At 58.2% G+C, this 139,541-nt stretch overlaps 1 protein-coding gene across 1 annotated transcript; it reads right to left on the minus strand.

Annotated features, from left to right (window-relative positions):
* Positions 1-1,493: 1,493 nt before the first annotated feature.
* PSD2 (pleckstrin and Sec7 domain containing 2) lies at positions 1,494-44,193 on the minus strand. The gene is made up of 14 exons (XM_054168414.1): positions 43,616-44,193; positions 39,362-39,850; positions 36,953-37,147; positions 31,385-31,465; positions 30,738-30,850; positions 28,897-28,955; positions 21,289-21,378; positions 20,229-20,272; positions 16,398-16,588; positions 14,726-14,796; positions 6,300-6,457; positions 4,404-4,548; positions 3,187-3,330; positions 1,494-1,815 (listed from the first exon to the last, which is right to left on the minus strand). Exons 1-14 carry the CDS (start codon positions 44,134-44,136, stop codon positions 1,612-1,614), a joined length of 2,505 nt encoding a protein of 834 aa, XP_054024389.1. The 5' UTR covers positions 44,137-44,193; the 3' UTR covers positions 1,494-1,611.
* Positions 44,194-139,541: the final 95,348 nt, after the last annotated feature.

Consider the following 139,541-nt stretch of genomic DNA (forward strand, 5'->3'; position numbering starts at 1 on the left):
TGCCATTCTGTGAGCTGTGTCAACACCTGGAGCTGTGCAGTCTGGGGCTAAGCCAGCACGGGGTGGAGCTGTGCTTGAGACCAATTCTATTGTACCAAGAGATTCAGCTTTATTGTTATCCTGGTCCCAGGTTGGTTGGTTGGGGTTGTGGGGTTTTGTTTGGTTGGTTTTATTTCATCTTTTTTAACATGGTTCTTAGTGCATCATTTCAAATCAACTATCAAACTGTACAAAGAAACAGATCAAAGAAGAGGTGACAAAGTTGGGGCAGAGGTTTTGGGGTGGTCAGGAACCCTCACGGAAAACAGCGGTCCCAGAGGCTCTCAGATGCCAGGGGTTGCCAAAAAATCTAACCAAGGAATGAACTGGAATTAGCAGCTACAAGATCCTGCAAAGCTGGAGCTTGATTCCTGTGAGCACACCTTAGGGGGACAGAAAAGCAAGCTGAGACCGAGGAGCAAAGCAAAGAGTGGCATAAATAAATAAAGGGTGGGAGGAGAGCCCATGGAAATGCAGGGGGAGTCACTTCTAGCACAACAGCAAATCCTTGGAGCACAGGCAGCGGAAAAGGAACAGGAACACAGTTCCCCGCTGGCAGCAGCACAGCCTGGCCAGCTGCAAGAGAAGCTGCATCCACGGGCCCTCCACACCCAGGCTCAGCTGCAGCTGAAGCTCCAGGTGGGCCTCCAAAAGCCAAAGCGGTGGATGCTGACTCAGCAGCCACCAGGAGTCTGAGCAGGAACAGGAGGCTGATGGCTGACAGCAGAGCCAGGTGGGACTTCTGGTCAAGTGAACATAAAAAAAAGGAAGGGACAAAAAACCCAACCCAACCCAAACCACAACCAAGCACCCCCCAGCCCCCACCCCCCCAGCCCAGGGCAAAAAGAAAAGATACAGAGGCTACTGCATGTTGCCAACCATCCTGGGGCTGGGCTCCAGTGTCTTCTCCAAGCAGCTTGCCTTCACCTGCACACTGAGGTTAAAAACTCCCACTCCACTTCCCTTCTAGATATAGTCATTTAGATATATTCCTATGTATATATATATCTATATATATAGATAACAAGGAGGAGGTGACAGAGGCCTCTCCTGCCACGGGGCAGGTGACATCCCCACACGCCCTGCTGAAGGTGCCTCTTGCTCAGCTGCTGCCTGCCACCCATCCTGCCACAAGCCGCCGCTCTCCTTGCCACTCTGTGCCCCTCTTTGGAACGCCGCTGGTGCCACAGGCCACCCTCTGGGCTGGGCTTCCTGCACGGCAGGGAACTGAGGACTGCCACTGGTGGGGGACTCCGGGGAGAGGAGCAGGTGGAGAAAAGAGCAACCTGGCTGATGGAGAACCAGGGCAGCTCCTGGTTGTGCAGGCTGCAGCAGGAGGGAAGGGAAAGCCAGAGGCGGTGCCGGGGATGGAGAGGAGCCGGCGCGTGTGAGGCCGGAGCGCCAGGGTGCGGCCAGGGCGTGCCGGCCAAAGCTCTGCTGTTCCGTCACTACAGCAGCCGCCACCTCGCGCAGCTGGGGCTCTGCTCGGGCAGTTCCTAGGTTCAATTGTGCTCTTCGATGCAGCCCAGGAGCGCAGAACACCGTGGGGCCACCCCCGTCCGCGGGGCCGCGTTAGGTGTTGTGCTCCAAGAGGTCCTTGTCGCCCCTGGGGCCGGGCGCGTGGCCCTGGCTCAGCGAGGGGCTGGAGTGCGTCTTGCGCAGAGCCAGCTCCTCAGCCTCCACCTTCAGGAAGCTGCTCTCAATCCTCTCCAGGTCATCGGTCCCTGCTTTGATCTTCATGCACAGCAGGCTGATGTAGGTCTCGTAGCGACTCTTCTGCAGGGAGAGAGGCAACAGAGAGCCTGGCAACGGGGAGAGGCCACGGCACACCTGGGCAGCACAGCCACTCGGTCTGGGCTGGAAGGGACCTCCAAAGCTCACCCAGTCCAACCCCCTGCACTCAGCAGGGACATCCTCCACCAGAGCAGGTTGCCCAGAGCCCTCTCCAGCCTCACCTGGAGTAGCTCCAGGGATGGGTCCCCAACCACCTCCCTGGGCAACCTGTTGCAGTGCTCCAGCAGCCTCCTGGTGCAGAGCTTGTTCCTTACATCCAATCTCCATCTGCTCTGCTCTGGTTTGAAGCCATTGCCCCTGGTGCTGTCCCTGCAGGCCTTTGGGAACAGTCCCTCTGCAGCCTTCTTGTAGCCCCTTCAGGGACTGGGAGGCTGCTCTGAGGTCTCCCTGGAGCCTTCTCTTCTCCAGGCTGAACACCCCCAGCTCCCTCAGCCTGTCCCCATTGCAGAGCTGTGCCAGGGGAGGTTTAGGCTGGATGTTAGGAAGAAGTTCTTCATAGAGAGAGAGATTGGCCATTGGAATGTGCTGCCCAGGGAGGTGGTGGAGGTGTTTAGCAAGAGACTGGATGGGGTGCTTGGTGCCATGGTTTAGTTGATTAGATGGTGTTGGGTGATAGGTTGGACTTGATGATCTCAAAGGTCTTTTCCAACCTGGTTAATTCTATTCCATTCCATTCCATCTAGCCTGAAGTTGCCCCAAAAGGAGGCACTCAGCATTGCCTGGCAGCAGGCATCACCTGAAGCAGGACTAGAAGCCTCCAGCAGCCCTTTCCCACCCATTCCAGTGGTTCTGTGGCAGCAATCAGACCTTCTGCTCAGCTCTCTCTGCAACAACTACCCTGCTCCTCCAAACACCAAATGCTTCTTAGACCTTGCAGAAGGCTACCACGCTCAGCTGCATGCACCCTCAGAGGGTCTGCAGTCACCTGCCACCCTGCTCTAGGCTTCACTTACACACATCACTGCAGCAGAATGAGGTCGATGCTCCCTGGGACTCCCTGAGGTTTTCACTGCCACTGCTGAGGGCTGGAGCACAGCCAGACCTGAACCACTTCCCTGCCTGGGACCTGAGGAAGTTCCACACAGCAGAGGAGGATTTTCTTTCTCTCCTTGGTTGTTCCCTCCTCTGGTCAGGACTCACAGAGGGGAGGGGGTGTCTGTGGTTTCCTATTTGTAGCTTCAGTGTACGGCAGTGAAGCTTGCTGTTGTCCCTAGACACCCACCCAGCCCATGAACCTTCATCCTTCTCTCTCCTCTCAGGCTCTCCAGGCTCACAGTATCCACCCTGGGGTCCTTAGCTCTGCTAAATCAGGCAAGTTATCATTTACCAGAGAAAAGATGGAGGTTCCTTTACCTCAAATATTAGGTAATGCTCCTTGAGTCTGTACTCCTCAGCCTCTTTTGACTTGAGGCTCTTCTCCACAGGATGCAATTTATGCTCTGCTAATTCATCTGCAATCTGCTTCATCTTATTTTCATGAGACCTCAGCTGCTCCTCCTGCAGAGAGAAGAGTGTCAGGGGTGCAGAGGCAGGAGTGCAGCTCCCTGTGCACTGCCTGCCTGCATCTGCCCCTGCAAGGATGGCAGCTGTGCTGCAGCCAAAGCTCTGCAGTGTGCTGGCACACCTGGCTGGTGAGGAGCAGGTGAGGCACAGGTATCTGAGCAAGATCTCCTCTCTTGCACTGCCAGTGCCAGCAGTGGTTTGCCTTGGCACCTGGGCTCCCCTAGCATCACAAGCACAAAATGCTCTGCAGCCTTGAGCAGCCAACCAGAGCCAGCAGTGCCCCAGAGCTGCTCCTCCTGCTCTCTTCTTTGAGATCAGAGGATCTCAGCATTGGTTTGGCTGGAAGACCTCTAAAACCATCCAGCCCTGCCATCAGCCATTAAACCATGGCCCCCTCCCCATCTGGGCTCTGAGGAAGGGGACACCTGGCCACACCTGGGTCAGCAGGCAGCAGCTGTGTCTCTGCACTGACACTCCAGGCTGTGCTTTCCTTTGCTGGGCACCACTGGCAGTGTGCTTCTCCTCTTTGGAGGTGCTAGGGCAGGTTGGGCTTTCCTTGGACAGCACAAACAAAAGGTGCTCCTGGGATGGCAGCTGCCCCTTGCTCTTGGTTGACTGAGCCTTAGTCAGCCTTGATCTGGTGCAGCACGGCTCCCTGCTTCCAGAAAACCCTCCCCACCTAGTGGGACTCAGACTCCTCCTTCACCTGTGGCAAGGTGCCACTTCTGAGTGCCATGCTATGAGATAAACCAGGGCTGCAGCTGGCTGCCTGGCTCAGCAGCATCAGCTGCTTCAACTGCAGCAGCAGAGAGGTGCTGGGATGTGATGAGCAGAGAGCAATCAACAAGCCAGAGCCAAGCTGCAGGAGTGCCCAGGGCTGCTCCACAGCCACACTTTGGCTGGGCACCAGGGCTGGCCTCAGGCTGCCCAAGGCACCCACTCCAGTCCTGAGCTCCTGGCTGAGTCTGTCAGGCAGGAGCTGGGGGAGCTGTGGGTGGGCTCAGCCTGGGCTGAAGGGCTGGCTGGGTGGTGGGCACCCCTCCATTGCTCCTTCTCTCCCAGGTTACCTGGCACAGCTTGGTCATGGACGAGGGCAGGAGCGGGCGGCAGAACTTCTTCATGGAGCAGATGGCAGCTGGGAAAGCTGGGGCAGAGAAAATGGCAGCAACAAGGTTGATCCTCAGGATCCAGGACAGCATCTCTTCTTTACTCCTGTTGTGGAAGAGGGCAGAGGGGAGGGGGGGAGGGGTCTGTAAATGCTTCTGACCCCGGACCAGCCAGCTCACAGCAGCCCTGGAGGCAGCCTCTTTCAGGAGGGCCATCGTGGCCTTGCTTTGGAGCCCTTTGGTGCCACCCTGGGCTGCAAGCAGAGGAGAACCCTGGCTGGCTTGCTCCTCCACACTGCCCTAATGACTTCAGGGCTGTTGTCTTCCTGAAGGCCTGGCAGACCTGCCTTCCGTGGCATCTCTGACTGCAGCCCCTGAGGAGCTGGGAGAGGAAGCAAGAGCCAAAGATAACCTTGGAGAGCAGAAGCCACAGAGCAGAGGTCCCAGGGAGCAGAGTGGATCCCTTGCTTGTGCTGTTGATGGGACACTGCCCAGGGTCCCTCACTAGACCTCTCAGGCACTGCTCCCCACAGCCTTCAAGTGGGTTTCCACTTCACAAATCTGGATGTCAGGCCTGACTTCAGTAGCTCAGGATGAGCCCTGTCTCAGCAGGAGATGAGAGAAGTCCCAGGCAGAGGATGACTCCAGCAGGTTTGACACTACCTGAGCTACTTCCCTCTGCAGTGCCTGAGGAAGAAAGAAGACACAGCCTGGCTGGGGAGGCTTCTTCATGAGCTCTAGATGGTTTCCCCATCAAAAGCTGAGGAGGGGCCCAGCAGCTCTGCAGTTCCATACAGATATCCATCACACAGATTGTTCTCCTTCCAGTAGAGGTTAGCAAGGTCTGTCCTTTACTCAGCTCTTGAGAACCCATCCCATCCTGCCCAGCCCACCTTGGTGACACAGCAGAAAACCTCCAGCACTGACACACAGCTCCCAGGAGGGACAGGCAGACCTGTGACCCCCTCAGCAGGACCTTTGCACAGCCCTCCAGGCCTCACCCTCAGTCCTCCTGCTTAGCACCTTGCTCCCTCCAGGTTTGTCCCCTCCTGCCTGTGCTGCTCTGGCCAGGCAGAGGGAGTCTGGCAGTGGCTGGAGGTCAGGCTGCCTGTCATAAAATGCTCTAGGCTGGAAGGGACCTCCAAAGTTCACCCAGTCCAACCCCCTGCACTCAGCAGGGACATCCTCCACCAGAGCAGCTTGCCCAGAGCTCTGTCCAGCCTCACCTGGAATAGCTCCAGGGATGAGTTCCCAACCACCTGGGCAACCTGTTGCAGTGTTCTACCAGCCTCCTGCTGCAGAACTTGTTCCTCACATCCAATCTCCATCTGCTCTGCTCTAGTTTGAAGCCATTGCCCCTGGTGCTGTCCCTGCAGGCCTTTGGGAACAGTCCCTCTGCAGCCTTCTTGTAGCCCCTTCAGGGACTGGAAGCTGCTCTGAGGTCTCCCTGGAGCCTTCTCTTCTCCAGGCTGAACAGCCCCAGCTCCCTCAGCCTGTCCCCATAGCAGAGCTGCTCCGACTCCTCTGGACCCTCTCCATCAGGTCCAGGTCCTTCCTGTGTTGGGGGCCCCAGAGGGGCAGGATCTGATCCTCTCTCTCCAGCTCTGGCCACACTGCTTTGGATGCAGCCCAGGCTGCCCTTGGCCTCCTGTGCTGCCAGTGCCCATTGCTGGCTCCTGCCCAGCTTCTCCCCCACCAGCACCCCAAGTCCTTTTCCCCAGGGCTGCTTTCTATCCCCTCCTTCCCCAGCCTGCACCGATAGTGAGGGTGGTTCCAGCCCCCGTGCCGGGCCCTGCCCTTGCTCTCGCTGAGCCTCAGGAGGTTCAGCTGGTCCCTGCATGCTGTGCTGGTACTCACGGAGCCTGGAAGAGGAAGACTCTCCAGTCAGCTGTCTTCAGCTTGAGCACGTTGGACTTCTTGCTGTAGTCAGAGGCTTTGGTGGCTAAGGCGTGGTGCACACGGATGGCATTCTTCAGATCCACTTCTGAGAGGTCTTTGTCAGGTTTGTATTCATCCTGCGGAGAGGAAAGCTTCCTTGGGTAACCACCACAGCAACACCTGCGAGCTGCTGCCCCGGCCCTGCCTTTCCCCCCCTGCTCTAATCACAGGGTGCCGAGACCAAGAGAAGCGAACGCTGGGAGCTGCTAATGACAGTAATTAACACCTGGCAGCTTCTCCCCTCGTTAAGCTGACTGGGGAGACCTGAAGAAAGAACTGTTGGAGCTGTAATTACCAGGAGTTATCCCTCCCGTGGCACACGCCTGAGGCGCTGGGGGAAGGCAGGACCAGGGCCAGGTTCCTGCAGAGCTCCACTCAGGCTGCAGAGCTCCAGCCAGGACGCAGCTCCCTGTTCTCAGCAGGTACCAGCAGGTCCCTGCCTTGGTGCTGCAGCTGTGTGTGGCCAAGGGTCTGGCCCTGGCTCTTGCACCTGGAGCAGCAGCACAGCTGATCCATGTGGGGCTCGCTGGGCAGCTGCCAGAGCGTGGCCCACCTGGAGCATGCTCGGCTCCCCTTCGGCATGGGTGCCACTCTGGCACGGTCTCTGCTGTAACTCATCAGGCTGGCACTGGGCAGCTGGCAGCAGCATTCCCTCTCTCCTGCTTCACTTTCTCCACTGAAGGACAATTTCACACAATTACAGAAAGGTAGAACCACAGAACTGCTGAGGTTGGGAGAGACCTCTGGGATCATCCAGCCCAACACTGACCCAGAGCTCACAATCCCCCAGTGCTGCTCAGCCACTGCCACTGCACCACATCCCTCAGCACCACATCCAGGCAGCTTTCAAACACCTCCAGGGCTGGGGACTCCACCACCTCCCTGGGCAGCCTGGGACAGGGCCTGAGGACCCTTGCTGGGAAGGAATTGTTCCTAATATCCAACCTGAACCTCCCCTGGCACAACCTGAGGCTGTTTCCTCTTGTCCTGCCACTTGTAGCATGTGAGAAGAGACCAAGCCCCACCTGGCTCCAGCCTCCTTTGAGGGAGCTGCAGAGGCTGCTGAGGTCTCCTCTCAGCTTCCTCTAACGAAGATGAAACACCCCCAGGTCCCTCAGCTGCCCCTCACAGGACCTCTATTCAAAGCCCTTCACCAACCTGGTTGCTCTTCTCTGGACCTGCTCCAGCCCCTCAGTGTCCTTCTCAGAGTGAGGAGCCCAGAACTGAACCCACTGCTGAGCAGAGGAGGACAATCACATCCCTGTCCTGCTGGCCACACCATTGCTGATCCAGGCCAGGATGCCATTGACCTTCTTGGCTACCTGAGCCCACTGCTGGCTCATGTCCTGGATAGATGGATGGAGGGAGGGATGGATGGATGGATGGATGGATGAAGGGATGGAAGGATAGATGGATGGATGAACAGAAGTAAGAAAACCTGGCCCTGGCTAAAAGAAGCCAGCACCCCAGCACCCCTCCCTCCACCATGCTAGAGGCCACACCAGCACAGGCCGTCCCTGGAGGGCCCTGCCTTGCCCTGCTGGCTGCAGTGCAACCCTTCAGCACCAATTCACTCTGATGTTTCACATCCCTTCATTGTCCTTGGCTGCCAGCTCTGGCCAAGGGTGGTGGTCTGTGGGTTCCAGCCCTTCCTTGGCTTTCAGGCTGGAGCTCAGCCTGTTCTGCAGACCTGCATTCAGGTGCTTGCCCCACGTCCTGGTGGCACGAGTCCAGCAGCTCAGGGCACAGCCACACTACAGTCTCCTTGTGGCTCACCCTGGTCTGGGGACCTTACAGGTCTACCCTCTGTTGCGTTTCAGAGCACCAGGGACCAGCACTTTCTAGCCCATGGATCATAGAATCATTAAAGTTGGGAAAGTTCTCCTAGGACCAACCAGCCCAACACCTCCATGGCCACCAGAGCATGTCCCCAGGTGCCACATCCACTCACTTCTTGAACATCTCCAGGGATGGTGACTTCACCACCTCCCTGGGATGTGGCTGCTTGCTTAAAATAAGTTTCTGAAGTCTTTCCTTCTCTCCTTGTTTGAAGCAATCCTCACACCAGGACAGTGGTTGCCAGACTGTGTCCCCCAGTATGTGACTGTAGCCTTGTGCAAAGCAATAACCACAAGACCCAGAGCCCAGAGAGTTCAGGCATGGGATCCCTGCCCACACAACTACCTTCTTTAGGTGACCCCCAAGGTCTTAGCAGAGGAAAGGAAGGGTGCTGCAGGCACCCTGCACTCAGTGCCACTGCAGGGCAGTGGAGAAGCCTTCCCCCAATGGCTGAGTCCAGCAACCAGAGGAATGAGCTATTAGTCTTTAAAGAAACTAAAACCCAAATGCTTTGCCTCATAAAGACCTGTTATGGTCACTGAATCACAGAGTGCTGGGGTTGGAAGAGACCTCCAGACATCAACCAGTCCAACCCCCCCTGCCAAGCAGGACCACTTAGGGCAGGTCACACAGGAACACATCCAGGTGGGTTTTAAAGATCTCTAGAGAGACTTCACAACCTCTCTGTGCAGCCTGCTCCAGGGCTCCAGCACCCTCACATCACAGAAGTTCTCCTCATGTAGGGGTGGAAGTTCCTGTGACTGGGTTTCCATCCCTTGCCCCTTGTCCTGTCTCTGGGTGTCCCTGAGCAGAGCCTGGCTGCATCCTCCTGGCAGCCACCCTGCAGCTGTTTGTAGACATTGATCAGATTCCCTCTCAGCCTTCCTCTCTCCAGGCTCTCAGCCTTTCCTCAGTCTCTTCTGTGGCAGTGCTCCACAGTGTCCTTGGTTCACTCTTTGTGCTCCAGCTCTCCCCTACTGCCCATCCCTCTGGTGAGAGATCCACAACTGACAGAAGCTCCACAGATCAAAGCTTCTGCAGCTGGGTCAGGGCAATCCCAGGCACTGGCTCAGGCTGGGCAGGGACTGGCTGGAGAGCAGCCCTGAAGAAAAGGCCTTGGGGGTGCTGGGGGAGGAGAAGCTCAGCAGGAGCCAGCAGGGAGGACTTGCAGCCCAGAGAGCCAAGCAGAGCCTGGGCTGCAGCAAGAGAAGTGTGGCCAGCAGGGGAGGGAGGGGATTCTGCCCCTCTGCTCCACTCTGCTGAGACCACAGCTGCAGCTCTGGGGCCAGCTCTGAAGCCCCTAGGACAGGAAGGATCTGGAGGTGCTGGAAGGTGTCCAGAGAAGGGCCAGGAGGAGGAGCAGAGGGCTGGAGCTGCTCTGGAGACAGACTGAAAGAGTTGGGGTTGTGCAGGCTGGAGAGGAGAAGGCTCCAGGGAGACCTTCTTGTGGCCTTGCAGGATCTGCAGGGGGCTCCAAGAAAGCTGGGGAGGGACTTTGGAGGGTGTCAGGGAGGGATAGGGCTGGGGGGGATGGAGCAAAAGTAGAAGTGGGGAGATTGAGATTGGCTGTGAGGAAGAAGTTGTTCCCCATGAGGGTGGTGAGAGCCTGGCACAGGTTGCCCAGGGAGGTGGTGGCAGCCTCATGCCTGGAGGTGTTTGCAGCCAGGCTGGATGTGGCTGTGAGCTGGGTTCCCTCTTTTCCTTCCTCTTCAGCTCACCTTCACCTGCCTCAATTGTTTAATAAGAAAACCTACCCCCTGTGTCCTTCTCAGGCTCCTCATGAGCTTGGTGCTTCAAGTAGCACTGCACAGAATCCAGGCTGAGAAAGGCCTCTAAGGTCATCAAGTCCAACCTTCTGCCCAGCACCTCGATGACCCACCACGGCAAGGGCTTGCCTGCAACCGCAGCTTGGGACTGGGACCTCCAAGGGCAGACCCTGCAGGAAGCCCTGCACCCTGCCATAGAAAAGCTCCTCCTGCCTTACAGCTCACCCTGCTTGCTCTCAGCACCCCTCTGCAGGTGGGGATTAAGGACAATTATCTCCATTTCACAGAGGTGAAGTAAATTGCCAAAGGCCACGGAGTGAGTCAGTGCCCAGTGCAGACTAAAGCACAGCAGAGGTGTGCCCTGCTCCCCAGCCTGCAGTTCCTCCTCCAGACCCTGCTGCATCCCTTCGGGGCAGCAGGCAGCAGCTCCACTGGGTTGTGCTGGAACTTGCTTATGCAGCAGTTAACACCCAGGCAGTGGCAAGTCACAGCCACAGGGCTGCTGCCTCAACTGCTTCTAACAGACCTCTGCCTGGCCAGGCACCCTCCTGCCTGTCCTGGGTCCACATCCCTCTGTGCCTGCCCATTCCTCCTTCCTACACACCTACCTCCCCAGGCCCTCCTTCCCACCCCTCCTTTCCTCTCTCTTTCATTTCTACTCAGCTTGCTCCTCCAACCCTAAACTGAGGAGAGTTTCCTCATAAACTCCTGGGAACTTCCTCTATCAAGCTTTGAGTCTTGGTTTGGTCTGAATGAAAAACTGGAACAGGCTGACCCTGTGCTGCATGGCACCAGCAGGGTCTGGCAAGAGTTACCTTCTCCCCTAACTCCCCACCAGAAAGCCTTTCCCAGTGGTTTGTGCTGAAGCCCAAACCTCAGCTTTATCTGGAGAGCCTGGGAGGCTGGCACATCATTTCCTTCTTGGGTTGTGCAACACTTGCTCTGCAAACCACCCCTCAGGCAGGACTCTGCAGGACAGGTGGATGTTTATCCTCTCTCTGTTGGGGTGCTGGGAAAGCTTGGAAGTGGCAGGGACTTTGTATTCATGGGCACATCCTTCTGTCCTGTCTCTGCAAGCCTGACAGAGTGTCCAAGCCCAGGCACAGCAACCCTCTGAAGAGGACCACAGACAGAACCACAGAGCCACAGAGTCACAGAATCACTGAACCACAGAATCACTCAGGTTGGCAAAGACCCCTGGGGCCCCCAAGTCCAAGCACTGCCCCTGTCCTACAAAGCTCATCCCTAAACCCTGTCCCCAGGCACCACATCTGAACGACCTTCAAGCACCCCCAGGGCTGGTGACTCCCCCACCTCCCTGAGCAGCCTCTGCCAGTGTCTGACCACTCTGGCTGTGAAAAATGTTTCCTACTGTCCAGTCTAAACCTGCCCTGCTGCAGCTTGAGGCCATTCCCTCTTGTTCTATAGCTAATGCCCTGTGAGGAGAGACCAGCACCAGCCTCTCCATAACCTGCTGTCAGGGGGGTGCAGAGAGCAGTGAGGTCAGCCCTCAGCCTCCCCTTTCTCAAAGCACAGCACTCTGGCAGCAGCTGATGCCCAAGCAGCCTCCCTTTGGCAAACCCTTTGCCCAAATGTTCACCATGTGAGCTTCTGCTGTTGTTGCAAAGGCTGCTCCCTTGGGGCACCCCTGGCAGCTCCTGCCCCTCCTGATAAGCTGGGCTCAATGACCTTTTGAGGCCCCTTCCAACCCCTACCACTCTGTGACTGTGATCAGTCATGGCTATTATTTATCAGACTTGTTCATACCCTGGCCACATCTCAGCTGTTTTTGTGTCCATGAAGAAAGCCTCAGTTTCATAACCTGTTTCTCCTGAAGGTCATCAGAGTCACACAGAAACATTCAGGTTGGAAAAGACCCTCAGGATCACCAAGTCCAAACAAGAGAACAAGAGCCCTACTCTGCAAGTAGGCCATAGCCCTAAGCACCACATCCAAATGACCTTTAAACACATCCAGGGTTGGTGACTCCACCACTTCCCTGGGCAGCATCTGACCACCCCCTCTGTGCAAAATCTTTCCCAATGTCCAGCCCAAACCTACCCAGTGGCAGCCTGAGGCCAGTCCCTGTCGTTCTATCACTAATCACCTGTGAGAAGAGACCAGCACCAACCTCTCCACAACATCCCCTCAGGTAGCTGTAGACAGCAATGCAGTCTCCCCTCAGCCTCCTCCTTTCCAAACCAGTTCCTTCAGCTGCTCTCCACAAGCCCTACTCCTCAGGCCCCTCACCAGCCCTGTTGGTGTAAGGCATTGTTATGGCTTTAAGAACCAGAGAGGTTCTTGAAGTCCTCCAGAAAGGCCAGACCATCCAGGGGGTGGACATTGGCAAAGTGTAACCTTTGTTATTTCATTCCCATGATCTACTCCCCTATACAAACAGCCAGCATTGTCTGTTCTGCTCCTTTCTCTTCCTCCCTGCTCCCACCATGGATCCTTATCTCTTGCCATGCAGGGGAGGTTTGTGGGAAGCAGGGAGGGGGGTAGGGGTGCAGGTAGTGAGGTTTGGGGGAGAAAGTTTTGGAAGCTGTTGGCCTAGTGAGGTTTTGGTAAGCCCAGGATGGAGAAGTGGGCCAAGGCTGAGTATAGAATCACAGAATTGTCCGGGTTGGAAGGGACCTCAAGGATCAGCCAGTTCCAAGCCCCCTGCAGGGACCCCTCACACTAGATCAGGTTGCCCAGAGCCACATCCAGCCTGGCTGCAAAAACCTCCAGGGATGAGGCTGCCACAGTGTGTGTTTTGTGCTGCTGTGTACAGTTGTGAATGGTTATTTCCATCCAGCTTCCCAATCCTGCCTGTGTTCTGTTTTTCTTACTCCTTTGGGGTGGGGTAAAGGAGCTTCTGTCCGCTCAACCCAAGACAGGCAGGGACCTGCAAGCCTTGCTTCCAGGGAAGCATGGAGCACAGGATCACAGAACATTAGGGGTTGGAAGGGACCTCTGGAGATCATCCAGGCCAACCCCCTGCCAAGGCAGGATCACCCAGGGCAGGTCACGCAGGAATGCGTCCAGGCAGGTCTCCAGAGATGGAGACTCCACCACCTCTGTGGGCAGCCTGCTCCAGGGCTCCAGCACCCTTCCATTACAGAAGTTCCTCCTCATCTTCAGATGAACTTCTGATGGTCCAGTCTGTGCCCACTGCCCCTTGGGCTGGCACTGGGCACCACTGAACAAAGCCTGGCCCCATCCTCCTGCCCCCCACCCTTTGAGCATTGATCAGCACTGATCAGATCCCCCCCAGGCTGCCTCTCTCCAGGCCAAGCAGCCCAAATTCTCTCACTCCTCACAGAGGTGTTCCAGGGCCCCTAGACAAGAACTTCAGATTTCTACCCACCACAGCAATCTTGCCCTCACTCTTACAATCCCAAACATCCCAGACAAACACAATGAGCTCTTCCAGTACAGCAGGATGGTCACTGCTGCAAGCCTCCTATGGCAACGAAAACTCACAGCCGCTGCCCCATCAGCAGCTGGCCTCAAGCCTTCTTCTAGAAGATCTCCAGTAAACTGCATTGCTGTGCATCATGGGAAGAAAATCCTGCCCTGGAAGTGTGTTTTGTTCCAAGCACAAATCCCTTCAACAGAATCATCCCAGGAGACATGTCCTAGAAGCATAGAACCATAGAATGGGATGGGATGGAAGGGACACCAAAGCTCATCCAGCGCCAAGCCCCTGCCATGGGCAGGGACACCTCCCACCAGCCCAGCTTGCTCAAGGCCTTATCCAGCCTGGCCTGGAACACCTCCAGGCAGGAGGCAGCCACAGCCTCCCTGTGCCAGTGTCTCCCCAGCCTCCCTGGAAAGAATTTCTTCCTCATCTCCAGTCTCAATCTGCCCTCTCCCAGCTCAAAGCCATACAACAAGAGCAGAGGCTGAGATGTGAGAAGAGGCCTGAAGAGGACCACACGTAGAGCCCTGGAGAAGATCCGTGCTCTTCTGCAGGCTGCAGCTGCTGTCAGCTGCAGGAGTGGCAAGGTTGCAGAGGTAGCCTTTGGCCAAGAGCAGCCCATGGTGCAGATTACAACTGTCTGCTGCTAGCTTTCTGCTGGCTTGGGGACCTGTGCCATGGGATCTGGCAAAAGAGGAGGATCAGTGGGGTGTGCAGCGAGCTCTGAGTCATCATCTGTGCTGCCCCGGGGACCTTCCTGCCCTGCTTACATAATGCAGTGTTTGTTTACTCTCATTGCTCTGGAGATCACCTGCAGCAGACAGCAACATCTGCCCAGGGAGTGCTGCTGCTCAGGGTGCTCCTGCACAGCTGTGCTGCTCAGGTAGTTCGCACTTAGTGCAGAGGGCTGTGCCCTTGGGTGATGAGCAGAGGTTTGGCAGCCCTGCCTGGCCCACAGTCACATGCAAGGGAGCCCCTCTGGAGCCTTCAACACTGTAAGGACATTGACCTGATAAAGAGAGTCCAGAGGAGGCCATGAAAATGGTCAGGGGCTTGGAGCAGCTCTGCTATGGGGACAGGCTAAGGGAGGTGGGGGTGTTCAGCCTGGAGAAGAGAAAGCTCCAGGCAGACCTTAGAGCAGCCTTCCAGTACCTGAAGGGGCCAGCAGCATCCTCCAGTTCTGTGTACTGGCCCCTGGAAGAGCTTTGTATCTGTCCATGCAGGTATCTGGGCATGGATTGACCTCTACTTGCATCTGTGGCCTCCTGCTGAGGACAGCATGAGTGCTCTGAAGGCAGCATGGGGCAGCAGAGGGGACAGGCCAGCAGAGTTACCTTCTGTAAATAAAGGACAGTCCCTTTCAGCACGGCATAAAATTTCTTCCAACCTCTTCTTCCTCTGGGAGCTAAGAAAGGAAGAACATTTCATTACACAGCCTGGCCCTGAAGTGCTGCCTGACCCACACCTTCCTCGCCAAACCAACCCTCCCCCTGACCCACCACCAACATGCCCTGGTGCCAGAGCTCAGTAACCCTCCAGGCTAGTGCTCAGGAGTGGCTTCTCTGCAGGGACACCGCTCTGAGAGGCATGGACTGAGGGGCAGCATCCCAACAAGAGCTCAGAACCAGAGATGAGCTGGCATGGAGGCACCAGTGGGTAGCTGTAGGAAGTCTCTGCTCCTCCAAAGCCAGGGTCACATTCCTCTGCATGAGGAGCAGAGACATTGCTTGAGCTCCTCTGCTTCAGGGGAATTAGGAAGGCATAGCCTGGACAGGGCAGCTTCTGCTCCACCCAGAAGGGAACACTGATGGTCTTGGGGACAGAGGCCTTGCTGGAAGCTGGATAGGGAGGGGACATGAGGGCAGCTATCCACAACACCACAGGACAGATGTTGCTCCAGGCATGGGCTATAAAGAAAGTGCTGGAAGCAAGGGTGACCTTTGGTGGTCATCTCTATTGCAGACTTCTAATGGGCTGCAGTGACTGAGCAAAGAGTGTCCCAGTGTTATCAGCCTCTGCTCAGCAACACCTCCCAAGTCCCTTGTCCTTTGCCTTTCCTGTAATCTGACAGCAGAGCCAGGAGGCATCCTCCTGCCCAGCCAGCACACAGCAGCTCTTTCCAGCACATGGCAGGGCAGGGACAGGAACTAACCTTTGAGGACTGGGCTGGGGCAGACAACTGCTGTGGAAGCAGCATCAGAGTGTGGGATTCAGGGTTATGTCCATGAACAGGATGGAAACTCAGGTCTGGCTGGGTGGGACAGGCACCGTGAGGTTGCTTGGCAGTAGGAAGGGAGGAGTGAGGCCTCCTGAAATCATTCAAGCCCACAAACGCCTCAAGGCCCTCCCTTCCCTGTGCCTTGGTGCTCAGGGAGCTGGGGACCTCTCTTGTGTTCTCTGGGATGCAGGGAGAGCAAGGAGGAGGGCAAGGAGGAGGGCAAGGAGGAGAGCAAGGAAGAGGGCAAGGAGAAGGGCAAGGAGAAGGGCAAGGAGGAGAGCAAGGAGGAGAGCAAGGAGAAGGGCAAGGAGAAGGGCAAGGAGAAGGGCAAGGAGGAGGGCAAGGAGGAGAGCAAGGAGAAGGGCAAGGAGGAGAGCAAGGAGGAGAGCAAGGAGGAGAGCAAGGAGGAGGGCAAGGAGAAGGGCAAGGAGAAGGGCAAGGAGGAGAGCAAGGAGGAGGGCAAGGAGGAGAGCAAGGAGGAGAGCAAGGAGGAGGGCAAGGAGGAGAGCAAGGAGGAGGGCAAGGAGGAGGGCAAGGAGGAGAGCAAGGAGGAGAGCAAGGAGGAGAGCAAGGAGAAGGGCAAGGAGAAGGGCAAGGAGGAGAGCAAGGAGGAGGGCAAGGAGGAGAGCAAGGAGGAGAGCAAGGAGGAGGGCAAGGAGGAGAGCAAGGAGGAGGGCAAGGAGGAGAGCAAGGAGGAGAGCAAGGAGGAGAGCAAGGAGAAGGGCAAGGAGGAGGGCAAGGAGGAGGGCAAGGGATGATGGTGGGGAGGCCGTGTGCTGCCCCCGTACTTCTCTTGCCGTCCATGTCCGCGTGGGTCTTGCGCGTGAGGACGCCGTGCTTGTAGGTGACAGCGTTGAGCGCCTGTGGGATGTCCAGGAAGGGGTTGCTGCTGTCCACGATCCTGGTCACCTTCTTGGCACTGCCCCCAACCTTGTCGTCCACCAGCTCCGACAGCGACTTCCTCAGCTCGTCCTCGTCTCTTGGGAACAAAGTCAGGGCAGAGAGTGAGCGGAGGGCAGGAAGGCTGAGCAACGGGGAGCTGCCAAGCCCCACCAGGGAGAGCGAAGGCAAGGAGGCTGCAGGGACTGCAGCATGCAGTGTGCCAGTGGAGGTGGCCTGGAGGGGGCTGGGAGGAGCAGGGTGGCATGTGGAGTTACTCCAAACAGGCAAGAGCGTGGTGCTGGTCTGAACAGCCGGGACCTGCGGACAGCCTGCTGCTGAGGACCACCAGTGCTTCACAGGGTTGTCTCCAGCTCTCTACAGGAGGTCTTTTGCTGGAGGCCAGGTATCACCAGGGGCTTCTCAGCCTTGAGAGGCAGCCCCTGCAGCCTGCCAGGTACTGAAGGAGCATGAGGAATGTTCTCTGCACTTCTGAGGAACAAAAGCTCTACAGACCTTGGGGAGGAGGGCCACACGATCCAAACTCACAAACCCTGGAACAGTTCATACACCAGCTCCACATTTCTGCCCTTGGGGTTGGTCAGCAGAGAGCAAGGAATGCTGCTAGGTCCAGAAAACCAGAGGCACAGGGTGGCTTGGGCTGGAAGGGACCTCAAAGCTCATCCAGTGCCAACCCCCTGCCATGGGCAGGGACACCTCCCACCAGCCCAGGCTGCTCAAGGCCTCATCCAGCCTGGCCTGGAACACCTCCAGGGAGGAGGCAGCCACAGCCTCCCCGGGCAACCTGTGCCAGTGTCTCCCCAGCCTCCCTGGAAAGAATTTCTTCCTCATCTCCAGTTTCAATCTGCCCTCTCCCAGCTCAAAGCCATTCCCTCCCATCCTAAAAGCTGCTTCTCTTTAGGGATCTCCTGGTCCTGGACCCTAGGTCAGCAAGTGCTGAGCAGCTTATGGAACTGTCCACTGACTCCACCAAGACTGCCTCTTCCCATTTGAAGTCAAGTCTGCCCTGGCACATATTTCCCAGTGTCCTTGGCACAGGAGGGAGAGCAAAGAGGGGATTTCTGCCCTGTGTGACAGATGCCAGTGTCTAAATGGTGTGAGTGGACATCTTAGGTTGCAGATTGGACTGGGACCAAACCTCAGGGACAAGTCCCCCTGTCTGGGATGTCAGCAGTAAAATTCCACACCTGCAGCAAGTAGATGGCCAAAGCATCATAGAATCATAGAATCACCAAGGTTGGGAAAGACCTCAAAGGTCATCAAGCCCAACCTGTCACCACAGACCTCATGACTACTAAACCATGGCACCAAGTGCCACATCCAGTCCCCTCTTGAACACCTCCAGGGATGGTGACTCCACCACCTCCCTGGGCAGCACATTCCAATGGCCAACAGCTCTCTCTGGGAAGAACTTTCTCCTCACCTCCAGCCTAAACTTCCCCTGGCACAGCTTGAGACTGTGTCCTCTTGTTCTGGTGCTGGTTGCCTGGGAGAAGCGATCAACCCCCAGACACCTCTTGGAGGAGAAGGAGGATTTCCCAGCCCTCACCAGCCACAGGAGTCCCGGGGCTTAGGCAGAGCCCAGAGGCTGTGCCTGGGTGGGGAGCTGGTGGGGCTCATTTCTCTGAGCTGACCAGAGGGATCCCCTCTGAGTTCCTGTCGGCTACTGGGGTGCTGGTTGCATACTGGTCTGTCTGGTTGGGCTTGGTGACCAGGAGCATTTCACTGCCTGGGACAGCCCAGGGCACAAGGCAGAGGAGCAGGGAGAAGGTGACCCTGTGCCGTGACTGCAGCTAAAGCAGAGACCCCAAATCATGGAGCACCTGTCTCTCCTGGTGCAGCCTGCAGGAGCAGGTGGTGCTGGCCAGGCCTGTGCTGGGACCCCGAGGTCTGGCAGGGGGCGGGCAGGCAGCAGCCGCAGTACAGAGCTCCGTTTGCATAAAGCCACCCCGCGGGCACCGGCCAGGAACTGCAGAGCGCCCTCTGCTGACCGCAGCCCCCCGCGGGCACCGGCCAGGAACTGCAGAGCGCCCTCTGCTGACCGCAGCCCCCCGCGGGCACCGGCCAGGAACTGCAGAGCGCCCTCTGCTGACCGCAGCCCCCCGCGGGCACCGGCCAGGAACTGCAGAGCGCCCTCTGCTGACCGCAGCCCCCCGCGGGCACCGGCCGAGAACTGCAGAGCGCCCTCTGCTGACCACAGCCCCCCGCGGGCACCGGCCAGGAACTGCAGAGCGCCCTCTGCTGACCGCAGCCCCCCGCGGGCACCGGCCAGGAACTGCAGAGCGCCCTCTGCTGACTGCAGCCCCCTGTGGGCACCGGCCAGGAACTGCAGAGCGCCCTCTGCTGACTGCAGCCCCCTGTGGGCACCGGCCAGGAACTGCAGAGCGCCCTCTGCTGACCGCAGCCCCCCCGCGGGCACCGGCCAGGAACTGCAGAGCGCCCTCTGCTGACCGCAGCCCCCCGCGGGCACCGGCCAGGAACTGCAGAGCGCCCTCTGCTGACCGCAGCCCCCTGTGGGCACCGGCCGAGAACTGCAGAGCGCCCTCTGCTGACTGCAGCCCCCAGTGGACATTGGCCAGGAACTGCAGCGCCCTCTGCTGACCACAGCCCCCCGCGGGCACCGGCCGAGAACTGCAGAGCGCCCTCTGCTGACTGCAGCCCCCAGAGGACATTGCCCAGGAACTGCAGAGCGCCCTCTGCTGACCACAGCCCCCAGAGGACATTGGCCAGGAACTGCAGAGCGCCCTCTGTTGACCACAGCCCCCAGAGGACATTGGCCAGGAACTGCAGAGCGCCCTCTGCTGACCGCAGCCCCCAGAGGACATTGGCCAGGAACTGCAGCGCCCTCTGCTGACCACAGCTCCCCGCGGGCACCGGCCGGGCACTGCAGAGCGCCCTCTGCTGACCACAGCCTCCCAACGGTCCCGGCTACTTGTGCATCGCTGCAGCCGCAGCTCCGCTGCACACCAGACTCATTTAGAAGGGAAAGGGATGCTATGTGACCACCGAGAGACCTCTGCCCATCCAGGGCCACCTGAGGGAGACATCAGCCCACACAGAGCTCTGCTGGCACCAGGGCATGGCTGGCGGTGGAGGCTCCTGCTCTGCAAAGCCTGGCCTAGGGAGTGAGGGAGGATGAACCATATCCAGCCACTGCTCTAGCCAGGGCAACAGGAGGGAAAGAGCAAGGGATGGAGCTAGGGAGCCAGAAGGTCCTGCTCAGTCCCCCCACCCATTGGGAGGGGAGGGGAGGGACTTATGGACTCTCTATCCTTGGAGGTTTTCAGGATCAAACTGGACAAACCCAGAGCATCCTGGTCTGAACTCAATGTTGACCATACTTTGAGGGTGAAGCTGCACTGGAGAGCTCCCAAGGTCCCTTTGTACATTTGTGAACCTAATGCCAGAAGAAACTGCTTGGAATAGCTGGAAAGACTGACAAAAGTGATCCCAGATCTTGATCTTCTTAAGTGCAACAACCTCTGAAGCAGCTGGAGAGGCACCAGCTGTGATACTAAAGCAGGAGGTTTAGAGGCCTTCAGATCACACCTGTGCAGCCTCCATCCACAACCTCCCTCTGCTTCTGTGTCCCAGCTTGCCTACAGGAGGTGCTTACAGGCTGGGCAGGAAACGTTCTGGGGCTAAACACAGCACTCAAGACCTGTCAGCTACTTTGAAAGGCCTCTGAAAGCTCTCTGAAATGCTCAGCAGATACTCACATGGCCCACTCCAGCTTCTCATTCTTGATGGAGTTATACAGGGTCTGAAAGAAGAACATGGTGTTAGCTGTGTCCCCCCTGGAGGACCCCACAACCCAGACACCTGTGTCCTTGGGGAGGCACTTTCCTTGCTGAGCTGTGCCGGAGCAGGGCAACTGCTGTCCTGCTGGACCCTTTTGTTTAGGTACTGGCTTAGTCACCTCAGCAGCAGAGGGGGCTGGCAGCCAGCCTGGCTCAGGACCAGTGCAGGACATTCTGACCAGCTCCAGGTGCTGCACCTGGTGCTGAGTGAGCTCTGACCTGCACACAGATGGCAGAAGGCTCTGGGCTATGCCAAGAGACCTCCAGTGTCTCCATTAGGGGAAAGGGACAATGGAGACTTGAAGGCTGCTCTTCAAGCTGACCTTGGGGGGCAGCTTTTCCTGACCCTCCTGTGCAGATTTCCAGGGGCTGGCCTGGGGCACAAGAAAAGAAGCAGGAATGTGCTGGGAAAGCAGAATATGGAGGTGGCCCTGATCATCCTGAGGGGTGGGGTAGGATGGGATCTGCTGGGAGCTGAGGCTGTCCCCTACAGCAGGATGTGGCACCCAGGATGTGGCACTGGTCACTTCAACCTCCACCCACCAAGCAAAGCCCAGGCCAGGCTGCTGGCCCTGCAGCAAGTGCATCTGCAGTGGTGGTGCTAAATCATCTGGAAGGAGCAAACCCTGGCTGGGGGTGTGGGTGGTTAACCATTGTGCCCTGGCACTGAGCTCCTTGTGCTGCAGCAGTGAAGGCAGAGAAAAGCATCAGTGCCAGCTGGGCACGTTCAGGGGCAGGGGGGACCTCCTTCTGGGGCCTGTCTGCTACATCTCAGAGCTGCCACAGGGCACAGGGACTCCTGGTGTGCTCTGAGGGCAAATGTGCCACCAAAACGACAGCAACACCAGCAGGGACAAGTCCCTGGAGGGTTACAACTCTCCTAAGGAAAGAGCTGTGCACTGGGAGGTGCTGATGCAAGGGCTGGGAGCCTCCCAGCAGGACCAGGCAGCAGCAGTGGCCTGGCAGTGTCCCACATTACCTTCAGCAAGTCCTTGGCAAAGTCCTTCCCATCGTTCAGCCCATCCAGGTTTGCTATGAACTGCTGGCAGGACATCTTCTTGCCAATGTTCTGGAAGGTAAAGCAGCAGCACTTTGAGCTCCTCCAGAGCCTTGACTGGACCCAGGGTGTCTTGGAAGGAACAGTTTTCTATGTGGCTGCCCCAGTCTGCAAGCTCTTCTGCTCTGATTTCCTGCTGGGCTCTGCTTGCTTTGCTCCTGCCACCAGCCAGACATTTCAAATTCCCTCTTTTGGGGGTTTCTCATGGGGGAGAGAAAACACCTGAAAATAACCTCTCCAGCCCTTGCTCCAAACTACTCTCACTTCTGCTGTCCAGGTTGGCCCTGGTACAGGCTCTGTGTCTCAAAACTCAAGACAAGCACTCAGACTGCTTTGAAATTGCAGCTCTTGAGTGAGTCTCCAGCCTGCCACATGTGAGGGTGGGAGAGAAGGCAGTGTCAGCACCTGCCAGCAAGCTCTGGGCTTGCCCTTCACACAGTCCCTTTCTTTTCATGGCTATTGTGAAAAGAGATGATCCAGCTCCTGGTGCTGTGTGAGCTCCTGGTGCTGTGGGAGCTCCTGGTGCTGTGGGAGCTGTGTGAGCTCCTGGTGCTGTGTGAGCTGTGTGAGCTCCTGGTGCTGTGTGAGCTCCTGGTGCTGTGTGAGCTGTGTGAGCTCCTGGTGCTGTGTGAGCTCCTGGTGCTGTGTGAGCTGTGTGAGCTCCTGGTGCTGTGTGAGCTCCTGGTGCTGTGTGAGCTGTGTGAGCTCCTGGTGCTGTGTGAGCTCCTGGTGCTGTGTGAGCTCCTGGTGCTGTGTGAGCTGTGTGAGCTCCTGGTGCTGTGTGAGCTCCTGGTGCTGTGTGAGCTCCTGGTGCTGTGTGAGCTCCTGGTGCTGTGTGAGCTGTGTGAGCTCCTGGTGCTGTGTAAGCTCCTGGTGCTGTGTGAGCTGTGTGAGCTCCTGGTGCTGTGTGAGCTGTGTGAGCTCCTGGTGCTGTGTGAACTTGGGTGCTGTGCCCTCTAAGGACACTACCTGTAGGCTGGGAGGACCTCTCAGCCCAGAATTTGCACACCACCAGGGCTGTTTGGTGCTGGTGCTGCCAGCTCAGCTGGCATCTCTGGTATCAGCCTGTGGCACCCAAACCCCACACCTCTCACCAGAGCCAGACAAGTCACTTTGTCAGTCTGCAAGGCAGGATAGCCTTCCTCCAAGCCTCCCTCTGCAATCTGCCTCTCCAAAGCACTGGAGCAGAGGTATGGAGGAGTCAGGAAGAGCTGTGGGGTTGAGAGAGAGGGATCTGAGCCCACAAAGCAAAGCTGAGTGTCTCCAGTGCGTAGTGCAGCCTGCACACTCGGAGCAAAGTCCCCAGGGACAGATGAGATCACATGGAATGGGCAATGGAGGTGGTGAGAGCAGAGCATCATCACCCAGCAGCCCTAAGGATCCCCCCAACACCCTGACACTGGGTGGGGTTTGCATCAAGGAATCACAGGGTGGCCATTCAGGAGGACCTGGAAGGATGACCAAGAACAGCACAGCCAGGACCTGGCTTAGGGACTCAGTGAGGAAGAAGAAGGGCTCCACTGAGCCACCTGCAGGGGATGAAGCTGCAGCAGATGATACAGGAGGTGCTCTGCTGAGCAAGATGTGTCCTCTGTGCAAGAAAAAAACTCTTGGAAGAGACTGACACCAGAAAGCACTGCCCACAAGCATGCACAACAGAGGAGCTGCAGGCTGCTCCCCAGGTGAAAGCACCAGCAAAGAGTGAGGCCCTGGGACGAGCTCCCCCCTGCCATCCTGGCCACACAGGCAGCCAGCACTGCCCTTGAGCAGCTCTGTCTGAGACTCCTCATTATGCTTCCTGTCAGGGCCACCTCACCCTTGAGAGCTGAAGAAAAGGAGGACTGGAGCACTGCCCCAGAGCTGCAGAGCCTGGGGATGTGCTGCAGCACCACGCAAAGCTCAGCCAGCTTTGCTTCCTCACAGGGCAGCCCCCTGGCTGATGCTCACCACCGGACCCCAAGCTGGAGGCTTCTGCTGGCCAGTGCTCAGTGGGCACAGCAGCCACTGGCTGCAGAACAGTTGTGGAGAAACCTGCAAACCATCTGGGGTGGCTTCAGCAGAGCAAAGAGAGATCTTTGGATTTGCTGGGCAGTGAACTGCAGCCACAAAAGAGCACAGTGGCTTGTGGTGGAGGAAGGAGGGAGGGTGAGAGAGGACAGGAAAATACCTAGCAATGGATCTGCAGGAGGGAGGGAGCTGGGAGGTGAGCTGGGGGTGTGGCATCAAAGAGAAGGTGACTGCTGCCCCTGCCTTCAGGCACCGCCAGCCCTTCAGTGCTGGTCGAGGGCTGGACCGGATGACCTTCAAGGTCTCTTCCAGCCAGATGGATTCTGTGATTCTGTGATGCTGAGGCACAGCACAGGTCCTGCTGCCTGCAGAGATCCAGCAAGGAATGCCAAGGACAGCAGAGTTTGGGAAGTCAGTGGACAGAGCCATCAAGTGGCACAAGGCACCAGCCTTGCTGGCCATTCTCAGGGTTTCTCACATCCAGGCCATACATCAACCCCAGGAGAAGGCTTCTTGTCCATCCTGTGATCTCTCTTCTTCTCTTGCACCAGAAGATCTTGGCAGAGCAGTGGCTGGAAAGCAGCCTGGGGGAGAAGGCCTTGGGGGTGTCAGCTGGTGCCAAAGTCCCCAGGAGCCAGCAATGGTCCCTGGCAGCCCAGCAGGCAGCTGAGTGCTGAGCTGCAGCCAGAGCAGGGAGAGCAGCAGCACAGGGAGGGGATTCTGCCCTCTGCTCTGCTCAGACCCCACCTGCAGCACTGCCTCCAGCTCTGGGGCCCCCAGCACAGGAAGGACCTGGAGCTGCTGGAGAGGCTCCAGAGGAGGCCACCAAGATGAGCAGAGGGCTGCAGAACCTCCCCTGTAGGGACAGGCTGGGAGAGTTGGGGCTGTTCAGCCTGGAGAAGAGCAGGCTCCAGGCAGACCTCAGAGCAGCCTTCCAGTACCTGAAGGGCTCCAGGAGAGCTGGGGAGGGACTTGGGACAAGGGCTGGGAGTGCCAGGAGGAGGGACAGTGGCTTTGAGCTGGGAGAGGGGAGACTGAGACTGGAGATGAGGAAGAAATTGTTGGCAGTGAGGCTGGGGAAGGCACTGGCACAGGTTGCCCGGGGAGGCTGTGGCTGCCTCCTGCCTGGAGGTGTTCCAGGCCAGGCTGGATGAGGCCTTGAGCAGCCTGGGCTGGTGGGAGGTGTCCCTGGCCATGGCAGGGGGGTGGCACTGGATGAGCTTTGGTGTCCCTTCCAACCCAACCCATGCTGTGGTCTATGATCTGTGGAGCTGCCCTTGTGGTGTGAGTGGCTCTGCCCAAAGCTGGAGCTGGTGCTTGTTGCCAGAAGGAAATGGCAAGGGCTGCTCAGCTCCCAGCCCTGCCTGGCCCTGCTGACTTGCTCAGGTGGATGGTGCTGCCAGAAGGATGCTCTCTGGGCTGGGGGGGAGCTGATGCTGCTGGCTATGGGCAGAGTGAGTGCTGCTGAGGGAAAGTCCTGCTTGGAGGCTGAGCAAAAGCCCTTCCTGGAGGCTGTGTGGCTGCAGTCACTGCAGTGGCTGAGCTGCTGTCAATGGCCACATCTCTGCCACACTTGCTAGGGGCTCAAAACATCCTCCTTGCCCTCTTGGCAGGAAAATGCCTTTCCCAGGGATGTGGAGTTGGGAGCTGCATGGGATCCCACTCCAAGCTTTGTTCAGGGAAACTGCCCCTGCCCTGCACAGGGACACATCCACCACCTGGGAACTGCCCCTGCCCTGCACAGGGACACATCCACCACCTGGGAACTGCCCCTGCCCTGCACAGGGACACATCCACCAACTGGGAACTGCCCCTGCCCTGCACAGGGACATATCCACCACCTGGGAACTGCCCCTGCCCTGCACAGGGACACATCCACCAACTGGGAACTGCCCCTGCCCTGCACAGGGACACATCCACCACCTGGGAACTGCCCCTGCCCTGCACAGGGACACATCCACCACCCTGTGAACTGCCCCTGCCCTGCACAGGGACACATCCACCAACTGGGAACTGCCCCTGCCCTGCACAGGGACACATCCACCACCTGGGAACTGCCCCTGCCCTGCACAGGGACACATCCACCACCCTGTGAACTGCCCCTGCCCTGCACAGGGACACATCCACCACCCTGGGAAGTGCCCCTGCCCTGCACAGGGACACATCCACCACCTGGGAACTGCCCCTGCCCTGCACAGGGACACATCCACCACCTGGGAACTGCCCCTGCCCTGCACAGGGACACATCCACCACCTGGGAACTGCCCCTGCCCTGCACAGGGACACATCCACCACCTGGGAACTGCCCCTGCCCTGCACAGGGACACATCAACCACCTGGGAACTGCCCCTGCCCTGCACAGGGACACATCCACCACCCTGGGAACTGCCCCTGCCCTGCACAGGGACACATCCACCACCTGGGAACTGCCCTTGCCCTGCACAGGGACACATCCACCACCTGGGAACTGCCCCTGCCCTGCACAGGGACACATCCACCACCCTGGGAACTGCCCCTGCCCTGCACAGGGACACATCCACCACCCTGGGAACTGCCCCTGCCCTGCACAGGGACACATCCACCAACTGGGAACTGCCCCTGCCCTGCACAGGGACACATCCACCACCCTGGGAACTGCCCCTGCCCTGCACAGGGACACATCCACCAACTGGGAACTGCCCTTGCCCTGCACAGGGACACATCCACCAACTGGGAACTGCCCCTGCCCTGCACAGGGACACATCCACCAACTGGGAACTGCCCCTGCCCTGCACAGGGACACATCCACCAACTGGGAACTGCCCCTGCCCTGCACAGGGACACATCCACCACCTGGGAACTGCCCCTGCCCTGCACAGGGACACATCCACCACCTGGGAACTGCCCCTGCCCTGCACAGGGACACATCCACCAACTGGGAACTGCCCCTGCCCTGCACAGGGACACATCCACCAACTGGGAACTGCCCCTGCCCTGCACAGGGACACATCCACCACCCTGGGAACTGCCCCTGCCCTGCACAGGGACACATCAACCACCTGGGAACTGCCCCTGCCCTGCACAGGGACACATCCACCAACTGGAAACTGCCCCTGCCCTGCACAGGGACACATCCACCACCCTTCCCTCACCAAAGGAGCTGCCCACTTCCCTGGCACTGCACAGTGAAACAGACACAATGCTTGGAAAGGACATCAAGAGTGATCTGCAAGAGCATGGCAGCAAGTCACAGCACCCCAGGGACTCTGCAGCTGAGGGGGGGCTCTTTGCACAAGCAGAATTTCCTGTGCTGCTGCTAATGTGTTGCTAAGCACTGAAGGACACCACAGAAGCAGGTAGGGATCCAGGCAAACAAAGTCCTGGGGGTGGTTGGGGGGGCTGGGGGAGGGTGTTTTGTTTTTTAACACAGAATAAAACAAGGCAAATGTGAGTGCTCGAAAGCAAAAGACCAGAATGACTTCACTTACCACCTGGTAAAGGGTTAAAGAGCAGAAAGAGAGGTTCCAGGAGCAGAAGGGAGGGAAAGAAAAAACAAAAAAAAAAACAAAAAGGAGGAGAAGAAGAAGAAGAAGAAATTAACATTACAGACATGGAAAACCAAAGAGAGCAAAGAAAGGCTCAGGCACCTCTGCAGCTGCTCAGAGCAGAGCTGCAGCATGAGTTCAGTTCCTCCTCCCAGGCCCCCTCCCAGCAGAAAGGTTTTGGGGGGTCAGGGGGTTTTGGCTTCTTTCTGGTTTTCAGCAATTTCTGTCTTCCCAGGCACCTAATGGTGATTCCAGTTCAACCAGGCAAAGTCAGATGTCTTTGGAGGGAGGCTGCAGGGTCTGCCCTCTGCCACAGCGCTGCCTCTGCTGCGGCAGGAAGTGCTTTGGTGAGAACCTTCCCTCAGCTCCAACCACTGTGGCTGAAGGCCATCCCAGGAGCCCCCCTGCTGGCCCTCTGCCTGCAGAGGCACTTTACCTAAGCATGGTACTGGCACCAGGGGGTGGGCACCCCGTCCCCCCAGTGAGCAGCCCCTGCTGGTGATGGGCCACCAGCCCCCCAAGGGATGAGGCGCTGGCAGCTGTGGTCAGCTCGGCGCAGGTCATGCTGCACAGCCGGGGAGGATGCTCTGCACAACGATTCTCTTCTCTGGCTGCTCTCCTCAAACCCTGCTGCTGCCTGCAGGCAGGGTCTGTGCTGCAGTGGTGGGGAGGGGCTCCCAGGTGGGCTGGCAGCATGGCACCTTTGCCATCATAGGTGAAGGGCACTTCATGCTGTGTCCTCTTCCCACTCAGGGGGGGAAAGGCTCCTCACAAAGGTGATTACAAACCAGGATGCAAACCCAGAGCCAGCTTCTGGCCCAGTGCCCCTTCATGACCAGGCTAATGGAGGGAAAGCAGGGCAAGCCTCTGCAGCTGGACTGCTAACTGTGACCAGCTGCAGGCAGAAGAGGTCTCCACAGTTTGGAAACCAGGGGCTGTGGGCAGGAAAAGGGGCGTGGGTGCCACATGCACAGGCTGCCACAGCAAGCCACCCTCCCATGCTCCCTTCACCTCCACACAGGTTCTGGGGAGTCTGTATCTCCAGGCCTCTCAGAGGGCCTATGAGAGAAGGTACTTCAGTGACCCAAGGCACAAGGAGCCTCTTACCCCTGGAAAAGGGGGCACAGCACTGAGGCTTACAGCCCTGCTCTACTCCTGCACCATGAGGCTAGAGAGCAGAGAGGGATCTGGGTCAGTGGTGCCTGCAGCCTTCCTCAGCACTGAGCAGCCCTTGCACACTTCCAGATGCAGGCCATGGCAGTCTCCAAGGGGACACAGTGCTCCTGTGCTGTGCCCTATGCCCAATCCCCTCTCAGTTCTGCAGTAGTTTTTCCTCTCCCTCTGCTCACTACACTCTGACCCTTCAGGAACAAATCCAACCAGCTCCACCTGAAAGAGCCTCTTAAAGGTGGTGAGAAATAAACCTCTGCTCTCCTCCAACCACACCTTTGGGCACTGAGCTCTGCTTGCCCTGCTCTTTGTCCAGAAGCCTCTCTGACATGAAGCTCTCCAGTGGCTCTGTCCTGCCTCAGAGAAAACCAACCAGCTGGGAAATACTTCAGGTTTGGGGAAGGAAAGAGGAATTCTAGACCTGTCTGAAATCACCAACTCCCTTGCAGCAGTCCCTGGGATGAGGGGAGCCTCAGGTGTCCATACCCCAAGACATGGCACAACTGGTGCTGCTGTTTGCCAGCCTCACACAGACCTCTGTGCAGCTGTGCTGAAAGACCTTCCATGAGAGCTCCTGGGAGAGGGCTGATAGGTGCTGGGAAGAAAGCCTTACCAGTGCCTGTGTCAGGCCTGATGCCAGCAGGGGCATTGGCTTTGGCTTGAGTGGGGAGCGACCTCAGGAGGGCTGTCCTCAGGTGTGAGGCTGGCACCCAAAGTGCCCTCTCTGCCAACCAACCTCCATTGCCCAGCAGCACATCCTGTGCAAGGGGGCAGCCCTGTCCACTGAGAAGGGGGCAGAAGGACAAATGCCCCTGCAGGCAGTACTCACATGGCCATGGAGGTCTGTGTTGAGCAGCATCAGGGCACAGGTGAGTGTGTGAATCCCATCTGGAACACAACAGACAGCTCTGGTTACTGCCCTGCCCACACACTGCTGCTGCTGCTCTCTTGGCAGCCCACTGAGGAACCAAGGCTCCCCCTGGGGACCTCAGAGATTGATTGTCTGTGTCCTGCAGCTGGGCAAGGGAGCTTTGTGAAAACAAAGTCTGTAGCATCAGAGAATGCACTGGGTTGGGAGGGGCCCTCAAAGCTCAGCTCCTCCAAGCCCCTTGCAGGCAGCAGGAACATCTCCAGATGAGCAGGTTGCTCAGAGCTCCATCAAGTTTGACCATGAATGTCTCCAGGGATGGAGCCTCAACCCCCTCCCTGGGCAGCCTGTTCCAGTGTCTCTCCACCCTCACTGTGCAGAACTCTCTCCTGATGTCCAGTCTAACCCTGCCCTGCTCCAGTTTCAAACCACTGCCCCTCAGCCCATCCCCACAGAACAGTCCCTGCCCAACCTCTCTGTAGCCCCCTTCAGATACTGAAATGCAGCTCTGAGGTCTCCCTGGAGCCTTCTCCTCTCCAGGCTGCACAGCCCCAACTCTCCCAGCCTGTCCCCACAGCAGAGGTTCTCCAGCCCTCTGACCATCCTCATGGCCTCTGAAGCTGCCCCAGCAGGCCCATGTCATTCAAAGAGGAGTCCTCTTTTCCTTTGAGCTTCACACCCTCCTGAAGCAACCAGCAGGCCATTGGCTCTGAAGCAGGTTTGCTGATGGTTTCCCCAAGCCCAGGCTTTGTGCTGGGTCTTCCTCCACCTCCATGCTGTGCCAATGCCACTGTGCAATGGCTCAGACACCCCGGCAGGCACAGCAGGTTTGCCCAAGCTGATCACAGGCACCTCAGGGCTTAGTCCTGAGGTCTTCAACTATCATTCTGGGGCAGCCTGTGGGCTCTGGAGCTGTTCTTCAAACATTACTGCTCAAATAATGGCCAGTGCGTGGTCCATGGGACAGCAATGTGCCCTGGTGGCCAAGAAGGCCAATGGGATCCTGCGGTGCGTTAAGACAAGTGTGGCCAGCAGGTCCAGGGAGGGTCTTTTCTCCCTCTACTCAGCCCTGGGGAGACCATATGCGGAGGATTGTGCCCAGTTCTGGGCTCCCCATTCAAGAGGGACAGGGAACTGCTGGAGGGAGTCCATCAGAGGCTATGAGGATGCTGAAGGAACATCGGTATGAGGAGGAAAGGCTGAGAGCCCTGGGGCTGTTGTGCCTGGAGAAGAGAAGGCTGGGAGGGGATCTGATCATTGTCTGTAAATACCTGAGGGCTGGGTGCCCAGAAGAAGGTGCCAGGCTCTTTTCAGTGGTGAACTGTGATAGGACAAGGGGCAACGGACAGAAACTGGAATCCAGGCAGGTGCTGGAGCCCTGGAGCAGGCTCCCCAGAGAGGTGGTGGATGCAATGGTTTGAAACTGGAGCAGGGCAGGGTTAGATTGGACCTCAGGAGGAAGTTCTGCACAGGGAGGGTGGGGAGACACTGGCACAGGCTGCCCAGGGAGGTGGTGGGGGCTCCATCCTTGGAGATATTCAGCCTCAGGCTTGATGCGGCCCTGAGCAACCTGCTGTAGCTGGAGGTGTCCCTGCTGATTGCAGGGGGCTTGGAGAAGATGACCCTTGAAGGTCTTCCAACCCGCTGCACTCTACAGTTCTGTGACCCTGACCTGCTCTCAGGGGTCCACAGAGCACTCAGCGTGCCCAGGCCCTCCCAGGGCAGGGATGCCAGGGGAGGCCCAGGGGTGCCGGAGCGCGGTTCGGCTGGCGGCAGGGCGCGGGGCAGGGGCGCCGCAGTACCTTGGGAGGTGCTCTCGGCGGGGTTGCAGAGGCAGAAGCGCCGCGAGAAGTGGATGAGGACGCGCTCCCGCTCCTGCGTCTCGCCCATCAGCGGGAAGGCTTTCAGGAACGTCCTGCGAACAGAGAGGAGGTGCCAGGGATCAGCCTGCTGGGCAGCAGCCCTGCCAAGGAGGCAGATGGCAGGGGGCTCCTCAGAGCGGCTCGGAAGCTCTCTGTCCTCCCCTGGCCTGCGCACCCCCGGGCCCCCGCAGGAGCGATGCAAAAGCTGTCTGTGGAGCTGGCTCCCAGCTGAGCAGGGACTCCTGCTGGCCACTGGGGCCTGCCCCATCCTCTGCCCTGGTGGCACCAGGATGGCTTGTTCCATCCCAGGGGAAGAAGGTGCTCCCACTTGCTCTGGTTTCAGAGGGGCTGGGGCTCCTGGGAAGGCTGCTCTCCACCACGGGGAAGCAGATTGCAGGCAAGAGTGGCAGTGCCTTGTGCCAAACCTGACACCAAAGCGGGAATGAGAAGTTGCCTGGAGCTCCCCCAGTCCCTGCTGCGACATGGGCAGGCTCCATGGCTTCAGGAGGCCTGGAGGAGGGACCCCCCCGTGCTGCTCCACTCTGTCCAGCCCCGGCCCCAGAGGGCAGAGCCAGAGCCCAGCTCACCTGAGTGCTCTGTCAAGGGTCAGGCCACTGAAGTCAAAGAAGCTGAGATACTCCTCTGCTACCAACTTGCTAAATTCATTACTGCAATTAAAGAGGCAGTGGTCAGCCCTTGCAGCAGGGAAGAGGACACTGTCTACAAGAGCAACAGCAGACTTCTGCCTCCTGGCCAGCCCAGCTCCCAGAGAGACCCTTCAGAGGCGATCTCAGACCCAGGGGGACTTCCTCCTAGCTTAAAATACTGCTGGAAGGCCTCCAAAGGGTCCTAACGTGCCCACAGCCTAGCACTGAAGCTGTCAGCCCTAGGAACCTCAGAAGGAGAGGTGCCTGCTCCTGCTGTACCACCCTGCTGCTGGTCAAGGAGTGTTCCCTCCCAAATCAGCCAGAAGGAGGAGAAGGCTTTGAGGATGTCCTGAGCTCACCAGACAGCTTCTCTCTTGCCCAGTAGTCTGTCATTGCTGGTGTCCCCTCTGCTGCTGCAGTATCCCTGCTCTCCATTCCATATTGGCTCCCATCCCACCCTCCCACCACAGCCCTTGCTCACGTGGGGTGGCTGCCACTGGGAACTGGAACAGGAGAGCTCAGCTGAGCTTCTGGCCCTGCTCATCCCTCAGTGCTTCTCCAGAAACCATTGCCCTGGCATCTTCTTGAAGGATGGTGCCCCTGTGCCAGGAAGGGTCTGGAGGTGCTGGAAGATGTCCAGAGAAGGGCCACGAGGAGGAGCAGAGGGCTGGAGCTGCTCTGCTCTGAGCACAGCCTGAGAGAGTTGGGGTTGTGCAGGCTGGAGAGGAGAAGGCTCCAGGGAGACCTTCTTGTGGCCTTGCAGGATCTGCAGGGGGCTCCAAGAATGCTGGGGAGGGACTTTTGAGGGAGTGATAGGACTTGGGGGGTGGAGCAAAACTAGAAGTGGGGAGATTGAGATTGGATGTGAGGAAGTTGTTCCCCATGAGGGTGGTGAGAGCCTGGCACAGGTTGCCCAGGGAGGTGGTGGCAGCCTCATGCCTGGAGGTGTTTGCAGCCAGGCTGGATGTGGCTGTGAGCAACCTGCTGCAGTGTGAGGTGTCCCTGCCCATGGCAGGGGGTTGGGACTGGCTGAGCCTTGAGCTCCCTTCCAGCCCTGACAAGTCTCTGATTCTAAGGATGCTTGGAGATGTGCTGTCTTCACAGCCAGAGTGGGTGCTGCCCAGTGCCTCTGCCTGCACAGCTCAGGTGGGGGAAGTGCAGGAACAGTCAAGGCACTCTGGCAAGAAACGGAGATGGCCTCAACCTGCTCAGCCCTTTCCTTCTGCCCCCCACAGGACAGCAATGCTGCTGAGCACTGCAGGGCCAGCTCTGTGCCAGGACATGTCACAGGCAGAGCTCCTGCAGCACTGGGTCACCCTCTGCTGGGGCTGGCTGCTGGAACGCCTCTGCAGTGGATGCTGTTTGGGAGCAGGACACAGCAGAAGCAGGCAGGGCAGGGTGAGTAGGTGCTCCCTTCACCCCAACCCTCCCAACAGTGCAGCTCAGCAAGGCCTCGCTGCCTGTCACCCAACTCACTGGGTCTTGATGAAGGCCAGGAGTCCCAGGGCATGTGTGACCCCCAGGACACATGGCCTGTGCCAATCGCTGCGAGGCCAACAGGCCACAGCCTGGGTGCCCAGCATGCCTTCCTGGGTGCCCAGCATGCCTTCCTGGGTGCCCAGCATGCCTTGCTGAGTGCCCAGCATGCCTTGAAGGTGCCCAGCATGCCTTCCTGGGTGCCCATCATGCCTTCCTGAGTGCCCAGCATGCCTTCCTGGGTGCCCAGCATGCCTTGCTGAGTGCCCAGCATGCCTTCCTGGGTGCCCAGCATGCCTTCCTGGGTGCCCAGCATGCCTTCCTGGGTGCCCAGCATGCCTTGCTGAGTGCCCAGCATGCCTTCCTGGGTGCCCAGCATGCCTTGCTGAGTGCCCAGCATGCCTTCCTGGGTGCCCAGCATGCCTTGCTGAGTGCCCAGCATGCCTTCCTGGGTGCCCAGCATGCCTTGCTGAGTGCCCAGCATGCCTTCCTGGGTGCCCAGCATGCCTTGCTGAGTGCCCAGCATGCCTTCCTGGGTGCCCAGCATGCCTTGCTGAGTGCCCAGCATGCCTTCCTGGGTGCCCAGCATGCCTTGCTGAGTGCCCAGCATGCCTTCCTGGGTGCCCAGCATGCCTTGCTGAGTGCCCAGCATGCCTTCCTGAGTGCCCAGCATGCCTTCCTGGGTGCATCACTTGGTCCATCTCTGCCTGGAAACGCTGCAGGCAGGGCCAGCCAGCTGTGCTGAGGGCAGCAGTCAGTGCTACAGAACACCTGAAGGCAGCCAGCCTCCAGGAAGCTCAAACTCCTCTGCCTAGCAGAGGCTCAGCAGCAGTGATGGGAGCCTTCATCCCGAGCTCCAGAGCTCAGGGGGTTGGTAAGTGGTAAATCCACTCAAATATCTGTTCTGTACCTGTTCATTGCATTTCCTATTCCTAGATTGGAGTTTGCTTGCAAACAGAGCTTCATTCACTTCCCAAACCTCCTGAGCTAGTCTGGTGCTTTATTCTGGGGGGGTCATTCTCCAAAGTCGTGTTGGGGTGATTCCTAAACCCCAGCACATGTGTCCACTGGGAACTGAGAGAGACAGAACAAGATTCATGTGATTTCAGCTCCAGAACCACAGAGAGAGTTGGAATACAGCAAGAGTGGGGGTGGGAACTTGCTCCAGCCCAGTGCCCCAAGGCAGAGTGGGTAACAGCCCACAGGAAGCTTTCCTAATAAGCAGCACAGAGCCCTTTCCACACAGAGAGAAAACTCTGGTTGGGGGGGGACAGCTGGGATGTCTCAGCCATACAGACCCCCAGGGACTGCATCACCCAGGAAGTGGACACTGGAAAGGTGCAACCTGTGTTGTTTCATTCCCATAATGCCTGCACCTCCCCTGTACAAATGACCAGCACAGGCTCATCAGGGCTCTTTTCCTTTCTCCTCTCCCTGCTCCCTTCCTGATGCAGACCGCTGCTGGCAAGCTGGTTTTCAGCTGCATCGCTCGGGCCTGGTGTGGGGAGGTGGGGCTGGGGGATGGGTTGAGGCCTGGCTTGGAGAAGGATTTGGGAAGGTTCTGGCCTAGTGAGGTCTTGGTAAAGCCCAAAGTGGAGAGAACTGGGCTGAGGCTGAAAATGAGCTGGTGCATTGTGCATGGGTTTGTGCTGCTGTACTTCATTGTGAGCAGGACTGCCATTCAAATCTCCAATCCTTCCCAGTCCTCTGTGGAGTGGTTTCTTTTACTCCTTTGGGGAGGGGTTAATAAAGAGCTTCTGTCTCCTCCCCAAACTGTGACAGCTCTCCAGATTCAAAGCTATCCAAACTCAAAGAGGCCCCAGATTGAACCAGTCACTCTGCTATGGGATAGGTTATGCTGCACAGCCACTCCTGCCCTCACTCCAGGGCCAGGCCCTCTGCTCTGCCCTGTCTGCTTGGTATAAATGATGATTGTGTTAAATACAAGCAGGTAGCAGTGTGTGTTGGATGAGCCTCTTCCTCCCTTTGCCTCCTTCCCCACGTCACAGTTCCTTGTCTGACAATGAGGAATGGCTCTGGTTTTGGGCTGGCTTTTGGGGGCGGGGGGGAGGTGTGTCTTGAGAAAATTCTCTATGTTAAAATGAGCTAAAAAGCTTGAAAAGGAGATTTTGCTTTCTGCACAACCCTCCCAGCCATCTCTCCTCCTACCTGGGGGCTGGCCTGAGAGCATCACTTGAATCGTAGGCTGGCTTTGCATTGTCTTAAATGAGCAAGCCTGACTTAAACCACACTTAACCTCATCCTTCCTCCTTCCCTGACCTACAAATCCGTCTGCTGGGCCCATCAGCCTGAAGGTCCATGAGCCTGAGGCTCTGTTGAGGTCTTGTGCTGGGAGCTGCTTTCCATGCCAAACACCTCCCCAGCTGATCAAAGCAAAAGTTTTCATGCAAAGACTCCGCTGGCTCCCAAATGTGAGTCACCAAGCAGCTTTCCAAGGTGTGAGGACTGCAGGTAGGAGTGAGGCCTCCAGGTAGGAGTGAGGGTTGCAGGATCTAGCAAAGGAACACACTCAGATGCAGCCCCAGAACCACTGCTTCCAACTTCCCCCCACTTGCTTTGCAGGAAAGCAGGAGGATGCTAGAGCCAAGGCAGCAGCAACCAGCCAGGCACCTGCTGCAAGACTCACAGCTCAAGAGCACTGGGATGTTGCCAGGTGACACACAGAGGCTCTCTAGGAGATCACTTGTGGTCTCCTTCAGTCCCAGGACTAAGAGGGCAGTCACAGCCCACCCAGGGACTTGCTGAGGGACAGCTGTGCTCTGCTGGTCTGGGCAGCAGGGAGACATTTCAAGGACAGAAAAAATATCCCAGCAAGACAGGTTGTATCTGGTCCAGGAGAAGGGTGGAGGGGGTTTGGTGTCCTCACACCCACTGGCAGCCTAAAATAAGCTGTCAGTGCTGCACTCATTCCTTCTGCTCTGCCTCAGAAATCTCTGCAGCTCTCCCCCCCTCTGGAACCAACATTTTTGATTTCCCTTTTGCCTCACCTAGGGAAATCCCATCTGAGGGGCTGGGACCTCGGGCACCTACCTGGTTCTTCATCAATCCCTTACTGCTATCTATGCAGACTGGGTCAGCAGGCACTGCAGCAAGAAGAGTTTGAGGTGCAGACAGGAAAAGCCTAGAGAGTGGCAGGAAGCCAGTGTTGATCCAGGTCTGGATCCCAAACCCTTCAGGTGTTGCTGGGCCCTTACCACATCCTGGAAGCTCTTGGTTCTGATGGGCAGCAGCTTGTGGCAGTTAATGCCCAATACATGCAGGCAACTTGGAATCACAGAACGGTCTGGGTGGGAAGGGACCTCCACAGGGCATCCAGTCCAAGCTCCCTGCAGGGACAACCTCCACTAGAGCCAGAGCCCTGTCCAGCCTCACCTGGAATATCTCCAGGGTCAGGGCCCCAACCACCTCCCTGGGCAACCTGTTGCAGTGTTCCAGCAGCCTCCTGGTGCAGAACTTCTTCCTCACATCCAATCTCAATCTGCTCTGCTCTGGTTTGAAGCCATTGCCCCTGGTACTGTCCCTGCAGGCCTTTGGGAACAGTCCCTCTGCAGCCTTCTTGTAGCCCTTTCAGGTACTGGCAGGCTGCTCAGAGGTCTCCTTGGAGTCTGCTCTTCTCCAGGTTGAACATCCCCAGCTCCCTCAGCCTGTCCTCACAGCAGAGGTGTTCCAGCCCCCTGGTCATTTCCATGTCCCTCCTTTGGCCTCTCTCCATCAGGTCCCTGTCCTTGCTGTGCTGGGGGCTCCGGAGCTGGATGCAGTACTGCAGGCCTTTGCAGACTCATAGGGTTCAGATTTCCAGGGCCTTGGACCAGTTTCCAGCAGAAGCCTGTCCACCAGCTTCACCCCTCCCCAGCCAGCCCTCGCACCAGCAGGCTTCGCCCTTCCTGCCCCGGTGCCCCAGCGCCGCCCCAGCCCCTGCCCAGCGCAGCCGCAGGCCGCCCGCGGCGCCAGCCGTGGGGCAGGGCGGGGCAGGGCGGGGCAGGGCGGGGCGCCAGCCGCGGCCCCACTCACTTCTTGCCGAGCTGCCGCGCCACGTCGCAGCGCTTGAAGCCCTCCAGGCGGTAGAGGCGCCTGGCCAGCCTCTTGGCGGCCTCCCCGTCCGCGCGGCACCCGTTGGCCAGCTGCTCCGTGCTGCCCCGGTCCAGCTGCTCCGTGCTGCCCATGTCGGAGTCCGAGTCGGACAGCGTCTCCTTCAGGCTGGCCTCGCTGCGCACAAACCAGAGAGTCAGCGAGCCCCGCGGCCTGGCCTCGCCGCACGCCTGCACTCAGAGGGGAGCAGGCGCTGGGAAGCACCTCCAGGGATCAGCCACAGCAGGAGCACCCGGGGCAGGGCACAGGGGAATGTGTCCAGGTGGGGCTTCAAGGTCTCCAGAGAAGGAGACTCCACAGCCTCTCTGGGCAGCCTGCTCCAGGGCTCCAGCAGCCTCACACCAAAGAAGTTTCTTCTCATGCTGAGGAGGAACCTCCTGGGTTCCAGTTTGTGTCCACCACAGGGCACCACTGAAGAGAGCCTGGCCCCTCACCCTTCAGAGAGTTATAAACATCACAAAGATCCCCTCTGAGGCTGCTCGTCTCCAGGCCAAAGAGCCCCAGATCCCATGACAAACAACAACGCATCTGGAAACTGCGGGCTGGCCAAACCCTGTCCCAGGGCAGGTGGGACGGAACAGTTCCATTTATTGTCACACTTCTAGCAGAAGATTAAGGGAAGGTGACTCCCCCTGAGGCAAGGAGGACACAGCCATGAGAAGCAAGCAGCCCCAACACCTTTCAAAGCTTCCTTTCTCTCCACTGCTATGGATAGGGACACCAAGGTCCTTCAGAGCTGTGGACATTCAGGAACCCCTGGGGACAATGGCACTGCTGTGCAGTTCAGATTATTTGCTGAGGATGAGAAACTGCACCTCCTGATGTCCCTGTGGCACCTCCTCTGCTCCAGCCTGCCCCCAGTGCCCCTTGTGCTGTCCTTGGACATCCCTGAGCAGAGCCTGGCTCCAGCCCTGCACATCTTGATCCCCAGCAATGAGGGCAGCCCTCAGGCTCCTCTGCTCCAAGCTCCAAGCCCCAGCTGCCTCAGCCTGGCCTCAGAGGGAGATGTTCCACTGCCTGCAGCAGCTTTGGGGCTCTGGGATGGACTCTCTCAAGCAGTTCCCTGAGCCTACAACTGGACCAAATATTCCAGCTGTGGCCTCAGCAGGGCAGAGTAAAGGGGAAGGAGAACCTGTCTGATCTATTTGCCATACCCTTCTGATCCACCCAAGGATACCCTTGGCCTTTGTGGCCCCAAGGTCACCTTGCTGGCTCAGGGGCATCCTTCTGTCCACCAGGACCTCTAGGTCCCTCTCCTCTGCACTGCTCTCCAACAGGTCAGTCCCCAACTTATCCTGCTCCATGGGGCTATTCTCTCCCACGTGGCAGACTTTCCCCTTGCCCTTGTTGGACTTCATTCCATTTCTCCCTGCCCAACTCTGCATCCTGCCCAGGTCCCACTGAATGGCAGCAGAGCCTGAGGGCTTTCACCACTTGCACAAATTGTGCCAGTGAGCCTGGCACCAGCCCTGCTGTCATGGGCAACAGGCTGAGCAGCCCCACTGGTACCATGCAGGGGCTGTGCCCCTTTGTTTTCTTGCCCAAGGCCACTTGTGGCACCTACTGACAGCCCTGTGAGTGGTGTGGCTGACTGAAGATCTGGCTGCTAGCTGGCTCCAGCCCTCCCATGGCCTGGCTGCTCGTTACCTGGCTTCTCCATGCAAGGAAGTGCCCTGCAGATGGCCTCCTGCCTCCCAGGGATGATGGCTTGGCTCTGAGTTCATCCAGAAGATAAGGTCTCTGCTGATCTCCTCACTGCCTGCAGAAGAACCTTTGGGGAGGCCTCTACAGGGGCACTCAGTCCTAAGTGACCCTGAGGTTCCCTTGCCCTTCAGAACACATCTGGGAGGGTGCTGACTGCCTCCAACTTGCCAAGGGATCTTGCAGATGGCAAGCAGACAAGGCAGTGGTCTACCCAGAGGAGCCCCAGCATTAGCTATGGTGAGGACAGGGTTTGTGAGCAGCACAAGGAGCAGTGATGCTCTCCAGAGCAGAGGCGAACACCAGGGTCTGAGCTTTGGCTTGTCCTGGACTTGCAGAGCTCGTACAGGACCCTGCAGCTCACCTGCAGTTTGGGGTCCTGGCTTTGCAAACAGGGACAGGCCCGCTGGGTGCTGGGTGGCTGAATGCTGTGAGACTTTGGTCCCCTAAGCTCCAGGTAGGAAAGGTTCTCCTGCTGGTGTTTGGCCTCTCTGCCATGGCAGCACAGGAGAGGGAGCACCAGGGTCCAAAAAGCAGCTCCTTCTCTCTCATGCCCTCTGAGCCTTGCTCCTGTACTGGGACCCCATAAGGCAGAGAGCCCTTGCCCAGGGAATTCCCATCCTGCCTTACCTGATGGAGTTAATGATCTTGGTGGCATCCTCCTCTGCCCCTTCCGTGTGGAATCCATTCGGAATACTCTTGAGGGACAAGCGGCTCAGCACGTTCTCCGACCTGCTGCTGGTGATCGAGTGCCTGAGCGGGCTCCCAAAGTCCCCCTCTGCTGACCTTGCTGCTGCCTGCTCTGGCTTCTCAGCAGCCATGTCGTGAAGGGCTTCTCTCTGCTGGGCCACCAGTTTCTGCTCCAGCAGCTCTGGGCTCTCCTTGGCCCTTTGCTGGATGAGTGGGGTGAGTGGGGCCTCAAAGCTGACACAGCTGTCGGTCTCGTCCGTCAGAGACAGGACATCCAGAGAGTCCAAGCTGCTGTAGTAGGTTCCCTTCATAAGGTCAGACTCAACAATCTTCTCAAAGGTCGAGCTGAACCCATCCCTGATGTCCTTGAACTGAAAATGTTCCTTCTCATCCTCACTGTAGCTCAGGTTGGTCTCTCCAGAAGCAAACCTGCACCAAAAGGGCAGAGGACACTGTCAAGGGCATTGCTCCTGCTCTGCTCCACTTGGAGCTGGGAGAGAAGAGGCAGAAATGAATGCTGTGATTACAGGCCCCAGGGACCCTCCTGTGGTAGAACTTGCTTCATTCCCTCTTTGATTACAAGCTTCCAGAGCTGAAAAGGGCAGAGTTTTATGGTGGGCAGCCCCAAGGACACAGCCAACCCTTCCTTTGGCCACATCCCAGTAAAAAGCCAGACCTGAACCGGAGATGTTTGCAGCTGATGCCTGCTGCTGACTCCGCTGCCGGAATGGGTTTGATCTGCAGGTTCTCTCTCCCTTCAAGTGCTCCAATTATGGCTACCTCAAAAGCACAAAAGCCCTTCAGATCGAGGCCATTTCATCTAACTTGGGATGGCAGCAGCAAATGGCCTTGAGCCCTTTTGTAGTGGAGAGAAAGCAGGAGCCTTTAGGAGCAGCTCAAGTACTGTACCTTCAGCCTCTCGTCTTGGCTGTGGCACACCCCACAGGCAGCCTTTCCACTGAGGAGGGGTTGTAGAGGGTGATGGGCACAGCCCTGGGCAGGGGAGGCTCCACACTTTGCCAGCCAGCCTGTGGGGTCCAGGCACAGCACCGCAGCGTGAAAGGCAAGGACCTGCAAGCCTGGCTCCCAGGGAGGCATGGAGCACAGCGCCACAGCATGGTGGGGGTTGGAAGGGACTTCGGGGTGGAGACTCCCTTTGCACGAGGAGTGCCATGGAGAAGACAGGGGCTGCTGGGGACAGTCCTTACTGCTGGGGAGCCCCCCATTGGGCTTGTGAGAAAGGAGCTCACTGCTACCTTTTAAATACAAGCAGTTTATCATAAAATAAAGGCAAACCAGCGCTGGGCGCAGAGCAGGTAGGCTAGAGGCACACCATAACCACACGAGTGGAGCTTATACAGACGTCAAACACACATATTCATACCTCTCCCCAGCACCCTCCCACCCTTCTCCATCAGGGCTGGGACAAAACCTGCACTTTCGACCTGGCCAGTCTTCAGACATCTCGGCACCTCACCTTTCTCTCCCAGTACACAAGGATCGCACCCCACACAACACAGACCACGACCAACCAATCAGCCCGAAGATCAAACAGAATCACGGAATCACCAGGGTTGGAAGAGACCTCAAAGATCACCAAGTCCAACCTGTCACCACAGACCCCATGACTGAACCATGGCACCAAGTGCCACGTCCCATCCCCTCTTGAACACCTCCAGGGAAGGGAGGAAGCAGGGAAGGGAGGGAGCAGGGAAGGGAGGAAGCAGGGAAGGGAGGGAGCAGGGAAGGAAGGCAGCGGGGAGGGAAGGAAGGCAGCGGGGAGGGAAGGAAGGCAGCGGGGAGGGAAGGAAGGCAGCAGGGGAGGGAAGGAAGGCAGCAGGGAGGGAAGGAAGGCAGCAGGGGAGGGAAGGAAGGCAGCAGGGGGGGAAGGAAGGCAGCAGGGGAGGGAAGGAAGGCAGCAGGGGAGGGAAGGAAGGCAGCAGGGAGGAAAGGAAGGCAGCAGGGAGGAAAGGAAGGCAGCAGGGGAGGGAAGGAAGGCAGCAGGGGAGGGAAGGAAGGCAGCAGGGAGGAAAGGAAGGCAGCAGGGAGGGAAGGAAGGCAGCAGGGAGGGAAGGAAGGCAGCAGGGGAGGGAAGGAAGGCAGCAGGGGAGGGAAGGCTGCGGGCAGGGAAGCAGGGAAGCTCAGAGATGATGCAGGCTGACAGTGAGTTCCCGGTGCTTTGGTCCAGCTGTCAGCTTTGTTACTCCTGAGCCCCAGAGATCTGGGAGAGGCAGACAGTCATCTCCGGCCAGCCAGGCCCAGCTCCATGCTATGTTTGGCTCAGCCACATGTTTCCATCATTTAGCCTAAAGATAGGTGGTCAAAGCACGAAGGAACAAACCCACAGTGAGCCAAGCTGATCCCTCAGCCCTTTCCCAGATTCCAGCTGTATCCCTGAAGTTTTCCAGCTGCTCTCCTGCCTGTGAATACTATGGTGTGGGACTCGTCCCTGGTGCACTCAGCTTCCCCAAAGACTTATTTGCTATCCAAGGGAATATGTTTAGAGCACCAGGACATGGCTGTGCATGCAGAGCCCAGTCAGGTTGCATCATCTCCAGATCCTCAGCCTGCCACTTCCACCACTCCCATGCCCTTCCAGTGGCTGTAGAAGCATTCACTGAGCACCCTTAGCTGCCTTCTGAACTCACCATCTGTCCAGGGAGCCACATACCAAGCAAAGACAATTTCCTGGCAATCTGAGAGACCTGGGGACACCCAAGACCTGACTGCATAGCTTATGGGTCTTGTGGGACCCACCTGGGGGTCAGCTCCTCTAACTCTGGACATCAGCTGCCTCCACTGGGTGCTCTTCCTCTTCAGTACCTTCTATTATGCTTCTTGAAACTGAATCACAAAATCCCAACATGGAGGGGGTTGGAAGGGACCTCTGGGGATCACCTGCTCCAACCCCTCTGCTAAAGCAATGATCACTCAGAGCAGGTTGCCCAGGATGCTTTCCAGGTGGGTTTGGAATCCCTCCAGAGAAGAAGACTCCACAATCCCTCTGGGAAGCGTGCCCCAATGCTCTGGCACTCTCAAGAGTGATGCTCCTTCAGGTTTTAACAGGGGATCCTGCTCAACACCGGGAATGCAATGAATGAGAGATTCCCCTCGGCAGCCCACAGGCTGTGTGGCTTCCCAGCCCTGCTGCCGCTCCAGACTGCACCCAACCAGCAGCTCAGCCAGCAGCCCGCACTGCACCAAACCCAGGAGGTGACTCACAGGTCACTCTTGGCCATCCTGTCCCTTTCATACATTCTCCTCTCAGGAAGGCCATGCTCCTCTGTGACAACCTCTGCTGCTCTTCTCCAGCCCTCTCCTGCTGAGGTAGGGCAATAAGACACAGCAGCTCCTGGTGGCTGTGATAAAGACCTCTGGATGAGGTCTTCTCCCACAGGAATGGCTTGGGAAACTCCCCACCTCATCCCAACTCTCAGCCATATTCCCTCAGCCCCCAGCCTGCAGAGCCCCAGGGAGGTCTGGGCAGAGGCAGAAGATCAGCTGTGGGCACCACACTGGTGTGTGTCCCAGCCTGGAGAGTTCTCCCTTGAGGTCAGGCTGCCAGTGCAGGGGACAGAAACGAAGGGTCATCACACATGCTGTGTCTCAAGCACTTGAGAACAGGATGGCCCAAGATATCTCTTGTGTCCTACCACTACCCCTGTGCCACCCAGGCACTGGTACCACCTGCCAGGTGTGGCAGGGCCTTGCCCTCTTTTACTAAGGACGTGTTCCTCTGGCTACAGAGCTGCAAGCTGCTGGCCCAGGGACTGCCAGAGCAAATCCTGCTGCCAGGGACATCCACAGTGCGCCAGCCTCCCAGACAAGCCCAGCTCTCCACCATCCCCAGGCTGTCATATTTGTCCTGAGCTATCTCCAGTAACTGCTGTGAGCGCTGCAAGTGGGACACCCCCAAAGTGAGCACACCCAGCACCCTGGAGCGCCCTAAAGGTTCTCCTTCGCTTCAGTGCCTCTGCGGCCAGCCGCTGCCTCTGCTCAGACCTTCTGCATTTGTATCAGGCAAAAAAGTGGTGTGAGAAGCCCAGAGAGAAAAGGAGTGGAAAGCCAGAGGCAGCCATGAAAGCAGCTGCAGCATTTTTAACTGATGAGTTACACATGGAGCAGAGTAACTCAAACCAGAGGGGCTTGAGGAACAACACACAGAAAGCAGCTCCGGAATGGGTTCGCACTCACCCAAGCGGCTCCTCGGGCTCGTCAGCGCTCAGAGCTTCTGAGGATCCCAGGACGCTGTGCCACCGCTCCCTGCTGAGGGCCTGGCCGGGCGGCTCCGGGCTGGGGGACCTCCTCTCGGCCGGCTCCGTGCCTCCCGGGCTGGCCCCGCCGCCGCCGTCGCGCTGCTCCAGCTCCACGTCCACGCCGTTCGCCAGCGCTGCCTCTTCCCCAGGGCTGCTCTCACTGCCGACGCCCGTCCCCAGTCCCTGCTCCCCCTGCCTCTCGCCCGGCTCCGTCAGCGCCGCCAGATGTTGCCCCCCCTGGCCCCCAGGCTCTCCGTCAGACTCCGGGGAGGGCTGAGCGCCGCGCCGGGGGCTGGCAGCGCCGCGCCGGGGGGTGGCTGTGCCTCTGGCAGGCTCTGCCGGCCGCCCGGGCTGCTCGTCCCCATCGCCGGAGGCCGGCGCCGTGGGCTGTGAGCCCGAGGAATGCAGGTCGCAGCCGTCGACAGCAGCGGAGCTCGGGACGTGGCCGTTCTCGCTCATGTTCCTCTCGTCCCAGCGCTTGCGGGCTCCCTCCCCGCGCTCAGCTCAGGCTCGGTGCTTCCTAGGGACAGACGGACCGCGTCAGGAGCGCCCCGACGGCCCGCAGCGAGGCGCCGGCAAGCCGAGAGCCGCTCGGAAGGGTGGTGGCTGGAAGCAGAGCATGGAAAATGCTCCCCCACCCCTCCCGACCCCTGGGTGTAAAAGCAAGAAAAGACCACCCCGGGGCTTGCTGCTTTTCCGAAAAGCTCAGCACGGTGATGCTTCGAGAGGACAGTCCTGCCGAGCCATCAGGAGCCCACCTTGTCCTGCTGTTCCCGTAACCCCAGCCTCAAGCACGGGGGTCCCTAGCTATTCAGGTCCCTGGTGCCCCAGCCGTGTCCAGCAGCTGCCCGGGGCTGGGGGCAGGGATGTGGCATGGCTGCTTGTGCCAGGCCAGCAGGAGCTGGGTGCAAGGTGTTGTTTGTAACACTTGTAAGCAGCTGTGATGGGCCAACCTGTGTGGCTGTCCCTGCTGACAGCACACCGGTGGAACACAGCTGCCAGTGGAACACATCTCTCCCCACAAGTGCTGCTGCAGGGTGTCTGTCATCAGCTGCCAGCCAGGAGTAGCAGAACAGGCTGCCCAGGGAGCTGGGGGAGCCCCCATCACTGGAGGTGGTCAGGAAACCTGTGGCCATGGCACTTGGGAATGTGTTTGGATGGCCCTGGTGGTCTTAGACTGACAGCTGGACTGCATGGTCTTTAGAGGTCTTCCCAAACTTAATGATGCTATGATTCTGTGACCATCCTCAGACATAGTCCAAGTGCCAGGTGCTGCACTTTGGCCCCAACACCCCATGCAGTGCTACAGGCTGGGGTCAGAGTGGCTGGAGAGCAGCCAGGCAGAAAGGGACCTGGGGGTACTGGTTGACAGCGGCTGAACATGAGCCAGCAGTGTGCCCAGGGGGCCAAAAAGGCCAATGGCATCCTGGCCTGTTTCAGGAATAGTGTGGCCAGCAGGAGCAGGGAAGTCATTGTTTCCTCTTGTTACATGTGAGAAGAGACCAAGCCCCACCTGACCCCAGCCTCCTTTGAGGGAGCTGCAGAGAGCAATGAAGTCTCCCTTCAGCCTCCTCTAATAAACACCCCCAGCTCCCTCAGCTGCTCCTCACAACACTTTGTGTTTAAGACCCTTCCCCAGCCTCTTCTTTGCTGTTCTTTGGACACATCCCAGCCCCAGCCCCTCAGTGTCTCCTTCCTGGTGCTGATTCCCCTGCACCTGGGCAAGGAGCCAGAGGTGGGATTGAACCCCAACCCCCCTCCCCCACGGGTGTGTGCTGAGTGCCTGGTTGTGCAGGACCGATCCCAACGGGAATGACGATCTGGCCGGCTCTGCTCCAGCCCCACAGTCCCACCCTGGGGGCAGGATCCGCCCTGCTGCCCACGTCCTGCTGCCCTCAGCTGGGCGATGTGGTGAGCCTTGCAGGGGCTGGGTGCGGGAGTGCGGTGCAGCGTTACCTGCTCTCCAGGAGCCTGCATCCCCTCCTTCACAGCTTCTGCCGCATCGCCGCCGGCCCCTGCGCTGCCGGCCCCTGCGCCGCCGGCCCCTGCGCGCTGCCCGCCTGCAACAACGCCCCAGAGAAAGTCAGAGCCAGCACCGAGAGGGGAGCCCCACGCAGCTGTGCTGCTGCTCCCCGGGAGGCTGTCTCCCACTCCCACCCGTGCCCTGCTGCGTGAGCTCTGCTCCTGCCTGGCTTCCAGCCGGGCCAGCACAGCTGCCCAGGGCAGGAGGGACCCTCGGGAAGAGCTTCTGGCTGCTCTCTTTGTGAATACAGCAGAGCAGAGGCACCACAGGACTGTGGGGCTCCAGGGGAAACTTGAGGATGAGCACACTGAACGTCCGATGTCACCCACAAAATCCACAGAGGGACACAGCTGGGCCTCCTCCAACAGTCCCCAGCAGAGCAGAAGCCAGGCCTGAGGTCTCTGTCAGCAGATCTGAACTCTCCAAGGCAGTGGTGAGGGCATTTCCCCTGCAGAGCAGCAAGGATGCCCCTTCACGGGGTGACCCCAGGTGTGTGGTCACCACAGATGTGTCACCTCCAGGGAGCTGTCCCTGCAGCAGCCCAGGACTGCTGCAGAGCTGATGCAGACAGACACAGAGGGCTCCACTGCCTGTGCAGTCCCAGAGGTCAGCTGGGCTCAGGTGCCACCTGCTTTCCAGTGGCTGCAGAGAGACCCTGGCAGAGCTTGGCAGCAGATGTCTGTGCCAAGGCCCCGTGGAAGGCTCTGTTGACATTTTCTCTTAAGCTTACTCTTGTAAAGCCTTTGGCCTCTCTCTCGCCCACCTGCATCTCCCAGACAAGAGAAAGGCTTCTGGGATGCCACCACCTGAGCCTGCTGGGGCCCAGAATCCCCCCTGCAGGAGCTGAACCCATCCAGGACAGGTCCAAACAAGCTCCAGAGCCAGTCCTCAGGTTCCCACGTGTGACCAGGTCTCCTCTAGCTTGTTTTTCTGTCATCCAAAATGAGGAAGGACCAAAAATTGGACAGGAGGTGAGGCTCAGGTGCTTGGTCTCCCCATGCACAGACAGCAGGGCCAAGGCAAGGCACATCTTCAAGGAGTGGACCTGAAACATTGCCAAGGTTCTCCTGAGCACCACCACTCCAGGCTACTGATCTTGAGTGATGCTGAAAACCTGAGCTGGGCCAGATTTTGGCTTTCCTCCAGTGAAGACAAGATCCAAGCACAGAGCCAGGGCTCAGACCTTTGGAGAAGCCTCTCCCAACAGAGCTCTGCTGGCCTTTCCCTTACCATGGGAAGAACACTGCGGGGCTCTGGTGAGTCAAGTGCTTTAAACCCAGCCAAAAGGTTGGGGCTGCAGCTCCTCATTTCCCTGCCAGCCAGCCAAAAACTTCAGCAGGAACCAGACACCACCCAAGCCAAATTCCAGCCTGGCAGAGTTGCATGCAACCAGAAAACAGGAAGCTAGATGTGGTGAGGAGCCAGGGATGAGTGAGAAGTGCTGGCAGACCTTAGCCAGTGTGAGGTCCCATCCAGCCCTCCTCACTTGGACCAGTTTAGGTTATTCATCCCCAACCCTGCCACTTCTGCTGCTGTGGCCGAGCTCCTGCACCATGCCCGTGTGGGAAGCCTAACTGGGATGCTCCTGGTCTGGGAGAAGGCTGAGGAGTCAGCAGTTAGGCCTCTGGGCATCCTCTTCTTGGCCTGAGCTCCCGCTGGAGGAGAGGCACTGGGAAGCCCTGGGAGGATGCACACACAGACTGCTGCTGAACCTTGAAGACCATCGGCTTCCAGCCTGCTGGTCCGAGCAGAGCCAGCAGAGGTTCAGCCTCTTGCAGCCTCCTGAGCTCCTCTGAGATGTTTATGTCTCCTGTTGATCCTCACTCCATTATACACACATGGGTGGAGGCTGTCACTTGCACCTGGAGTCTGCAGGCAAGCTGTAGTGATAGGAAGAGGGCAATGGCTTGGAGATGGGAGAGGGGAGGTGGAGACTGGAGAGGAGGAAGAAATTCTTTAGAGTGGAGGTGGGGAGACACTGGCACAGGCTGCCCAGGGAGGCTGTGGCTGCCTCCTGCCTGGAGGTGTTCCAGGCCAGGCTGGATGAGGCCTTGAGCAGCCTGGGCTGGTGGGAGGTGTCCCTGCCCATGGCAGGGGCTTGGAGCTGGATGAGCTTTGAGGTCCCTTCCAACCCAACCCATGCTGCAGTTCTATGATTCTCTGTCAACCAGGCAGCCTATCCCACGTTGCTTGCAGAGGGTCTCTGCCATTCTGTGACCCCATGAGAGAGCCATCTGTAGCAGGGCTCCTCTGAGAACTGCTCCAGCTGGGTGGGACAGGTACATGGGCCAGGGGATGAGGAGGAGGCTGGGCTCAAAGGAAGACAACCAAGGGTGAGTCAGATGGCTGCAGCTGTCCACATCTGCCTCCAGCAAAGACCTGGAAGCTCACCAGTGCTGGACAGACTCCAAAGACAGCCTCTCAACTCTGAGAAAGCACCAAAGTGCAGCTCAGCTTCTGGCTTAAAGCAGCCACAGCTCCAGCCAGGCTGTTGGGGGAGAACAAAGTTCAGTACTGGGGGACAGGGAGTCAGAGGTCCCCCTCTGGTGCTCAGACAAAGCAGGATACAGGGAGGCAGGAGGCTGGGTGGCACTGTAGGACAAGTTGGGCTGTACAATAGGTTGGGGGCTCAGGGGAGAGCTTCTCACTCTCTAAACCCCCCACAAAGGGAGCCTGGAGCCAGGTGGGGGTCGGTCTCCTCTGCCCCCTAACCAGCAATAGGGCAAAACAAAACGGCCCCAGGTTGTACCACAGGAGGTTTAGGTTGGACATCAGGACAAACCTCTTTACTTAAAGGGCTGTCAAGGCCTGGCCCAGGCTGCCCAGGGCAGTGGTGGAGTGCCCATCCCTGGAGGCACTGAAGAGCTGTGGAGATGTGGTGCTGAGGGAGGTGGTTCAGTGGTGGACTTGGCAGTGCTGCATTAACAGTTGGACTCCAGGATCTCAAGGCTCTCTTCCAGCCAATGTGACCCTGTGCTCCTGTGGTTCTGTGACTCTAAGATCCAGAGCTAACCATGGCAAAACCAGAACTGTCCACCTGCTTCCCAGTGCTGGGGCCTGGTGCTCCCACCACGAGGTGCAAGAGAGGCAGAAGGGAGTGAGGATGCCCTTCCTGCAGCCCTCTGGTGCTGCTCTTTCTTGCAGGCTGGGTCCAAGCAGGCCAGCTGCTATTGGCTTCACCTATCAGCATCCTGGCAACACCACCCCTCTGCTGCCATGTGTCCTGTGCCACCCACGGGTAAGGGAGCAGCTCCCTGCTTCAGCCTCACCCTGCTCCTGGGGTCCTGCCCTACACCTGCACCATGAGGAGCTGGGGCAGGGCTGGGTGGGGGTGGGGAAGGAGAGCAGGAGTGCCCCATTGCTGTGAGGTGGTGACCTGGATTTGCAGGGGGGGGCAGCAGTGCCAGGCTGGCAGCCAGAGCAGGACAGCAGCAGCCCTGGGCAGTGAGGTAGCAAAGTTTGCCCTGATTGTGTGAGGGGCTGGAAGCCACAGAGCAGCTCTTTCAGGGCTGGCTCTGGAGGTCTCCCAGCTCTTGCTGAAGCTGAATGCTTGGTGGGAAATGATTTAATCTTCATTTTCTTCCCTGTGTTAGGAACTGGAACGACTCCCACCTCGGGTTTGGCTGCTGCAGCACAGGGAGGCTGGGAGAGGAGCCTGCTGCTCCGCTGAGTGTGAGCTGCTGCAGCTCCTGCTCACACCCTGAGGGGGCTCGCTGCTGCAGCCTTGCTTTGCCTTCATGCCTCACCTCCCCTTCCCTTGGGCTTGGTGGAGGTGGGGCAGCAGACCCTTCGTGAGGGCTCTGCCCCATCTGCTGCCCCATCCCCAGCAAGCCTGCAAGGAGGCCCAGGGGGTGAGCAGGAGGCACAAGGACAGCACTGGTTAGGCCACACCTTGAGTCCTGTGTCCAGTTCTGGGGCCCTCAGTTTAGGAAGGACATTGAGACTCTTGAAGGTGTCCAGAGAAGGGCAACAAGGCTGGGGAGGGGTCTGGAGCACAGCCCTGTGAGGAGAGGCTGAGGGAGCTGGGGTTGCTTAGCCTGGAGAGGAGGAGGCTCAGGGGAGACCTCATTGCTCTCTACAACTACCTGAAGGGAGGTTGCAGCCAGGTGGGAGTTGGTCTCTTCTCCCAGGCAACCAGCACCAGAACAAGAGGACACAGTCTCAAGCTGTGCCAGGGGAGGTTTAGGCTGGATGTTAGGAAGAAGTTCTTCATAGAAAGAGAGATTGGCCTTGGAATGTGCTGCCCAGGGAAGTGGTGGAGTCCCCATCCCTGGAGGTGTTCAAGAGGGGACTGGATGTGGCACTTGGAGCCATGGTTTAGTAGTCAGGAGGTGTTGGGGGACAGGTTGGACTTGATGACCCTTGAGGTCTCTTCCAGCCTTATTGATTCTATGATTCTGTGACACCATGGACACATTCTGATGTGGCTCCTGTGGTGCTGGGGCTGCAGGAGATCCTCTGTTCATCTGACAAGCCCTGAGTCAAGGTCAGGGAGCAGGGAAGGATTCAGGGTGGGGAAGGGCTGTCCAGGCAGCTGCTTGCTCTCCTCTGGCATGTGCTGGGCTGCAGGTCCCGGGGGATGCACTGAGGCCTGGCACCTGCCACACCAGCCTGAAAGTATGGAGGTTGCAGAGCAGGGCTGAGCCTTGTGGGTCTTTCAGCAAAGCTGTGGGAGGTGTCCTGACCCAGAGCATCAGCCTGCTCTGCTGGCCCTGAGCTGCTGGCAGTGGTGCTGCAGCCCTTGCCCAGGTCAAGAAGCATAAGCCAGTTCTGGGGGCAAGAGCAGCAGCTTGTCCCACATCTTCCCCTGGAGCATGGAGGTGAAAGCTGTCATCCAGGGAAAGCCAGAAGATATCTGTGCTGCCACTCAGGTGCCACCAGCCCCTTGGCCTCCTGAGCCCATGCTGGCAGCTGGAGATCCAGCTGGCACCTTTCCTTCTTGTGCTTGGAGGTCCAATACCAGACAGGTTCAGATGTGGTCTCGCCAGCCCTGGACAGAGGGGAAGACCCCTGTGAGAAGCTGCTGGCTGTGGCCTTGCTCCCTGTGTGCCCCTGACCTTCATGGCACCCTGCTACCATGGGGGATTCCAGCAGAGCAGCCACTGCAGCAGTCAGGCACAGCCCTGCTGGTGGTGCTGCAGGCAGAGGCTGAGGGAGAGCTGGGATTTGCTTGGTGTAGTGTGGGTGCAGCACAGACAGCTCCAACCAGGAGCATCTCAGGATCTCCACCCTCTGAGTGAGCCTCAGGTCCCACACCCTCAGGCAGCCTGCTCTTTCTGAGGTCTCTTCATCCTGGAGACAGGAGGCATTCCCAGAGAGAAGGCTTTGGGGAGACCTCAGAGCAGACTTCCAGTACCTGAAGGGTACCTAGAGCAGGCAGAGGGAACCTCTGGGGCTCTCATCCTTAATTCTGTTCCTAACTCACGTCTCAGGCAGATCATTCTCCCCCTCTGCCCTTCTCTGCTCAGACCCCACCTGCAGCACTGCCTCCAGTTTTGGTTCCCCCAGCACAAGGACATGGAGCTGTTGGAGAGGGTCCAGAGGAGACCATAAACATGATCAGAGGGATGGAGAAGCTCCCCTGTGGGCACAGGCTGGGAGAGTTGGGGCTGTCCTGCCTGGAGAAGAGAGGGCTCCAGGGAGACCTCAGAGCAGCCTTCCAGTACCTGAAGGGCTCCAGGAGAGCTGGGGAGGGACTTGTGACAAGGGCTGGGAGTGCCAGGACCAGGGACAATGGCTTTGAGCTGGGAGAGGGGAGATTTAGGTTGGACATCAGGAGGAAGTTCTGCACAGTGAGGCTGGGGAGACACTGGAGCAGGCTGCCCAGAGAGGCTGTGGCTGCCTCCTGCCTGGAGGTGTTCCAGGCCAGGCTGGATGAGGCCTTGAGCAGCCTGAGCTGGTGGGAGGTGTCCCTGCCCATGGCAGGGGCTTGGAGCTGGCTGAGCTTTGGTGTCCCTTCCAACCCAAGCCATGCTGTGGTTCTGTGATCAGTTTTTCTGGGCACCTGGCTTGGATTTTGCAGGAGCTTACAAATTCCCTTGCTCACTCCTGTTGGAGAGAGCCCTTGGGCTCCCTGGGCTAAAGCACTTCCAGTAGCATCCTCTGCCCTGATCACCCCTGTGCCCTGAGCTCCCAGCCCCTGCAGGCAGGAACAAAAGGCTCTCAGATCTCCATGCTGCTGCTCCCCTCCATGCTGTGGCTGGTGGACAGCAGCAGCTTTGCTTTCCTGACCCAACTCACCAAGGAGCTTCCAGAATGCAGCTACAGCATCACCCTGGGTGCAGGCTGGGTGCATGGCTTCAGGAGGCTCTTTGAGGAGGCAAACCCATAGAGAGATGAAGAGATCACAGCCAGGGCTCCTCCTTTTGAAGTGCATCTCCTCCCTCTCATGTCTCTGCTTTGACCTCTGCCCTTTCAACAGGGCTCAGCAGGAAAAGCTGCTCCCACTCCCGTGGTGAGAATCCTCAGCTGTGCCTCCCATGGGCTGGAGGCTTCTCTTCAGATGGTTTTGAAGACCTCAGCTCTCAAGCTCTCCTCTCCCTGCCTTCCTGGCCTCTTCTCATGTGCCATCTTCTCAAGCCCCCTGAGCACTCTGAGAGCCTTTCCCTGGGTTTTCTCTAACTGGATCTCTTCTGCCCCAGCCTGCAGATGGGGAGAGCAGAGCAGTGCACAGAGCTCCAGCTGTGGGCACAGCTCCAACCAGCCTGCACAGCACCCTGCCCTCTGTCCTTCTGCAGGGGCACTAAGCTCTAACCCCCCTGCAGCACTCAGCTGAAGGCTGTGGTGTCCTGAGCAGGGCTGGGCTGGGGTCTCAGCCAGACTCTGAAGGTGCTGCTCCAGGGCAGGAGCAAGAGGAACAAGGCAGAGCTGGAGGGAGGGAGGCAGGACTGCCCTGCTCTCCACTCTTCCCTGCTACCCTTGCCTCTGCTCCATGAAGCCCTTCCCTGTGTTCCCAGCACCTGCTGGACTTGCAGCATCTTGTGGAAGGCAGTGTGGCTGCAGCACCCTCTCTGTGGAGCAACCCAGAGCTGCTGTGTGCAGCTGCTCACAGCCCACACCATGCCCTGCTTCAGGAGGAGCTGTGTCCCTGCCAGTTTCCATGGGCATGCCCTTCCCTCTGCTGACCCAGCTGGGATCCACCAGCCTGGGGCAATCCAAGAGGGATCCTGGCAGTTTTGGTTGCTCTCTCAGCTTATGACCTGAAAAACTCATCCCAGCCTTCAGCTGCCTGCCTTGCAGCAGCCTCTCTGAGACAAGCAGATGGCTCAGCACTGCTGTGTGCCACAGGACAGGAGGGCTGGAAGCACTGAGATCTGGCCTGCAGATAGAGGGGGACTGGAACCCCACCATGGAGGGCAGGTCTGGCCTCCAACTCTTCATTCCAACCCACATCCTCAAGCCTCTGAGGGACTTGGAGCAGACAAGGACTCAGGCAGTGCTGTGAGACCCCCAGATAAGGCTTCAGGAAGTCATCTGTGAGAGTCACCAGGGCCAGCCCGCCCATGACAGAGCCTGGCTGCCAGTTCTCCTACCTGGGTACTGCCCCATGGCAGCACTGACCTGGCTTGGGAGAAAATGTGCCTCAAGAAGGCCATCTGGGCACTCACTGCTGTGGGTGCTGGGCTTCACTGAGCCCCTGGGATCACTGCTCAGGGGCAATGAACTAGCCCAGCTGGCAGAGCCCTCCAAGCTCAGCCACTCCACCCCTCCACCCAGCACTGCAGGCTCAGCACCAAACCATGTCCCTGAGCACCAGCCCCACAGCTGCTGCAACACCCCCAGGGATGCTGACTCCAGCACTGCCCTGGGCAGCCTCTTCCAATGTCTGAGAGCCCTTCCAGGGCAGAAAGATTTCCTGAGCTCCAGCCTCAGCCTCCCCTGGGACAGCTTGGAACCATTGCCTCTGCTCCTGTCCCTTGCCACCAAGGAGCAGAGGCTGCCCCCTCCTCACTCCAACCTCCCTTCAGGTTGCTGCAGAGAGCAAGGAGGTCTCCCTCAGCCTCCTCTTCTCCAGCCTCAACACCCCCAGCTCCCTCAGCCCCTCCTCATAGCCCAGGGGCTCCAGGCCCTTCTCCAGCCTGGCTGCCCTGCTCTGGACAGGCTCCAGCCCCTCAATGTCCTTCCTGCAGGGAGGGCCCAGAGCTGAGCACAGCACTCCAGGTGGGGCCTCCCCAGTGCTGAGCACAGGGGCATGGTCACCTCCTGTCCCTGCTGCCCACCCTGCTTCTGACCCAAGCCAGGATGCCATTGGCTTTCCTGGCCCCCTGGGCACTGCTGGCTCCTGGTCAGTGCCTGCCAACCACCAGCCCCAGGTCCCCCTCCCTGTTGCAGCTTTCCAACCACACATCCCCAGGTCTGCAGCTCCTTACATGAAATTTTTATTGTGGTCTCCAGAGCAATCAGCACACAGTGAGCTCCAAACAGCTCCTGCAGAACTTCATCTTGGCCAAGCAAAGGCAGCTTTGCATGTTTTTCACCTATAGGAAGCACTACATTGATTCTTTAAACCCTCAGCAGCTTTCCTCTTGGCTCTTCCTTGCAGCTCCTCAAAGGAGTAAACAAAAGAATACATAAAAAAGGAGCAAACAAAAGAATCTTCTCAGCACTGCTGACATGGTGCTGGCCCTGTGCTGGCAGCTGGGCTGCACCACACTGAGCCTTCCTCCTGTCCTGCCCATGCATCATCCCAACCTCACTGATCTCCTCAGAGGAGACACAGCCACACACTCAAGCCTAGGGAGATGACAGCCTGGGCTGCAGCATCTCTTGTCCCAAGGAATGAGTGACAGGGCAAGAGGAAATGGCCTTAACTTACACCAGGGCAGGTTCAGGTTGGGCCTGAGGAACAATTTCATCCCCAAAAGGGTTGTCAAGGCCTGGCCCAGGCTGCCCAGGGCAGTGGTGGAGTCCCCATCCCTGGAGGAGTTTCAAAGCTGTGTAGATGTGGTGCTGAGGGCCATGGCTTGGTGGTGCCCTGGCAGTGCTGAGGGAAGGGTTGGACTCAGTGATCTGAAAGGTCTTGCCCAAGCAGATGACTCTCTGGTTCTGTCCCTTGATGTCCTGGTGAGGTGGCAGGAGATGCTTAAGCTTCCACAAAGCATAGTGAGCCGAGGTGTTCCCCAGGAGTAGTTCCAGGAGGCTGCTGAACATGAATCTGAATGTTCCTCTGCTCCTGACAGCATCTTGGAGCCTGCAGCAGGCTCCTTTGAAACCCCACCCAGGGTTCTGAGGTTTGCCAACAGGAGGACAAAGGTCCTGCCAGTGACAGGGCAGCCAGAGGGGGCTGCCAGTGACAGGGCAGCCAGAGGGGGCTGCCTGCCCTTTAGACCTGCACTTCTGCAGAAGCAAGCCTTGACCTGCTTGGAGACCTTGCTACTCACAGGGATCCTCCTGGGGCTCAGAGAGAAGCAGAAGCCTCCAGAGAGAGAACAGCAGAGGAGGGAGAATGTTTAATGCATGGCAGGGAGCTGAGGAGAAGGGCAGCTCCCAGCTCCCACAGAGCTGCTGTTCCGCCTCCCCAGGATGGGGATTTGGCCAACTGCCTCCAGTTCAGCTTCCTCCAGCATAAGAGAGGCCTGGAGCTGATGGAGGGGGTCCAGAGGAGGCCATAGACATGATCAGAGGGCTGGAGAAGCTCCCCTGGGGGGTACAGGCTGGGAGAGTTGGGACTCTTCTGCCTGGAGAAAAGACTCCAGGAAGACCTCAGAGCAGCCTTCCAGTACCTGAAGGGCTCCAGGAGAGCTGGGGAGGGACTTGGGACAAGGGCTGGGAGTGCCAGGGCCAGGGACAATGGCTTTGAGCTGGGAGAGGGGAGACTGAGACTGGAGATGAGGGAGAAATTGTTGGCAGTGAGGCTGGGGAGACACTGGCACAGGCTGCCCAGGGAGGCTGTGGCTGCCTCCTGCCTGGAGGTGTTCCAGGCCAGGCTGGATGAGGCCCTGAGCAGCCTGGGCTGGTGGGAGGTGTCCCTGCCTAGGGCAGGGGCTTGGAACTGGCTGAGCTTTGCTGTCCCTTCCAACCCAAACTGTTCTGTGGTTCTGTGAAGGAATGAATCTAAGCCAAAGGGCAGAGGTTTTGCTGTGCCCTGGCTCTCCATCTTCAGGCAGCTCCCTCAGCTCAGAGCACAGCCTGAGAGGAGGGCTCCTGCCTGGGCATCCTCTGCCCATGTAGAACCACAGAATGCTCTGGGCTGGAAGGGGCCTCCAAAGCTCACCCAGTCCAACCCCCTGCACTCAGCAGGGACATCCTCCACCACAGCAGGTTGCCCAGAGCCCTCTCCAGCCTCACCTGGAATAGCTCCAGGGATGGGTCTCAACCACCTCCCTGGGCAACCTGTTGCAGTGCTCCAGCAGCCTCCTGGTGCAGAGCTTGTTCCTTACATCCAATCTCCATCTGCTCTGCTCTGGTTTGAAGCCATTGCCCCTGGTGCTGTCCCTGCAGGCCTTTGGGAACAGTCCCTCTGCAGCCTTCTTGTAGCCCCTTCAGGGACTGGAAGTCTGCTCTGAGGTCTCCCTGGAGCCTTCTCTTCTCCAGGCTGAACACCCCCAGCTCCCTCAGCCTGTCCCCATAGCAGAGCTGCTCCAACCCCTTCATCATTTTCATGGGTCTCCCCTGGACCTTCTCCATCAGGTCCAGGTCCTTCCTGTGCTGAGGGCTGCAGAGCTGGATGCAGGTTTAGGGAGCAGAGAGAAGCTCTTTACTCCTCCCCAGGGCAGTAAAGGGCTGGCAGGAATGGCAGTGTAAAGGAAGCTCTGTTCACAAACAGTTGCACCAATACAAAGTGCACAAACCCAAAGTCAGCCTCAGCCCAGCTCTCCAGTCTGGGCCTACCACAGAACCTCACTAAGCCAAAGCTTTCCACTACCTCCCCCCAAACCTGGCCAAACCAACCCTCACAGGCCACAACTGCTCCTCCCCCACCCCCATTCCTCCCTACCCAGGCCTAGGTAATGCTCTGCCAAGCTGCTGGAGGCCAAAAGCCTCTCCTGGAACAGCAGGCAAGAGACAGCAGCCTGCAGGGAGCAGGAGAGAGGCAAAAGGGGGAGACACTGCCTATGCAGCCAGGTCACATAGAAGACAAAGGTGCAACATTATGGGATGGAATAACAGAACTCCCAGTGCCATACCCCTTGGGACTGAGAGGCTGCCCAGTCCCCTGGGAGGACCTTTCTATGGCTGGACAGCAATTCCCTACCCCACAGCACTGCAGGGGAGGTCTCCCCAGAGCAGTACTGGGCCCTGGGGAGGGCACACCTCAAATCATGGCTTCCTGCATGCTGAGAAGGACACTGAGGGCTGCAGCAGGGCCAGAGAAGGGCAACAGAGCTGAGCAAGGCTCTGGTTAACAGGGCTGGGGAGGAGCAGCTGAGGGAGCTGGGGGTGTTCAGTGTGGAGAAGAGGAGGCTGAGGGAGACCTCATTGCTCTCTGCAGCTCCCTGAGAGGAGGCTGCAGTGAGCTGGGGGTTGGGCTCTGCTCCCCACTCTCAGGTGAGAGAGGGAGAGGAAATGTCCTGAAATTGTGCCAGGGGAGGCTCAGGTTGGAGAGGAGGAAAAATGTCTTTGCTGCCAGAGTGGTCAGGGACTGGCACAGGCTGCCCAGGGAGGTGGTGGAGTCCCCATGCCTGGAGGTGTTTAAAAGCTGGGCCAGGGCCTGGGAACCTGTGCTGATATCTAATCTGAACCTGTCCTGGCACAAATTGAGGCCATTTTGTCCTGGCACTTGTTGCATGAGAGAAGAGCCCATTCCCCTCCTGGCTGCAGCCTCCTCTCAGGGAGCTGCAGAGAGCAAGGAGGTCTCCCTCAGCCTCCTCTGCTCCACACTGAACACCCCCAGCTCCCTCAGCTGCTCCTCCCCAGCCCTCTTCTCCAGACCCTTCCCCAGCTCTGTTGCCCTTCTCTGGCCCTGCTCCAGCTCCTCAATGTCCTTCTGAGAGTGAGAACTGAACCCAGGATTCAAAGTGAGTCCTCAGCAGCCAGCAGCAAGGACCAGCCAGAGGAGGGGGGAGGAGGCTGCAGGTCAAGCTTTGCTCAGGTAGGCTTAGCTCATGAAGGGTTAATAAATCCTTGGCAGAGGCTGTCAGTGCCTCACAGCCAGGCCCTTGGAGAACCTCAGGGATGCTGCCTGTGACACAGGACAAACTGCACATGGAAGCTGCTGGTTACCTGCCCTAATCCTTTCCAAGCCACCTCTGATTACATGGAGCCTGGAGCAGAGGGCTGGCAGCTGGGCTGATCTTCTGCTTCAAGAGACAGCTGAGAGTTCTCTTCTCATGCACTGCTGGGCTCAAGGTGTCCCAGAAAGGAGCAGCTCTGTGCCCAGCTCCTGCCAGGCTCTGTGGCTGGTGGGCACAGGAAGGCTGATGAGCCTGGGGGGTTCATGCTGGGTAAGGGCAGCAGGTTTGGCTCCATCTCTGTGGGTGGGAAGGAGCAGGGTGGCAGGGCCCCACCACATGAGGGGCTGCAGAAAGCCTCTTCTGCAGGTGACCTGAGCTCCACTGTCCCTAGCTCCATCAGCAAATACCTTGGCAAGGGCTCCTGGCTGTGCTGAGCAGCTGGGGCTGCAGAGCAGAGGACACCACAAAGCAGCAGAGCCAGGTCCTTAGGCTTGGGACCCTCACCTCACCCCAGCCCAGCCCAGCTCAGCCCAGCTGAGTTCAGAGAGTCACAAAATCACCTCCATGGCCTCCAGACAATGTCCCACAGTGCCACATTACTTTCTGAACACCTCCAGCTCAGCCCAGCAAAGAGCAGAGCAGAGCACCTTCCAGCCCAGTACTGCAAAGCCCAGGCACTGGAGTGGCTGAGGGTCTCCCAGCCCAGCAAAGAGCAGAGCAGAGCACCTTCCAGCCCAGTACTGCAAAGCCCAAGCACAGGAGTGGCTGAGGGTCTCCCAGCCCAGCAAAGAGCAGAGCACCTTCCAGCAGAGCACCTTCCAGCCCAGTACTGCAAAGCCCAGGCACAGGGGTGGCTGAGGGTCTCCCAGCCCAGCAAAGAGCAGAGCAGAGCACCTTCCAGCCCAGTACTGCAAAGCCCAAGCACAGGAGTGGCTGAGGGTCTCCCAGCCCAGCAAAGAGCAGAGCAGAGCACCTTCCAGCCCAGTACTGCAAAGCCCAGGCACTGGAGTGGCTGAGGGTCTCCCAGCCCAGCAAAGAGCAGAGCACCTTCCAGCAGAGCACCTTCCAGCCCAGTACTGCAAAGCCCAGGCACTGGAGTGGCTGAGGGTCTCCCAGCCCAGCAAAGAGCAGAGCAGAGCACCTTCCAGCCCAGTACTGCAAAGCCCAGGCACTGGAGTGGCTGAGGGTCTCCCAGCCCAGCAGCCTCCACACCACATCCTCACAGAACCACAGAATTACTGAGGCTGGAGAAGACCTCTGAGGTCATCCAGTCCAGCCTATGACCTAACACCACCACACCAGCTGCACCCTGCCACCAAGTGCCACAGCCAAGCTTTGCTTGAAGAGCCAGTGGATGGGGACTCCACCACTTGCTCCCCAAGATAACCAATCACTCACAGTGTTGTTTCTCTGGATGTCTCTCTGGGGCTGCCCCATGGCCCAGGTTACACAGAGCAAACAGATCCTGGTTCGGGGAACCAGGCCAGACATGGCCCAGGGACACCCCCTGCCTGCTGCCATGCCTGTGACCACCTCACTGCCCTGCTCAGGGTGAAGAGGGACAGCAAGTTCTTCCCAGAGAGAGTTGTTGGCCATTGGGATGTGCTGCCCAGGGAGGTGGTGGAGTCACCATCCCTGGAGGTGCTCAAGAGGGGATTGGATGTGGCACTTGGAGCCATGGTTTAGTAGCCAGGAGGTGTTGGGTGACAGGCTGGACTTGATGATCCTTGAGGTCTCTTCCAACCTTGGTGATTCTGTGTGATTCTGTGAAGGCTGTTCCACTGCATGGCCACCTGGCCAAGGCCACCAAGGGCCACCCACCAATCCCACAAGTCCCTAGCAAAGAGCTATCACAGGAAACCACCTCAGCTCCTGCAGCAGGTGAGGGCTCTGTGTCTGAGCTGATGCCTCAGTGTCCACACCTGTGCAGAGGAAAGAACTTCTTCCTTGGCCCTGAAGGAAGAAGAGAGCTTTAATGGTGAGAGAGCAGCAAGAGAGCTGGGTGGAGAGCCCTGGAAGGACAAGAGATGTCCTTGCCTCTAAAGAATCACAGAATGGGCTGGGCTGGAAGGGACCAAAGCTCATCCACTCCAACCCCTGCACTCAGCATAGAATCATGGAATCACCAAGGTTGGAAGAGACCTCAGAGATCATCAAGTCCAACCTGACACCCAACACCTCCTGACTACTAAACCATGGCTCCAAGTGCCACATCCAATCCCCTCTTGAACACCTCCAGGGATGGTGACTCCACCACCTCCCTGGGCAGCACATCCCAATGGCTAACAACTCTCTCTGGGAAGAACTTTCTCCTCACCTCCAGCCTAAACCTCCCCTGGCACAGCTTGAGACTGTGTCCTCTTGTTCTGGTGCTGGTTGCCTGGGAGAAGAGACCAACCCCCTCCTGGCTACAACCTCCCTTCAGGTAGTTGTAGACAGCAAGAAGGTCTCCCCTGAGCCTCCTCTTCTCCAGGCTAAGCAACCCCAGCTCCCTCAGCCTCTCCTCACAGGGCTGTGCTCAAGGCCTCTCCCCAGCCTTGTTGCCCTTCTCTGGACACCTTCAAGAGTCTCAATGTCCTTCTTAAACTGAGGGGCCCAGAACTGGACACAGGACTCAAGGTGTGGCCTAACCAGTGCTGAGCACAGGGCAGAATGACCTCCCTGCTCCTGCTGGCCACACTGTTCCTGATGCAGGCCAGGATGCCCTTGGCCTTCTTGGCCCCCTGGGCACACTGCTGGCTCCTGTTCAGCTGCTGTCAACCAGCACCCTCAGGTCCCTCTCTGCCTGGCTGCTCTCCAGCCACTCTGACCCCAGCCTGCAGCTCTGCATGGGGTTGTGGCCAAAGTGCAGCACCTGGCACTTGGACTTGTTGAATGCCATCCTGCTGGACTCTGCCCATCTGTGCAGCCTGTCAAGGTCCCTCTGGAGAGCCCTTCTGCCCTCTAACCAAGGGCAGGGACATCCTCCAGAGGGCTCAGAGCCCTGTCCAGCCACACCTTGAATACCTCCAGGGATGAGGCCTCAACCACCTCCCTGGGCAACCTGCTGCAGTGTTCCAGCAGCCTCCTGGTGCAGAGCTTCTTCCTAAGAACAACTGCAGGTTAAGGCTCCCAGTTGCAGTCAACCAGCTCCTGCTCTGCTCAAGGCTCTGCTGAAGGGTAGCTCCAAGAGCTGCCCTTGGCCACTGCTGTTACCTTCTGAGGTCAAACCTAAATCCTCCCTAAGGCAGCACTTGGCAGGAGCCCCATCCCCAGCCACACAAACCATGCCTTTTTTTTCCCCCACCTTTTTATGAGCTTGAAGCCTTTGGGGCCTCATAATCTAATTAAATGAAGCTTCCTCACTTGCCTCCTGCCTGCTCCCCTGGCTTCTGCTCTACCAGCAAAGACAAATATATATTTTTAATTTAGCAGAATCCCCTTCTGGCCACAAACCACCTCCATTCCCCCTGTGCCTGTGCCCTGCTCAGATAGGCTCTGCCCATGGTCTGCCTGCTTTTGTTCCAAGGAAGTGCCCCAAGCCCCAGGGTCCCCCACCTGCCTCCATCCTCTCCCACTGCCTGGCTGCTCAGTGGTCTTTTGGGGAGCAAAGGTGCAGAAGCTGGCAGGAGCAGAGCCCCACCTTGGGTGAGCTCTGTGCTGGAGCCACACTGGGTGTGGAGGGAATCACAGAATGGTGGAGTTTGGAAGGGACCTCTGGAGATCACAGTCTCACAGTCTCACAGTATCACCAAGGTTGGAAGAGACCTCAAAGATCACCAAGTCCAACCTGTCCCCACAGACCCCACGACTAGACCATGGCACCAAGTGCCACATCCAATCTCCCCTTGAACACCTCCAGGGACGGTGACTCCACCACCTCCCTGGGCAGCACATCCCAGTGACGAATGACTCTCTGTGAAGAGCCTTCTCACCTCCAGCCTAAACCTCCCCTGGCACAGCTTGAGACTGTGTCCTCTTGTTCTGGTGCTGCTTGCCTGGGAGAAGAGACCAACCCCTTCCTGGCTGCAACCTCCCTTCAGGTAGTTGTAGAGGGCAATGAAGTCACCCCTGAGCCTCCTCCAGGCTAAGCAACCCCAGCTCCCTCAGCCTCTCCTCACAGGGCTGTGCTCAAGGCCTCTCCCCAGCCTTGTTGCCCTTCTCTGGACACCTTCAAGTGTCTCAATGTCCTTCCTAAACTGAGGGGCCCAGAACTGGACACAGGACTCAAGGTGTGGCCTAACCAATGCAGAGTCCAGGGGCACAATGACCTCCCTGCTCCTGCTGGCCACACCATTCCTAATGCAGGCCAGGATGCCCTTGGCCCTCTTGGCCACCTGGGCACACTGCTGGCTCATGTTTAGGCGGGTGTCAATCAGCACCCCCAGGTCCCTCTCTGTTTGGCAGCTCTCAGCCACTCTGGCCCCAGCCTGTAGCTCTGCATGGGGTTGCTGTGGCCAAAGTGCAGACCCTGGCACTTGGACTTGTTGAATGCCATCCTGTTGGACTCTGCCCATCTGTCCAGTCGGTCGAGGTCCCTCTGCAGAGCCTTTCTAACCTCTAACTGACCAACATCTGCTCCCAGCTTGGTGTCATCCAGTCCAACCCCCTGCCAGAGTAGGGTCACACAGGGCAGGTCACAGAGGAACACATCCACGTGGGACTTGAAAATCTCCAGGGAAGGAGACCCCACACCTCTCTGGGCAGCCTGCTCCAGGGCTCATCCAAGCCTGTAAGATCCATGTCAGGACATGCAGTGGGGAAACAGCACTGCTGCAAGGCAGGCAACAGGAAGAGGCTGCAGTTAAGCTGCAGAAACTGTCATCCTCTCCTTCTGTGTGCAGCTGAGCTGCAGAAGTTGCAACCATATGCCTCTCTGTGCAGCTGAGCAGCAGAAGATGCCATGATCTGCCTGTGTGCAGCTGAGATGCAGAAGTTGCAACCATCTGCTTCTCTGTGCAGCTGAGCTGCAGAAGCTGCCATGTTCTGCCTCTCTGTGCAGCTGAGCTGCAGAAGCTGCCATGTTCTGCCTCTCTGTGCAACTGAGCTGCAGAAGCTGCCATGCTCTGCCTGTGTGCAGTTGAGCTGCAGAAGCTGCCATGTTCTGCCTCTCTGTGCAGCTGAGCTGCAGAGGGTGCCATGCCCTGCCTCTGTGTGCAGCTGAGATTGCAGAAGTTGCAACCATCTGCTTCTCTGTGCAACTCAGCTGCAGAAACTGCCATGTTCTGCCTCTGTGTGCAGCTGAGCTGCAGAAGCTGCCATGCTCTGCCTGTGTGCAGCTGAGCTGCAGAAGCTGCCATGCTCTGCCTCTGTGTGCAACTGAGCTGCAGAAGCTGCCATGCTCTGCCTCTCTGTGCAGCTGAGCTGCAGAAGCCGCCATGCTCTGCCTGTGTGCAGCTGAGCTGCAGAAGCTGCCATCCTCTGCCTCTGTGTGCAGCTGAGCTGCAGAAGCTGCCATGTTCTGCCTCTGTGTGCAGCTGAGCTGCAGAGGGTGCCATGTTCTGCCTCTGTGTGCAGCTGAGCTGCAGAAGCTGCCATGCTCTGCCTCTCTGTGCAACTGAGCTGCAGAAGCTGCCATGCTCTGGCTGTGTTCAGTTGAGCTGCAGAAGCTGCCATGTTCTGCCTCTCTGTGCAACTGAGCTGCAGAAGCTGCCATGCTCTGGCTGTGTGCAGTTGAGCTGCAGAAGCTGCCATATTCTGCCTCTCTGTGCAACTGAGCTGCAGAAGCTGCCATGCTCTGGCTGTGTGCAGTTGAGCTGCAGAAGCTGCCATATTCTGCCTCTCTGTGCAACTGAGCTGCAGAAGCTGCCATGCTCTGGCTGTGTGCAGCTGAGCTGCAGAAGCTGCCATGTTCTGCCTCTGTGTGCAGCTGAGCTGCAGAAGCTGCCATACTCTGCCTGTGTGCAGCTGAGCTGCAGAGGGTGCCATGCTCTGCCTCTGTGCAGCTGAGATTGCAGAAGTTGCAACCATCTGCTTCTCTGTGCAACTGAGCTGCAGAAGCTGCCATGTTCTGCCTCTCTGTGCAGCTGAGCTGCAGAAGCTGCCATCCTCTGCCTCTGTGTGCAGCTGAGCTGCAGAAGCTGCCATGCTCTGCCTGTGTGCAGCTGAGCTGCAGAAGCTGCCATGCTCTGCCTCTGTGTGCAGCTGAGCTGCAGAAGCTGCCATGCTCTGCCTCTGTGTGCAGCTGAGCTGCAGAAGCTGCCATGCTCTGCCTCTGTGTGCAGCTGAGCTGCAGAGGGTGCCATGCTCTGCCTCTGTGTGCAGCTGAGCTGCAGAAGCTGCCATCCTCTGCCTCTGTGTGCAGCTGAGCTGCAGAAGCTGCCATGCTCTGCCTCTGTGTGTGTCCAGCACCAGCCAACATGAGCCACGGCTGGAGGGGACAAACCTCTCTGCTTGCTGTGGAGGACACCACCCCACACTCAGCAGGTCCTGCTGTGTATGAGCAGCCTGTGGATGTTTCTTCAGGCTGGGCTGATCTCAGGTGCTGGAGGGAGGTGGGAAGGTGCCAGAGGGACCTCCCTCCCCATCTCCACGAGGCTCTTACCCAGAACCCTGGGAAAAGAAATTGTTCATTGGCTGAAACCTGCAATTATAGGTCAGGGAAATCTTACCTAGATCCCTGCTGAAACCACTGAGGAGCTGCATTTAGACAAAACCCCCAGAGGACCAGAAAGGAAAGGTCACAGGAGCTGAGCTTTTTGCTTTGCCTTTGGAGCAGGGGAGCAAACACAAGGAGCATGAACTGAGCCCAAAGGCTGAACCCCTTCCATCCCACTCAGTGCTGCAGCACTGCCCTACAAGCTCACTCCTGGCTTGTTAAGGGTTGAAAAGAAAATAAGATCTGGGTCAGAGTTGTTTCCCTATCAAGAACTTAACAGAGAACTGTTAGCCAGGGAGAGAGAAGCTGGGGGGGGTGACTGAGCTCACCTCATTTCCTCTGGGTGGGTGCTGAGTGTCAGCCCAGCAGTTGCCTGGCTCTGAGCAAGCTGATCCAGCTGGGGGTGTCCCTTCCCATTGCTGGATGACCTCCAGAAGTCCCTTCCAGCTCTGTGCATTCTATGATTTCATCAGGGAAGTTTTCCCTCTCAGGAGAGCTCAGAGGTTCCTGCTCCAGCCCCCAGGAAGGAGGCAGCTCTAGGGTTTACTCTCCTGAAGCTGAGCTGCGGGTTTTGTCCTGTCAGGCAGGGTTTGGTCCTCCAGCACAGAGCCACAGGAAGGTCACAGTGAGGCGAGGAGCTCAGCTGCACCCCTCAGCTGTGAGTCCCTCAGTGCAGAAAACACTTCCTCCAGAAGGTCACAGGGTGGTCCTGTCCCCAGCAGGCTACTGCCACACTCACAACACAGTGAAAGCTCCAGGGGAGGCTGAGTGCCTCCATGGTGCTGAGGTGTCCCAGATGGAGACCAGGAGGAACGAAACCTTGTCAGAGTGTGGGCTTTGGGAGGTGACCCTAGCACCCAAGCCTTGTCCCATGCTGCAGAGGAAGGCAGAGAATCCCTAGGTGAATCCTGTGCCCATCCTGCCCCCTCCCTGAGCCCTGATGAGGTGTCCCCAGGCAGCTGGCAACGAGAGGGCATCCCACCTTTGCTGGGAGCCATCCAGGATGCCTTGGAGAAGAACAGGCAGAGGAGGAGGAGATGAAGCAAGGCCTTCCTCCCCTGGGGATGCCACAAATATGACACCCTGCGCAGCTTGCACGGGACCCCTCAGGGTGGTGCTGGGAGGCTGCCTTCAGGTGTGGTCTCCAGTGCCAGCATAACTCTTGCCCAGGACATGGAGACATTCTGCTGCTTGGACAACCCTGAGCACACTTCTGAGCCACCTGCCAGGCCTGCCTCCTCCAGAGCCACCAGGCAGCCCTTTCAAGACACACCACAGAGCTGCCAAACCCCGAGCGGGGACGAGAAGGAGGAAGAGGAAGGAGTGGGGCACCTGGAAGGAGTGGAGATGAAGAGGTAGGTGACAAAGTGTGCCTAGTGGCACAGAGGCCAGGAAAAGTGTGGAGAGCACAAGAATAGGCTTGGACTAAGCTGCACCATCTCTGTTCAGGCTGCCTGCAGCTCCTCATGTTCCCCTGTCCCTGCCTGGTGCCAGAGAGGCAGCACTGAGGCTGCTCCAGGGACAGGAGCAGTGTTTCTCTAAAGAAGGAGTCACCAATGGCCCCACCCAGGACTTGAGCAGAACCAGGTGGAGCCCAGGGTCGGGAAAGCCCAGTTCTGGTCTGTGGGGAAGGGCTTCCCCAAGCATCTCAGCCTCCTGGAGCTGCTGCAGGAAGACAGAGGCACAGCAGTGAGGATAAAGGATGAGGTGGTTACTGGCCAGGCTGGCCAGGTGCCTCCCCACCACTGAGCTGAGCCTGGCAGCCACCTCCCTAGATCACAGAGGAAATCAGGAAGGGAGTCAGAGCTGACCTTGGCCCTCCCACTTCTGGATGCTGAGGGACTCCAGAGAGATGGCCTTGCTAGCAGAGCTCCTGCAGCCTCTGCCCAGGGCTGTGATGCCACCTTGTCACCTGCACCATGAGAGCCACAGAAAAGCCTCAGGAGCCTCATGTGCAGAAGGTACCACTCCTATGGACCCATCTGGCCACTGAGAGCCTGAAGCACTGAGCCTCCCACAGGCCTTGGCCCAGCACATCCCTGGGAAAGGCATTTTCCTGCCAAGAGGGCAAGGAGGATGTTTTGAGCCCCTAGCAAGTGTGGCAGAGATGTGGCCATTGACAGCAGCTCAGCCACTGCAGTGACTGCAGCCACACAGCCTCCAGGAAGGGCTTTTGCTCAGCCTCCAAGCAGGACTTTCCCTCAGCAGCACTCACTCTGCCCATAGCCAGCAGCATCAGCTCCCCCCCAGCCCAGAGAGCATCCTTCTGGCAGCACCATCCACCTGAGCAAGTCAGCAGGGCCAGGCAGGGCTGGGAGCTGAGCAGCCCTTGCCATTTCCTTCTGGCAACAAGCACCAGCTCCAGCTTTGGGCAGAGCCACTCACACCACAAGGGCAGCTCCACAGATCATAGACCACAGCATGGGTTGGGTTGGAAGGGACACCAAAGCTCATCCAGTGCCACCCCCCTGCCATGGGCAGGGACACCTCCCACCAGCCCAGGCTGCTCAAGGCCTCATCCAGCCTGGCCTGGAACACCTCCAGGCAGGAGGCAGCCACAGCCTCCCTGGGCAGCCTGTGCCAGTGTCTCCCCAGCCTCCCTGGAAAGAATTTCTTCCTCATCTCCAGTCTCAGTCTCCCCTCTCCCAGCTCAAAGCCCTTGTCCTTGTCCTGGCACTCCCAGCCCTTGTCCAAAGTCCCTCCCCAGCTCTCCTGGAGCCCTTCAGGTACTGGAAGGCTGCTCTGAGGTCTCCCTGGAGCCTGCTCTTCTGAATGGAGAAGGCAGGTCCAGACTCCAAAGGAAACTTTTCACTTCAGTCTCTAACATGAAGTCCTGACAGGCTCAGTGCTGGGTACCTCAGGGCAGGCAGAGCACAGCCAAACCATGGGCTGGAGCTGGTGGTAACAGCAGGTGGAGGGATCTGCCTTGGTGGGAAAGGCCAAGGAGGAAGGGGACAAAACCATTCTGGATGATGGGATGAAAGGAGGAAAAGGAAAGGCATGGGGCTACAGGCTGGAGTGAAGAAGAGCCATGTGGGGTACTGCAGCCTGAAAGATGAGCTGTGAGCAGCACCAGTGGAGAGAGTGGGAAGCCAAGTAGATGTGAAGGCTTCACTCTCACAGCTGGGGGCAACCATAAAGACAACTAAGGCAGCACCAGGCCAATAGACTAGACTAGACTAGAATAGACTAGACCAGACCAGGTGGGAAGAGACCATCAAGTCCAACCTATCATCCAACACCATCTAATCAACTAACCCATGGCACCAAGCACCCCATCCAGTCTCCTCCTAAACACCTCCAGGGATGGTGACTCCACCACCTCCCTGGGCAGCACATCCCAATGGCCAATCTCTCTTTCTATGAAGAATTTCTTCCTCACCTCCAGCCTAAACCTCCCCTGGCACAGCTTGAGACTGTGTCCTCTTGTTCTGGTGCTGGGGGCCTGGGAGAAGAAACCAACCCCCTCCTGGCTGCAACCTCCCTTCAGGTAGTTGCAGAGAGCAATGAGGTCTCCCCTGAACCTCCTCTTCTCCAGGCTAAGCAACCCCAGCTCCCTCAGCCTCTCTTCCCAGGGCTGTGCTGCAGACCCCTCCCCAGCCTTGTTGCCCTTCTCTGGACACCTTCCAGCAGCTCAACATCTTTCCTAAACTGAGGGGCCCAGAACTAGACACAGGACTCAAGGTGTGGCCTAACCAGTGCTGAGCACAGGGCAGAATGACCTCCCTGCTCCTGCTGGCCACACTGGTCCTCATGCAGGCCAGGATGCCATTGGCCCTCTTGGCCACCTGGGCACACTGCTGGCTCATGAGGACACCAAAGGGGGCCTCATTTCAGCTCTCCTGAAGGGATGGGGTGGCAGGGGTCAGAAAAGTATGTCCTCAGCCTGGACACCACAGAAGCTGGTGCAGCACTGCTTGGCTCTCTCTTCACACCTGTTGTACGACTCCAATGAGTGGCCTCAGCACAGAGCAGCTTTACTCCATCCACTCAACCTCCACCAGCCAGAGCTGCTTCCCATCACTGCAGCCAAGACCACACCATCCAGATGCTGAGGGACACCAGAGAGAGAGCCTTGATAGCAGAGCTCCTGCAGCCTCTGGCCAGGCCTGTGATGGCACCTGGGCAAAGTCCTTTGTCCACACCAAGCCTTGGCTTGCCACGAGCACAGTACAGCCATGTCCTAGGCTGGGTGGAATCACAGGGTCATACAACTGTCAGGCCTGGAAGGGACCTCAATTTCCAACCCCCTGCCATGGGCAGGGACACCTCACATCCAGCCTGGCTGCAAACACCTCCAGGCATGAGGCTGCCACCACCTCCCTGGGCAACCCGTGCCAGGCTCTCACCACCCTCATGGGCAACAACTTCTTCCTCACATCCAATCTCAATCTCCCCACTTCTACTTTTGCTCCATCCCCCCCAGTCCTATCCCTCCCTGACACCCTACAAAGTCCCTCCCCAGCTTTCTTGGAGCCCCCTGCAGACACTGCAAGGCCACAAGAAGGTCTCCCTGGAGCCTTCTCCTCTCCAGCCTGCACAACCCCAACTCTCTCAGGCTGTCTCCAGAGCAGAGCAGCTCCAGCCCTCTGCTCCTCCTCCTGGCCCTTCCCTGGACACCTTCCAGCACCTCCAGATCCTTCCTGGCACAGAGGCTCCAGAACTGGACCCAGAGCTGCAGCTGTGGTCTCAGCAGAGTGGAGCAGAGGGGCAGAATCCCCTCCCTGCCCTGCTGGCCACACTTCTCTTGCTGCAGCCCAGGCTCTGCTTGGCTCTCTGGGCTGCAAGTGCTCCCTGCTGGCTCCTGTTGAGCTTCTCCTCCCCCAACCCCCCCAAGGCCTTTCCTCCAGGGCTGCTCTCAAGCCAGTCCCTGCCCAGCCTGAGCCAGTGCCTGGGATTGCCCTGAGCCAGCTGCAGGACCTTGCCCTTGGTCTTGTTGAACCCCATGAGGTTGGCTGGGGGCCACCTCTAGGGTGACAACCTGCTGGGGTAGGAAGAAACCCAACATTAACTGAAAGAACTACTTGGCTCCCAGCCTTGTGGATCCACAGTGATCTCTGGGGAATGCCACCCTCTTGAACTCCACCTGTGCCTAACTTTTTTGGGGGGGAAAGAGGCCAGCTGAGAGCCATCCATTTTGTGAATCAGCCAACCCTCCCCTCTGGGCCCTGCCACCCACTTTCAGACTTCAGCCATTGTTTGCTTGGACTTGGACAGCAAAAATCAGGTTAGAGGAAATCCTCCTGTGAATCACAGGCTTTGGGGAGGTTGTGAGGGATGCTTTGGGCAGGAGATGAGGCTTGAGCAGACTTTTAAATGCAAATATATAAATACATATCTATCACACCCCTAATGATGATATGGTACCCTCCTGGCTAAAGAACATTATCTGCTGGCAGGGAGGGAATTTAAGCTGCTAAATGCAGGCCTGGAACTCCATGCACATATCAGCCTGATCCAACAGCTCCAAAGCTCTGTTTATCCTAGTAATTAATTCCCTCTGATGTTTAGTGCTACAATTAGAGGAACACTGCCATCCTGGTGGGCTTCTTTCCACCAGCAGTGTCTGCTGCTGTCTGCACAGCCCCACAATGGGCTGGGGCTTCCAGCAAAGGGTGAAGCTGCATTTCTGGAGACAATGCCACATGCATTTCCCAGAGCCTTGCCATGGATGTAAAGTTAGGCTCCAAACTGCACCTTCATTGTGTGAGCACACAATGAGCTGGGATTAGATATCGACCGAAGGCGGCTTAGCACCCCAAATAATGAAGGTGGGCACAGCAGTGTGAGCCAGAGGGAGAAAATGCACATCTGTAACATCTGACATGCCCTTCCCACAGACAGACTCTTTGTACTCTACCTAACCTGAGGCAGGAAAATGTCATCCTCATAAATTAAGGATTTTCTTCCCCGGCTGCCAGCACGTTCACATTACCAGATGCAAAGGGAACAAATGCAACTTCAGATAGAGAAGCAAGCAGATAATAGAGCCAAATGCCATCCTCCTGCTATGGTGATGAGCAGGTGGCTGCCTCCTTGTATCTTCAGAGTTGAGGCAGGAAAATGGAAGGGAGCCGTGGCTCAAATCGGAGCATCCTTTCCCTTTTGTCCCCCAGACTGCCGCGGGAGCCGGCAGGGAGGTGTGGGCTCGGCAGGTATGCTTGTAGAAACTACTCCCAGCCCTAGCTGTGCTCTGCAAACTCTCTCTGCTCCTCACTCCTTCCTCCTCCCCAGACTTGGAGAAGACATTCAGGAAGACAGGGATGCTAATAAAGCAATTATGATAATAACACGGTGCTGAACGGGGGCAACACACCCCCGGCACGGCGGCCTGACCTCTAAATCCTCTCACACAGCCCTGCCCGGGCGCAGGCGAGGAGCAACTGTAAGGCAGCAGAGACAAAAAAGACGGAGGAGCCAGGGCAGGCTCGGGCTGAGCGGTGGAGCCCTGCTCAGTCCAGATGCAGTCATATCCCTTCAGCTTCTGGCTCCCATCTCCATGACAACCGCGCGGTTCGGATGCGATAACCACTGCCAGATTGATCTTTAAATGTAGCTTTGTTATAAAACAGCACCCCGAGCCTGGCGGGCGGGGGGCGAGCAGGCAAAGTCACCCCCAGGAAGGGAGAGGCCCCTCGTACACACACCCCCTCCCCCGCTGCCGTTCGCGGCTGGCCGTGGCGGCCGCGCTGGGGCTGGGGGGGGGGGGTCGCAGCCGCCCGTGCAGGGCGTGAGAGAGCAGCAGAGCCCAGAGCAGGCAGCAGAGCCCAGAGCAGGCAGCAGAGCCCAGAGCAGGCAGCACACCCAGGGCTGGGAAAATGTGTCAGAGGCTGCCGGCCCAGCGGGCAGCGATCCACATGCACGCACACACCCCCCCGGCTGCCAGGCGCCCCGGCCCGGCCGCGCAGCTGAGCCGCCGAACCAGCCCCGCACGGAGCCGAACCGGCAGAACTCAGCAAAATAGGCCGGGAGGGGGCTGGGGGGAAGGGGGCGAGACGTGACAATGAGCGAGGGAAGCTCGCACTTACCCCAGCAACAAGCCGTTGGGTTTTTGGTCTCCTCGGCCAGCTCCCTTTTCTCTTCAACAAGCCATGCAAAATAATCTGCAGTCCCACCGACGGAGGAGTGGCCCCGGCCCTCCCCCTCCGCCACCTTCCTAGACCTCCCTGTTATTGGCTTCCTTCTCCCTTCCCTCCCGCTCTCCCTCTCCCTTGCTGGCGATGGTTACACCTCCCAGCCTTCCCCCAAGGTGTCAAGAGACTGCCGGGGATCCAGCAGGCAGGGTGGGAGGGGATGGGAGAGGGGGAGGAGGCAGGGAGGGCTGCCGGATGGCCCCGGCGCGGAGATGGAACACGGCCCCGGCTGGAGAAGCCCCCGGAGCACCGCGCAGCAGCGGCGGCAGCAGACCTGGAGCTGGGCTGGAGGCTCTGCTCGCTGCTGGGGGCTGTGCAGCAGTCCAGGGAAGCCGGGGCTGGTCCCCCCACCACGCACCTGCAAAGCGCTGGGGTCAGGGCTGCTGCCGGTCAGCAAACTGCCACCCTCCAGCCCGGCACTGGCTTGAAGTTTTGGGTTGAAACCCTGCCCACTGCTCACGGCGGAGGCACCTCCACGCGCAGACCTACAGCCCTGGAAACGTCTCCAGACCCACCCCAGTGCAGCCCCCTGCACTGCAGCTCAGCTTACTCTGCCTCTGGGCAGTGCCACCTGCTGCAGTCTCACCTCAGCACGTCCAACCGCTCAGGTTGGGAAAGACCTCTAAGGCCACCAAGTCCAACCTCCTGCCCAACACCTCCGTGGCCACCAGACCGTGTCCTGAAGTGCCACACCTACTCATTTGAACACCTAACAGCCCATCCATCTCCCTCCATCCCATCCCATCCCATCCCATCCCATCCCATCCCATCCCATCCCATCCCATCCCATCCCATCCCATCCCATCCCATCCCATCCCATCCCATCCCATCCCATCCCATCCCATGGCCCAACAGCCCCGGTGGCCTTCAGCAGCAGTGCTGCTCAGGTACCTGCCTGTCAAGCTGGCTCTGGAGCCACCCCTGCCATGGCAGGCAGGACCACACACCCACTCCCCATCACTGGGACCTTCTTTGGCCAGCCTGAGACAGCTGTGACACTTGTGGTGTGTGAAGGCAACACTTCTGTCTACAGCCATCTGGGTGACCAAGGTGGCTGGAGGTGCAGTGTGGGATGGAGAGGCACAGGGACACATCAGGTTCCATGCTGCAGGAGGCCCTAGCTTCACCTGCTCAGCCTCTTGTCCACTTGGTGGCTTGCAAGAGGGGTTCCTCTGGGCACAGAGGTGAGGGCTGGTGGCTGCTCCCTGGTTCAAGGTGCCCAACCAGAGCACAAGGCTGTGGGCCCTCAGCCTGAGCCAGCTGGGGCTCAACCAGGACAGCAGCAAGGATCCCTCACCTGGAACTGGCACAGGACCTTTGGACTGGGATTGCCACATCTTGGCACCCGCAGTGGGTGCTCACTCACCTGCCTGACTGCTTCCCAGGGATGTGTGATGCCTGCCTGCCCTCAGCCCTGTGCCTCACAGTGCCCAAAGCACCACATGCCCACAGCTCCCTTGCAACAGCTCACAGGGGACTGGGGGCACTCTCAGCAGCATGCAGAGAGAGCAGTCCCAGGATGGAGCTTTAGGCTGGAAAGGAAGGGTTTGGTGTCTGCCCCAGACACACAGAATCACAGAATCACAGAATCACAGAACTGTTTTGGTTGGGAAAGGCCTCTGAGCTCATCCAGTCCAACCAGCAACCCAGCCCCACCATGGCCACCAAACCATGGCCCCAGGTGCCACAGATACAGGGTTCCTGAACACCTCCAGGCATGGGGACTCCACCTCCTCCCTGGGCAGCCTGTGCCAGTCCCTGACCACTCTGGCAGCAAAGACATTTTTCATCCTCTTCAACCTAACCCTCCCCTGGCACAATTTCAGACCACTGCCTGAGAGAACTGAGGTCTCCCTCAGCCTCCTCTTCTCCACACTGAACACCCCCAGCTCCCTCAGCTGCTCCTCCCCAGCCCTCTTCTCCAGACCCTTCCCCAGCTTGGTTGCCCTTCTCTGGCCCTGCTCCAGCTCCTCAATGTCCTTCTTGGAGTGAGAGGCCCAGAGCTGAACCCAGGATTTGAGGTGTGGCCTCCCCAGTGCCCAGTCCAGGGGCAGCATTCCTGCCCTGCTTCAGCTGCCCACACCTTTGCTGCTCCAGGCCAGGCAGCTGGTGCCCTTCTTGCCCACCTGGGCACATTGCTGCCTCATCTTTCAAGACAGCAACTGTCTTCCTGATGCCTTGGAGAAAGAGCTTCTCCCTAGAGCTCCTCCTCAGAGCTCCCCCCTAGAGTTCTGTGCCTCTTGAAGACCTTGTTGCAGAGGATGCATGCAGGTGAATACCCATCCCACTGCAGACACTGGAGCACAGCCAGGGGGGAGGATTCTCAGACATTGGAAGAGGCTGCCCAGGGCAGTGCTGGAGTCAGCATCCCTGGGGGTGTTGCAGCAGCTGTGGGGCTGGTGCTCAGGGACATGGTTTGGTGCTGAGCCTGCAGTGCTGGGTGGAGGGTTGGAGTGGCTGAGCTTGGAGGGCTCTGCCAGCTGGGTGTATCCTGGGATATGCTGGTGGAGCAGCTCAGCAGGACACAGGCACACATTCCTGCAGCAGGGCCACCCCAGGGCAGGGCAGGGCAGGGCAGGTGGGGCTGTGTGCCAGCGAGAGGGCTGCTAATGAACCATGTAATGAGCTACCCTGCAGCTATGCTCGGGAGTGATCCAACAAACCCCACTGTGAATGAGGCTTTCTGTGCTGCAGAGACACAAGGAATGGATCTGGTGGCCGTGGACCAGAGCAGAACAAACACAGCTGTGGGACTGCTGACCTCCCATGGAGTTCCTTTTGCTCCATCCCCAAAGCCTGCCCTGCTCCACGGCGATCGATGCTGCTGTGCCTCGGCTCAGGCCATTAGCAGGGTAGGTGCTGGAGCACAGCAGAGCAGCACACAGCACAATCAATAGGGCAGCACTCCCCTGTGCTGGCCAGGTCTGAAGGCGAGTCACACAACCCAGCTGCTGTGCAGCCAGCCCTGGGAGGTGACACTGTGCAGCACGGGGGAGTGAGGTCCTAGTTTCTAAGAACACATCACTGGTGGGGCTCTGAAGAGCTGGGGATCAATCACCCTGCTCCTGGCAACCAGCACACCAACAGCTGGATCCAGGGAGAAACCTCCTCTCACCCCTCTGCTTGGCCCTCTCTATCCTAGTTAGCATAGAATCTTTAGGGTTGGAAAAGCTCTCCGAGAGCATCCAGTCCAACCAGCAACCCAACCCCACCATGGCCACCAAACCATGGCCCCAGGTGCCATGGCCACAGGGTTCCTGAACACCTCCAGGCATGGGGACTCCCTGGGCAGCCTGTGCCAGTCCCTGACCACTCTGGCAGCAAAGATCATTTTCCCTCCTCTCCAACCCAACCCTCCCCTGGCACAATCTCAGGCCATTGCCTCTCCTTCTATCACCTGAGACTAGGGAGAAGAGACCAAGCCCCACCTCACTGCAACCTCATGAGGTGTTCTCATATGCCCAGGAAGGATTTTGCTTCCTTGTCCTTCCACAGCTGTGTTTCCCAGGAAATCCCTTGGCTTCCTGGCTGGAACTGTCTAACTTTCTGTAGAAGGCACTTTGATGGAAGGCAGAACCAGGAGGCATCTCTACGAGGAGCCTGCGACATCCTCTTTGCAGGTAGTGTGAGTAGAAAGAGATGAAGGTGAGGAACAGCTCTGTGCAGGAGAAGGCTCGGTCCTCAGGAGCCTTTGTCTGCCTTTCTCCTGACCCCTAGACGCAGCTCTTTGTTCTGGGCAATGGCTGAGCTGCAAAGGCTGCCCTGGAGCTATCTGAGCAGACTACTGACACAGAAAGGTTCGCACCAGGGGCACCAGAGCTGGGGAGGAGACAGCTCCCCGTGGCAGCTCTAGGCATTGGAGAGCTCAGATTTGATTGTCTCACTTCGGGTGGCTGCAAGTCAGGCAGAGATGATGCTCTGAAGATAATAAAGAGCAAGAGGGTCATGCAAAGGGCTCCTTCAGAGCCCGGGGGCGGAAAAGCTGCTAGCAGGGTTGTGACTCTGGGAAGGCAGAAAGGGGAGAGTCTTGCTCTCTGTGTCCAGCTCTGGAGTCCTCAACACCAGCAGGACATGGACTGCTGGAGAGGGCCCAGAGGAAGCCACAGAGATCACCAGAGGGCTGGAGAACCTCTGTTGTGGGGGCAGGCTGGAAGAGTTGGGGCTGTTCAGCCTGGAGAAGAGAAGGCTCCAGGGAGCTGCATTTCGGTATCTGAAGGCAGGCTGGGGAGGGACTGTTCAGAAGGGCAGTGGACAAGGGCAGACCAACAGATGTCAGCTCTCTGGAATTCTGCAAGCATTTGCCATGGTCTCCAACAACATTTTTCTCTCTAAGCTGGAGAGATGTGGATTCCATGAGTGGACCATTTGGTGGATAAGGAACTGGCTGGATGGTTGCATCCAAAGGGTAGTGGTCAGTGGCTCAGCATCCAGAGGGAGGTGGATGACAAGTGGTGTCCCTCAGGAGTCTGTTACCAGGACCAGTGCTGCTCAGTAACTTCATCTTTGCTATAGACAGCAAGAACCTCAATGGGCACTTGCAGCCCAGAAGGCAAATCTCATCCTGGGCTGCATCAAAAGCAGTGCAACATCTCCCTGTGAGGACAGGCTGAGGGACCTGGGGCTCTGCAGCTTGGAGGCTGAGGAGCCTGAGGTCTGCCCTCATTGCTGGTGGTAAGGATGTGCAGGGCAGTGTGGGGAGGATGGAGGTCTCCCCTCAGCTTCCTCTTCAACCAGGCTGAACACACCCAGCTCCCTCAGCTGCTCCTCCCCAGCCCTCTTCTCCAGACCCTTCCCCAGCTCTGTTGCCCTTCTCTGGCCCTGCTCCAGCTCCTGGGAGCCCAGAACTGAACTGATTTGAGCTGTGGCCTCCCAGTGCCCAGTCCAGAGGCACAATCCCTGCCCTGCTCCAGCTGCCCACACCATTGCTGCTCCAGGCCAGGCTGCTGCTGCCCTTCTTGGCCACCTGGGCACAGCCTGAGCTTGTCTCCAGCTGCTGTCACCCAGCACCCCCAGATCTTTCCAGTTACTCTGCCCCCAGCCTGGAGTCTTCATGGGGTTGTTGTGCCCCAAGTGCAGGACCCAGCACTTGGCCTTGTTGAACATCATACAGCTGACCCCAGCCATCTGTCCAGCCTAGCCAGGTCTCTCTGCAGAGCCTCCTACCCTCAAGCAAGCCAACTCCCACCCAGCTTGGTGTCATCTGCAAACTGACTGAGGGCCACTCAGTCCCCTTGATGAAGCCATCAATGAAGATGTCAAGTAGAGCTGGCCCAGCACTGAGCCCTGGGGGATACCACTAAGTAGATGGCCACCAAGTGGATGTAGCTCCATGCCCCACCACTCTCTGGGACACTCATCCAGCCAGGGGTTGACCCAGCAAAGAGTGCATCTGAGGGAGCTGGGGGTGTGGACAAGAGGAAGCTGAGGGGAGACCTCATTGCTCTCTGCAGCTCCCTCAAAGGAGGCTGGAGCCAGGTGGGGCTTGGTCTCTTCTCACATGCAACAAGTGGCAGGACAAGAGGAAACAGCCTCAGGTTGTGCCAGGGGAGGTTCAGGTTGGATATTAGGAACAATTCCTTCCCAGCAAGGGTCCTCAGGCCCTGTCCCAGGCTGCCCAGGGAGGTGATGGAGTCCCCAGCCCTGGAGGTGTTTGAAAGCTGCCTGGATGTGGTGCTGAGGGATGTGGTGCAGTGGCAGTGGCTGAGCAGCACTGGGGGATTGTGAGCTCTGGATGACCTCAGAGGTCTCTTCTAGCCTCAGCAGTTCTGTGGTTCCAACCCCTCAGCGAGGAGCCTTTGGCTGCAGTCTCAGAGCAGACTCCTGCAGCAGCTCCATCTGAAAGCAGCACTCAGCATTTATATTCCCCCTGCCACACATCAGGGAAGTGCACACACGTGCTTTTAGAGTCCTCTTATGGTCCTGAGTGCTAGGGGACATCATTTTGTGTGGCTGCTCTTCCAAAAGAGCCTTCCAGGGCTCTGCATTACGGAGCAGCTGTTGGTGCTGAAGCCTTTCTCTTGCTCTCTGGGCTTTTTATTACCATTATTATCCCTGCTCTGCTCTTCCTTACCCATCATAGGTTCTTAGCTAAGAATATCTCTGATGACTGCAAAATTCCATGCATGCTGTGGAGGAGACAGCAGCTCTTAAAGCTGTCTTAAACCACCCTCATTTATAGCAGGCATGACTGTCCCCCTCTGCTCTGCTCTGCTCAGACCCCACCTGAGTACTGCCTCCAGCTCTGGGGCCCCTAACACAGGAAGGTCATGGACCTGATGGAGAGGGTCCAGAGGAGGCCACCAAGGCAATCAGAGGCTGGAGACCCTCCCCTATGGGCACAGGCTGGGAGAGTTGGGGCTGTTCAGCCTGGTCCAGGGAGACCTCAGAGCAGCCTTCCAGTACCTGAAGGGCTTCAGGAGAGCTGGGGACAAGGGCTGGGAGTGCCAGGACAAGGGACAATGGCTTTGAGCTGGGAGAGGGGAGACTGAGGCTGGAGATGAGGAAGAAATTGTTGGCAGTGAGGCTGGGGAGACACTGGCACAGGCTGCCCAGGGAGGCTGTGGCTGCCTCCTGCCTGGAGGTGTGCCAGGCCAGGCTGGATGAGGCCCTGAGCAGCCTGGGCTGGTGGGAGGTGTCCCTGCCCATGGCAGGGGCTTGGAGCTGGATGAGCTTTGAGGTCCCTTCCAACCCAACCCATTCTATGATGATTTTGGCTCAGCTTCTCCTCCAGTCCCTTCTTGCTAAGGAGTGTTCTCAGCTTAGGAAGAGTGACCCCTTCAAAGCACCTTGCTTGGTGTCCTCACTTCAGGACTGCATTCTGCTCCTAACAAAGGCAATTAGGTCATTTTAGCAACCATTAATGCTGAGTTCAGTAATCAATTCTCCTTGATTTGTGGGACTGAGGTCTCATACAAAACACCACCAAATTCACTGCAGGGACAGAACATCATCAGCCCTCATTCCCAGGAGCTCTGGGGCTGTGCCAGTGCAGCAGTGAGTCCTCCAGCATCTCCCTCTGGGGCTGCAGGGCTGTTCTGGGAGCAGAGGGTTCCTTCACTTTGTTGTGAAGCTCTTTGGGGAGGCTCTTTGTCCAGCACCCTCATTTCACCTGTGCTGGGGCAGGTCAGCTGCAGCCTGCATGGCAGAGCAGCCCTTGGCTCTGTATTCAGACTGCAGCAGGCTGGAAGGGACCCTCCAAGGTCATCTTGTCCAACCCCCCTGCAGGCAGCAGGGACACCTCCAAGCAGAGCAGGCTGCCCAGGGACACACCAGGCTGACCTTGATTATCTCCAGGGCTGGAGCCTCAACCCCCTCCCTGGGCAGCCTGTTCCAGTGCCTCCCCACCCTCCCTGTGCAGAACTCCCTCCTGATGTCCAACCCAACCCTGCCCTGCTCCAGTTTCAAACCACTGTCCCTTGGCCTAATCCCATAGCCCCTTCTGAGCAGTCCCTCCCCAGCCTTCCTGTAGATCCTCTTCAGATATTGAAACACAGCTGTAAGGTCTCCCCAGAGCCTTCTCTTCTCCAGGCTGAACAGCCCCAACTCTCCCAGCCTGTCCCCACAGGGGAGCTTCCCCATCCCTCTGATCATCCTTGTCACCTCCTCTGGAGCCTCTCCATCAGGTCCATGTCCTTCCTGTGCTGGAAGCCCCACAGCTGACCACAGCCCTGCAGGTGAGGTCTCAGCAGAGCAGAGGAGCAGGATCCCCTCTCTCCATGTTGGTGGCAGCACAGGGACAATGTCCAGGGAAGGGCAGGTGCTGTGGAGGCCATAAGGGCCATGGCTCTGTTAGCAAACCCACTGCTTCTTCCCAAGGGAAAGCAGCTCCCAGAGGTGCCCACAGCTCCACCACTGCTCTCTGGGGTTCTCCCTGAGGTGCTGCTGTGCCATGCCAGGGAGGCAAAGCTTTGCTGCACAGTGGCAGCTCCCCAGTGGCTCCAGCATGGTCTCAATGTGGCAGGCAGAGCACAGCCTTCTCCAAACACCACTTGGCTCTTGGTTTCATCTCCAGCTCTAAGCCCTACTAGCCCTGGGTGGCTAGGATGTCTCAGTGCCATCTAGGCTGTCCTGTTTATTTTCAGAGATAAGGATTTTGGGTGTCTGTGTCATGCCCAGGCAGGTGGCACAGCTGCACAAGCTCCTTTCTACCCACTTAATAATCATAGAATGGCTTAAGTTGGAAAGGACCTCAGAGATCATCTCCTCCAACCTCCCTGCCATGGGCAGGGACACCTCCCACCAGCCCAGGTTGCTCAGGGCCTCATCCAACCTGGTCTTGAGCATGCCCAGGTTGGAGGCAGCCACAGCCTCCCTGGGCAACCTGTGCCAGAGTCTCACCACCCTCCTACTGAAGAACTTCTTCCTCAGTTCCAGCCTCACCCTGCTCTCCCTCAGCTCCAAACCATTCCCCCTTGGCCTGTCTCCAGACACCCTCATGAAAAGTCCCTCTGCAGCCTTCCTGTAGGATCCCTTCAGCTACTGCAAGGCAGCTCTGAGGTCCCCCTGGAGCCCCAGCTCCCTCAGCCTGGCCTCAGCAGAGCTGCTCCAGCCCTTGGATGAAGGCTGAGCTCTTCCTTTTCCCCATTCACTAATTCCCAGTAAGGAAAGAACTCCTCACCCACCTGTACCATGTTCACATCAGGCTCAGGTGGCTCTTGGGGTGCTGCCCAAACCTTTGTCCAGACAGTTACCCAGAGCTCACTGCTTGCTGTGTTGCTCCTGGCTCAGGAGTCACCTTCTTGCCAGGTAGCCCTTGCCACCTGCACCTCTGCTGGGGGCTCCTGGCAGCCCCAGCACCCTGAACCCTACATTTGCCTTCAGATCATCCTCACAGCAGCTGCTGTCTCCTGCCCCATCCTGAGCAGGATTATCACAGCTGCATTACCACAGGAGCCAGGGCTGAGCACCGGGTGCAGGGTGCCCTGGGTGCAGGGTGCCCCTGGGGCAGGGAGGAGGCTGTGGAGCAGCTGCAGAATGTGATTTGAGCAGCCTCACATCAGGCAGGCTGGGCAGGGCCCTGGCACCTCGGGGAGGTCTTCTCTTGCCAAACTGCAGCAGCTCCACCTCACCCTGCCTGGGCCCTTTGCAGATGTCTCACACCCTGGGCTGGCAGCCCTGGCACAGTGCACCTTTGAGCTCTGTGCTTAGACTTGTCTGGGGCTTGGGCACGGCCCACAGTGGTGTGCAGGGCATGAGGGACAATTGTGCTGCCTGTGGGCAGGTTCTGAGGCAGAGAACAGAGGGTGCAGAATTCACTGTCACCTGAGACAACTGAAGCCATGGAAAGGGAAGATGCTACCTGAAGGGAGGTTGTAGACAGGCAGAGGTTGGTCTCTTCTCCCAGGCAACCAGCACCAGAACAAGAGGACACAGTCTCAGGCTGTGCCAGGAGAGGTTTAGGCTGGAGGTTAGGAGGAAGTTTTACTCAGAGAGTGGTTGCCCATTGGAATGGGCTGCCTGGGGAGGTGGTGGAGTCACCATCACTGGAGGTGTTCAGGAGGAGACTTGATGGGGTGCTTGGTGCCATGGGTTAGTTGATTAGGTGGTGTTGGATGATAGGTTGGACATGATGATCTTGAAGGTCTCTTCCAACCTGGTTAATTCTATTCTATTCCATTCTATTCCATTCTATTCTATTCTATTCTATTCTATTCTATTCTATTCTATTCTATTCTATTCTATTCTATTCTATTCTATTCTCTTGGCTCTTCTAGGCCAAGGGCAGCTCAGGCTGTAGGATTAGACAGAATGACAAAGGATGGTCTGGCCAAGGCCATGGAATCATAGAACCATTGAATGGTTTGGGTTGGAAAGGATTTTAAAGGTCATCTAGTTCCAACCCCCCCATCATGGGCAAGAGACACCAGCTTGCTTGAGGCCCCATCCAGCCTGGCCTTCAGCACCTCCAGGGAGGGCTCAGCTGCACTCTCCATAGAATAGAATAGAATAGAATAGAATAGAATAGAATAGAATAGAATAGAATAGAATAGAATAGAATAGACCAGGTTGGAAAAGACCTTTGAGATCATGGAGTCCAACCTATCATCCAACACCACCTGATCAACTAACCCATGGCACCAAGCACCCCATCCAGTCTCTTCCTAAACACCTCCAGGGATGGTGACTCCACCACCTCCCTGGGCAGCACATTCCCATGGCCAATCTCTCTTTCTATGAAGAACTTCTTCCTAACATCCAGCCTAAACCTCCCCTGGCACAGCTTGAGACTGTGTCCTCTTGTTCTGGTGCTGGGGGCCTGGGAGAAGAGACCAACCCCCACCTGGCTACAACCTCCCTTCAGGGAGTTGCAGACAGCAAGAAGGTCTCCCCTGAGCCTCCTCTTCTCCAGGCTGAGCAACCCCAGCTCCCTCAGCCTCTCCTCACAGGGCTGTGCTCCAGACCCCTCCCCAGCATGTACTGGGGGAGCTCTGTCTCTCTAACTGTAGACATCCAGCCTGACCTTCAAGGCACATGGTTGGTGTGGATCCAATGTGGAGGCCACTGCTAGGGGTTCTGGCTCTGAGTTTTCAGAGGCTTGGGATAGGAGAAGGGAGATTTAAAACACATTTTGGAATGATGACCCTGATTGACATGACACTGCCTGTAAATCCCAGAGCCACAGTGTTAGGGGTTGGAAGGGACCTCCAGAGATCAACCTGTCCAGCCCCCTGCCAGAGCAGCAGCACCCAGGGCAGGGCACACAGAGCACATCCAGGTGGGGCTGGAAAGCCTCCAGAGCAGAAGACTCCACAGCCTCTCAGGGCAGCCTGCTCCAGGCTCTGCCACCCTCACAGGGACAAAGTTTGCCCTCCTGTTCCCATGGCACCTCCTCTGCTCCAGCTTGCCCCCAGTGCCCCTTGTGCTGTCCTTGGACATCCCTGAGCAGAGCCTGGCTCCAGCCCTGCACATCTTGATCCCCAGCAATGAGGGCAGCCCTCAGGCTCCTCTGCTCCAAGCACCAAGCCCCAGCTGCCTCAGCCTGGCCTCAGAGGGAGATGTTCCACTGCCTGCAGCAGCTTTGGGGCTCTGGGATGGTCTCTCTCAAGCAGTTCCCTGAGGTCCTTCTTGAGCTGAGGGGCCCAGAACTGGACACAAAATGTAAGCTTCCAGATGGTGGGGAAGGACAATACATACTCTGATGGTCCATGTAAGCTCCAGAGTCAGGGCCTGGTTTAGAGATAGGGGGAAAGAAGCACAAAGGATGTGTGGCTCCCAGGCCTGGGAAGGTGTTGGGCTGCAGTGGGGCAGCTGGCAGGGATGAGGCTTGAGGCTGGGAGTGTGCCTGGCTTGCTAAGTGGGTTCAATAAGAGGGACACTTTGGGCTGCTGATGGATAGCTGACACAGATGGCAGTCAGCTCCCATTAGCCATCTGTGCCCTTAGGACTCTTGCAGCTGGAACCTTTTATCTGTGACAGGAGCACTGGAACTGGGATAGGGAGCACGAAGCTGTGTGGCTACAGCCAGCACAGGTCCCAGCATCACTGCAGCTGATGGCACTGGAAGGGGCAAGCAACAAATTATTGAGTGTCTGGACTGAGAGACCAGCCCCAAACTGTGTCTGATAAAGCAATTAGTTAGAGCCCAGTGCCTCATCTGCTCTGAGCTAGGAGGCAGGGCAGATAGGGATCTTCTGCCAGCAGGGACATGAAGAGCACTTAAACAATTTAGGGAAGAAATCAATTTCAGGACCAGACCATTCCTTCAGAAGCTCCTGGCACAGGGCTTGGCTCAGTGCCCTCTACCCTGGGTAAGAAATTGGCTGCTGGCCAGGCCAGAGAGTGGTGAGGAATGGAGCTGAACCTGGCTGGGGCCCAGGCACCAGTGGTGTCCCCCAGGGCTCCAGGGCTGGGCCCTGTCCTCTTTGGTGTCTTCATCATTGATCTGGGTAAGGGCATTGAGGGCACCCTCAGTAAGTCTGCAGATGGCACCAAGCTGGGTGGCTGTGTCCATCTGCTGGAGGGCAGGGAAGCTTTACAGCAGGGTCTGGGCTGGTGAGAGCCATGGGCCAAGGCTCACTGGGTGAAGATCAGCAAGGCCAAGGGACAGATCCTGCACCTGGGTCACAACAACCCCATGGGGAGCTGCAGACCTGGGGATGTGTGGCTGGAAAGCTGCAACAGGGAGGGAAACCTGGGGCTGGTGGTTGGCAGTCACTGACCAGGAGCCAGCAGTGCCCAGAGGGCCAGGAAAGCCAATGGCATCCTGGCTTGGGTCAGAAGCAGGGTGGGCAGCAGGGACAGGAGGTGACCATGCCCCTGTGCTCAGCACTGGGGAGGCCACACCTGGAGTGCTGTGCTCAGCTCTGGGCCCTCCCTGCAGGAAGGACATTGAGGGGCTGGAGCCTGTCCAGAGCAGGGCAGCCAGGCTGGAGAAGGGCCTGGAGCCCCTGGGCTATGAGGAGGGGCTGAGGGAGCTGGGGGTGTTGAGGCTGGAGAAGAGGAGGCTGAGGGAGAGCTCCTTGCTCTCTGCAGCTCCCTGAAGGGAGGTTGGAGTGAGGAGGGGGCAGCCTCTGCTCCTTGGTGGCAAGGGACAGGAGCAGAGGCAATGGTTCCAAGCTGCCCCAGGGGAGGCTGAGGCTGGAGCTCAGGAAATCTTTCTGCCCTGGAAGGGCTCTCAGACATTGGAAGAGGCTGCCCAGGGCAGTGCTGGAGTCAGCATCCCTGGGGGTGTTGCAGCAGCTGTGGGGCTGGTGCTCAGGGACATGGTTTGGTGCTGAGCCTGCAGTGCTGGGTGGAGGGGTGGAGTGGCTGAGCTTGGAGGGCTCTGCCAGCTGGCTATGTTCTGTGATGCTGTGGTTCTGTGATTCTTTGGTTCTGTGGCTCTGTGGTTCTTTGGTTCTGTGATGTGCCTTTGTCCCTGTGTGAGGCTCCTGCAGGGAGCTCTGAAGGCTGAGCTGGCAAAATGCACTTTGTTTGCAGACACTTTTGTGGTTTAAATTTGGTTCTGGTTTTTAATTGAATTTCCAGCTATTTTCTCTGTTCCAGCAGAGCTGAATTCCTGTGAGGCATTGGGAAGGAATGATTCAGTGTAGGTTTAGTGAGGAGGAAGCTGGAATAGGCCCTGCAAGGCTTTTCCTGTCTCTCATCCATTCACATGCTGCCATCACAGCACAGTTCTGCTGCCATCACTGATGGCAGCTGGGGCACAGCTGTAGTTCAGCTTCCCTTCTCCATCCTTCCAGCCACTCCACATCATCTCCCCTGGGCTCCTGTGTTTCAGAACTCTCCATACAGTTGGCATCCCAAGAGGTGGTCCCCACCATGAGCGGTTGCCTGCACCACAGAGCATGGCAGCCCTGTTCTCAGCCAGAGTTCAGCATTCCTCATCCAAAGGTCCTGGGGTGACTGAGGGGGAGCTGAGCAGCTCCACAGCCTCTGCTACTTCACAGCTCCACTCCCATCTCCTAAGCTCCTGCTGATGTCTGCCTGCAGAAGCCTCCTCTCCAGTTATTAGAGCTGGCTCCTGCACAGTGCAGCTGAGCAGACTGAAGTGGTGGTCACAGCTCACCTGCTCTGCTTTCCAGGCACAGCACAACACACCCAGCACAGCCCAGCAAGCACACCCAGCACAACACACCCAGCACAGCACACCCAACACAACACACCCAGCACAGCACACCCAACTCAACACACCTGGCACAACACACCCAGCACAGCACACCCAGCACAACACACCCAGCACAGCACACCCAGCACAGCACACCCAACACAGCACACCCAACACAACACACCCAGCACAACACACCCAACACAACACACCCAACACAACACACCCAGCACAGCACACCCAGCACAACACACCCAGCACAACACACCCAGCACAGCACACCCAACACAACACACCCAGCACAGCACACCCAACACAACACACCCAGCACAGCACACCCAGCACAACACACCCAGCACAACACACCCAGCACAGCACACCCAACACAACACACCCAGCACAACACATCCAACACAACACACCCAGCACAGCACACCCAACACAACACACCCAACACAACACATCCAACACAACACACCCAGCACAGCACACCCAACACAACACACCCAACACAACACACCCAGCACAGCACACCCAGCACAGCATACACAACTCAACACACCTGGCACAGCACACCCAACACAACACACCCAACACAACACACCCAGCACAGCACACCCAACACAGCATACACAACTCAACACACCTGGCACAGCACACCCAACACAACACACCCAACACAACACACCCAGCACAGCACACCCAACACAGCATACACAACTCAACACACCTGGCACAGCACACCCAACACAACACACCCAACACAACACACCCAGCACAACACACCCAGCACAGCATACACAACTCAACACACCTGGCACAGCACACCCAGCACAGCACACCCAGCACAGCATACACAACTCAACAAACCCAGACCAACACACCCAGCACAGCCTAGCACAGCACACCCAACCCAACACACCCAACACAACACACCCAGCACAACACACCCAGCACAGCACACCCAGCACAGCGCACCCAGCAGAACACACCCAGCAGAACACACCCAGACCAACACACTAGCACAACACACCAAGCACAGCACACACAACTCAACACACCCAGACCAACACACCCAGCACAGCCTAGCACAGCACACCCAGCACAGCACACCCAACACAACACACCCAGCACAACACACCCAACACAGCGCACCCAGCACAGCCTAGCACAGCACACCCAACACAACACACCCAGCAGAACACACCCAGACCAACACACTAGCACAACACACCAAGCACAGCACACACAACTCAACACACCCAGACCAACACACCCAGCACAGCACACACAACTCAACACAACACACCCAGCACGACACACTCAGCACAACACACCCAGCACAGCCTAGCAAACACACCCAGTACAACACACCAGCACAACACATCCAACACACCCAGCACAGCCCAGCACAACACACCCAGCACAGCCCAGCACAACACACCCAGCACAACACACCCAACACAACACACCCAGCACAGCACACCCAACACAACACACCCAGCACAGCACACCCAGCACAGCACACCCAGCACAACACACCCAGCACAACACACCCAGCACAGCACACCCAACACAACACACCCAACACAGCACACCCAGCACAGCACACCCAGCACAACACACCCAGCACAGCACACCCAACACAACACACCCAGCACAGCACACCCAGCACAGCACACCCAGCACAACACACCCAGCACAGCACACCCAGCACAACACACCCAGCACAACACACCCAGCACAGCACACCCAACACAACACACCCAGCACAGCACACCCAACACAACACACCCAGCACAGCACACCCAGCACAACACACCCAGCACAACACACCCAGCACAGCACACCCAACACAACACACCCAGCACAACACATCCAACACAACACACCCAGCACAGCACACCCAACACAACACACCCAACACAACACATCCAACACAACACACCCAGCACAGCACACCCAACACAACACACCCAACACAACACACCCAGCACAGCACACCCAGCACAGCATACACAACTCAACACACCTGGCACAGCACACCCAACACAACACACCCAACACAACACACCCAGCACAGCACACCCAACACAGCATACACAACTCAACACACCTGGCACAGCACACCCAACACAACACACCCAACACAACACACCCAGCACAGCACACCCAACACAGCATACACAACTCAACACACCTGGCACAGCACACCCAACACAACACACCCAACACAACACACCCAGCACAACACACCCAGCACAGCATACACAACTCAACACACCTGGCACAGCACACCCAGCACAGCACACCCAGCACAGCATACACAACTCAACAAACCCAGACCAACACACCCAGCACAGCCTAGCACAGCACACCCAACCCAACACACCCAACACAACACACCCAGCACAACACACCCAGCACAGCACACCCAGCACAGCGCACCCAGCAGAACACACCCAGCAGAACACACCCAGACCAACACACTAGCACAACACACCGAGCACAGCACACACAACTCAACACACCCAGACCAACACACCCAGCACAGCCTAGCACAGCACACCCAGCACAGCACACCCAACACACCCAGCACAACACACCCAACACAGCGCACCCAGCACAGCCTAGCACAGCACACCCAACACACCCAGCAGAACACACCCAGACCAACACACTAGCACAACACACCAAGCACAGCACACACAACTCAACACACCCAGACCAACACACCCAGCACAGCCTAGCACAGCACACCCAGCACAGCACACCCAACACAACACACCCAGCACAACACACCCAACACAGCGCACCCAGCACAGCCTAGCACAGCACACCCAACACAACACACCCAGCAGAACACACCCAGACCAACACACTAGCACAACACACCAAGCACAGCACACACAACTCAACACACCCAGACCAACACACCCAGCACAGCACACACAACTCAACACAACACACCCAGCACGACACACTCAGCACAACACACCCAGCACAGCCTAGCAAACACACCCAGTACAACACACCAGCACAACACATCCAACACACCCAGCACAGCCCAGCACAACACACCCAGCACAACACACCCAGCACAACACACCCAGCACAACACACCCAGCACAGCACACCCAACACAACACACCCAACACAGCACACCCAGCACAGCACACCCAACACAACACACCCAACACAACACACCCAGCACAGCCCACCCAGCACAGCCCACCCAGCACAGCACACACAACTCAACACACCCAGACCAACACACCCAGCACAGCCTAGCACAGCACACCCAGCACAGCACACCGAACACAACACACCCAGCACAACACACCCAACACAGCGCACCCAGCACAGCCCACCCAACACACCCAACACAACACACCCAGCAGAACACACCCAGACCAACACACTAGCACAACACACCAAGCACAGCACACACAACTCAACACACCCAGACCAACACACCCAGCACAGCACACACAACTCAACACAACACACCCAGCACGACACACTCAGCACAACACACCCAGCACAGCCTAGCAAACACACCCAGTACAACACACCAGCACAACACATCCAACACACCCAGCACAGCCCAGCACAACACACCCAGCACAACACACCCAACACAACACGGAGGATCAGAGGGTATGGAAGAGAAGCCAAGAGAAGAGAACCCAGCAGGGTGTCTGGATCAATCCACATTGCCCTTGTGTAAAGCTCTTCCACTTGCAGATCTCCATCAGCTCCCATCAGCTGACAACTGGGGTGGCTGTGGCATCCAGCAGTGAGGATGCTCTTAGGGTACAGCACAGCAAATTAGAATGGCAGCTTCACAGCTGATCTCCTCAGGGGATGTCCCTGGAAGATTGGGCTCTGTGCACCGGGGGCCTTGGGTGCCCACCCAGAAGAGCTCCCAAGCTTGGCTCAAGACACCCACCTGGGGTGGGCTTGAAAGCTGTAGTGCTCTAGAATGTTCCAGTGAAGGAGATTCAACTCTTCCAGGCTTCTCAGTTCTGTCTTTTGGTTTTTTTTCTTGCATGTCTTATCCAAAGCCACCTGATAGAGAAGCTCTGCAGCCCCAGAGCAGATAGAGCCCTGAGGTCTCCTCCCATGGTTGGGCAGCTCAAAGTTTAGTCAAGCCCAGCTGGGCATACTGAGTGGTACCCCAGAGCTCACCTGTAGGGCCCTAGCTTTAAGGCTGCAGGTTGTAGCTCTACCTTCACTGAAAGGAGCCAAAGCTCTGCTGAAGGACAAGAAGTCTGCTCTTGTGCTCATGGCTAGACACTCTGCTGTGAGGGCAAACCTCAGGCTCCTGGCCTCCAGCCTCTAGTCAGCTCTGCCTCCTTCTCTACTGCACTAGGAACCAGCAGCAGCTAATGGGATAGAATAATGGAATTGTTTCAGTTAGGAAAGGCCTCTGGGCTCATCCAGTCCAACCAGCCAACACCGCCATGGCCACCAAACCGTGGCCCCAAGTGTCATAGCCCCGGGGTTCTGGAACACCTCCAGGGATGAGGATTCAAACACCTCCCTGGGCAGCCTGTTCCAGTGTCTAAGAAACCTTCCAGTGAAGAAGTTTCTTCTGATGTCCAACCTAACCCTCCCCTGGTGCAACTTGAGGACATTTCCTCTCCTTCTCTCACCTGAGACTAGGCAGCGGAGCCCAACCCCCACCTCACTGCAGCCTCCTTTCAGAGTACTGCAGAGAGCAATGAGGTCTCCCTCAGCCTCATCTTCTCCACACTAAACACTCCCAGCTCCCTCAGCTGCTCCTCCCCAGCCCTCTTCTCCAGACCCTTCCTCAGCTCTGTTGCCCTTCTCTGGACCTACTCCAGCTCCTCAATGTCCTTCTGAGAGTGAGAACTGAACCCAGGATTCAAAGTGAATCCTCAGCAGTCCAGGGGCACAATCCCTGCCCTGCTCCTGCTGCCCACACCATTGCTGCTCCAGGCCAGGCTGCTGCTGCCCTTCTTGCCCACCTGGGCACCCCCTGAGCTCCTCTCCAGCTGCTGTCACCCAGCACCCCCAGGGCCTTCTCTGCTTGGCACTTTCCAGGCCCTGGCTCATCTTCAGACAAGGGTCACCCAGCATCCCCAGGTCCTTTTCTGTGAGGCAAATTTCCAGCCATCCTGCCCCAAGCTTGAAGCCTTCATGAGGCTGTTGTGACCCAAGTGTCCCTGGCTGCACTACACAGAGCTTGCTTTGGTTGTCCAAAACATGATGACCATGTTTCACAGCACAACACAGGCTGCTGCCAGTGCCAAGGCTGCCTTAGCACAGGTACCCAAAGCTGTAAGCACTCAAAAGATGAACCTGAGCATGAGCTACAGCCACAGCACCTGAACCTTACAGCCCAGCAGGCAGTGCAAGGGCAGAGAGGGCTTCTGTCCTCCTCTAGCTCCAGGGCCAGGCTGCTTGCCATGGGACCTTTGGGTAGTGGAACACTACAAGTTGCTCAGGGAGGTGGTTGAGGCCTCATCCCTGGAGCTATTCCACGTGAGGCTGGACAGGGCTCTGGGCAACCTGCTGTAGTGGAGGATGTCCCTACTGAGTGCAGGGGGTTGGACTGGAGGAGCTTTGCAGGTCCCTTCCAGCCCAGAGCATTCGGTGGTTCTGTGATGTGCTGCTCCTTGGCATTGTTCCAAAGTCAAACATTCAGCTTTGCAGGACGGGAACTCCAGTCCCCAGACAGGATGCCAGGAGACCATCGAGGCCCCACGAAGGGCACAGCTTCATGAGACTGCGAGCTGCGAGGTAACCACATCAGCACCGGCTAGCTGCGTGCTGCGCCGAGATCTTTAGAAGAGGAAAGAGAGCTCCCGGAGGCAGGGAGACCGGGAGCGAGAGAGGAAGGGGGAGAGGCGACCCGACCCGACTCGGAGGCTCTCGCCTGAGAGGGCGACGTGGCTGAGGGAGGTCCCGGAGAAGCCGCGGGAGATTTAAACCCCCCGCGACACCGGCAGCGGCTCCGGGACTGCGAGCTGCAGGCAGCTGCCCGCCCCCAGCTGCAGCCTTGCGAGCGGCCCGCGAGGAGGGGCGTGGCCAGACACCTGGGAGCGCCTGGCCATTGGTGCCAGAGGGAGGGGCGTGGCCAGACACCTGGGAGCGCCTGGCCATTGGTGCCAGAGGGAGGGGCGTGGCCAGACACCTGGGAGCGCCTGGCCATTGGTGCCAGAGGGAAGGGCGTGGTCAGACAGCTGGGAGCACCTGGCCATTGGTGCCAGAGGGAGGGGCGTGGCTAGAGATCTGGGAGCGCCTGGCCATTGGTGTGCGAGGGAGGGGCGTGGTCAGACAGCTGGGAGCACCTGGCCATTGGTGCCAGAAGGAGGGGCGTGGCCAGAGAACTGGGAGCGCCTGGCCATTGGTGTGAGAGGGAGGGGCGTGGCCAGAAGACAGCATTAGTGCAGGCAGGCTGACAGGCACAGCAAGTAGTGACTGAGGGTACGCCAGGGGCTCCCTTTGCATTAGCTGAGTTGGAGGCCAGGGAGTGGGGGGTGAGGTACCCCAGGGGCTCCTTTTGCATTAGCTGAGTTGGAGGCCAGGGGCTCCCTTTGCATTAGCTGAGTTGGAGGCCAGGGAGTGGGGGGTGAGGTACCCCAGGGACTCCTTTTGCATTAGCTGAGTTGGAGGCCAGGGACTCCCTTTGCATTAGCTGAGTTGGAAGCCCAGGGAGTGGGGGGTGAGTTACCCCAGGGGCTCCCTTTGCATTAGCTGAGTTGGAGGCCAGGGACTCCCTTTGCATTAGCTGAGTTGGAGCCCAGGGAGTGGGGGGTGAGGTACCCCAGGGGCTCCCTTTGCATTAGCTGAGTTGGAGCCCAGGGAGTGGGGGGTGAGGTACCCCAGGGGCTCCTTTTGCATCACCTCCGTGGTTGGCATGGGCAGGGCCTGTGGGCAGGACACAAGGTGCTGCAGCCTTCCTGAAGCAGGGCATAGTGGTGGCCGCTCAGAGGAGGAAGACTCTGCTCTCTGCACTTACCACAATGGAGACTGGCATCCAGGCCCACAACTTTTCACAGGCAACAGGGGGCAACACTGACTCTGGGTGTGTGAGGTGTGAGCAGGCTTTTGCCCTGCTCAGCCAGTTGGCACAGCTCCAGGATGAAGTGATGGGGTTGGGGGAAAGAGGTGAGCAGGTTAAGAAGCATCAGGGAGAGTGAGAAGGAAAGGGATAACTTTCACAAACTGATCTTTACAAATACAGACCAGGAGTCAACTCTGAGTGGGGCAGAGGATTTGACATCCTCCCACCAGGCGGCCCCCAGCCTTCCTGCAGTAGCTCACACGTGCAGGGTCGAGGGGAACAGGCAGCTACCTGATGACACAAATGACACAAAAGGAGCAAACCTGCTCCTTTGAGAGCACACCAGCCACAGTGCCCCTGCACAACAGGTATGAGGCTCTGCAGGAGGAACTGGTTGGAAGAATAGAGTAGAGTAAAATAGAGTAGAATAGAATAGAATAGAATTAACCAGGTTGGAAGAGACCTTCAAGATCATCAAGTCCAACCTATCACCCAGCACCATCTGATCAACTAAACCATGGCACCAAGCACCCCATCCAGTCTCCTCCTAAACACCTCCAGTGATGGTGACTCCACCACCTCCCTGGGCAGCCCATTCCAATGGCCAATCTCTCTATGAAGAATTTCTTCCTCACCTCCAGCCTAAACCCCCCCTGGCACAGCTTGAGACTGTGTCCTCTTGTTCTGGTGCTGGTTGCCTGGGAGAAGAGACCAACCCCCACCTGGCTACAACCTCCCTTCAGGTAGTTGTAGACAGCAATGAGGTCTCCCCTGAGCCTCCTCTTCTCCAGGCTAAGCAACCCCAGCTCCCTCAGCCTCTCCTCACAGGGCTGTGTCCAGACCCCTCCCCAGCCTTGTTGCCCTTCTCTGGACACCTTCAAGAGTCTCAATGTCCTTCTTAAATTGAGGGGCCCAGAACTGGACACAGGACTCAAGGTGTGGCCTAACCAGTGCTGAGCACAGGGCACAATGACTTCCTTGCTGAAGGAGAGGCTGGGGCCAGTAATGACCCTTCCCAGCCCCTGCATCACCAACCCAGCCATCACCTGAGGGCACAGCTGTGGGCAGTCCTCCCTGTTGAGCACAGCCACGTTGGGAACATAGCTGTGCTGCCACTGAGGGCTGGGCAGGCTGCTGCACACCAGCTGCCCTGGATTGCAGAGAAGCAGCTCCTGGCTGCTCTATTTTAAAACTAAGTGGTTCAAGGAGAAAAACGCAGCCAAGAGAGCCTGGGGCTGGGAAACAGGAGGTGTGCTGGGCAGGGCAGCTGCACAGCTGCTCTGCTGGCTGGTCAAAGTGCTGGGTAAAAACATGAATCAGGCTGCTGCTGTGTCTCCAGCTCAGCCAAACTGCTGCTGCTGGAGAGAGCAGAGACCTGGGTGTGAGGGCAGGTGGCCCTCCTTGGGGTGCCAAGCTGGGAGGCTGGGCACCCTTAAAAGCCACAGGGGAGAAGCTCCTGGTAGAACAAAGAGCCTCTGCCTCTCTTGTCTGTGCCCCCTTCACATCTGAGTTCAGTGTCTGTGGCCAGAAGGCAGCTGGAACAGGCTGCCCAGGGAGGAGGCTGAGGCTCCATCCCTGGAGATAACCAAGGTCAGCCTGGATGTGTCCCTGGGCAGCCTGCTCTGGTTGGAGGGCTTGGAGGGGGTTGGACAAGGTGGCCTTGGAGGGTCCCTTCCAGCCTGATGCAATCTGGGGAGCTGTGACCCTGTGCAGCTCAGCCAGGTAGAGGATCAGCTCCCAGCACAGGGATGGCTCCCAAGGAAGCTTCTCTGGGGAAAAGAGTTGCTGCTTCAGCAAGCTGTGTGCCAGGGCAAAGACCAACAAACTGGAGCAGACAACAACAGAGTCATTAACGAGGCCAAGCCTGGCACCCTCCCAGCTCCCCCACCTCTGAGCAGTGATTTCACCAAGCAAGCACAGAAGCACAGAAGAGGCCTCTTCAGCAGAGTTTTGTCTGTGCTGCTTAAAATTCCACAGCTCCCCTTGCCAAGTGGGCAGCAAAGAAACACTTTTTGTAGTTAGCAGCCTGCCTCAGCCCCATTCACAGGAGGAAGCTCTCGCCTTGAATTTGGCAGCCCTGCCCCTGGCCCAAAGGAGAAGGACACCAAGAGGCTTGCAGGATGTGTCAGCTGCTTCCTAGCCCTACTGGACCAGCACTGTCCTAGCTGAATGTCCCCCAGCTGAAGGTCAGAGAGATGCATTTGCTGCTCCAGCAAGCTGACTCCCACCACAGGACTGGTTCCAGCTCTGGAGCCCTCAGCACAGGAAGGACCTGGACCTGATGGAGAGGGTCCAGAGGAAGGACATGAAAATGATCAGGGGGTTGGAGCAGCTCTGCTATGGGGACAGGCTGAGGGAGCTGGGGGTGTTCAGCCTGGAGAAGAGAAGGCTCCAGGGAGACCTCAGAGCAGCCTCCCAGTACCTGAAGGGGCTACAAGAAGGCTGCAGAGGGACTGTTCCCTAAGGCCTGCAGGGACAGCACCAGGGGCAATGGCTTCAAACCAGAGCACAGCAGATTGAGATTGGATGTGAGGAACAAGTTCTGCACCAGGAGGCTGCTGGAGCACTGCAACAGGTTGCCCAGGTGGTTGGGGCCTCATCCCTGGAGCTATTCCAGGTGAGGCTGGACAGGGCTCTGGGCAACCTGCTCTGGTGGAGGATGTCCCTGCTGAGTGCAGGGAGTTGGACTGGGTGAGCTTTGGAGGTCCCTTCCCACCCAGACCATTCTGTGACTCTGTGATCCCATGGATGCCTGTGCACAGCTCCCAGCTTCCCTCAAGGTGGGCAGGTTACAGAACCACAGAATCACTCAGGTTGGCAAAGAGCCCTGGGGCCCCCAAGTCCAAGCACTGCCCCTGTCCTACAAAGCTCACCCCTAAACCCTGTCCCCAGGCACCACATCTGAACGACCTTCAAGCACCCCCAGGGCTGGTGACTCCCCCACCTCCCTGAGCAGCCTCTGCCAGTGTCTGACCACTCTGGCTGTGAAAAATGTTTCCTACTGTCCAGTCTAAACCTGCCCTGCTGCAGCTTGAGGCCATTCCCTCTTGTTCTATAGCTAATGCCCTGTGAGGAGAGACCAGCACCAACCTCTCCACAGCTCCTTTCAGGGAGTTGTAGAGCCACAAGGTCTGCCCTCAGCCTCCTCTTCTGCAAACTAGAGAGCCTCAGCTCCTTCATGAGGTTTATTCTCCAGGCCCTTCACCCTCATTGCCCTCCTCTGCACTCCCTCCAGCACCTCCATGTCTCTCTTGTTGAGGTTCTCTCTGTGCAGAGTCTGTTGCAGGACTGGCCCCACTCAGCCAGACACAGACAAAAACCTGGTGAGCAAAGCCACAGTTTGCCTTCAGGCAGCACCTGAAGGTGATGATGTAAAATCCATTCCTGAGGGCCCCTTGACCTGGAGAGCAGGGTGGAAGCACTCAGCAGAGCCTTCCTGCAGGAGCTGACCATTCTTGCTGTTCAGTTTTGCTTTACAGCCAAGGCTGGCTGCCCTGTCTCACCCCAGAGCTCCTCACTGTCAGTTCAGGTCAGAGCTGAGGTTGCTAAGAGCACCAATGACACATTTTCCCTCCCAGGCTCCTCTCCTGCACCCAGAACCAGAGAGAGGGTGTGAAAACTGCTCTGCAAAGCCTTTTTCATCTTAAAACAGTTGTGCAGTTGAGAAGCCACATCTGTGTCCTTGCAGCCACATCTGGAACCAAGGAAGTCCTTGGGCCTTGCAGGTGTAACCCCTCCTCATGCCTGGGACTGCTCTCTCAGCTGCCACCTTGAATCAGCACTGTTGGACTGCCCAAGCTGCAGAGCCCCAGCTTGTGTCCCACAGAGCCCAGGGCATTCCCTGGGATGGGCTCCAGCAGCCTGACACTCTGCAGTGGGCCAGGGGCAGAGCCAGCTGCTTCCTCTGCTCATCAAGGATCAGGGCACAGACAAGCAGAGAGAAGGGCTGGGGCTGGAGCACTGGGGCCAGAGAAGAGCATAGCATTGACACAGTGCAGCTCTGGAGCCCTCAACACAGGAGGGACCTAGACCTGATGGAGAGGGTCCAGAGGAGAGCCATGAAAATGCTCAGGGGGTTGGAGCAGCTCTGCTATGGGGACAGGCTGAGGGAGCTGGGGGTGTTCAGCCTGGAGAAGAGAAGGCTCCAGGGAGACCTCAGAGCAGCCTCCCAGTACCTGAAGGGGCTACAAGAAGGCTGCAGAGGGACTGTTCCCAAAGGCCTGCAAGGACAGCACCAGGGGCAATGGCTTCAAACCAGAGCAGAGCAGATTGAGATTGGATGTGAGGAACAAGCTCTGCACCAGGAGGCTGCTGGAGCACTGCAGCAGGTTGCCCAGGTTGGTGCTTGGGGCCTCATCCCTGGAGCTATTCCAGGTGAGGCTGGAGAGGGCTCTGGGCAACCTGCTCTGGTTGGGGATGTCCCTGCTGAGTGCAGGGGGTTGGACTGGGTGAGCTTTGCAGGTCCCTTCCAGCCCAGAGCATTGTGTGGTTCTATGACTATGACTCTGCAAGATGTCCTTCTGGAGGACTGGCAGCATCCAGGCAGAGGGTAGGCAGGGCAGGGTCTGTGTTTGTCTGACCCTTGAGAGCTCTGCTGGCAGTGTGGCTTCCAAGGAGCAGTGAGGCCTGGCCTGGGCATGCACATTGCCCTCAGTGAGAGCCATGCCTGACTTGCACAGATCCAAAAGACCTTTCAGATCCTTTCTGACAGGCACCTTCCTCCCTCCCCGTGGTCTGCAGCCCCTCCACACAGCCTTCCCCCTGTGGCCATCCAGCTCCTGAGCCTCACCCCAGCCCCAGGCAGCCTCCCTCCTTGCCCTGGCAGGACAGGGCCTGGAGAAGACCCTGGAGCTAACAAGCAGGAGCAGTCCTCATTAAGCCTGGGGGCTGCCTGCCCTGGGCAGGCTGTGCTGACTCTGCTCACACACAGACTGCTCTGGGTGCTGGGAGCTGGGGACCATCCAGCTGGGACACAGACAAAAGGAGGAGATAGCAGAGCCTTGGTTACCACCGGAGCAATTCAGGACAAATAATTAGAGGCTTTCATGGCTAATTGGATCTGTGCTGTCAATCCAGGACAGGAGATGCCTTAACCCACACTGCCTGCCTGAGAGTGCTAAGCAGGCCAGAAATAAACTGCAGCACTGGTCCAAAGCTCATTGGCCTTCATCTTCCACCCTGCAGGCTCTCCCCCAGCCCTGCTGCAGCACAGTCAGCCAGGTGGGAGAGCACAGCTCCTTCATCCCCCTCATCCCCTGACTGCAGCCTTGCAGCCAGGGCAGGACACTTGGAGTCCACCCCAGGTAGCTCAAAGACCCTTCAGGCATGGAGAGTTCAGTGTACCAGGGGTAGCTTAGAATAGAATAGAATAGATTAGAATAGAGTAGAATAGAGTAGAATAGAATAGAATAGAATAGAATAGAATAGAATAGAATAGAATAGAATAGAATAGAATAGAATAGAATAGAATAGAATAGAATAGAATCAACCAGGTTGGAAGTGACCTTCAGACCATGGAGTCCAACCTATCACCCAACACCATCTAATCAACTAAGCCATGGCACCAAGTGCCTCATCCAGGCTCTTCCTAAACACCTCCAGGGATGGTGACTCCACCACCTCCCTGGGCAGCACATTCCAAGGCCAATCTCTCTTTCTGGGAAGAACTTCTTCCTAACATCCAGCCTAAACCTCCCCTGGCACAGCTTGAGACTGTGTCCTCTTGTTCTGGTGCTGGCTGCCTGGGAGAAGAGACCAACCCCCACCTGGCTACAACCTCCTTTCAGGGAGTTGCAGAGAGCAATGAGGTCTCCCCTGAGCCTCCTCTTCTCCAGGCTAAGCAACCCCAGCTCCCTCAGCCTCTCCTCACAGGGCTGTGCTCCAGACCCCTCCCCAGCCTTGTTGCCCTTCTCTGGACACCTTCCAGCAGCTCAACATCTTTCCTAAACTGAGCTACTGGTTTCAAACCAAGGGGAAAGGAACTGGTGGTTAGGAACAGCCAGAGAGCAGCAGCAGCAGCAGGGGTTGGAAGCCAAGGGCAAGGCATCTCCAGAGGAAGGCTCGTGAGTAAGTTTGTTCCCTGCAGTAGCTGGGGGTTTCAACATGCTTTTTGTTTCCAGTTCCAGGGCAAGGTTCCAGTCCCACACCCAGCTCACCTGCAGCCCTGAAAGTCAGAGTCACAGATTGCACTGGGTTGGCAGGGACCCTTGAAGGTCACCTCAACCCCTGCAGGCAGCAGGGAAGCCTCCAGCCAGAGAAGGCTGCCCAGGGCCACAGCAAGTCTGACCTTGAATGTCCCCAGGAATGGGACCTCATCCACCTCTCTGGGCAACCTGTTCCCGTGCTTCCTCACCCTCAGTGTGCAGAGCTTCCTCCTGATGTCTAAGTCCTTTCCTTCTCTGCTCAGATGTCTCTCCAGATGCTAGGAGTGCTGACACTTGAAGCCAAGATATGCAAACAAGAGCAACCACCTCCAGGTGACTGCCAGCCAGCATGGGGACACCCAGACCCTTAGAGCAAGCTGGAAGCCTGACACTTCCCTCTGAGGACCTCCAGCATCTAATCAGCTTAAAGGAGGCAGGCTCAGAACTCTGCACTGGGCCCCTGAGCCTGCACTCTGCCAGCCAGGGGCATTGCTATGCAAAGTCCCAAGTGCTGCCCCCAGGAAACAGAGCAGCAGCAAACAGCTTCTGTGCTGGGCACCAGGGCCTGCAGGTCTTCTACCTCTGTCATGGGACAGCCAGGCAGGGATGTGAGGAGAGGCAAAGTCACCACAAAGGACACTCCAACACTCTGGGCCAGGCAAAAATAGATTAACCTACTTGAAAGTAGGACAAGATGGCAGAGGAGGAGGGCATCAGTGCACCAGGGCAGGAGGAGCTCATACAGAGGAGGCAGCTCGTCCATGCACATCTCTCACCTCCTGGTAGGCACCCAAGGTGCACAGAGGTGGCAAATTCAGGCAAGCAGCTGGCACAAGCTGTCCCATAACAAAGCTCTCCTGCTAGCCTTGAGCTGACAGCCAGCCTACCTGCCTCCCAGAACCAATCTCCTGGTGCCAGAAGCCTGTGGGATCTCCATGCCAAACCCAACAGCTGAACTCTTCTACCCGATCTGCTAAAGGCAGCAGTTTGCAGCAAACCAAGAGAGAGGATGTGAGGAGATTCCTGATGTGCCACATCAAGTTTAGTGCTTGGAAACTGCTCCCAGGCTCCAGCTGCTGCTGAGGGCATCCTCTCCACTGGCTCCAGCCCACCTACCCCTGCTTGGCTCCTTGCACCTCCACATCTTTCACAGAACCACAGCATCACAGAACACAGCCAGCTGGCAGAGCCCTCCAAGCTCAGCCACCCCACCCCTCCACCCAGCACTGCAGGCTCAGCACCAAACCATGTCCCTGAGCACCATCCCCACAGCTGCTGCAACACCCCCAGGGATGCTGACTCCAGCTGCCCTGGGCAGCCTCTTCCAATGTCTGAGAGCCCTTCCAGGGCAGAAAGATTTCCTGAGCTCCAGCCTCAGCCTCCCCTGGGGCAGCTTGGAACCATTGCCTCTGCTCCTGTCCCTTGCCACCAAGGAGCAGAGGCTGCCCCCTCCTCACTCCAACCTCCCTTCAGGGAGCTGCAGAGAGCAGTTAGGCTTTGAGCCCACTGGTGGAGCAGTGCTCAGCGAGGCCCTGGTGAAGATCACCCCAGAGCTTGCATTAGCACCTTCCAGAGCTGGGCAGCAGGGGAGGCAGGCAGCAGGCTCCAGCTCAGCTGGCAGTGATGTCTTCCAAGCAGCTAGAAGCCAGTGAAGGCTGCAGGCAGCTGAGCAGAGCTGCTCAGTGCTGTTTGCAGGGAGGAGTTAATGCCACGCCGGGGACTGGCCGCTCCAGGGCTGAGTTCCCCACCCGGCCTTGGCAGGACAGGAAGTTTTCTTGGCTTGGGAATCCGTGCTGGAACAGAAACTCGGAGCACCAGGTCTCAGGACACTATTCAAAAGGCTGTTCCCTGTTGCTGAGCTCAAAGGAAGCAGCAAGAAACCATCCAGGTCCCAGGTTCGTTGCAGAAAGCTTTAAGAGCCTCCAGAGAAAGGTCTCCCTGGGGGGGTGTGTGGTTTGGTCTCTTGAACCCAGACCTGCAGCAAGCAGTCTGGGGCAGCCCTGAGCTCAGGTGTGAGCCATGACAGCTCCCCTCAGCAGCTGCCACACTGAGGTGGACGTTTCTGGGCTAGCCTGAGGGCTGAGCCCACCCTAAGGACATGGAGGCCATTGTGAGAGCTTCCTGGTGACCTCGCAGTTACTGGCCAGCTGCAATGGCCTTTGAGCAGCCCAACTCACCCTGGGCTAGGGGAGCTGCACCTTGGCCTAGGATGAAGCTGGGAGGGGTGGGGAAAGGGTTCTGCTGCCTCTGCTAGGACTGTTGCAGTGGCTGCTTGCTAGCACTTGCCTGCAAGTGAGGGCAAGGCACTCAAGGCAGGAGTCCTTAAGCTTTAGGGTCCAGGCAGGGCAGGTTCAGGCAGCAGAAGTGCAGGAAGGTGGCCTGGCTGCTCTGTGCTGCAGCAGATGTCGTGGTCCTTTCCCAGCACTCCAGCGCCGGGAGCAGTGCTGCTGGGCAGGGAATGCCCAGGGGTGCCAGGAAACGATGGGACAGGAGAGACCTTCTGCAGCCCAGGGCCTTCTGAGTGCCGGCCGCGGTGCTGGCAGCCGTGGGGGATCGGTGCCTTTGAGCTCACCGCGGTGAAATTCGCCCTCCCGGCAGCAGGGTGCAGGCTGAAGCCAGCTCCGAGCTGCAGAGAGTGACTGCAGGTGCACCGAGCAGGCTGCACCACACAGCACCGCCGCTAGCCCAGGAGACACCTCCGGAGCTGCTGCCTCCCTCCACCTAACCCAGGAGCCCTTCCTCCCCCGCCCCCACCAGGCTATGCCAAGTTTTGCCAGGCAATCAGAAGGGCTTTAGGACTACGATTTGGTTATACTCCACAGTCTCTCCCACCCCACACAAAAGGCATCTCTAGCTAAGGGATCATCCACTGAGAAGGACTTAGTTCTGAAGGTGTGGTGAACACATTGCTCTGGGTTTGTGCTTAGAAAGGTACAAGCAAACAAATGGATTAAACCTCCTGGTGTTCTTAACCCTGCCTTCTTCTGGTGCCCTTAACCCTGCCCTCTTCTGGTCTCCTTAACCCTGCCCTCTTCTGGTGCCCTTAACCCTGCCCTCTTCTGGTCTCCTTAACCCTGCCCTCTTCTGATGCCCTTAACCCTGCCCTCTTCTAATGCCCTTAACCCTGCCCTCTTCTGGTGCCCTTAACCCTGCCCTCTTCTGATGCCCTTAACCCTGCCCTCTTCTGGTGCCCTTAACCCTGCCCTCTTCTGATGCCCTTAACCCTGCCCTCTTCTGGTCTCCTTAACCCTGCCCTCTTCTAATGCCCTTAACCCTGCCCTCTTCTGGTGCCCTTAACCCTGCCCTCTTCTGGTCTCCTTAACCCTGCCCTCTTCTAATGCCCTTAACCCTGCCCTCTTCTGATGCCCTTAACCCTGCCCTCTTCTAATGCCCTTAACCCTGCCCTCTTCTGGTGCCCTTAACCCTGCCCTCTTCTAATGCCCTTAACCCTGCCCTCTTCTGGTGCCCTTAACCCTGCCCTCTTCTAATGCCATTAACCCTGCCCTCTTCTGATGCCCTTAACCCTGCCCTCTTCTGATGCCCTTAACCCTGCCCTCTTCTAATGCCCTTAACCCTGCCCTCTTCTGGTGCCCTTAACCCTGCCCTCTTCTGGTGCCCTTAACCCTGCCCTCTTCTGATGCCCTTAACCCTGCCCTCTTCTGGTCTCCTTAACCCTGCCCTCTTCTAATGCCCTTAACCCTGCCCTCTTCTGGTCTCCTTAACCCTGCCCTCTTCTGGTGCCCTTAACCCTGCCCTCTTCTGGTCTCCTTAACCCTGCCCTCTTCTGATGCCCTTAACCCTGCCCTCTTCTGGTGCCCTTAACCCTGCCTTCTTCTGGTGCCCTTAACCCTGCCCTCTTCTGATGCCCTTAACCCTGCCCTCTTCTAATGCCCTTAACCCTGCCCTCTTCTGATGCCCTTAACCCTGCCCTCTTCTGATGCCCTTAACCCTGCCCTCTTCTGGTGCCCTTAACCCTGCCCTCTTCTGATGCCCTTAACCCTGCCCTCTTCTAATGCCCTTAACCCTGCCCTCTTCTGGTCTCCTTAACCCTGCCCTCTTCTAATGCCCTTAACCCTGCCCTCTTCTGGTGCCCTTAACCCTGCCCTCTTCTGGTGCCCTTAACCCTGCCCTCTTCTGGTGCCCTTAACCCTGCCCTCTTCTGATGCCCTTAACCCTGCCCTCTTCTGATGCCCTTAACCCTGCCCTCTTCTGATGCCCTTAACCCTGCCCTCTTCTGGTGCCCTTAACCCTGCCCTCTTCTGGTGCCCTTAACCCTGCCCTCTTCTAATGCCCTTAACCCTGCCCTCTTCTGATGCCCTTAACCCTGCCCTCTTCTAATGCCCTTAACCCTGCCCTCTTCTGGTGCCCTTAACCCTGCCCTCTTCTGGTCTCCTTAACCCTGCCCTCTTCTGGTGCCCTTAACCCTGCCCTCTTCTGGTCTCCTTAACCCTGCCCTCTTCTAATGCCCTTAACCCTGCCCTCTTCTGGTGCCCTTAACCCTGCCCTCTTCTGGTCTCCTTAACCCTGCCCTCTTCTAATGCCCTTAACCCTGCCCTCTTCTGGTCTCCTTAACCCTGCCCTCTTCTGGTGCCCTTAACCCTGCCCTCTTCTAATGCCCTTAATCCTGCCCTCTTCTGGTCTCCTTAACCCTGCCCTCTTCTAATGCCCTTAACCCTGCCCTCTTCTGGTCTCCTTAACCCTGCCCTCCATGCCCCCAAACACTGCCAATAATGAGGTGGAAGCAGCAGCACTGCACTAACCAGCAGGTCTGCCTGCCTCCTGGGAGCACCTCCCCAGAGGGATGGAGAAGGAACCTGAGGCTGAAGACCTCTAACAGCTCTGGAAGACTGCTCCTCATAGCAAGAGCTTCCCATCCCACAGAGGCAGCAGCCAACGCCTGCAGCTCTGCCAGGAGGCTTCCAACTTGGCCTGCCAAGAAAGGCCTGAAACCTGGAGTGCAAATCCTGTCCATCAGACCAAGGTGACCTGCAAGTTCAGCTTGCACAGCACTGTACATGCCACAGGTTTTTAACTCTGCTTCTCAGCCTTCCCCAGCACCCAAGAACTGCAGCAAGCCCACAGCCTCCTGCCCATGTCCAAGCAGAAGAATGCTGCTTAGAGCCTGCCAGAGAAGCTGCTTCCCTGGCTCATGGTTTTCAGGATGGTGCTTGAAATGATGTCTCTGCCACCCAGCTGAGCTGGCTCCTTTGCACACAGGAAAGTTGAAGAGGCACTGGAGGGGGAAACAGCTGCCCAGGAGCCTTTCAGCAAAAAAAATCCTCGCGGCAAACCCTCTGCCAGGCCTCAGATCCTCCAAAATACATTCAGCAGGTCCTTCCCTGAACAGCCTGAGAAGCATCACAAGCCCTTTGAGATAGCAGAACACCACTTGAGCACAAGCTTAATCCCCCAGAGCTCTTCCCTGGAGCCTCTCAGGGAAGGACAAGCCACCTTCTAACTCAGCACATTCACACCACACCACTTACAAGAGGAGCACCTAGGGGTAGTCACACCAGCTTGGGACACTGCTCCTCAGCCTGGGGAGGGCTGAGCATGCACAGCCTTGCACAGCCCATCCTGCACCCTGGCTGCTGATACAGGGGGAGGCAAAGCCTGACCTCAGTCCTGGAGATGCTCCCTCCCCATAACTCCCTGCCCTGCTCACCTCCGCGTCCCCGCTGGTCCCCGGGACAGGCGTGTGGCCACGGGGCAGCCGCTCGGTGCATCCCCCGGGACACCGGGACCGGTCAAAGCGCCGGGAAGCAGAGCGGAGTTTGGCCGCCAGAGGGCAGCAGAGGGAGACATGAGTCGCTGCCGTGCCCTTTGCTGCCCTCTGGCGGTCAAACGCCGCAGTTCACTGAAGCGCTGAACTTGGCTTGGAAGGGACCTCTGGAGATCACCCAGTCCAAGCCCCTGCCAGAGCAGGGTCACCTAGAGAAGGTCACAGAGGAACACAGCCAAGCAGGTTATGAATGCTTCCAGGGATGTGGACTCCACCACCTCCCTGGGCAGCCTGTGCCAGACTCTGACCACTCTGGCAGCACAGAAATTGTTCCTCATCTCCAACCTGAGCCTCCCTTGGCACAATTTCAGGACATTTTCCTCTCCCTGAGACTAGGGAGCAGAGCCCAACCCCCACCTCACTGCAGCCTCCTTTCAGAGTGCTACAGAGAGCAATGAGGTCTCTCTCAGCCTCCTCTTCTCCACACTGAACACCCCCAGCTCCCCCAGCTGCTCCTCCCCAGCCCTGTTCCCCAGACCCTTCCCCAGCTCTGTTGCCCTTCTCTGGCCCTGCTCCAGCTCCTCAATGTCCTTCTTGCAGTGAGAGGCCCAGAACTGAACCCAACACTCAAGCTGTGGCCTCCCCAGTGCCCAGTCCAGGGGCACCATCCCTGCCCTGCTCCTGCTGCCCACACCACTGCTGCTCCAGGCCAGGCTGCTGCTGCCCTTCTTGGCCACCTGGGCATACCCTGAGCTCATCTTCAGATGAGTGTCAACCAGCACCCCCAGGGCCTTTTCTGTCAGGCAACTTTCCATCCACTCTTCCCCATACTTGTCACACTGCATGGGGTTGTTGTGACCCAAGTGCAGCACCCAGCCCTTGCCTTTGTTAAACCTCCTCCCACTGACCTCAGCCACAGATCCAGCCTGGGCAGATCTCTTTACATTCCAGTTTGTGGCCACTGCCCCTTGGCCTGGCACTGGGCACCACTGAACAAAGCCTGGCCCAGTCCTCCTGCCACCAACCCTTTGAGCATCAGTCAGCATTCATGAGATTCCCCCAGGCTGCTCCTCTCCAGACAGAAAAGCCCCAATTCTCTCAGTCTCTCCTCACAGAGATGTTCCAGCCCCCTCAGCATCCTTGTAGCCTTTTCTGTCCCCTCTCCAGCCAGTCCCTATCCTTCTTGAACTGGGGAGTCCAGAACTGGACCCCTCTGCACCCCAGGTTCAGTCTGTTGGAGGCTCTGCTCATCCCCATCATGACTGTCTTGGGGCCTGGGCAATGTGAGCACCTCCTCAGGGCCTTTGGATCATGGAATGGTTTTGGTTGGACCAGACCTTTAAGATCAAGTCCAACCCTTACCCCAGGGCACCACCAAACCATAGAATCACAGAATCACAGAACTGGCAGGGTTGGAAGGGACCTCAAGGCTCAGCCAGTCCCAACCCCCTGCCATGGCCAGGGACACCTCACACTACAGCAGGTTGCTCACAGCCACATCCAGCCTGGCTGCAAACACCTCCAGGCAGGAGGCTGCCACCACCTCCCTGGACAGCCTGCTGCAGAATGCAGCAGCTGCTTCCACATCCAGCCTGGATGGCCCTCAGCACCACATCTCCACAGCTTTGAAACCCCTCCAGGGCTGGGGACTCCACCACTGCCCTGGGCAGCCTGGGCCAGGGCTTTGCAACCCTTTGGGGGATGAAATTGTTCCTCCTGTCCAACCTCAGCCTCCCCTGGGGCAACCTGGGGCTCCTTCCTGCCACGCTGTTGCTTGTTCCTTGGGAGAAGAGCCCAACCCCCACCTGGTTACAAACTTTCAGGGAGCTGCAGGGAAAGTTAAGGTCTTGACAGTGGTGCAGGAGCAACGAGGTGCTGGTGGTGGTGGAGGAGCAGTGGCAGGAGACAGGCAGGGCAGTGGGGCCGATGCAGGTCCCTGGGTGGGGGACAGTGGTCTTGCAGAGCTCTGCAGCTGTCCAGAGCACAGAGTGCTGAGCTGTGGTGCCCCACACGGGTGCTCAGCCTCCCGTGCCCTTCAGCCTCTTCCAAGGAGAGAGGAGAGAGGAGCTGCCGTGCGCGGGGGGCCGCAGCCCCCTCCCCTGCAGGCTGCAGCTGCCCTCTGCCCCCTGCACAAACCCCCGTGGGGGATGGACCAGGCTGTGCTCAGCAGCTACCTCCCGGGCTGGAGCGTTGCTAGGAGACAGGATCCCCCGGGAGGCTGCGGTGCCAGCCCCGGGCCCGGGCAGGGGGCCTGCGGCTGCCGAGGGACCTCTGGAGGAGGGAAGGCCAAGGGGGGAGGTCAGACACAAGGCTGCAGCAAGGCTCCGTGAAAGACACCCCCACGCCTCCTGAGGAAAACCTGAAGTGGGGAGGGGGCTCTAGAGCAGGAGGAAGAGCTCAGCATCAGCAGGATGAAGTTAACCTGGAGCAAGGCACCATGAAAGACACCCCCAAACCTCACAGGGAAAACTCAAGTGGGGAGAGGGGTCTAGAGCAGGGGGAAGAGCTCAGCATCAGCAGGATAAAGTTAATCTAGAGAGAGGTCTCCAGAGGCTCTCAGGTCAGGGAGCTGACACTGCAGGGAGATGCTTCCCTCAGCAGCCCTCTCCCCTTGCTGCAGCTGCAGGGGGGGTCTCACTGGACTGGTCAGGAGTGGGCAGCTGCAATGTGCAAGCTGCAGGGTGAAGGCTGAGTGGGCAGCTTCAGAGAGGGGAGGGCAAGGGGACAGGCTGGGGAGGGCAGGGGCACATGGAGAGCAAGGGTGCACTGGCAGCCAGGCACTGTGGTGGCTGAGCTGCTACTTGGGTCACAGCCTGGGGCATTCACTTTGGGTGCAGAAAGAGTCAGTTGGCCTCTTTTGTCTGCCCTCCTTTGATGTGGGCAAGGCATTCCCAGGGGATCTGAAACCCAGGGTGGGAGGAGGTGAGAAATGCTGGAAGTGAGGCAGGATCCAGCTTGCAGGACTTTCCCCAGCAGAAGTTAGCTGGGACAGTGTCCCAGGGCCTGGACCAGGGCAATAGGAGGAAAGATGCTGAGGCCTCGGAGCAGGCTGCCCAGGGAGGTGGAGTCACCTCCCCTGGAGGTGCTGAAGCAAGGGGTGGACATTTCTGCAACACCTGCATCCAAAGCAGTGAGGCCAGAGCTGGAGAGAGGGATCCTGCCCCTCTGCTCTGCTCTGTGAGACTTCACCTGCAGGGCTGTGTCCTGATATGGAGCCCCCAACACCAGAGACCTGGACCTGATGGAGAGGGTCCAGAGAAGGCCACCAAGATGATCAGAGAGCTGGAGATCCTCTGCTGTGGGGACAGGCTGAGAGAATTGGTGTTGTTCAGCCTGGAGAAGAGAAGGCTCCAGGGAGACCTCAGAGCTGCATCTCAGTGTCTGAGGGAGACCTACAGGAAGGCTGGGGAGGGAGTGGTCAGAAGGGGCTGATGGGGATAGGACGAGGAGCAGTGGTTTGAAACTGGAGAAGGGCAGAGTTAGGTTGGCCATCAGGAGGGAGTTCTGCACAGGGAGGGTGGGGAGGCACTGGAACAGGCTGCCCAGGGAGGGGGTTGAGGCTCCAGCCCTGGAGATAATCAAGGTCAGCCTGGATGTGTCCCTGGGCAGCCTGCTCTGCTTGGAGGTGTCCCTGCTGCCTGCAGGGGGGTTGGACAAGGTGACCTTGGAGGGTCCCTTCCAAACAGATGCAGTCTGGATCTGTGACATGGCCCTTGGGGACATGGCTTGATGGCCATTCTGGTCTTAGGTCTATCATCCAGCACCATCTAATCAACTAAAGCCTGGCACCAGGCACCCCATCCAGGCTCTTCCCATGCAGCACTTTGCAGGGCAGAGCTGCTGGCAGCACAGGACCCCTGATCCAAAGGAGTCAGTCACCTTGTGCTGGGGCCTGGCAGGGTCACAGCTGGGCTCCAAGGCTGCTTCCAGCCAGGGGGATGCTGTGTGAGACATGAGGCTGCTGCTGGCTGCCAGAGCTGCACGGGGTCAGTGCTGGCTTGCTGGGAAGTGGAGAACAGCAGCTGCCCAGCTCAGTGCTTTCAGGAATCCCTTCCCACCTGCACTGCCTGAGCCCTGGCTGCTCCCTGCTGGAAGCTGTTCCTGTGGCCTGGCTTTCCCAGGGTGCTCACCCAGTGTCCCCAGGGGATGGGCTAAAGGCCAGAAGGTGCCATTTGGAGACAATCCTTCCCTTCCCAGCACCACTGTCACTTCATTGCACAAGTGTGGGAAGGTCCCAGCCTGACCCTGACCCCTGTGCACTGAGCACAGCACCGCTCCCTGGCTCCTGCCTCACACTGCCCATCTTTGATCCATGCTTTCGGTGTCACCTTCTCCACAGCTCCCATCCCTCCCCCTCTGGTGTGTGGGAGCTCAGGTGACAAGAGCCAATGGCCCATGTCAGCAGGGCAAAGCCCTGGGGAAAGGCCCTGAGCAAAGCCAGTACCCCTGCAGCTGGGGGAGCAGCCTGGCTCAGCCAGGGTGCTGGTGGTCTGCCTTTCTCCAGGGACCTCGCCAGTGCTGATCAGCATCTAAAGGGTCAAGAGGCTGGGGCCAGGATCTCCCCAGTGGTGCCCAGGGACAGGACAAGGGGCAATGGGCACAAACTGGAACCCAGGAGGTTGTTCCTATGAGGGTGACAGGCCACTGGAGCTGCCCAGAGAAGCTGTGGAGCCTTCTTCTTTGGAGACTTTCTAAAGCCACCTGGACCTGTTCCTGGGTGACCTGATCTATGCTCCCTCAGCAGTGGCATTGGACTAGATGGTCCCCAGAGGTCCCTTTCAGTCCCTACTGTTCTGTGAAGCACACCTGAGCACACCAGGCCTGAGAGGCCCCAGAGGCACCACTCTGCCTGGCCAAGTGGGGACCTTCCATCCCTCAAGTTAAGCTACATCAGAAATGTGCCCAGCTGCACCCACCCCTAGCCTCACTTCAAGGATGTGGGCATCCCACCACCATGCCTTTGGAAAAGGGGGCTTCAAATTAACAGCAGCCTGGAGGAGAAGGCCTTGGGGGTGTCAGCTGGTGCCAAAGTCCCCAGGAGCCAGCAATGGTCCCTGGCAGCCCAGCAGGCAGCTGAGTGCTGAGCTGCAGCCAGAGCAGGGAGAGCAGCAGCACAGGGAGGGGATTCTGCCCTCTGCTCTGCTCAGAGCCCACCTGCAGCACTGCCTCCAGCTCTGGGGCCCCCAGCACAGGAAGGACCTGGAGCTGCTGGAGAGGCTCCAGAGGCCACAGAGATGAACAGAGGGCTGCAGAAGCTCCCCTGTAGGGACAGGCTGAGAGAGTTGGGGCTGTTCAGCCTGGAGAAGGCTCCAGGGAGAACTCAGAGCAGTACCTGAAGGGCTCCAGGAGAGCTGGGGAGGGACTTTGGACAAGGGCTGGGAGTGCCAGGACAAGGGACAGTGGCTTTGAGCTGGGAGAGGGCAGACTGAGGCTGGAGATGAGGAAGGAACTGTTGGCAGTGAGGCTGGGGAGACACTGGCACAGGCTGCCCAGGGAGGCTGTGGCTGCCTCCTGCCTGGAGGTGTTCCAGGCCAGGCTGGATGAGGCCCTGAGCAGCCTGGGCTGGTGGGAGGTGTCCCTGCCCAGGGCAGGGGGTTGGCACTGGATGAGCTTGAAGGCCAACCCAGCCCATGCTGTGGTTCTATGATGCTCTGGATTCTCCCAAGGAAGTGCCTTCCCTCTTCCCAGGAGCGTTCATGGAGCGCAGGCTGCGGGCTGGGGGTGCCTGCCAGAGCAGCCCTGCTCCCTGCCTGCAGTGCTCTCCCTGCATGGCTCTGGGGCCATTTGCCAATGTTTGTGTCTCGACAGTCAGTCTGTCAGCCTTCCCTGTATGGTTTCCTCTGGGATCAGCTCCCTCTTCCTCCCCATTAAATGGCAGAGCTGTGTGCAAACAGCCTGGCATCAAACCATCTGGGGCACGCTCGGGGCCAAGTGCTGATCTCCCAGCAGCGCGTGGCAGGCACCTCCTGCGCCCGGGCGAAGGACACCCGCAGCACCGGCACCCCCTGGCACTGCCTGCACAGGTAGCCAGGCCCCAGCCTGCCCATGGAGGCCTTCAGTGCCCCCAGCCACCTCCCACACTGCTGATGCTCACCTGGATCCCTGCCGCTCCAGCCCAGCTCACAGGGGACCTTGCAGGAGCAAGCTGCAGCAGAGAGCAGCCTGGGATGAAGGCTGTGGAGACCATTCCTGGCTGCTGCTAATACAGCTGCACAGAGGGCATCAGGTTGGAAGAGACCCCCAAAGGGCATCCTGTCCAACCCCCCTGCAGGCAGCAGGGACACCTCCAAGCAGAGCAGGCTGCCCAGGGACACATCCAGGCTGATCTTGAATGGCTCCAGGCATGGAGCCTCAGCCCCCTCCCTGGGCAGCCTGTTCCAGTGTCTCAGCACCCTCCCTGTGCAGAACTTCCCCCTGATGTCCAGCCTCAAGCTGCCCTGCTCCAGTTTCACTCCATTGCCCCCTGGACACCAGCAGGACCAAGGCCTCCATGGACCTGCTGAGCATTCACCTGCTCCCCTGGCTTCCCAGGGAACTGTCCCCTGGAAGGCTGGGGTCAGGGTGGCTCTCTGCTAGGACTGCACCACCACAGGGCACAGAGACTCTTCCAGCTCAGTGGCAGCCACCCTGGCTGTGCAGATTGGATTCTGTCTAGACTCAAAGGCTCTGGAACTGGGATTCAGGTACCTTCAGCCTGACCTCTGCTGCATCCTCCTGCCTCTGCAGTTTGCACCAAGACCAGGAGCTGGCTTTGTGCCCAGGGCCACATCCTGCCTTGGTGCAGCTGTTGCAAGCAAAGAGTGACCTGGGAAGGTGGCTGTGTGGGACAGGGTGGATCCCACCTGTCCTCAGCTGGAGGAGACAGCAGCTGCTTGCAGCAGCCAAGGGCCTGCTGAGGTAGCCCAGGGCATCCATTTACTCCAGAGCTGGGTTTGTCCTCCTGCCTTCCCAGGGCATGAGTTCCTCAAAGCTGATCTGGGAAGACTTCAAATGGTGCCAGGATGATCTCCTCAGAACAGAGCAGATTCCCACAGCCCTGCTGGACACAGGGTGGAAGCCATGTGGGTCCCCCAGAGCCATCTCCTCTGCACCAGGCACATCAAAGGCTCTCTCCCTGCTTCTCAGCACAGGATGGGAGTTCCAGCTAAGGCCAGCAGTGGAGATGGTGACTTATTTTACATCTCTGAAGCTCCTCTCACTTGGGGGACACTGACTGAGTCACCATGGAGCAGAGGAAGTCAAAGCTGCCAGGACAGATGATAGCCAAATGTCACTGGTGGTACTCAGAGGATAAGTCACCCTTCGTGAGGCAGCTCTGCAAGCTCCTTTCTGCTGCAGCCCCTCCTCCCCTGCCGTTCAGGGAAGTCACTGATCAGCCTCAGGCAGACATCACAGAAGGTAGCCCTGCTGGCAGAGCAGCCAAGCTCCCCAGCCCCACCACACCTGGGTGGAGAAGTCTTCTAAGATACACTGACCAAGGCTTGGAGAAGCTGCTGCCTCCACACAGAGCTGGAGATGCAGCAGGTGACTTGCACAGCAGCATCAGAGTAGGAGCTGATGGCCACAGACTGCAGTGGGACACATCTGCATTGTGCTCTACACCACTGGCTTGCAGGCAGTGCTGCTGGAGAGCTGGTGGTTGAAGGGCAGCTCTGCACTGGGTCTCGGAGCCTGGGCTGAGCTGCAGATGCACACAGGCACCACTGAAAGCAAAGCTTCCCAACCCCTGCTGGGTAGACCCCAGGCTCCTTGCTGGTGGTGTGTGGTGTGGGCTCAGCCTAGGGGCAGGGCTGTGTCATTCTGGAGCTGTTGCTGGTGGTGTGTTCATAGACAAGCACAAGCTCTTCCCAGACTTCCAGGTGGATGCTTCCTGAGGACACCAGGACAGAGCCTTCAGCACCATCACCAGGAGAGGCCACCCAGAGCTGCAGATGGCGAACAGGGAGCTGAGCAAAGAGCAGGGCTGCAGCAGTTCTCTCCCATAGCCACCACTGAAGGATTAGCATTCAGCCACAGCCACAAACACAGAGAGGACAGCAGCAAAACCTGAGCCAGAGCACACCCGGAGCAGCCATGGCCAGCACCCTGACACAGCCTCCCTGGCTGCTGAGCACAGCCCCCCTGCAGCCCCCAGCTGAGTGCTGAGCTCAGCCTGTGCCTGGCTCCAGAGGGCAGCTCATGCCATGGCTTGCCCAGGGCTCTGCTGCTCTTCAGAGAGCCCCAAGCATCCCTAAATCCCAGCTCCTGGGGCTCCCCGGGAGTAGAGGCCCAGCGAATGGAGGACATCAGCATGTGCTGGGTCCCACCCGGGGCAGGCAGTGGCACCAGGATGCAGGAGGCCAGGTCTGGTGTTGGGAGGCTTGGGGCAGGATCTGCCTGTCTGCTTGTGCCCCCTCTGGGCTGGCTGGGAAGCAGCTCCTGTGGCACTCAGGTGTCCTCCTCAGGGCAGCACTGCTGGCTGGGCTGGGCTGCAGGAGGGCTCAGCAGCAGGCCTGGAGGCTGCAGCTCCTGGGGTGCAGTCGGAGGAGTGTGGCCACCAGCTCAGGGGAGATTCTCTTCCCCTCTGCTCTGCCCTGCTGACACCACACCTGGAGTGCTGTGTCCAGGTCTGGGCTCCCCAGTTCAAGAGGGAGGGGGATTGCTGGAGAGAGTCCAATGGAGGCTATGAGGATGATGAAGGGAGGAAAGGCTGAGAGCCCTGGGGCTGTTGAGCTCAGAGAAGAGAAGGCTGAGAGGAGATCTGCTCAACGGTCACAAAGAGCTGAAGGAAGGGTGGGGGGCAAGAAGGGGCCAGGCTCTTTGCAGTGGTTCAAGCCCCATCTATGTGTGCCCTGCCCCAGGTGCTCCAGCTCTGGCAGGGGGCTTGGATGGATGATTCCTGGAGGTCCCTCCCCACCCCCCACCCCCATGCTGTGACTCTGTGACAGTTTGATCACATCCAGGAGGCGATGAGCATGGAGTTGTGACGTGCTGGTGGGGGATGCACACAGCCAGGGCCTCGTTTACCCCCTGGGCAGGGAGAAGGGGGCAGGAGTGGGGTCTGGATGCGGGGGAGCGGGAGGGGAGCTGCTGCTGCTGCGTGAGGATAAATCAGTTGGGGATGAGAAGGTGGCACTGGCAGGCTGCCAGGTGACAGGCAGGCTCCACAGCCAGGGGCCCAGCTGTCAGCCTGGTGGCAGCAATTAAATGAGCTATCGATTGAGGAATTGTTGTCTGCAGGGTTTAAAGATAAGATCGATGGAGACCAAAAGGTTTGGGCTCCGGTTACTAATTAGTCGAGCACGCCTGGGGGAGCAACCTCTGGAGACAGGCAGGGAAGAGCTGAGCGCGGGCAGCTCTGCCAGCCTGCTGGGGTCACCCCCTCCCTGCCACCCACTCCCCACCTCTCCCAACTCCCTGCTGCCAAAGGCTGGACGGGCACAGGGCTGCTGGTGCCAGGGATTTGAATGAGTTCCGCGGAGAGGGGCAGCAGGATGCAGCTGGGCTCCGTGCCTGGGCTGTCCCCCGGGGTGGGGGTGTGGGAAAGAGGGGCTGAGCGCTGCGGGTGTGGAGGTGCAGACCGAGAGCAGAGCCTCTCCCTTTGCCTCGGGGACCAATTGATTCATTCCTGGGGCTCTGGCATCAGTTACAGCCTGAACTTACTGCTCTCCCCTGCTCCTCCTGCAGCCAGCCCAGCGACACAAAGGAGACAAACGTGGCACAGACTTCTCGTGGCTTACGTGCTGGCTCTGCCTGCCCTCTGCGGAGCCGAAGCAGGGCAAAGCTATGCTAAGGCTTTTTGCTCTCTCTGCTTTGTTCCCTCACGCCCAGACGACGGCTGGGACGTGGTCAGCTGGGGCCCAGCAGGCAACGGCCCTGCCCGTGTGCCGTTTGGGTGGCATTTGAGACTGGCTCCCCGCTTGCCGCTGTGGGAGGGGGGCCTATGGATGCAACACAGAGCTGCTCCATGGGCAGCTGGGCAGCTGGGCTGGGTCACAGCTCCCAGCTGGTGTCAGCTCTGGGTTAGGAAGAGGCCTGGCCGTGGCCCCCGACCCGTCCCGGGGTGGCCAGCAGGAGCAGGGAGGTCATTGTGCCCCTGGACTCTGCATTGGTTAGGCCACACCTTGAGTACTGTGTCCAGTTCTGGGCCCCTCAGTTTAGGAAGGACATCGAGACACTTGAACGTGTCCAGAGAAGGGCAACAAGGCTGGGGAGAGGCCTTGAGCACAGCCCTATGAGGAGAGGCTGAGGGAGCTGGGATTGTTTAGCCTGGAGAAGAGAAGGATCAGAGGCGACCTCATTGCCCTCTACAACTACCTGAAAGGTGGTTGTAGACAGGAGGGGGTTGGTCTCTTCTCCCAGGCAACCAGCACCAGAACAAGGGGACACAGTCTCAAGCTGTGCCAGGGGAGGTTTAGACTCGAAGTGAGGAGAAAGTTCTTCACTGAGCGAGTCGTTCGTCATTGGGATGTGCTGCCCAGGGAGGTGGTGGAGTCGCCGTCCCTGGAGGTGTTCAAGGGGAGATTGGACGTGGCACTTGGTGCCATGGTCTAGTTGTGAGGTCTGTTGGAACAGGTTGGACTTGATGATCCTTGGGGTCTCTTCCAACCTTAGTTACTGTGATACTGTGATACTGTGATACTGTGATCTCAGCTCGCCAGCGAGTTCAAGCCCAGCAAACAGAGGAGGCTCAGAAGCTGTCTCTGTGGGTCCTGTGCCCCATGGGCACCACAGCCGTGGCTCACTCCTCAGCATGTGACAGGCTGTGCCAGAGCACTGGCAGCCCTGGGACCCAGCACCGGCCCGGGGGCAAACGGCCTCCGCTTTGCATTCCCTGGGGCCCCCCAGGAGAGGGCAGCAGGGCCAGAGGTGCAGGGGCTTGCCCTGCTGGGAGCCGTTCCCTGCAGCTGGGCTTGGAGACTGCTGACGGCCACTGCAGCCCGGCCCAGCCGGCAGTAAAGCACAGCAGGGCGGGCGGGGGCGGGCCGGGAAGCCCTGCTCCCCAGCAGCCTGGAGATGCCCGGGGGTGGTGGGGGTGAAGAGAAAGGAGAGCTCAAGGCCACCCAGACGCCCAGGGCTGTCCCAGGCTGCCTGCTGCTTTCCCAGCAGGGCTGTGCAGCTGCATGGCTTTGTCTGGAGGACCTGCAGCCAGCCCCCAGGGATTCCACGCTTAGGAGGCAGCTTCCTTTGCCCTTCCTCCATCCCTGGCTTGCTTTCTGCATGGCCCAGGCTGGCCCAGCCCCAGGGCCTGGGGCAGACACTGCACCGCTGCCAGGGCAGGGCAGGCTCTGGGGGTCTTTGTTTTCCTGCATTGTTCAGCTGCTGTTGTCCCACAGCTCTGTGTCACTGCGCTGTCCAGGAGCTGTGAACCCAACACTGCTGCTCCGTGACAGACAGGGAGCAGGCAGCTGCCCCAGGGCTGTTATTCCCTTGTGGATTTCACTTTCCTTTCCCACCCCACAGCCAGGCTGCCTGTGCTGCCCGTGGCCATCTGCCCATGCTCAGCAGCAACAGCAGGCTCTGTGGTTTCGGTGGGCTGCACAGCCTCCTCTGGACTCTCCCCTCCTAAAGCCTTTCCAGCCCTCTACGCATGGCTGTGATGGATGAGCAATGCATGAGATGTCTCTCTGTCTGCCTGGCCTGGCTCAGACAGCACCTGCAGGACCCTGGCTCTGGGTGGCTTTGTAAAAGTGTAGAAGGCTCTGCATGGCTCCCACTTGGCTCTGCATGCTGGGCAGCAGATCAGAGCACTGCTGCTTCAGTATTTGCTGGGGAGGTTGCCAGAGCCACCCAAGCCCCCTTGGCTGCCAGGCTGCACTGCCTCTGCCCCGAGTGATGCTGGTGGATGGCTGATGGTGGCTGCCCCAGAGCCACCCTGGCCCCATCAGTGGTTCTGTGAGGCCCACAGCTGGCCCATGGAGTCACAGAATGGTTTGAGCTCCCTCCATGTTCTTAGGGGTTGGATGCTGCTCACAGAGAGGAAAGCTTGATCTAAGCAGGTGTCCTGGAGCCAAGGAGGGGATGGAGCAAAAGTAGAAGTGGGGAGATTGAGATTGGATGTGAGGAAGAAGTTGTTGCCCATGAGGGTGGTGAGAGCCTGGCACAGGCTGCCCAGGGAGGTGGTGGCAGCCTCATGCCTGGAGGTGTTTGCAGCCAGGCTGGCTGTGGCTGTGAGCAACCTGCTGCAGTGTGAGGTGTCCCTGCCCATGGCAGGGGGTTGGAACTGGCTGAGCCTTGAGGTCCCTTCCAGCCCTGCCAGTTCTGTGGTTCTATGATCTGTCACCTGTTTGCCTGCCCTGGCTGAACAGGTCTGGGCTGTGCAGCCCAGAGTGTGCTTGCCTGCACACAGCAAGGCCTGGCTCTTGCAAGGGGAGCAGGAGCTGAAGGTTGGTTCTGCCACCTCTCTCTCCTGGCAGCCTAGAAGTGACAAGGCACAGGATGGGTGCAGGGGGTGCCAGGCTACCAGAGCAGGCAGGAGGCACCCCTGCACTCATAGGTCAGCATGATAAAGCAGAATTATTCCCACCTCTCCTCCACTTTCCTTCTGGCATGAGGATGTGACCCAGCAGCAGCAAGAACAAAGAGCATGAGTGACCAGCAGCACAGGGAGGGGATCCCTCCCCTCTGCTCAGACCCCACCAGCAGCACTGCCTCCAGCTCTGGGGCCCCCCTGACCCTGTGGAGCTGACTGAGCACTTGCAGGGCTGGCCCAGAGAGGTTGTGGCATCACCATCCTTGGAGATATCCTAAAGCCATCCAGACAGAGACCTGGACAGCTGGCTCTGTGTGGCCCTGCTTGGGCAGGGGGCTGGGCCAGGTAGGCTTCAGAGTTCCCTGCCAGTTTCAGCCAGCCTGTGGTGCTGTGATCTCGCTGGAGCCTGCACTTCCAGAGCTTGCTCCTTCTTTCCAAGTCAAAGCTGCAGCTCCTTCTAGCTGCCTCCTGTTGGCTTGCCCAGCTTGGTAGCTGTCACACATGCCAAAGTGGCCTCCATCCACCCCACCTGTGGGGCCAGGCAGACACAGCTCCCTCTCACAGGCAAGGGCAGTTGTTTGCTGCTCAGCTGCAGCCCTGGGAACGCAGCAGGCTCCCTGCATCGGCCAGAGCCACCACAGGCAGAAATCTTCACCTGCTGCCTCCATGCCAGCAGGGGCTGGAGCCTCCCACACAGGCCATGAGCTGGCCTCAGCCCTTCCAGCACCAGCACTCTGTGGGCCCAGATGTGTTAGAGCCAGCAGGGCTGCCCTGGGGAAGCCCATTCCACACCAGGCCCTTCCTGCTGCCCAGGCTTTCCCTGCACCCAGCCTTCCCTTCCTCAGCTGCAGGTCACTGCCTCCTGCCCTCCCATGGCCAGGGATGGTGCCTTCATTGATGTCATTACCTCCAAGGTATTTATAGTGCATGAGCAGAGCCCCTGGAGAGCTCCCTATCTCCTGAGCTCCATAAATTGTGTTGTCTCTGTCCCCATCTGCCCATGCTGACCTCCTGCATTGCCTTTGGTTTCTTCCAGCCTTAGCCCTCAGCCACAAATGGTCTCTCCATTTCTCCCCAAGCTCTTCCCTGGGACCCCACATCCTTGGAGGAAACTGGATCCTGGTGTAGCAGGGCCACAGGAGGTGGTGGTGAGGCTGCAGGGGCATCTCTCTGCTTGCTGGCCATTAAACATGCTCTGGATCATGGGCAGAGCCCTTGTGGAGGAGAGGCTCAGCCAGAAGAGGAGAAGACATTTCTGTGCAGCTGCAGCAGGGAGTGCAAGTAGTCTGTGCAGAGCCTGGATGGGTCCTTGTCAGCTCCAGCTCTGCCCTACAGGTCCTGGGCACAGGAGGGACCTAAGCTGATGCATGCATGGCTCAGCATGGGGAGAGGCTTCTCCTAGCAGCCTTTGGCTTGGGTCATGCACTTCAGAGCTGCTCACCCTCCAGCAGGAATGTGATAGGACCAGAGGGAATGGCTTGGAGCTTGAGGAGGGGAGACTTGGACTGGCACAGGTTGCCCAGGGACGCTGTGGCTGCCCCCTCCCTGGAGGTGCTCAAGGCCTCATGCAGCCTGGCCTTGAGCAACCTGGGCTGGTGGGAGGTGTCCCTGCCCATGGCAGGGGGTTGGGACTGGATGATCTTGAAGGCTCCTTCCAACCCAACCCTGTGACCATGAGTCTCTGAACTGTCCATGCCTCAGACCTGTGGCAGAACTCCCACATGAACAGGCCAGGGGTGTCCCAACCAGAGCTGTTCTAGAGGAGCAGAGAATCATTTAGGCTCAGAAAGATCTTTCAGATCATCAAGTCCAACCCTTACCCCAGCACTGCCAGCTCACCACTAAACCATGGCCCTCAGCTCCACAGCTACACATCTTTGAAACACCTCTAGGGATGGGGACTCCACCACTGCCCTGGGCAGCCTGGACCAGGGCTTAGCAACCCTCTCAGGGAAGAAATTGTTCCTAAAGTCCAACCCAAACCTCCTCTGGTGCAACCTGAGACCATCTCCTCTTGCCCTATCACTTGCCTCTTGGGAGAGGAGACCAAGCCCCACCTAACCCCAGGCTCCTTCCAGGGAGCTGTAGAGAGCAATGAGGTCTCCCTCAGCCTCCTCTTCTCCACACTGAACACCCCCAGCTCCCTCAGCTGCTCCTCCCCAGCCCTCTTCTCCAGACCCTTCCCCAGCTTTGTTGCCCTTCTCTGGTCCTGCTCCAGCTCCTCAATGTCCTCCTTGGAGTGAGAGGCCCAGAGCTGAGCCCAGGATTTGAGAGGTGGCCTCCCCAGTGCTGGGGTCAGGGCTTCGTATCTTTGAGCCATCTCCCTTGGCTCCAGAGCCACCGTGGCAGTGCCCAGCCCTGCTGACAGCCCTGTGCTCAGCAAGCCCTCCCAGCCCTGCCATAAGCCCCACAGCCCAGGCTGCTGCTCAGTGCCAGGGGGCCTACGGGCCACTGCCTGAAGAGCAGCAGGAGGCAGAGGTGCCAGGCAGAGGTGCCAGGCAGAGGTGCCAGGCCTTCAGCAGGGCGCCGTCAGTTCCCGGCAGCGCTGTGAGGTCATCGCTGCTGCAGCCTTGGCTCTGGCGGCAGGGATGAGGCTGTCGGGAAGCTGCCTGCCCCTGCTCAGCTCAATGCTAATGTGGTTACCCTCCCAGCTGCTCAGGGGCACTCTGTCCCTCCCATCACCAGCAGCTGAGCTGCACTGAGACTGCCAGCTCTGGATGCTGCTGCTGGGGCAAGACCCAAAGCTGGCCTCAACCAGCCTGCCCAGCGGGGCAGCTGCTGGTCCCCACGGGGCCCCTGGGGCAGGGGTCAGGTGCCCAGGGCAGGCTGCACTGCAGCCAGGGCTGCTGGAGCTGGGGGGCTGCTGGAGCTGGGGGGCTGCTGGAGCTGGGGAGCAGCTGTCCCACGGGGTGGGGTTTGGCACAGCACTGCGCAGGGGGGGCAGCAGGGACCAGGGCAGGGCAGGGCTGGAGCAGGGCAGGGAGCTGCCGAGGCCCACGGCACAAGCTGAGCTTCAGCCTCCCTCTGCTAGCCTCAACTGGACAGGCACCTCGGGAGGCTGCTCTCCTGAGGGCCATGTGCACAGCTGATGCTGGCCCGGCGCTGCCACCTTCCCTTCTCGGCAGTGGCCTCACCGAGGCGCTCCAGCCGTCCTGCTGCAGGAGCTGGGGGGCACGGCTACCCCCTGGGGCTCCCCCGGGCACAGAGCAGAGGCCTGCCCTGCTTCTGCGCTGCTCTGGAGGGAGCCAGGCTGCAGGGCTGTGTAGATGCTAAACCAGGCCAGCATATGGTGCTGTAGGTCCGTGGTACAGCCTGCACGACATCACACTGGCCTGGGCTGGGCTGGGGAACGACTGGGACTCAGCCCAGCGGCACTGGGCTGGGTTGTGGGGGGGTCTCCAACGCTGCTCGGGTTTGGGGGGGGCAGATGTCTGAACCCTAAAGCGTCCTGCCCCCAAACGTGACCAAGCAGAGGGTGAAGCGTGGGCAGTGTGCGTCTGAAGCAATGCTGATGCGCTCAGCACCCCATCGTGGAGACCCAGCCTGGGTTGTGCATCTCCAGGCTGCCTGTCCCGTGGGGTGGTTGGCACTGAGCTGGTACACCCTAAGCCTGTGCCCGGCTGCCAGACTGCAGGAGGTGCTGTGGGCACAGGGCAGTGGGAGAGGAGCTGGGTGCAGTGAGAAATCTCACCCCCCACGAGGTGCTGGGCAGCATGTCCTGCCTGCTTCCAGTTTTAGAGGATTTCTTTCCCAAGGAGGAGAAGGAGGAGCCCCACGTGCCCAGGCCCAGCCTGCACTCATCCCACACAGCTCCTCACAAAGAGTTTTGATGAGCAGCTTCCAGTCAGTTACCTCCCAGAGGACCCTGGCTGCCATGGGGGTACCCAGCCCCTGCCCTCAGGCAGACTCCAAGGTGCTCAGACACCCCAAACCTCCCCCCCCTCCCCCCCCCCCAGAGACAGGCTTTGACAAGAAGCTCACCAGAGCCCCACCAGCACTCCTCTGGTGTCCATGGGTGCCCAAGGACAGGCAGCACTGCTGTGGAGCATGGGAAGCAGCCTGCATGCCTTGGGCACCAGGATGGCTCCTGGGTGGCTGGGGGAGAGGACCAGCTGCTGGAGGCTCCACAGCCCCCAGCTCCATGGCCAGCAGCAGAGGAGAAGCTGGGGAGTGGAGGCCTTGCCCCGTGCTGGATCCTCCAGGAGCAGCCAGGAACCACCAGAGAGCTTCCTGGGGCAGGAGGCTGTCGGTGCCTGTCCAAGCTGCCCCTCACAACGCACCCAGGCTGGGCCAGGGTCTCATCCAGGCAGGCACAAGCCCTGGGCCAGCACCAGGCATCTGCACATCACAAACCATCCCTCCCTCCCTCCCTCCCTCCCTTCCTTCCTTCCTCCCACGGTCTGCTGCTTTCCCAGGTCACAGCCCTTCCTCCCAGCACCGAGGGGCACTGGGGGGACGTTAACCCTGCGCTCTCCACAGCCTGCCTCTTGTTGCAGCCCTCCAGGTGGGAAGGCTTGGGGGGCAGCCTCCTCCAGCAGGGGTGGCCGGGGGCAGTGGCGGGCTGACACCCCAGGCTGCCAGGACAGCTCTACCAAGGTCTTCTGCCATCAACCCTTTCCTCGGTGCTCTGGTCACAGAGAATCTGCATTGTCAGGGCTGGAAGGGACCTCGAGGATCATCTACTGGCAACACCTCTGCCGTGGGCAGGGACACCTCACACGAGGCGAGGGCCAGGGCTGGCTGCCCCCCGGGCTCGGCACCACCTTTGTCTGCACGGCTGGGGGCAGCGGCTGCTCCCTGCACCCTGGGCAGAGGGCTGCAGCAGGCAGAGCTGGCTGACGCCCTGGCGGCTGGGCTCCACTGGGCGCTCAGCACCACCGGGGGGGGGGCAGGATTTGAGGCTGTGGCTGGAGCCTTGGGCAGGTCCAGCGCCGTCCTTTGTGCTCCACGGCAGGCAGGGCTGTGTACAAATAATTACAGGGAAGAACCGGAGTGATTAAGGCAGATGATTATTGTCAAATTATGATTTATCTCGGAGGGAAATTAGCAACCCCCCCCGCCCGACCCCCCCCCCCCCCAACACCCCCCGACCCCCCCTCAAAGGGCTCAGCCTAGCACGGTGAATGGGCACTGGGTTTGTGATTAATAGATGCCTTTAGAAGGTCACCTACATCCACTGCAGATTAACTCGGTGGGAAAAGTTCCTCCAGTAATTCAAGCTGTTGTTCTTACAAGCTGTCAGCCGGCTGCGGCTCGGGAGGGTCCACCCGTTCCGGGGCCGCCGGGCGGGAGGGGAATCTTTCCTTCCTCTGGACGCACAGCCCTGATAAACGATGCCCAGAGCCATGGATGGCCGAGGGAAGGAGCGGGGGAAGGAAAGCAGCAGCGGCGGCCGAGGCAAGCCAGGGAGCGGAGGTGTGGGGCTGGGGGCTGGAGGGGCAGAGCTCAGCCTGCTGGAGCAGCGATCCCACAGCCAAGGCGAGGAAGGCTTTAGGTGACCTCTTTCTGCCGTCCTCGTGAGCTCCTCTTCCTCTGGAGACAGTAACTCCTCCTGTGTTCGCCTCAGCTAGGACTATATTTAGAGATGGGCATGGAGGTGCTGAGCAGGCTGAAGCCAGCATCCCACAGGATCTGGCAGTCTCCTGTCTCTGGCAAGGATCCCTCAGCATCATGGCTTGAGACTTCCATGCTGTGGACACCTCCCAGTGAACTGAGCAGAGGGCTGGAGCTGCTCTGCTGCGAGGCCAGACTGAGGGAGTTGGGGTTGTGCAGGCTGGAGAGGAGAAGGCTCCCAGGAGACCTTCTTGTGGCCTTCCAGTGTCTGCAGGGGGCTCCAAGAAAGCTGGGGAGGGACTTTTGAGGGTGTCAGGGAGGGATAGGACTGGGGGGGGGTGGAAAAGAAATAGAAATGGGTAGATTCAGATTGGATGCTAGGAGGAAGTTGTTCCCCATGAGGGTGGTGAGAGCCTGGCACAGGTTGCCCAGGGAGATGGTGGCAGCCTCACCCCTGGAGGTGTTTGCAGCCAGGCTGGATGTGGCTGTGAGCAACCTGCTGCAGTGTGAGGTGTCCCTGCCCATGGCAGGGGGGGTGGGACTGGCTGAGCCTTGAGGTCCCTTCCAACCCCAATAGTGATTCTGTGACTGCTGAGGAGAATGACCACACCAGAACCCAAGTGCCACTCAGAGATCTTCTTGGGGAAGGCAGGAGATGGCAATGGCAACGTGGAAACAGAAGCAGCAGGGCTGGCTTGAGGAGAGGTTTGGCCTTGCCCCACTGTGAAGAGAAGAGCACAGCAGCAGCAGTGTCAGAAGTGCTCCTGCTGGTACCACCTGCTCTTCATGGTGACCTCCTGTAGATGCTCCTTTGCATTTCTTTTGAGCTCCATAACCACTGTGCTGAACAAAGGCTGCAGGTGGGACCCCCTCTGCTGTGCCCATCCCTGCATGAGGGATCTCCCTGAGGTGATGCTCTGCATGGTGAGCTGATGCCCTTAGGTTCTGACCACAGACCAAGGCCCAACATCTCTAATCACGATGGGAATGGTGTGATGACGGCAAACCTCCTGCCACAGTGCTGGCTGCACAGTTACCCATGTTTAACACAAGGCAAAAGGAGGGACAAGAGAACCCAGCTATGATACACAGAATCACAGCACACTAGGGGTTGGAAGGGACCTCCTGAGATCATCCAGCTCAGCCCCCTGCCAGAGCAGGAGCACCCAGGACAGGGCACACAGAGCACATCCACACAGAGCTGGAAAGCCTCCAGAGCAGGAGACTCCACAGCCTCTCAGGGCAGCCTGCTCCAGGCTCTGCCACCCTCACAGGGACAAAGTTTGCCCTCCTGTTCCCATGGCACCTCCTCTGCTCCAGCCTGCCCCCAGTGCCCCTTGTGCTGTCCTTGGACATCCCTGAGCAGAGCCTGGCTCCAGCCCTGCACATCTTGATCCCCAGCAATGAGGGCAGCCCTCAGGCTCCTCTGCTCCAAGCTCCAAGCCCCAGCTGCCTCAGCCTGGCCTCAGAGGGAGATGTTCCACTGCCTGCAGCAGCTTTGGGGCTCTGGGATGGACTCTCTCAAGCAGTTCCCTGAGGTCCTTCTTGAACTGAGAGGCCCACTGGGCACTCACCATACTGGCTCAAGGGCATCCTTCTGCCCACCAGGACCCCCCAGGTCCCTCTCTTCTGCACTGTGCTGGTCCACGGGGCTGTTCTTTACCACATTAAGGTGGACAACACAGAGATGAGAAGAGCCTTCCCTTCCAGATGAGCAGGATGATTTTATTTATCTGTTCTTTTCACCAATCACTGGAATTTCACTGCAGGCATCACAAATTCCTACTACCAAAGGCCTTTTCTTGGCATCAGCCTTGCCCTCATTGTGACTCCATGTGCCAGGGCAGCCACAGACTGATGGAGTAGAGCATAGCTTGGCTGTCTCTAAAAGTTGAGGGCTTCTCAAATGATGTCTGCACCTATTCACAAAATGGTTTGGGTGGGAAGGGACCTTAAAGATCATCCAGTTCCAACCCTCCAGCAGTGGGACACTTCTCACCAGTCCAGGTTGCTCAAGGCTTCATCCCCAGGGAGGAGGCATCCACAGCCTGCCTGGGCAACCTGTTCCAGTGTCTCATCACCCTCACTGGAAAGAGTTTCTTCCTACTCTCCAGCCTAAATCTGCCCTCCTCAAGTTTCAATCCATTCCCTCTCATCCTGTCACTCCCAGCCCTTGTCAAAAGTCCCTTCATGGCTTTCCTGTAGCTCCTTGAGGTACTGGCAGGCTGCTCTAAGGTCTCTCTGGAGCCTTCTCTTCTCCAGGCTGAACAGCCCCAACTCTCCCAGCCTGTCCCCATAGCAGAGGTTCTCCAGCCCTCTGATCATCTTGGTGGCCTCCTCTGGGCCTGCTCCAGCAGTTCCATGTCCCTCATGTATTTCCACATGCACCATATCCCTCCTTATCTCCATGCCTCTCCTCCAGCCAGGCTTGATCTGGCAGATCCATCGTGGTGCTGTCAGTGGCTACTGTAGATTTGGGCTCCTGGCTGCTGGCAGTGTACAGAGTCAGTGTGGGTTTGACAAAGGAGTTTTGTGGCCACAAGATAGTTGGGAACCTTTTGATTGGCAAAGTCCAGAGGCTCTTCTCCAGCTGCCTCTGCACAATGTCCACTAACAATGAAAGAGCCAAGGTCTCCCTTCTGGAAAAGCCCTCTGAGACCTCAAGATGTGGCTGGCTTGGCTGATTTTAATGCCAGGCTTTGGATATTTGGGAGGCTTGAGGCTATGTGACAGCCTTGCTTTGATATCTCTTATCTTTTAGTTCGTTTGAGGCTCACTTGGGAGAGCTTCAGCCTTCAGAGGGCTTCGGGCTGGAGAAGAAATGAAACCATTTCTTGATGCAGTTGTCTAAAGCTGTCTGCATTTAGATGTGGAGGGACTGGCACAGGGTGCACCTCTGCTACAACCAAGATGTTGGTCCTTGTATCCCCCACAATCTGAGGCCAGGACACCACAAGGTGGAAGAGGCAAGAGAGGCAGGGCAGGGCTGTGGCACAGCAAGGGCCAGCTCGCCCTGCAGAGCCACACTGCCCTCAGGCACCACAGGTCTTGAGCAAGCAGCTGGCAGAGTGCCTTGGGTTTGAGCAGGCAGAAGCTCTCTTACCCCTTCAAAAAGGAGTAAAAGAAAACCACTCTGCACAGGGTTGGAAAGGATTGGACATTTCAATGGAAATACTCTTCACAGCTGTATGCAATGGTACAGGAACAGTGTGGCCAGCAGGAGCAGCGAGGTCATCCTGCCCTGTGCTCAGCACTCCTTAGGCCACACCTTGAGTCCTGTGTCCAGCTCTGGGCCCCTTGATTTAAGAAAGATGTTGAGCTGCTGGAAGGTGTCCAGAGAAGGGCAACAAGGCTGGGGAGGGGTCTGGAGCACAGCCCTGTGAGGAGAGGCTGAGGGAGCTGGGGTTGCTTAGCCTGGAGAAGAGGAGGCTCAGGGGAGACCTTCTTGCTGCCTACAGCTACCTGAAGAGAGGTTGCAGCCAGGAGGGGGTTGGTCTCTTCTCCCAGGCAACCAGCACCAGAACAAGAGGACACAGTCTCAAGCTGTGGGAGGTTTAGGCTGGATGTTAGAAGAAGAAGTTCTTCATAGAAAGAGAGATTGGCCATGGGAATGTGCTGCCCAGGGAGGTGGAGGTGTTTAGGAGGAGACTGGATGGGGTGCTTGGTGCCATGGTTTAGCTGATTAGATGGTGTTGGGTGATAGGTTGGATTCCATGATCTCAAAGGTCTTTTCCAACCTGGTTAATTCTATTCTATTCTATTCTATTCTATTCTATTCTATTCTATTCTATTCTATTCTATTCTATTCTATTCTATTCTATTCTATTCTATTCATTGCTGTCTACAACTACCTGAAGGGAGGTTGCAGCCAGGTGGGGGTTGGTCTCTTCTCCCAGGCAACCAGCACCAGAACAAGAGGACACAGTCTCAAGCTGTGCAGGGGGAAGTTTATGCTTGATCTAAGAGAGAAGCTCTTCACAGACAGAGAGCTTGCCCTTTGGGATGGGCAGCCTGGAGCAGGCTGCTCAGAGAGGCTGTGGAGTCTCCTTCTCTAGAGACTTTCCAAACCCCACCTGGATGTGCTCTGTGTGACCTGCCCTGGGTGCTCCTGCTCTGGGAGGGGGGTTGAACTGGCTGATCTCTGGAGGCTCCTTTCAGCCCTTCCCATTCTATGATTCTGTGATTGTGTGCACTGGGCAGGGGCTGGCACTGCATGGGGACACTGCCAGGGCCAGATGGTGCAGCCAGCACATGGAGTTCCTGTGCAGGGGGAAGTTTAGGCTTGATCTTAGCAAGAAGCTCTTCACAGACAGAAAGATTGGCATTGAGATGGGCTGCCCAGGGAGGGGGTGGGGTCGATGTCCCTGGAGGTGATTAAGGGCCTGGATGAGGCACTCAGTGCCATGGTCTGGTTGATCAGTCAGGGTTGGGTGATTGGTTGGACTTGGTGATCCTGGAGGTCTCTTCCAACCTGGCTGATTCTGTGAGTCTGTGAAAAACATACAAAACACACAGATTCAGCCTCAGCCCAGTTCTCTCCAGCCTGGGCTTTACCAAACCTCACCAGGCCACAAACTTCCCAAAACCCTTGCCCCCCAACCAGGCTGACAACTGCTTCCCCCCACACCTAAATGCAGAGGCTGAAATGCCTCAAGGCCTCCCTCCTGGCCCAGGCTGCACTGCACATCAAGAAGTTCCCTTACCAGCTGGCAGCCCTAGTGCCCTGCAGACAGAGGCAGGAGCTGCTGCAATGCCTGGAGAGAGAAGGGCAGAGCAGACAGAGATGGCCTTTGGTAAAGGGCTTGCAGGCTCCTGGGGATGCAACAACAGAGATTTCACTTTCCCCAGCGTCCAGCTCGCTGCACCTCTCTGCACCTCGCAGGACTTCTCTAGGGTTGAGACATCCAGGCTTAAACCCACACCAGAGGGCCAGGCAGAGGCTCGTGCCTTTGGCATGCCCTGCAGGCTGCTTTTGGCTTCGATGGCAGGGTGCTGGTGAGAGACAGGGCTCCAGAGAGTGGCTCCCTGAGAGCACCAGCTGGAGGGGACGGTTGGTGCCCCAGTGCCACGGAGCTGCTGTGGCTCCACCAGCAGCAAGCAGAGGCAGCCAGAGGAGAGAACAGGCTGAGGAGTTTATTTTTACCACTTTAATATCCTTTAATCCCTTGGCAGGGGCTGGGGTCCCTGCTGGCATGCTGCAGTGCCCAGCTGGGGGGCGGGGGAGCAGCCGCTGGTGTGTGCCAGGCCGGTGCCCACGGATGTGGCTGACTGGCTGGCTAATGGCTGGCTGCAGCACTGCAGAGCCCTTCTCTTCCTCTGCAGGTGAGCTGTGAGGAGCTGGGGAGATGCAGCTACACTCCTCTAAATTGGGCTGTGCATTGGGAGCAGCAGGCAGGCTCTCAAACCCCCACCCTTCCCTTTGCAAGGATTTCTGTTATGGTCTTTCACAAGGGAGGCCACAAGCAAACAGATGAGATGCCAGGAGCCAGAAGGGAGGTTTCAGATGCTTTGGCTGCTCTGGGTTGGTTTTTTTTCCCCCTTTCTTTTATGGTTTGAGATGTCCAAGGCAGGTGCAGCTACCCCCAGCTTTTGCCTTGCTGCCTTCTGTGTGCTGCAAGGAAGCCAACAGCTTGGGGTCTTTGCACCCCTGCTTGTGAGCTTAGGGGCTGGCTGCCCTCACCTGCAAGGTGGCACAGCTCTGCTGAAGCCCTCTGCTGCTTTGCATCCCCTGCAGATCTGCTCTAGCTAATACAGCTGCAGGTGTTCCTTACCAGGTACAGCAACCTGCTGCCCTGAGTATGTGGTAGAATGGAATGGAATGGAATGGAATGGAATGGAATGGAATGGAATAGAATAGAATAGAATAGAATAGAATAGAATAGAATAGAATAGAATAGAATTAACCAGGTTGGAAAAGACCTTCAAGATCATCAAGTCCAACCTATCACCCAGCACCATCTGATCAACTAAACCATGGCACCAAGCACCCCATCCAGGCTCTTCCTGAACACCTCCAGGGATGGTGACTCCACCACCTCCCTGGGCAGCACATTCCCATGGCCAATCTCTCTCTCTGTGAAGAACTTCTTCCTAACATCCAGCCTAAACCTCCCCTGGCACAGCTTGAGACTGTGTCCTCTTGTTCTGGTGCTGGCTGCCTGGGAGAAGAGACCAACCCCCACCTGGCTGCAACCTCCCTTCAGGTAGTTGTAGACAGCAATAAGGTCTGCCCTGAGCCTTCTCTTCTGCAGGCTAAGCAACCCCAGCTCCCTCAGCCTCTCCTCACAGGGCTGTGCTCCAGACCCCTCCCCAGCTTTGTTGCCCTTCTCTGGACACCTTCCAGCAAGTCAACCTCCTTCCTAACCTGAGGGGCCCAGAACTGGACACAGGACTCGAGGTGTGGCCTAACCAGTGCAGTGTACAGGGGCAGAATGACCTCCCTGCTCCTGCTGGCCACACTGTTCCTGATGCAGGCCAGGATGCCATTGGCCCTCCTGGCTGCCTGGGCACACTGCAGGCTCATGTTCAGCCTACCATCAACCAGCACCCCCAGGTCCCTCTCAGCCTGACTGCTCTCAGCCACTCTGACCCCAGCCTGTAGCTCTGCATGGGGTTGCTGTGGCCAATGTGCAGAACCTGGCACTTGGATGTGTTCAATCTCCTGCCCTTGGACTCTGCCCATCTGCCCAGCCTGTCGAGGTCCCTCTGCAGAGCCTCTCTACCCTCCAGCAGATCAACTCCTGCCCCCAGCTTGGTGTCATCAGCAAATTTACTGATGATGGACTCGATGCCCTCATCCAGATCATCAGTGAAGATATTAAAGAGCATGGGGCCCAGCACCACAAAGGCTCACACAGGGCCATGGATGACAGCAGCACAGCTCCTGGGCTGGGTGTCTGTGCCCTTGGCTACAAAACCAGCTCACAGTGCATCGTGGCATCACCTGCTCATGGCATCACTTGCTGTGCTAACCCACAGCATAATGCCCCTGCAGACCAAGGGGCAAGGCCTCAGCACTGTGGGCCTTTTCTTCCCCTCCCAGGTCTTCATGTGAGTCCCATGGCACAGCAGAGCCAAGCTGGGAGCCACAGGCTGGTGCAGCCCTGGCCCCAGCTGACAAAGCCCAGATGATCTTTAAGGTCCCTTCCAGCTCAAGCCAGGCTACCATTTTATGACTCTATGAAAACAAATCAGGCTGAGCAAGGGGCAGATGGTTTCCCTCCCTTGTAACAGGAAGGACCTGGATGCCAGAGGACAGAGGATGTTTTGCTGCAGCATTGCTTTGGGAGAGCAGCCCCTGAAGTGCCTCCAGCAGCGTGCAGCTCCCCAGAGAAGGGCAGGAGGGGTGGTGGAGGATCCTGGGCTGAGCCACAAAGCAGCCTGCCTCCAGGTGGCTCCTGGAGGGCTGTGGATGCCCAGGCAGCTCCTGCAGCCAGGTGCCATGTGTGGCAGAGGCACACTTGCTGTTTGCTCTGGCTTCCAGCGCAGCAAGCTTTGGGTTCCCTTGCTGGAGCTCACCTGCACTCCTCTCTGGCCTCCTCCTTTCTCTGTGCCAAGCCTGTGCCACGCAGCCTGTGGGCTCTGCTGTCACTGCTGGCTGCTCACAGCTGCTGTGCTGTTCTGGGTGTCACATGCAGCCCCCCCCCCAGCCTGCACTCCCTTTCCAAGGGCAGCTGGGGGTGGGCAGCGGCGCTCGGCTCACCCCAGCCCCCGCACCACCTGCACGGTGCTTGCTCTGCTTCCTCCTCTCCCTTGCCCTCTCCCTGTCTCACTGCCTGGCATTTGTGCTTTGCAAACTCTCTGTGAACATGCTGCAAGCCTTCTCTGGGTGTGAGGAGGGCTTGGCACAGCACCTCTCACAGCCTGGGGAGCTGAGGATGGCACCGGAGGCAAAGCTGTCCTGCAAAGCTGCACTGGGAAAGCCTCCCTGGCACCACTCAGCCCATCTGCAGCCACTGCTGGGCCACTCACCACTGCCTGCAGGCTGATGCTTTGTGCAGCCTGACTTCAGTGTCCTGAGCAGTCATGGAACCACAGAATGGGTTGGGTTGGAAGGGGCCTTAAAGATTATCCAGTTCCAACCCCCTGCCATGGGCAGCCCAGGCCTCATCCAGCCTGGCCTTCAACACCTCCAGGGAAGGGACAGCCACAGCCTCCCTGGGCAGCCTGTGCCAGTGTCTCCCCAGCCTCACTGCCAACAGTTCCTTCCTCATCTCCACTCTCAATCTCCCCTCTCCCAGCTCAAAGCCACTGTCCCTCATCCTGGCACTCCCAGCCCTTGTCCAAAGTCCCTTCCCAGCTCTCCTGGAGACCTTCAGGTACTGCAAGGCTGCTCTGAGGTCTCCACAGGAGAAGTTCTGCAGCACTCTGCTCATCTTGGTGGCCTCCTCTGGAGCCTCTCCAGCACCTCCTCTTGCACTGGGGGCCCCAGAGCTGGAGGCAGTGCTGCAGGTGGGGTCTGAGCAGAGCAGAGGGCAGAATCCCCTCCCTGTGCTGCTGCTCTCCCTGCTCTGGCTGCAGCTCAGCACTCAGCTGCCTGCTGGGCTGCCAGGGACCATTGCTGGCTCCTGGGGACTTTGGCACCAGCTGACACCCCCAAGGCCTTCTCTAGACTGCTCACCCATCCTGGATGTGTGCAGTGGGGCTCTGACTCTTGCTCTGGTCATTGCCATGCCAAGTGAAGCTCAGCTCCTACCCAGCCTCCCTTGTGCTCAGCCTCCCTGGTGCCCCTGTGGTACTGCCTGGTGCCAAGCCGAATTTCCCTCCCTAAGGTGAGATGCTGTATGAGGGGAAGCAAAGACAAATGCTGGTGCTCACAGACCTGCAGGGGCTCCTGCCAGCTGGCCTCATGCTGCTCTGGGCTGCAGCTCTTGGGAGCCTGGGCTGTCTCCAGTCATCAGCCTGCCCTGGCTCTGAGGTGTTGTGTTGCTTAATGACTGATGATAATGTCTCTGTACCTAGGCTCACAGCCTGGCTATCCATCTTTACATTTCCAAACCTTTCCTCCTCAGCCATTACCTCCACCCCTGCAATCAGTCCTGGTGCTCTCCTCTGAATTCCACCTCATTTGTCCTTGTTGGAAGACAAAGCACAACCAAACCAGCCGGGCTTGGGAGCCTGGGGGTGGGGAGGGGCTGAGCTCCAAGAGGAGTCCTGCTCTACTCCTTGGCCCTGATTTCAAGGAGGCTGATTGACCTGGGTGGACCTGGGCTGCTGTCTGACAGCCCCATCCAGCTGTGGCCACCTCTGCTGGCTGGAGAAGAAAGGTCTTTCTCCGAAGACTTATGAGGACAGAGGCTGTAGGCTAAGGAATGTTTCTAGCATCTCAGCTGCCTCTGCCTCCATGTGTTCACCTTCCCCCCAGGATCTGTGCACACAAGGGGCTCAGTGCTCTGCCAGGGCCTGTCTGCTCACAGGAGCCCTCAGGAGAGGCTGATGTCCCACCTCAGGAGGACAGTGGCCCAAGCTGGCAGGCTGAGCCATGGGATGAAGCCTGCAAGAGAGCCTTCTCACAGCGGGGCTGCCTGGAGCAGGACTCTTGTCAGTCAGATGTGTTCAGCTCTGGGCCACTCACTGCAGGAAGGACATTGAGGGGCTGGAGCCTGTCCAGAGAAGGGAAATGAGGCTGGAGAAGAGCCTGGAGCCCCTGGGCTATGAGGAGGGGCTGAGGGAGCTGGGGGTGTTCAGGCTGGAGAAGAGGAGGCTGAGGCTCTCTACAGCTCCCTGAAAGGAGGTTGGAGTGAGGAGGGGGCAGGTGGTGCTGGGGTGCTGGTTGGACTGGGTGATCTCAGAGGCCTCTTCCAACCCAAACCATTCTGTGAGTCTCTGGTAGTTTATTAACAACCAATAACCACCAAGGTGCAGCACACCAGGGAGGCACAGCCCAGCCAAGAGCTCATTTCCTGGACACTTCAGAAGGTTACCTTCACAGCTTCAGCTTCTTATCATTCTCAGGAAGGGATGGAGGCTCACACTTGTTTTGATGGCAGACAGAGAATGAAGCCATTTGATTTATCCTGGATTGGCAGGAGGGATGTAGGCATGAAGGGAGGTTGGAGTGAGGAGGGGGCAGCCTCTGCTCCTTGGTGGCAAGGGACAGGAGCAGAGGCAGTGGTTCCAAGCTGCCCCAGGGGAGGCTGAGGCTGGAGCTCAGGAAATCTTTCTGCCCTGGAAGGGCTCTCAGACATTGGAAGAGGCTGCCCAGGGCAGTGCTGGAGTCAGCATCCCTGGGGGTGTTGCAGCAGCTGTGGGGCTGGTGCTCAGGGACATGGTTTGGTGCTGAGCCTGCAGTGCTGGGTGGAGGGGTGGGGTGGCTGAGCTTGGAGGGCTCTGTGTCACGGTTTGGGAGCGCAATTTCTCCCACCACAGGCAGAAACAAGGACTCAGACTCACGGATTGCAACAGGGACGGAAAGTTCAGAGGGGAAAGCAGTAAAAACAGCAATGAACGTTTTACAGAGAGCCACAAGCCCCCTGACAAAAGAGAGAGAGATCCCAGAACACACCCAGGAACGTCCCAGCCCCACCTGGGGGTACACCCAACCCCCCCCAGGGCTCTCTCCCTGCCCCCCGAGCCTTGGGGCTGGGCAGGCCCGCGGCAGGCAGCTCAGCCACTTTAGCTAGGCAGCAGCAGGGGCAGGGGGAGCAAGCAGGGCCCCGCGGGGAGGTTTTATAGGGGAGCAGAGGAGTGTGGGTGAAAACACCTGCTTTGCTGCGACCACCCAGGGGGCTGGACCCGTTGGGGACCTCCCAGGTGCCGCCCGGCCAGCGCCCAGCCTGGACCACCACACTGCCGGCTGGGTGTGCTCTGTGCCCTGCCGCAGGGCTGCACCCCTGTGGGCGCTGGGGGCTGCGCCTTTAAGAAAGGTGTGAAATGAACACAAAGAGACGTCCAGAGGCATTTCATTGGTAGAATGCAACTTTAGGTTTCTGGCTTTGGCTCAGTTTGAGCCTCAGTCAGTTCAGTCTGTCCTGTTTCAGTCTGTTTCAGTCTCTGCGAGCAGCAGCTGCGCTGGCCGGAGCTGACCTTGAACTGACTGAGCTAACAGAGGAGAAACTAATCCTTGCAGAGGCTTTGAGCTAACAGAATTCACCCCCTCAATAATTACCTTTTCTCTCTCTCTCACCCTTCTTGGGGGAAAAGGGGAGGCGGGGGGGGGGGGGAGGGGGGGGGTACAGCTGGGGGGGCACCCCGTTTTTCTGTGCTGCATTGCTTGCTGTACATTTCTGTGTGCATTGCAAGCACCCTGCCTTGTGTTTATATCCCTCTGCGCTTCACCCTGCTTGCAAACACAGCTTCTCCGGTTTGCCCCTCCGGCTGAGTTAGCCCTGGTTTCTTTAGAATACATAGAATCCATAGAATAAACCAGGTTGGAAGAGACCTTCAAGATCATCCTGTCCAACCCATCAACCAATCCAACACCGCCCAAGCAACTAACCCACAGCACCAAGCACCCCATCAAGTCTTCTCCTGAAAACCTCCAGTGATGGCGACTCCACCACCTCCCCAGGCAGCCCATTCCAATGTGCAATCACTCTTTCTGTATAGAACTTTTCCCTAACATCCAGCCTCAACCTCCCCTGGCACAGCCTGAGACTGTGTCCTCTTGTTCTGGTACTGCTTGCCTGGGAGAAGAGACCAACCTCTGCCTGTCTACAACCTCCCTTTAGGTAGTTGTAGAGAGCAATAAGGTCACCCCTGAGTCTCCTCTTCTGCAGGCTAAGCAACCCCAGCTCCCTCAGCCTCTCCTCACAGGGCTGTGTTCCAAACCCCTCACCAACTTTGTTGCTCTCCTCTGGACTCGTTCCAGCAAGTCAACCTCCTTCCTAAACTGAGGGGCCCAGAACTGGACACAGTACTCGAGGTGTGGCCTAACCAGTGCAGTGTACAGGGGCAGAATGACCTCCCTGCTCCTGCTGGCCACACTGTTCCTGATGCAGGCCAGGATGCCATTGGCCCTCTTAGCTGCCTGGGCACACTGCAGGCTCATGTTCAGTCTACCGTCGACCAGCACCCCCAGGTCCCTCTCTGCCTGGCTGCTCTCAGCCACTCTGACCCCAGCCTGTAGCTCTGCATGGGGTTGCTGTGGCCAATGTGCAGAACCTGGCACTTGGATGTGTTCAATCTCCTGCCCTTGGCCTCTGCCCATCTGTCCAGCCTGTCGAGGTCCCTCTGCAGAGCCTCTCTACCCTCCAGCAGATCAACTCCTGCCCCCAGCTTGGTGTCGTCAGCAAATTTACTGCTGATGGACTCAATGTCCTCGTCCAGATCATCAATAAAGATGTTAAAGAGCATGGGGCCCAGCACTGATCCCTGGGGCACACCACTGGTGCCTGGCTGCCAGCTGGATGTGGCACCATTCACCACCACTCTCTGGGCTCAGCCTCCAGCCAGTTCCTAACCCATCTCAGTGTGCTCCCATCCAAGCCAGGGGCTGACAGCTTGGCCAGGAGTTTGCTGTGGGGGACGGTGTCAAAGGCCTTGCTGAGGTCCAGGCAGACTACATCCACAGCCTGCCCCACATCCACCAGGCAGTCACCTGATCATAGAAGGAGATCAGGTTGGTCAGGCAGGACCTGCCCTTCCTAAACCCATGCTGGCTGGGCCTGATCCCTTGGCCTTTGAGGGGGGGGAGAGCTGAACTGTCTCTCACCACCACAACCACCCACCCAGGAAGAAATCATTGCTGATGTCCAGCCCCAAGCCTTTTCCTCCTCTTATCTTGTCCACCACTAGTGAGACCTCATGGGTTAATCACACTGAGCTGTGCTCCAGGGGACTCACCTTCTGTCTTCAGGTGAAATGAAGCTGGGCTGGCTCCCCAGCACCCAGGGATGTCTCCTCTCACCCATCTCTAACCCACTGATGGGTCTCTGGGGTCTCTGCCTGAGCAGCAACCACTGCTGCAACCATAGAACCCCCTGCTTGGAGAAGACCCTAAGATCATCCAGTCCAGCCAGAACCCAGCACCTCCTGTGCACAGCTGCCACACCATGTCCCTGAGCTCCTCATCCAAGGGTCTTTCAAACACCTCCAGGAATGGGGATTCTAACAGCTGCCTGTTCCAGTGCATAATGGGCTTTGGGGTGAAGAAATCCTTCCCAATAACAGAATGCTAGGGGTTGGAAGGGACCTCCAGAGATCATCCAGTCCAACCCCCTGCCAGAGCAGGGGCACCCAGGGCAGGGCACCCAGGAGCACATCCAGGTGGGGTTTGGAAAGTCTCCAGAGAAGGAGACTCCACAACCCCTCTGGGCAGCCTGCTCCAGGGCTCCAGCACCCTCACACCAAAGTTTCTTCTCATGGTGAGATGTAACCTCCTGGGGTCCAGCTTGTACCTGTTGCTCCTCATCCTGCCACAGGACACCACTGACCAGAGCCTGCCCTCCTTCTTGACCCCCACCCTGCAGATATTTGTGCACACTGATCAGAGCATTCAACAAGTCCAAGTGCCAGGTGCTGCACTTTGGCCACAGCAACCCCATGCAGAGCTACAGGCTGGGGTGGGAGCAGCTGGAGAGCAGCCAGGCAGAGAGGGACCTGGGGGTACTGGTTGACAGCAGCTGAACAGGAGCCAGCAGTGTGCCCAGGGGGCCAAGAAGGCAAATGGCATCCTGGCCTGCATCAGGAACAGTGTGGCCAGCAGGAGCAGGGAGGTCATTGTGCCCTGTGCTCAGCACTGCTTAGGCCACACCTTGAGTCCAGTTCTGGGCTCCTCAGTTTAGGAAAGATGTTGAGCTGCTGGAAGGTGTCCAGAGAAGGGCAACAAAGCTGGGGAGGGGTCTGGAGCACAGCCCTGGGAGGAGAGGCTGAGGGAGCTGGGGTTGCTTAGCCTGCAGAAGAGGAGGCTCAGGGGAGACCTCATTGCTGTCTACAACTCCCTGAAGGGAGGTTGTAGCCAGGTGGGGGTTGGTCTCTTCTCCCAGGCAGCCAGCACCAGAACAAGAGGACACAGTCTCAAGCTGTGCCAGGGGAGGTTTAGGCTGGAGCTGAGGAGAAAGTTCTTCACAGAGAGAGTTGTTGGCCATTGGAATGTGTCCTACCCAAAGCTCTCCTGCTGTGCAGGAGTTGAGTGGCACAGCCCCTGGCTTGGCTCCTGTGGAGATGGGGTCTGGCAGCTCCCCTGAGTCCCACATCCCTCTTTGCCTGCAGTCAGACTGACAGTTATTCACCCCAGCAGGAGAGGGGGATGTGAGCCATGATTATCAATGTCTGAGGGCTGGGAGTCAAGAGGGGGGGACAGGGACAGGCTCTGCTCAGCTGCACCCAGGGATACCCAAGGGGCAATGGATGGAAACTCCAGCACAGGAGATTCCACCTCAACATGAGGTACAACTTCTTCCCTGTGAGGCTCACAGAGCCCTGGAGCAGGCTGCCCAGAGGGGTTGTGGAGTCTCCTCCTCTGGAGATTTTCCAGCCCTGTCTGGGTGTGCTCCTGTGTGCCCTGTGCTGGATTCTATGGTCCCATCCTGGCAGGGGGGTTGGACTCAAAGATCTCCAGAGGTCCCTTCCAAGCCCTAACATCCTGTGAGCTGTGATCCAAAGGAAGCAGAGGCTGTGCTGTGTGCAGCCTGAGCACTGAGCTTCCCTGGGCAGTGGGTGGGGGTTTGGTCCTTGGGGCAGGGAATCCCTCCTCTGGCCTCGACTTGCCAGGCAAGCAGCTTCTGCTCTGTGTCCTCAGCTGTGCTCTCTGGCTGGATACCAGGAGGCTGAGTAGGTGGCAGCTGAAGCCAAGGACAGGGGAGGTGGTCAGACTGCTGGCTGTGAAGATGCTTGACTGGAAAGATTGGCACTTGTTAATCAATCAGAGGCTGGCAGGGACCCAGGCTGACATTTGCCTCCTCCTGCAGAACTAGGAGATTTCACTGCTTGTGGCAGAACCCACAGCTGAACAGAAGGGGTCTGGTGCATGGCAGTTTGGAGGAGTGGCTCAGTCAGAAACAAGCAAGGTGTCAGCAGATGAGAGCCCAGCTCCCTGGGACAGCTGCACTGTGGCCATGGGCAGCTCTTCAAACCAGGCTGCAGCTCAAGGAACCTGAGTGGGAGAAGCTGCTGAACTCCTTGTGAACAGCACTGAGAGGGCTCCCAGTCCACCCCAGCACCTCTGAGCAGAGAGTCACAGAGCACACCTGGTGGACAGCCCTCCCAGCTCATCCAGGCCAACCCTCCTTGCCTTGCTCCACTCCTGGGTGTCAGCCCTTGCAGGAACCTCCTCTGTGCACAGCACAAAAGGCAGCAGTTACCCACAGAGCTCACAGTGCACCTGCCTTGCCCTGACTCACCTGTGGCCTCAGGCAGCTTGGCAGTGTCTGGAGAACCTCTCAACACCATGCCTGATAAATGGACTGGTCACAGAATCTCAGAATCACAGAGCCACAGCATTGTTAGGGGCTGGAAGGGACCTCCAAAGCTCACCCAGCCCAACCCCCCTGCCAGAGCAGGTCACACAGGAGCACATCCAGGGAGGTCTTGAATATCTCCAGAGAGGGAGACTCCACACCCTCCCTGGGCAGCCTGCTCCAGGGCTTTGCCATCCTCACAGGGTAAAAAGTTTTCCTCCTGTTCCCATGGAACTTCCTCTGCCTCAGCTTGCACCACTGCCCCTTGTGCTGGCATTGGGCATCCCCCAGCAGAGCCTGGCTCCAGCCTCTGGGCACTCACCCTGCACATCTTTATCAACAGGAATGAGGGCAGCCCTCAGGCTCCTCTGCTCCAAGCTCCAAGCCCCAGCTCCCTCAGCCTGGCCTCACAGGGAGATGCTCCACTGCATTCATCATTTTTGTGCCTCTGCACTGGACACCCTCAAGCAGTTCCCTGAGGTTCTTCTTGAAGTGAGGGGCCCAGAACTAGACAGACGATGTGGCCTCAGCAGGGCAAAGCAGAGGGGCAGGAAAACCTCTCTGACATACTCACCACAGCCCTTCTGATCCACCCCAGGATGCCCTCGGATTGGCAGAAGGGATGTAGGCATGAAGGGAGGTTGGAGTGAGGAGGGGGCAGCCTCTGCTCCTTGGTGGCAAGGGACAGGAGCAGAGGCAATGGTTCCAAGCTGCCCCAGGGGAGGCTGAGGCTGGAGCTCAGGAAATCTTTCTGCCCTGGAAGGGCTCTCAGACATTGGAAGAGGCTGCCCAGGGCAGTGCTGGAGTCAGCATCCCTGGGGGTGTTGCAGCAGCTGTGGGGCTGGTGCTCAGGGACATGGTTTGGTGCTGAGCCTGCAGTGCTGGGTGGAGGGGTGGGGTGGCTGAGCTTGGAGGGCTCTGCCAGCTGGCTGTGTTCTGTGATGCTGTGGTTCTTCTTTGACTGTGATGCTGCCTACTGGAGAATGAGCAGGCTTGGCTGAGCAGCAGGTGGATCTCACCTCTTCCAGCTTCTCTGGGACCTCTGGGTGTGCCTTAGCAAAAGCCAGTGGTTGTGCCCAGCTTTCCCAATCCACCTTCCACCCAGCAGGCCCTTTGTGGCTTCCCATCTCCTTGACTGTTTGTGGAGTGCTCTTGGTGCCTGCTGACCTCTGCAGCATGACACATCAGTGTTAGGGGCTGGGTTTCTGTAGGGATTGGCAGGAGAATCACAGAACTGTCAGTGCTGGAAGGGACCTCAAGGCTCAGCCAGTCCCAACCACCCTGCCATGGCCAGGGACACCTCACACTGCAGCAGGTTGCTCACAGCCACATCCACTCTGCCCTTCAAAACCTCCAGGGATGAGGCTGCCACCACCTCCCTGGACAGCCTGCTCCAGAATGCAGCAGCTGCTTCCTTGCAGTGCCTCTCCTGGCTGAACTGCAGCATCCCTGACCCCCTCTGCTCAGAGCTTCATTTGCTGAGGTGCTGTGAGCAGTGGGGTGAGGCCAGAGCAGCTCCTGGCCGGAAAGCAGCCCCATGCAGATGGCAGCTCCTTGCCCAGCACAGCAGCTGCCCTGTGCAGCAGGCTGAGCTGATGTGGCAGGGACAGGAATAAAATGCTGCTGCTGTGTGTGACTCAGAGCTCTGCAGTGCCAGGCTGGGTGCAGGGGAGGGAGCTGGGATCGCTGGTGACTCATCAAGAGGAGCAGGCAGCCCCCAGCTGAGGGGCAGAGCCTGCTGAAGGCCACGGAGCAGCCCTGCTGCTGGCAGGACAGACAAGTACTGGGCACTTCCACACCCATCCTTTGGCTTCCTCTGGAGCGTGGAGGCCTGGGGGGGGGGTGGGAAGTGGTGGGTGTGGGCTGGGGCGTGGGACCAGCCCTGTCCAGTGGTGCTCCTCAGCCATGTAGGTAGGCTTGCCTCCACAGCAGGTCTAGCACTGCTCTGGGAGAAAAGGGAGGTCCTTCTGCTCTGGAGCCACACAAAGCCTCCTCCCTGCTTTGTGCAGCCATGCAGGCAAGGAAGACTCTGCTGTGCTTTGCATTTGCTCATGTGCCCAGCAAGGAATCAGCAGCACAGACAAAACTCTCCTGTGCCTGCTTGGTGAAATCACTGCTCAGAGAGGGGAGGCTGGGAGGGTGCCAGGCTTGGCCTCATCAGTGACTCTGCTCCAGTTTGTTGGTCTTTGCCCTGGCACACAGCTTGCTGAAGCAGCAACTCTTTTCCCC

The sequence above is a fragment of the Dryobates pubescens genome, chromosome 16 (assembly GCF_014839835.1).
Source record: "Dryobates pubescens isolate bDryPub1 chromosome 16, bDryPub1.pri, whole genome shotgun sequence".
Taxonomy (NCBI): Eukaryota; Metazoa; Chordata; class Aves; order Piciformes; family Picidae; genus Dryobates; species Dryobates pubescens.

Excerpts from the sequence above, each read along its gene's own strand:
- PSD2 (XM_054168414.1), bottom strand. The coding sequence starts at position 44,136 with ATGAGCGAGAACGGCCACGTCCCGAGCTCCGCTGCTGTCGACGGCTGC. Across the intron at positions 39,851-43,615 it reads GAGCCCGAGGAGCCGCTTGG|GTTTGCTTCTGGAGAGACCA; the intron begins GTGAGTGCGAAC and ends CTTTTGGTGCAG. Across the intron at positions 1,816-3,186 it reads AGCATTACCTAATATTTGAG|AAGAGTCGCTACGAGACCTA; the intron begins GTAAAGGAACCT and ends CTCTCCCTGCAG.